General features: G+C 43.0%; 1 protein-coding gene across 1 annotated transcript; it reads left to right on the top strand.

The window, feature by feature from the left end:
* The first annotated feature begins 8,461 nt into the window (after window positions 1-8,461).
* Cog6 (component of oligomeric golgi complex 6) lies at window positions 8,462-57,534 on the top strand. Its single transcript, XM_006977585.4, has 19 exons — window positions 8,462-8,669; window positions 10,315-10,458; window positions 14,018-14,089; window positions 16,513-16,571; window positions 18,867-18,978; window positions 20,719-20,801; window positions 21,148-21,218; window positions 23,040-23,133; window positions 28,010-28,138; window positions 28,215-28,306; window positions 31,240-31,304; window positions 35,205-35,296; window positions 37,283-37,400; window positions 40,169-40,300; window positions 40,610-40,777; window positions 44,032-44,139; window positions 45,450-45,503; window positions 47,897-47,976; window positions 56,407-57,534. The coding sequence occupies exons 1-19, from the start codon at window positions 8,517-8,519 to the stop codon at window positions 56,552-56,554; spliced, it is 1,974 nt and encodes a 657-aa protein (XP_006977647.1). The 5' UTR covers window positions 8,462-8,516; the 3' UTR covers window positions 56,555-57,534.
* The last annotated feature ends 53,098 nt before the right edge of the window (window positions 57,535-110,632 follow it).

Raw genomic sequence — 110,632 nt, 5'->3', positions numbered from 1 at the left:
GGGACCCTCAATTTAGATCAGTCTGCAGGCAAGCCTTTAAGGCACTTTCTTAATTAGTGATCAATGAGGAAGGGTCTAGCCCATTGTGGGTGGTGCCATCCCTGGGCTGGTCCTGGGTTCTAAAAAAAAAAAAATCAGGCTGAGCAAGCCATTAGGAGCAAGCAAACCAGTAAGCAGCACTCTCCCATGGCCTCTGCATCAGCTCCTGCCTCCAGGTTCCCACCATGTTTGAGTTCCTCTCCTGATTTCCTTCAGCGATGGACTTCGATGTGGAAGTGTAAACTAAATAAACCCTCTCTCCTCAGTTTGCTTTAGTTATAGTTTTTCATCACAGCAATAGAAACCCTAAGATATTTTTGCCCAAGGAATATGAGGATCAAATTCAGTATCCTGCATGGATCTTTGTGCTGTAAAGGGCAGTATGGAAAAACAAAAAACAAACCAAAAAAAAACCCTTGGGAAGTCAGTTTGGTGAAAGTTTGATATGAGTTAATAAAATACCATTGTCAGTTTCTTGATGTGAACAAATGTACCACAGGAATTTAAGACTGACATGAAGGGACACCAACATGGATCAAGGGTATATGAGAGCTCACCATTGTTCTCTCTGTAATTACCATAAATTTACAAATACTCCAAAGTGAAATTGTTATTTCAGAAATAGTATTTTCTCTACGTCCATCTCCATGTTGTGCGGCCTGAGGATTAAAGCTTACCTTGGAGAAACACATTGCAGCTCAGTGTTTTCCGACAGGTGCTCTCTTTTAAGTTGTAATGGCAGCGTCTGACCAGCAAGGATTCTCTTCATCTACCATGAGGAACAGACTCAGGGGTTGGATTCCACCTGACTGAAGTTATACCAGGACTAAGCAGCCAGGGCCCTGCCCCAGGGTTTTCACGTGTCACTGTGAGTTCTAGCGGAAGTGATTGTACTGAGAGTGACTGCCACCGCCATGGGCCTGCCGGATTTCATGTGTCTATGCTACCTCACTTCCTCATGGGAGGATTCGAGGGCTGAAAACAGGATGAATGTGGAGAGAGAGAAAAAATGAAAAGAAAAAAAATTATGAGTGGAAACTTGAGCATTTGTTCTCAGACTTCACACGAAACCTCGCATTTTCCTCGGCATGTGAACAATCTCTACCATCCTTCTGCGTTCAGCTGAAATGTCTTTGTGAATTCTTCTTCTCTGCTCAGGCGACATTCCTTCATCCCTGCATATTGGTGGCAATTTTGAGTCATGGAAGAAGGGAAGTGCAGACCGAACATACACAATTCATGTTTAATTACATATCAAATTCCTCTCTTTCACAATTTCTTTTTCTATTCGAATTTCAATTTAATTGTCAAACCTATTTTAGTGAAAATGACTCAGTGTGGATGACCATGTTAAATTACTTAGAAACCTCAAATGACATTGCTCTCCCAGACCAGCTACAGAAGCAGTCATTCCCTACATTTTTAGAAAAGCGGGTCTCCTCTGCTCCAGTGTGAGATAACCTGGCTTCCTTCTGTTAGCTTTAGAGAGGAAGCCTGTCCTTGGGAACATGCAGCACATCTTCAATCAGGCCTCTCAGGGGGATCCTGGGACCTCACAGAGGCTGCCAGTCTATTGTCACCCTTTTCCCAGACTCCTCTCTGTGCTCATCATCTCTCTACCAGCTGGATTGAGTGACAGTGCCCATGGCCCAATGATTGAATTGCTTGTCCATAATGAACCAGACCATCTCAGACACCAGGCAATTCTTTAAGCAGACTGGCCTCAGCCTGCAAACCACATCAGCTCAGAGTCAGCTATTTACAATGAGTATGTAAATCAGTCAGTCACCTGCCTATGGCCGGCAAGTGATTGACATTTGGTAAGCAGTCACCTTGACACTTTGCTCTCAAATCTATGAGAGTCTCACCAGACTTAGGTTTTGCTGTTTCTGGACAATTATTTCCTTAAGCTGACAGAATTGTGTCACATTAATATTTAAAATTAAAATCAATGATTGCTCTAGCACAGTGACAGAATGCTGCTGTTGAGTGCCGTCAAATTGCTCGTTAATATTAATTTGCAGTTGTGGAGAAATGGCTTAACAACTGAGCTACACATATATAATTTAAATATTGATTAACTGGGCCATAAATCTGTGTTCATGAAACAAATTGCTTTTAGCCATCTGTGTTTGATTTTTGTGGCTTTACTTAGCATTTTTAAAACTCATAATATTTTAGTAACAACATGCACATCTTTAGTAGCTTCATTGTTAGCAGATATTTGCCAGTTTTCTGGTCCACCTTAATTTGTTTTAGATTGATAAGTGTCATAAAATTCCCTGCTTAATTCCTTACATAAAATATATCACATATTAATACACTTAGTATCAATAGTATCCTTATCACTTGTAGTTCATTGGATAGTTCATTAGGAATCTGAGGTTGACCTAAGAATTTGATTTTCCTTGGGATAGAATAATGAAGTTAACGGAGCCCAGGTTAGTAGGATGCTTAGTGTGAAATGTTTTTCCTTTTCCTCCCTCGATTACAGTCAACAACTTGCAGTATGTTTACGATATTAACATGCATAGCATATCATGTTTGCAACACCACAGGAACAAGTAACACAAAGCAGTGACGATGTTGGAATCCTGAAGAAGTGAAGTTGAGCCAAAGCAACAGGATACACAGATGAACTTGCCAGAGAGAGTGAGGGCAAGCAAGCAAAAGGCAAATGTTTCCTTCTTATCATCTCATTTTAAGTGGGCTACCACCAGAAGGTGTGGGCCAGGTTTAGGGAGGCTCTTCCTGCTTCAGCTAATCCGATTAAGCAACTCCTTTACTAGCATGTCCAGCAGCTTGGGTTTTAGTTGATTCCAGATGTGGTCATGGTCAAGTCAACACTCAAGATTAGCCATCAAAGGTTTCTTATGCATGTGTTAGTCAAAGATGAAGTCTGTCTATGTAGAAAACATTGCATGTATGGAGTTTTGTGATACCCACAATTTCAGATATCTCCTAGATATTATTCAAGTTACCCCTTGCAGGTAAAGTGCTAGCTAACATATTGTCAAAATGTGTCTAGTAGTGCTGTACCTTCTAAAATTAAAATCTTAAGAGCTTAAATAGCAAGTTCAATATGCCAAATTTAAAAACAAAATCATTCACTTTATTGAGATGTACAGATGTACTGTTAAATTTTCCTTTTCATGTATTTTCTGTGTTGTGTGACCTGTTTTTTTGCCTTTTCCTTTTTACATTTGATACAAGAAAATTTAGATTCCCAGGATTTGGTTCAATCATCATCTTTTTCTATGCATATCTTCACACCATCCAGAAACTGCTAAATTATTTATCCTCCATTTGTTCAAGAAGTTCGATGTGGTTCTTAGATATTCTGGACAAGGAGCTACAACCTAGTTTCTCCAGCAAGTTTGACTTAGGTTGTGTGTTATACATCAAACCCATTAATGTAGAAAAGAGGCTTTTCAATTCCTTCCCTTTTCTTGCAAATGGCCTCACCTAGTTATTTTATTTTTACCACAACTTCCAATACAAAGTCTCACTCTAACCCCTTTCATAAATCTAATTGCCTAATTTGAGTCCCTGACATCTTACTGCTAACTCGCCTCCCTCCTGGTTGCAATCAATCTCCACTGACTGTTAAAGTTAATTGGTTCTTACCCTTCTACTCCATGCTAGTGCGGTGACTAATATCTTTACTACCTAGTTGGATTTTGCTCCTTTCTTATATGGATTACTTTCTTACCTGTCTCACAAACCACAAATTTATAGTTATTACATTGACTAGAAATAACTCTCCTGAGTTGTATGCCGTCAGGTTGGGTCTGTAAATCATGGTGTCTTGATCAATAGAGATGGGCATGCAGCCAAAGTGAGCTTGTGTCCAGACTTTCAATGTTGTGCAAAAGCAGAAAAAATGGTCAGTAGTCCTAAAAATCTGTTCAGTGGCTCCTCCTCCAAGACCCTACACTGCTGGGTGATTTCCATCCATGTGCTCAGCCTGCAGTTCTATGACATGCTTTCTTAACTAGCCAATAAATTAGCCAGGGGATCAGGACATAAGCACACAAAATAATCAGTTTTGGGTCCTATGAATGCTTGTGTATCAAAGGCCCCACTACAATGATTGCTCTTGGTAACAAGATTAGCATGTCATCAACTCTGTGTGTCAGTTATCCTTCTTCCTAGTCACCCAACTGAGCCCAGGAACAAAGTAAAATAGTGTTAAGACTATGGCTTCAACAACAGGTATTTCCTTACATCTGTCAGCCACTAACTACTGAGTATCCACTTTATCAAGGGCAGCCAAAGCAGAGCCTCTGAATATTCACAGATCCCAGGAGGACTGGCTGCATGGGATAATCAGACTTCTTCCCTTAGGAAGGGAGAAATATTTCATTCTTTTGAGCTAAAGTCATACTTGAAGGTCCTTGATTTTCTACACCTCACCAATTACTGAATACTTTCTACATCACCATAATATCACATACAAGTTGCTTATTATATAAAAAAATATTTGCACTGCAAGAAATAATAAACATGTAGAATTCATTAGTCTTGGTATACATTTCACTTTGAAGAAGGAACTAACTGCCTTATAAAGTAGAAACTATCAACAACCTGCTATGGGAACAGCCAGGAGATGGTATTAGGGCCCATGCTCTTCTTAGCTAGACTTAAATACCTCTGTTTTTTCATTACCTCCCATAGTCAGAATATAAAATCTAGAAACAAAGTGTATTGGTGAAATTATTAAGGCCACTCCACATAGATAAAAGGAAGATTTATTTAGTGGGTAATTTACAAATTAAGGGATAGGTAGGTCGTGGGGTCTGGGAAAGGTGTATCGCAATCCAGCGGTGTTCTCTGGAGCTCTGCTAGGTCCACCTCCACCGTTCAGGGTCCCAGAACAGAGAGAGCGCTCGCCCATCCAGATCTCAGGTCTCCAGGCACCTCCCCTGGCCCCGCCTCGTAGGCGTGACAGTTGCCAGAGTCTCAATGGGGGTTGGAACTTCCAGATCCAAGCTGGAATGGCTACCCACTACATCTCCCCCTTTTTGTCTAAATAAGAAGGTTCTAAACTAATACAAGACTATATACAAAGGAATGATTATCAAATATTGTCCAGGAATAATGAGGGATAATGACCTAGATAAGATGGAACTACGACAATGCAAACAATATCAAGCAAGAAACACATACTAAAATCCAGAGAAGTATAGAGCATAGGTAAATGGAATATTATAAAGATCATTCCAAAAGGTGTCCTATCCTAAAGAACCTGAAACTAATACTTAATATGTTCTATCTAAGATATTATATATACTAAGTTGTAACTATAACTGTTAGTCTTCAATCCCATTAAAGACCTGAGAAGGAACATAATGCAAGACCCATGGAAGGATGACCACTAAACTTTGCTTGACAAGATGGTCCTTCAGGTTCCTGCTTCACAGAGAAAACTGCCAGACATTCTACAGGACACTAAAAAAATGACGGAGATACTCTAGGCCTGTGAGCTAAAGACAGATGCCCCAACTTTACAAAGGAATATTAGATGACTGTCCAGGCTGTCAGTTGTCTCTGTCTACCCTGTAAGACTCCCAAAAGTTGCTTACATCCTTCTCCCATTTCTCAGGTAATATTATATCTTTCTGAGGTCTTTGATGTGGTTGAAGACTAGATAGTTGCAATTTCCTCAGTTATGATAAAAGATAAGTTAGATATAAAGCCTTAAACTCACAAATATAAGATAGATAGGACATCTTTAATATTGTAACTGTAATTCTTGCTCAATAATTGTTTTGTTATATGTAATTTTACTATGTTAAAGTTAAAACCTTATTTTTTTTAAAAAAAAAAAAAAAGAAAAGGGAAAGTGCTGTGGATATCACTCTATATAAATAAAACACTGGCCAGTGACCAGGCAGGAAGTATAGGAGGGACAAGGAGAGAGGAGAATTGAGGGAACAGGAAGAAGGATGGGGAGACACTTCAAGCCACCGCCAGGACAAGCAGCATGTAAAGACGCCGGTAAGCCACAAGCGACGTGACAAGGTATAGATTTATAGATATGAGTTAATTTAAGATATAAGAACAGTTAGCAAGAAGCCTGCCATGGCCATACAGTTTATAAGTAATATAAGCTTCTGAGTGATTATTTTATATGTGGATTGTGGGACTTCAGGGCTTGGTGGAACCTGGAGAGAAGCCAGCCCTCCAGCAACAAAAGTGTGTGTGTGTGTGTGTGTGTGTGTGTGTGTGTGTGTGTGTGTGTAGAATGGGACCTTTCATCTTTAAACCGGCTCTGACATCTTGGTGCTTGCAATTGACAGAGAAAAGGTCTTGCCTTAAAATATATTAGGACGTTTAAAGAGCATCTGCAAGGGCTGAGAACTACTCATGACGCTAGGTGAATGGACCAAAAAAGGCTTAGATAGTTGTATGACAGACCCTAAGGGAGTTAGCTGTGGAGTGTGGGAGGAAGGATGGAACCCAGAGAACCACCAGATAATTTCCTAAAATTGCCATGCTCTAAGGCAAAAATGACAAGCAAACTATGGAAACCTCATGCAGACAGATCCATCAAAGGCTCTGGATCTTTTTGTGTGACAGTGTAAGTCACCTCACTGGATATCAAACTTGGATCAACTAATGTTCTAGAAAAGACAGAAATATTGCATTCCAACAACAGTGTTGGGACAGTTGCTGGAATGAGAACTGTAGCATTTACCCCATTTCCTTCTATCTTTTCTTTCTTAAGTAACAGCTTCTATGGATTGGTAATGATAGTTACTGTACTGTGTAGACCACAGTATATGCTATTGAGGCTAGCTGTGACAAAAGTTGGAGGCACAGCAAAAGCTTCACCTTTGAGTGAAATACAAAACCACATTAGACTGGTCCCTTCATGCAAATAATGAAGAAAAACATAAATGATATTTTTATAAGCCACAAGGAACTTATAATAGGAGTTATATTTTCATTGCTATGGACTTTGCATAGGGGATTAATAAATTCTTTTTAAGAACTGGTGGGGAAAGTTATCTGAATGGAATATAAAAGACATGTAGAAGTTGATAAGGGTCACAGGGACTGACATCCTTGGAAGAGTGGGGCTGTGGTCTGAATGCTTGTGTCTCCCTAAAATTCAGACACTAACTTCCTGGCCTCTGCCAATGTCTGGATATGATTAGACCATAAGAACAAAGCTCCCATGATCAGGATTCATGATCTTACAAAAGAGAGCTCTGAGAGCCAGCTCATCCTTTCTAGCAGATGAGTTAAGCAGCACTAGTATGTCTCTCCACAGACATGAAAGGGACCCCCAGCAGACTCCACATCTGTTGGTGCCTTGATCTTGGACCACTCATCCTCCAGAACAAGAAATAAATTTCTGTTGTTTATAAGCTACCAAGTCTACAGTATTTTGCTATAGCATCTGAAAAAGACTAAAGTAAGTTGTAGGGATTAGTACATGGAGATTTGAAAAGTGTGATGTGTTTGTGCCCAGTAACACATTATGGTGAGAATGTTGCTGCCATAGAGCAAGTGCCTATAAATAAGGCCAGGGCAATAATGTGAATCTGAACATGTAGGTCAAATTGAGAAGGTTCAATAACACCACCCCAATATAGTCATTATTAATAATTGCCATCATGTTATAATCAAAAAGTGATAGTGGAGGCTGGAGAGATTGTTCACTGGTTAGGAGCACTGGGTGCTCTTGCATAGCACCTGGGTTCAGTTCTCAGGACCCATGTGATGCATGCAACCATCTGTAACTCCAGTTCCAGTTCCTCTTCTGGCCTCCACAGGTATTGCATGTACACAGTGAACATGTGTACATGCAGGCAAAACACTTTCTTGCTCAAGGCTTTCCAGCTACACTGGCTTTTGTCACTTTGCAAGACAGTGAAGTTCCTTCTTTTTCTAGGCTTTTACATGTAGAGTTTCTTGTACTTGGGGGTTTCTCATGGTTCTGAATCTCCTTCAGATCTCAGATAAAAAGGCCAAGTCCTTGCAAGCCTTCTTGAGTAACCATCTTGGCCGCATTTCTTTCTCTCTTCATTGTCTTCTGTACAATGTCTTGGCCCAACAACGTTTATTAACTCCTTTGTTTCAGTGCACAAAGTAGATTGTCCAGTGCACGCCAGAGGCGCTGGTGCATACTATACCTTCCGCGGATGCTTTTCGGAGAGATGAATTCAGACAAGGGAATTTAATTCGAATCAGTCCTGTTGACCATAAGTGCCAGCTACTGGTTTCAGCGTATTTTACATATATACTACATCATTAGTTCGGCATTTCTTACATTCAGATTCCTGAAGTCTCTTTTAGTACCTCCAATTTCTTCTCTGCTGAACGTGCCGTCGCCTCCTTCCAGAGTTTTAAAGTAAACCGGGAGTTTAAGAGTGTCCGGTGGCGGAGCGCACGCTCGGCCGGATGTGCGCAGGCGCTGGGGAGCGCGCAGGCGCAGTGCTCCCGTCGTCGCGCCGGGTCTGTCCGCAATGGCGGACGCCAGCGGAGAGGTGGCCGCGGTCCCCGCCCCCGGGCCGGCCAATGGCCTCAGTAATGGAGCGGGCGCGACCCCCGCGCAGCCCAACAACCCGCTGTCACGGAAGCTGCACAAGATCCTGGAGACGCGGCTGGACAATGACAAGGTACCCGGAGTGGGGCGGGGGCGCCGGGAGGGACCTGCGAGCCTCAGCCCCAGCCCTGCTGCCCGGCCAGCGGCGGAGCGGCCTCCCCGGGCGCCGGGAGACTCCGCCCCGGCTCCAGCTGCTGCTGCCCCGGGCGCAGGGAAGAGACTCTGCCCCGGCTCCAGCTGCTGCTGCCCCGGGCGCAGGGAGAGACTCCGCCCCGGCTCCAGCTGCTGCTGCCCCGGGCGCAGGGAGACTCCGCCCGGGCTCCGTGGTTAGCTGTCACCGACTGTTGTGCGCCCCTGCTGTGTTCTTCCTGGAACACCTACCCACACGCCCTCCCCGACCCTCCTAGAACAGGACTTCGCAGCTCTTCGCAGGGCTGGCTGTCTCTTTCGCAGCGTGGAGTAGCCAGGTATATTGGCCACGCCAACGTGGCATAAAAGAAAAAAAAAAAAGTGAGAGTCGTAAAGCGGTAGTTAAATATGTAGGTACGTGAAATAAGCGGCCAGAGAGAATTTGACATACTTAAAAAACAAGCATTAAAATGGTGACTGAAAAAATAAGGCGCAGGACTAGATAGGATTGTGACATGCTACAAAAAGGGGGTTAAATAGGAGAGCTTGGGATAAAAGCTCAGTGTTTGGATGAAGAAGAAACTACAAAGGACTTCTCAAAAGTCAACCTGAATCCTGCAAAACATAACGAAGCAGAAACAACGTCGTGATCGCTGATTGGTGTGTTTCCCGCCGGCCTTTACAATCCCAGTGAGACCACATTGCACCGGAGAAGTGTGCTCAGCAATTGGAAAACTGCAAACCCCGCTTCAAGGATTGGTCTCATAAAGGGCCCATTTCTCCAGAACTCCGGACTGCCTGACACACGAGCAGTGCTTCAAAAGTTGAATGAATTGAGCAATAAAGTTTTGCCCCATTGACCATATTTATCTTCACTTCTTCAAGCATCTCAACAACTTATTGCATGAAGAAAGTGTTTTCCAAGAGTTCACTGAATCCAAAATATAGATGTTTGTGTTACAGAAGTAAATATTCCTCATTGGAAAAAATGTGTCAATTGTAATGGTTCCTGTTTTAATTAATAAAGGTGTTTGAGCCAAGTTATGACCGACGATTTAAAATTGACATTCTGGGGCCGGGCGGTGGTGGCACACGCCTTTAATCCCAGCACTCGAGAGGCAGAGCCAGGCGGATCTCTGTGAGTTCGAGGCCAGCCTGGGCTAACCAAGTGAGTCCTAGGAAAGGTGCAAAGCTACACAGAGAAACCCTGTCTCAAAAAACCAAAAATAAAATAAAATAAAATTGACATTCCAAAATCAGTCTCCTTTGCACAGACATACGTAACATGCTGCTATAACTTTCTGTCCTTGTTGCTTCACTCACCCTCTCTCAGAACATATACTAAGTGCATGAAGAAGCGCTGTCAAGCAGTTCTGCTCTATATTACCTCGTACATACACGATCATATGTTATATATAGGTATACTGTTCCTGTGTTCTAGAAGTAAGGTTACTGCTTAGTAATTAGAAAGTTAGACATTACTTTTTGAGTTGTTTAATGGAAATGAGTCAATTTGAAAATCATTTCGTTCAACTTTGACTGGAAACCATTTCAAAGTCAGTGATTTTCCTCTGTTGTCACTTGTACAGGAGATGTTGGAAGCTCTCAAGGCACTTTCAACATTTTTTGTTGAAAATAGTTTGAGGACTCGAAGAAATTTACGTGGCGATATTGAACGTAGAAGCTTGGCCATCAATGAGGAATTTGTGAACATTTTCAAGGAGGTGAAGGAGGTATGTAACTGCATTTAGGGTTTATGGGAAATTTTGTGTTTGGTGTTTTGATAAGTTTTTTTTTTTTAAATTAAATTGCAGTGTTAGCTGATTATGTGCCATGGTCAAATAAAAACTAATTTAACTGTTTTTATTTTAATTATTGTGATTTCTGAATTCTTTGCCTCTACTAAAAAGTTGTAATATTTATTTTGAGAAATTTTCAAGTGTAACTTTGTTTGTTTGTTTGTTTGGTTTTTTGAGATAGAGTTTCTCTGTGTAGCTATGGCTGTCCTGGAATTCACTCTATAGACCAGGCTGCCCTTGAACTCACAGAGATCCACCTGGCTCTGCCTCCCGAGTGCTGGGGTTAAAGATGTGTGCCTGGCTAGGAACTGTAACTTCTTAATAAAAAATATAACATTTCCCTGAATGATTTTCCAGAGGAAATATTTTCCCATTTAATGCACTACCTTAGATGACACTTCTTCATTTGGAGACTGGTAGTATTGAGTTACTTTTGTTACCTCCTGAAGTACCTAATTTCTAGAGCCAGATAATTATTTCAACATGAATAACAATTCAGTATATTTGATTGTGGTTTATTCAACCATAGGATGAAGATAAATGTTATTTATTATGATGTAATTTGTTTATTGTGTACTATTTTATGACTACTAATATGACATTGTTAATACTGCTGTATACTGACAATATACAAGTCAGGTGGAAGTGATATACGTGGTTTTAGCAAGGACTTGAGAAAAACAGTCTTAAAGCATTTACTAGCATTTCGTTGATTGAAGGCTAATAATTTCAGAGGTGAAAAGGAAAGCTTGGTAGAATTCATTTTTTTTTTAAAGACAATTAAGTGTTTGCTGAGAACTGGGCTTCAGTTCTAGCACTCCTATCAAGTGGCTCACAACTTAACTCCCACTCCAGGGGATCTGACACCCTCTCCTGGCCTCCTGAGGGCACCATGTGCGCATGTGCATACAAACATGCACACACACACACACACACACACACACACACACACACACACACACATGTAAGAAAAAAAGACAGTAGTGATGAACACGTTCAGATTGTAGTCTCTAAGCACGTTTGACTACTGAACAGAATGATCTTATCATGACCAGAAACAGACGTGTCTTGGAAGGAATTAGATTAAAGAACCTCACAAAGAATGACTGCGAACTGACCACATCACACATGACACCTGCGAGTTACAGTGACAATAAAAGTCAGGCAGGATGACTCAGTCCAGTGGAGGTGCTTATGAGCAGGCCTGGCCCCCTGAGTTTGGTCCTCAGATCCCACAAGGTGGCAGGAGAGAACCAAGTCCCCGGAGTTGTCCTTTGCCCTCCACACAAGTGCCTTGTGTGTATACACCAAATACGACAGAACCCTCGCTCGATACTTCTGGTGGGTCTAAGTATACCAGCTTGCTGCGTTTGAGTTGCTGAATGGAAGTGAAACATCAGCACTCTTCTTTTCTGCCAGCTGCATACAGGAGCGGAGGGAAAGCTTGTCTCACAGTAGTCCAGCCAGTGAATGAAATAGAATCTGAGATTTCACTACCATAGTTGCATTCATGGATCTGGCTCAGGCTTTCTCAGCCTGGAGACTTAACTTTTTGGGCTAAATAGATGTTAGGGAATCTTCTCTGAACTGTAGGATTTTTATCAGCATCCCTGGTCTATACCCAGTTGTTGCTGGTAGAGACATCTTGTCTCCAGTTGTTCCAACCAAGAATGCCAGTGGACATTGCCCTGTGTCCCAGAGGTGAAGAATCACCGAGGTTAAGAGTCATGATCTAGCCACCGGTACACGACTCCTGTTAAAGGTGTGCAGCATCAGTGATAAGGAACTCATGCTGTAGGTTTAACTGCGCAGCCATGCTCTGGATCTGACTGACTGCAGGCAGGACCGGGGACAGAAGACTGCAGAGACTGGGAAGGTGCAGTCAGAGCAGTCCGGAACCTTCCAACTGTGTAAGCAACCGAGCCGCCTTCTTCCAACGCATAAGTAGGAGTAACAATCTGTACACTGAACAGGAAACAGGTATTATCCTGTTGAGTGTTTGCAAATCTTTTTTATTTGATGTGCACAGTTGGTTTTTTGTTTTTATTTTAGACAATTGAAGGTGTTGGAGAAGTTTGAGCTGGGCATTTAACATTCAAAGGTTATTGTTGCTGAGTGTGATGTACTTTTGTAATGCCAGTGCTCTGGAGGTTGATGTAGGGGTTTGAATTCAAGGCCAGGCCGGGTACATAGTGAGACCCTGTCTCAAAAAAGAAAGAAAGAGCAGGCTGGGTGGGGGGATTGTTGTTAAACCTGAGTGATAGTCTACTTTTTATCTTCTCAGAATGACATAAAGAGAAGTTAATAGATAAAATTACACTTGGAATTACCTGAGAATAATGCAATTTATACGGAGAGAGGAAACGTGGATGAGGTAGACAGAAGTGAGAATGGCCATGAGCTGATAACTGTGGAAGCTGGGCGATAAGTACATGAGGATTCATATTATCTCAACTCTAGACATTTTTAAGTGTGTACAATAAATAGTTTATCATATACATGTTACATTTATATAGTCGGTAATTTTGTTCAATGAGTGGAATTAGGTAATTCAGTAAAAATTAAATGAAAACTTTATAAATGGGCTGTGTATATGGCTCAGTTGATTGACTCCCTGCATAGCTAGCATCACTCAGAAGTAACTGTCATCATGTTGCATTGAATTGCCTTCCCATGTTTTCAAAATGAAAGTTTTGTTATTTTTTTTTTTAAAGAAATGATGAGGCACTGTGTGTTTTTTAAATTAATTTTTTTATTTTTTTATTTAATTTTGTATACAGTATTCTGTCTGCATGTATGCCTGCATGCAGTAGAGGGCAACAGATCTCATTATAGATGGTTGTGAGCCATATGTAGTTGCTGGGAATTGAACTCAGCACCTCTGGAAGAACAGCCAGTGCTCTTAACCTCTGAACCATCTCTCCAGCCCCCAGCACTGTGTGTGTTTTAATTTATGACTTTTAACTTTGTGTAGACATCTTTGGAAAGCACAGGTTCATCACAGTTGCTGCTCTGTAAACCCTTTCTTTCCATTGTTAGCTAAAGTGTTTAAGGTTCCATTTGTTTAGAGAATTCTTGACTGTCCTGTGTGTGTTGTTGCACATTTACTATTTTGTGCTATGATTTATTTTTTTTCAATTTTAGAAATTGACAGATAACTATATATACAATTCTACATATACATATAAATTTGAAGTACATTGGAGTGGTTAGATCTAGCTAATATTTATTACCTATGTAGGTATTCCTATGTTATGTATGTAAAATATATTCATCTGATAAGATATTTTTTGTTTTCATATACCCTCTAAAAGAAATGGACCAGTTTCTTTATACCTTTGTAACAGTAGGTATTATTCTTTTTGTAAGAATGAATTTCATAAAGATCCTTTGTTATGCTTTGACAAAACAACAGAAACTGTGGGATTTGACCTGGGAAGGAGAAACTTCTGATGCTATGTGCAGTAGCTGATATTATTTACTCCCCTTTCAGGAACTTGAAAGCATTAATGAAGATGTGCAGGCAATGAGCAGCTGCTGTCAGGACATGACAAGCCGATTACAGGTACCTCCCAGTGCCTGGGCGTCAGTGTAGCTCCTGGGAAAGGGACGTTTCGAAAATGTACGGACGTCCACATAATGCTGTGGGGGAAGGTTAGATGCAAATGTTACAGTTTTACAAGAGCCCAAATACATGAATGAATGCCCTGTGTTTCTTTTCATGATGGCTTTGTATTATTAGTTAACTCCAAGGGCCTCTAACAGTGCAGATTTTCTGTAGAATGTTGGTGGATCTTTGAGATCTCTGATGCCAGAATCCAGCAGGAACAAGTTCTTCAGGAACTAGTAGCAAATACTTAGAGGAAAACAACAAATGAGAATTTCTCTACACAAGAATTTATCATATAATAAAAATACACATTTTTCTCAGGTCCTCTTTAGCTGAGGATGAGTCCAAATTAAGCTGGGTCTCTACAGGGTAGAATTTCTTAATGTTAGACTACAAAGGGTAGAAGTTAAACTTGAAGGCAAATATCAAGCAGTGTAGACATTTGGAGATGCTGTTGGACTCGGAGACTCCTTGTTGACGAGGGCTCTGGAGCTGCCACGCTCAGCTTTATCCCTAGAGTCGGTGACAGACCGAACCATGGTTCAAGTCTGTCTGAAAAATACCACTAGAGGTTCAGGTGTCCTCATCCTCCACAGGATGTTTGGGAAGCAGAAAGACAGATTCCCACTGAGAAGAGAATTAGCAGGAAGGAGGGAGAGGCCTTAGTTGTCTCCAGTTTCAGAGACCTGACCCACAGAAGCTCAGCTCTTCAGTGTAAAGTTCCAACATGAAAACGACCCGTTTCCTTGAGATGCTTGATCTAGTTCCTCTTTTAACTGACTGACCCTCTGCTCTCTGTGTCTCTGTTATGGGTACTGTACAGTGTCCACTGACTGACCCTCTGCTCTGTGTGTTGTTGTCTGTTATGGGTACTGTACAGTGTCCACTGACTGACCCTCTGCTCTGTGTGTCACTGTTATGGGTACTGTACAGTGTCCACTGACTGACCCTCTGCTCTGTGTGTCAGTGTCTGTTATGGGTGCTGTACAGTGTCCACTGACTGACCCCTCTGCTCTGTGTGTTGTTGTCTGTTATGGGTACTGTACAGTGTCCACTGACTGACCCTCTGCTCTGTGTGTCAGTGTCTGTTATGGGTGCTGTACAGTGTCCACTGACTGACCCCTCTGCTCTGTGTGTCGGTGTCTGTTATGGGTACTGTACAGTGTCCACTGACTGACCGCTCTGCTCTGTATGTCACTGTTATGGGTACTGTACAGTGTCCACTGACTGACCCCTCTGCTCTGTGTGTCACTGTTATGGGTACTGTACAGTGTCCACTGACTGACCCCTCTGCTCTGTGTGTTGTTGTCTGTTATGGGTGCTGTACAGTGTCCACTGACTGACCCCTCTGCTATCTGTGTTGCTATCAGTTATGGGGTTCTGTAGTGTCTACTCACTAGTGACTTGGTATGTTAATAATTCTGGCTCAGTGTCTTTGCATGGCATGGACACTATGTCTGCCCCATCCTTGGCCATTTGTCTCTCCTTTCATTACTACTGCCTTAAATTTTTTATGACATTAATTTATGTATTATTTATGTGTGTATATGCCATGGCATATGTGTGTAAGTTGGAGAACAATTTATGTGAGTTGTTTCTCTCCATTTACCATGTGCGTTTTAGAGCTCAGCTGCAGGTCCCCAGGTTTGGCCTTTATCCACTGAGTCATCTCAGCAGTTCCTAATGACTTATATTTGTCGTGTTTTATAGTTAGGGGTTTTGAGACTCCTGTTGAGCACACTTCTGCCGTTTTGGAATCTGCCTCAAAGATGACTGGCTGATTTTTGGATAGTGTGATGCTCACCAAGTTCACTTCTGAGTTTTGGGCTCTGGCTTAAAAGGTGGTCACGGGAAGCATTGCTTGGCATGAAAGTTGAGCAGAAGCAACCAGGTCTGTCTCCAGGGCCTGTGTTTTCCGGCTCTGAGACTTCATTCCCATCCCCTGCACTGTTGAGCTTTGTACCCGCTGTAGACCAGTGATTCAGTGTAGGAGTCTCTGGTATGCCGCTCAGCAGTCCACCACTGAAGCCGTGTCCTTGCCCTCAGATGGCTTTCCCAGTACTTGTGCTTCTCTAGAGAGCATTGGGACACGGTCTTCTTCTGTGTTTCAGCATCGCGCGCTCGCGTGCGTGCGTGCGTGCGTGCGTGCGTGCGTGCGTGCGTGCGTGTGTGTGTGTGTGTGTGTGTGTGTGTGTGCTGAGAACTCTGAGAGAGTGCCTCTTAGAAAGGTAGCTCCTGAGCCTTGAAACATCGATGCCAACTACAGGGGCCTTCTGAGCTCTTTGTCATTTGTGTTCATTTGTCTGAATTCCGGGAAGTGGTGATAGTAGTTTTATGAGATTGGAATATACTGATGTGTGGTGTATTTATAATTTCAGGCAGCAAAAGAACAGACTCAAGATTTAATAGTAAAAACCACTAAGCTTCAATCAGAAAGGTAAGTTTTTCTTTATACAGTCACCTCCTTATTAATGCAGATTAAGTGGAAAGTTGTAAATAATACTAAGTCAAAGTGAAAATAATGGGTACTGTGATTCAAGGTTCACAGAGGACCTTAGTTCCTAAGCTTTATCTAGTCGTAACTTTAACATAAAAACAGCCATTGGGAACATGATGCCTGGTTCTCAGTTTGAGAGATTATTTCTGTTTTGGAGTAGAGGTCACCACTATTTGGAATCGGTTGTAATGATCGGCACATGATCAGTCAAGATGGCAGGAACACTACTTTAATGATTGAAACCACTGGGAGATTGATTTTCCTTTGTGCCTAATAATTGATGCCAAGATAAGTCTAAAAATACCTCCAAAGAAGGTTATAAGTAAAATGGTTAATTTCTACTGTTTCAAGCAATTTTATGATGCTTTGTAATTACTTTTAACCTGTGTGACAAGGGTTGGTGCTTTGTCTAAAAGTTAAATAAAATACATTAGATGACTTTTGTATAGTAGGACATATATACCTTTTAGCTCTGTGTAGAATTAATGAAGGGGTTACATTATTGTTTGAAGAAAATATCTGGATTTTGTTTCCCTTTTAAAAATGTATGTTGTTCATCCCAGGGGCATTGACTTGGTGAATTTAAAGTCTTTCATAAAGATACAAGTAACACAAGGTAGACATGTCCTGCCATGAACATGAATGGTGTTAATGCTTATCTTTGTAATTCTCAACAGAATGTTTTTAATGTAGAACATTGCTACTCTTTGAATACTACTGGTGAAATACTGTGAGGGTTTTCTTTTATTTTTGGTGGTGCTGGGGATCCAACTGATGGTCTTATATGTGCTGAGCAAGGGCTCTACCACAGATATATCCCAGCCTCAGATTTTCAATCCACCTGTCTCCCTGCCTCGATAGTGTTGTAATAACAGGCATGTGCCACTGTGCCCAGCTGTATATAGCTCCAGATCCAGGGTTCAGGCACCGGAAGTGTTGAGTTGCTGCTCAGGGAGCTCAGGCAGTGACTGCTCAGGGAGCTCAGGCAGTGACTGCTCAGGGAGCTCAGGCAGTGACTGGCCTTTAGATGGAAACCCTTTCCAGTCCTCTGGTCCCTGCAGGCTGCCTCCTAGTCTAGAGCATGCCTTTTCCTAATTGCCAGCTACCACACTTATGTTACATCCAGATTGTATAGTTTATAATATTGTTTTTATTGTCAAGCAGAAAGAGTGGTGTATTAGAGGTTTTCTAGAGTAACAACTTATAGAATAAATTTCTCTATATAGAAAGATTTATTAGAATGACTTACAGGCTGTGATCCAGCTAACCCAACAATGGCTGCCTATGAATGGAAGTTCCAAGAATCCAGAGTTGTTTATTCCACCAGTCTTAGCTGGTCTTCAGTATACCATGGAATTCTGAAGAAGTAGGCTCTAATGCAGTGAAGGATGGATTTGCTAGCAAGGCGAGAGCAAACAGACAGAGAGCTTCCTTCTTCCATGCCCTTTGTATGGACTCCCAGCAGGTGTGGTCCAGATAAAAGGTAGATTTAAGGTAGGAAGCTACCTTAAAAGATCTGGATTAAAGGTGTGTCTTCCCACCTCAAAGATCCAGATTAGAAATGAGTCTTGCAACTTCAAATGATTTAATTAAGAAAAAATGCTTCACAGGTATGGCAAGTTATTTGGGTTTTAAATAATTCCAGATGTAGTCAAGTTGATAACCAAGAATAGCCATCACAAGTGAGGAAGGCCAAAATAGAGACATGGCTTTTTTGACTCACAAGTCCTTGACCTCTCATTCTAACAGACATTAATTCTAACAAATAAAAATAAAATAAATTGTAACATAAAAACACACAACTGATTTTTATTTGTGTTGTGGTTCATGTGAAAACCTTTAGGATATATTAATAACTAAGAGGAATTCCTTGAAATCAAGGGCATACTTTTGTCTTAGAAATTAGCCTTTGTAAGCGGCTCTTAGTTAGTAATACAGGTACCATTTGTGAACATATTTCTCCCTTTACATAATAAACAATAGCTTTTACTGTGTGCAGACATGCAGGGCAGAGCAGTATCAGCAAATTACATCACTTGCATGCCTGATGAGCTTGGAATGATTTCATCACGTGCCTGCTGATGACCCTGCAATGTCTGAGGTGGAAACAAGGCTTTCAGAGATGTTGAGAATCTTGCACAGCTTTGTTTAATTTGATAAGCTACCACGTCAGGGATATCATTTGCTTTGTAGTTGGACAAAGCATAATGTACTTCATTTTTCTTGTTGTTCTAGCCAAAGATTAGAAATTAGAGCACAAGTAGCAGACGCCTTTTTATCCAAGTTCCAGCTGACTTCTGAGGAGATGGCTCTTCTCCGAGGCACAAGAGGCGGCCCTGTCACTGAGGTACGTGTGCTGGCTACTAAGCGTAGCAATTACAAATGCTACAGAGAAGATGAGATTTTTCAAGACTTAATTTTCCCATCTAAATTTGAAGTTAAGGCATGTATTTTAATTAGTTTTGGGTTTTATTTATTTTGAAGTTATACATGTTTTTTTAAGTCAAAGTACAACATAACTTTAAAAAAAAAAAAAAACCTCCATTACCCCTTCTTTTCACTTCTGATCCTTTGTGAACTAGTTTACCTGTTCACTATTCTTGTACAAACTGTATATGTAGATCTAGATTTAAAAGAATATTCTGTATTTATCCAGTTTGGAGTGGTATCACACACCTTTAATCCCAGCATGTAGGAGGCAAAGGCAGGTGACTCTTGAGTTTGAGGTCAGCCTGATCTACAAAGACTATTTCTGAAATGGAATACAGGATTTAGCCTGTTGTATCACCTTTTTCAGGGTAAACAATGCATATACATGTTTTCCTCATCCCCCTGTTTTGATTAGGACAATGATACATTGCTTACTTTCATAACTCTGTCTTTCTTAAATTGGAATTTGCTTTTCATCTTTTTTTTTTTATGTTTTGTCACACTTTGCAGACTGAATGAAAGAATCATAAAACCTCTCAAAGGCTATTTTCTTTTTTTTCTTAAAGACATTTATTTTGTCCAGAAAGGAGTCTTGTCTCCTAAATCCCAAGGCTCCAGTGTATTCCTCGAGCAGAGTCCTGTCTGTTTAATGAGCATTTTCTGTTCTTATCTCCTGGTGAGGGAGCACAGATGCATATGTAGAGGAGACATAAGGTGGTCCAGTGATTGCAGGGCTGGGCTGGGCTTGAGTATCCAGGGCTACTCTGTTTAGACGGTGTCTTCAGGCTTACAGTCCTTACTCAGCTGTGTGCTTCCTGAGAACAGGGACTTCCTTAGTCTTTACAAACTTTCTATTACTGGGAACCAGCATGCTGTTTGTTACACTTTTTATACTCTATAGTTGCACATAGGATTAAATGAGAGAAAGGGGACATGTGAGCTGGGGTGGCTTGTGAGCAGAGATTAAGGAAGCTAGCGTTGACCCTGACAAGTTAATAGGCACCAGTCATATGTTAATGGAAGGGCCACAAGTTCCTCTTGCTGGAGTTAAGAGTGATTCCTTTTACCAAGGGGGAACTTTCTTCAAGCTCCTGAGAGAATGGAAACTTTTGTCTAAACTTTCTTGGGGGACCAGACACACCATTATAGAATATGGCAGGTTTCTTGTATGGCTTAGTTTATCCAAATAGCTAAAGCTTAAAGTGAGCAAAGACAAAGCTAGACAAATTCTACTGTGAACCTGAGTAGACCTTGGGATTTTCTAAATCTTTGATTATCAAATATACCTTATTTATTAAGCATATGTTACTTATCTGAATTTTCTAGCAGCGTAGTGTCAACTTGTATGAAGTAGGCAGAGTTATCATGCTTTGTGGTTCCATGTTGTTGGGATTTTCTCAAAGGAATTATTTTAAGAGGCTGCCATTTTATATGTTTTCATCCTTCAAAGCCCGAACATAATTAATGTTGCTCTTAAAATGTGAAGAAATACTTACTATGCCTTCTATAAAATTGCAGTTGAAATCTACATAAGACTTCATTATAAGTGGTAGGATTTTGTTTCACCTTTGTAGTGATTTTTAATTCAGGGCAGTATAGTTTTCCTGAAGACACAGTTTTTTTGGTTTTTTTTTTAATGACATTTTTAATTTTAAAGGACTTTTTCAAGGCATTAGGAAGAGTGAAACAGATTCATAATGATGTCAAAGTTCTGTTGCGAACCAACCAGCAGACAGCAGGGTGAGTAGCTGCTTGGTAAGCCAATCACGTTGCTGCTTGTATCTGTAAATTTTCAGAGTCATTCTAGGTTCCTTTTGAAACTATAGTCTGTGAAATAGGAATTTAATCTTCACTTGCCTTTGGGAAAGTTCATTGCCTTATATATTTGACTAAAAGAAGAGTTGGAATTAACTGATGGAATTAATATTTAACATTTATTTAATTGTAAAAAATGATTGAAAAAATTCCATAAAATGATAAAACTTTAAGGGCCAAACTGTCATGTAATTAAACATGAATAATTAGATTCTTAGATCTAACTGCTGGCTAAAGTTTACATTGTATATCTCTTTAATTTTCACTTAAGTTTGGAAATTATGGAACAGATGGCCTTGCTTCAAGAAACGGCTTATGAAAGACTTTACCGATGGGCTCAGAGTAAGTGATTCTTTCATTCACACTAGTACTTAATCCATGAAAGTTCCCTTGGCCTTATCCGACTTCTTCAGACGTGTTTGTATATGTGTGTGCAGAGCACACATGTGAGTGCAGGTGCCCGCAGAGCCAGGACAGGGTGTTGGATCCCCTGGAGCTCGAGTCACAGGTGGTTGTGAGCCTCCCAACATGGGTGCTGGAAACTGAGCTGAGACCTCTAAGAGCAGTCTGTACCTTAACTGCTGAGCCATCTCTCAGTCCCAGTTATATTTCTTACAAAGCAGAGCAAACTCTACATGTTCACATACCGTGTTTAGGTTTTTATCCAGAACATTGCCGAAGAGTGGGATAAGTGACGACGATATATTCTCTAAGGGAAAACTGCAAAGACGGTGCTTCTGCCCTAGAATAAATAAATGAAGGCAGCATTTGATTGGGCAGCTCGTGCCACTTATGTAGCTTTAGTGTTACAAACATTGGATTCATTTCCAGTCCACTGATGAGATAGAATGATCAGTGTGTCATTTTGGTGGTCTGGCGGAAATCAGGCCTGGTTCTCACCATGACATTAGTTTTGGAAGGGCGTGTCACGTAGTCTCTCTCCTTCCTTGTCTGTCTGTTGGACTAGTTGGGTTGCTTACATTTGTAAGGATGAAGTCTTGAGTTTTCCTTGCTGTCTGTCACTAAGGGTTCCTACCTGTTTGCTTTGTCTTGTGATCCGTCTTCAGCCTTGTCTTCCACCTTTGAAGCCCACATGTCTGTCCAATTCACTCCCATTTTCCTTTCTGACTTGTTGTGGCATCCTCTTCTATTTTAGGTTACCTTGAACTTACTTTGGCAGTTTGAGAAAATTCCCCAGCATCAAGGTTTTTAATTTTCAGTCCATCGTCAATGTTTCTTTTGCCACATAAGGCAGTAACATTTACAGGTTCCAGGAACTTGAGTGCGGGTAACTTAAGAGGTTATTTTACCTAGACACAGGAGTCCTGTGGTGTGTCTCCAGTGTTAACTCAGGCCCTGGAAGTCCCGCAAGATTGACTAAAACATTTTGCTTTTAAAATGTTTTAGTAAGTGTTTGCAAAATACTGTGTTAAATCGGAGAAAACGGTTTCATTGAGCAAGAGTGTCATGTGAATGTGCAGTATCTTAGGTATTATCAGCTGACCCGAGCAAGGGCTGGAGGTAATGCAGTTAGCTGGCTGTACCTGCACTGCACTGTACTGATGCCCAGTCCTCTGCTCTGTTGGTTTAAGGTCTAGATTCCTTGTTTCTCTACCTCTTCTTGTTTGTATGGTTTGCTCCCATCTGGAACATTGTCTTTCTCTGTATCCAGGTCTTGTCTCAGTCTTCAAGACTACACGAGGTTCTGTGTGCTGTGCCCCCTGGAGCAGTCCACACCCACTGTGATACAGTGACTAACTGTGATGCATTGATATGCTGCTGTTTCATTATATAACTTCACGTTTGTTTTATCCTGTGGCTGGACTTCCTCAAAGGCAGGACATTGCCTCAGTTTTTTGTTTTGTTTTGTTTTGTGCTTCCTTAACATCTAAGCTGGTGTTGGCCAGCTGTGCAGCCTTGGCTCCCAGGAGTGGTAGAGCCATGTTAAGATGCCTCAGCATTTTTCAGTCATCGTGTGCTGGGAATGAACCACCTCTATGAGTCTGAAAGATTGGGAATTTCCTCAGTTCTTTGAACATAGTAGGGATTTGCAAGCACATTTTAGTTAAATCTGAGGTGTAAAATGAGATAGCGATTGCTTCTGAAGAAAAGAGCTGGAAGTGTGAACAGATAGCAGAAGTTATAATGCTGGTTATGTTCCAGGTGAATGCAGAGCATTGACACAAGAGTCCTGTGATGTGTCTGCAGTGTTAACTCAGGCCATGGAAGCCCTGCAGGACAGGCCTGTCTTATACAAGTAAGACTTACTGCTTTGTCTTTGATTGTAACCTTATTGTAGCATTACCCGATTCATGTCACTGTGACGCTCAGTGACGCTTCACTACTCCATGTGTGTTATTGGAGCACCGGGTTATTGGATGCTGCCTGTAATAAGGGGAAGACCAGGGTGTCCCTCCCTGCAGTATGACTGTCTCTTAGTTATGTGGCGCCAGGTGGCTGAGCCAGTTTGCCATCTCATTAACTCCCTTAGACTTGTACATCACTAAAACTCCTATAGCCACACAGCCCTGGGAGGATGCAGTTATGTAAAGATTGTATAATGTGGTTACACTGAGATGAAAAAAGAGTATTCACAGCCAGGGTTCCATCAATGGGCATTTTTTAAAAAGGTCCAGGTCTTTGCTCTTGTAAGTATGCCATCTAAGGTCTTCATATTAATGCTTTGGGTAGGAACCCCATGCATTTTAATTTGTTGATTTTTGAATTCTCTTATCTTAATATTAAAACAAACGTGCATTTTTAAAGCTCTGGAGCAGAATGAACATGAGCTGTAAGGACAGCAAGTGTTAATGCTGTGAGAGATGACCAGGGCTTCATCCGTAGCCACCCACTTGCTCACAGTCACCTGTCGTAGAGACCCTTGCAGGGTCCCCTTTCATCGATGTTTGAAGTATTTATCACAATTACATCACAGAACACGAACGCTGTGCCAGCCCTGTTGATGACAGTATGGCTATGAAGCTTACAAGTGCATGTTAGAGGATAGGTCCTGTTCTGGGTGCTTCTCTCAGGCTCCTAGAACTTAAACAAATGGATTATAATAGGATGTGTCTTTGATAGTCTGAATGCCATGTTCCTGGTGCTGTGTAACCCAGGTGTCCCGTGATAGGAGAGGAGGGTGACCTTCAGGGTGCCTTTCCTAAGGGAAAGAGTATACAGTGAGTCTCAGGTTGAAAAGGTGTTTTCTGGGAGGAGGGCAGAATACTCCACTTAGAGTAGGTAGACGGTGTGAAGATGTGAATTGGTTGGAGAGGTGTGAACTGGCTGCGAGTTAATGTGCATCTATGACAAGCTGGTGCTGACTACTGATAGCAGCTTCGAGGTCACTCCTACCTGATAGTATTGGCAATGACTGTCTGTCAGAGACTTATAGTTCCTCAGACATGTGTGCTTGGTTTTAAGCAAGCGTTGCATTGGCTGCAGATTTATCCTTGTTCAGAAGTTAATATTTTTTTAATGCCGCGTGTATTTTGGACACTGATAATTTCCATGCTAGCACACAGTGTGTATTAGTAACATCAGTCTGGCCTCCTTCCACTGCCCCCATTCAATTCCTGGTAGACCTTGCTGCAGAGCAAGGGTTTTTAGAGGTGGGGAATTATTTTCATAGTTTGCTAAACTTGGCTTATTTTGCTTAAAATGACATCTTCACTTCCATCCATTTTGCTGAAAAGGGAAAAGTTTCATACTTCTTTGTTGTTATTAATGCTCTGTGATGTATATGCACCAAATTCATCTGTTGATGGGCACCTAGACTGATTTATGTCATAGAGGTCAATGCTGGATGTCTTCTCACTCACCTAATTACTATTGTTGTTATTATTAATGTTGTTCTGTGAAGCAGGGTCCCTCACTTAATCGAGAGCTCACACATTCAGCATGACCAGCCAGCCAGTGAACTGCAGGAGCCTCTTGTTTCTGCTTCCTCAGGCCTATGATTTCAGGTGTGCATCGTCATCCTGGCTTTTTTTTTTTTTTTTTGGTTTTTCGAGACAGGGTTTCTCTGCGTAGCTTTGCGCCTTTTCTGGAGCTCACTTGGTAGCCCAGGCTGGCCTCGAACTCACAGAGATCCGCCTGGCTCTGCCTCCCGAGTGCTGGGATTAAAGGCGTGCGCCACCACCGCCCGGCCATCCTGGCTTTTTACATGGGTACTGGAGACCTGAACCTAGATCCTCATGGCTGTGTAGCAGGTCCTGTTATCAGTGAGCCATCTTCCCAGACCCAAGTACTGAGCTTTTAGAGTGGATTCTTGAGTTAGATATCCCTAACAAGGCCTTGAGCCTCTGTGAGGTTTAGTTTCCTAGGTAGGATGAGGAGAGTAACAGTGCCAGCTTTACGAAGCTCTGGAGGGCCTCCTCATTCTGTTGGGTGCCTAACTAATGCTTAGTGCAGCGTGGATGCCAGACATTTCGAGCCAGTGGGAGGCGGGCAGAAAGCAGGGGTCTGTGGAGCCAACCGGACAGCAGAGGAAAAGAGCAAAGACCTCTGAGAAGCACAAACCAGCAGGGTAGTAATAGAATCAGGAAGGCTGTCGGAGATGGTTGGAGATTGAGTAGGAAAGTAGCCTGCAGAGCCCAGCCATTCAGCAGCCTGTGGTGAAGGCTAAGAAAGAAAAATCCGCCTTTTCTTATGTAATCATCTTTCTTAGTGTGTTTGACGGCTGTGGGTGCTTCCTGTTAACCAGCAGAGGGCAGTGTATGAACTGCATCTCAGCAGTGTGTAGCCCTCTCAAGAAAATGTCAATTGAAGTCCTTGAGAAAGTTGCCTATCTTGTGTTTCTTAGTCATTGTAACTGTAATTCTGAGGTGTTACATTAATAAACCACTGTACCTGTCAGTTTTCATTGTCAACTCAGCACAAACTGGGACCACCTGGAAAGAGGAATTGTGTGTCGGGCTGGCCATGGATGTGCCAGGTTGCCATGGGATCGATCACCTTGACTATTGATTGAGATGAGAAGCCCACATGGATGTGGTGGCACACTGCATAGACCGGTGTGAGCTGTGTAAGAGGAAGAGGGCTCACTGGGCGGAAGCGGCCCAGGAGGCAGTGAGCGTGCAGCAGTGTGCATCTTTGCACTTGTCTGTGGATGTGCCGTGACCTGCTTCCAGTCCTGCCTTGACTTTCCAGAGCAGATGGACTGTGAGCTAAAAACTCCTTTCTCTCCAAAGTTGCCGGGTGTTTTTATCCCAGCAACAGAAACGAAAACGGAACAGCAGTGTCCAGATCTTTCTTACAAAGCTGAGTATAAATTGAAGTTTTTAAAACAAATTGCCAGCTCTTCACCTTTAGTAAACCTGAACAGTACAAGTTACCTCAGGATGTGGCGACTTGTACAAAACTGATCCATTTTTATTTATTTATTTTTTTTATGAATTTGTGTTGCATTCCAAAAAGGAGATTCTACAGTATTCTTTTCTTTTAATTTGCTTTTTTGACAAGTTTAGAATATTTGTGTATTTTGATTATTCACTCTTATAAAAGCTACATTTTGAAAATTTGACCCCTGTTGGAAAAGTCCTTTTAGCTGTATCTGTCTCTGAGATGGATGTTCCATGACTAACAGCTTCATGTTGTTTTTCTTAAATTATGTTTATCCTGCAGGATGATTAACTTTAACATTAAATGGGACTTCGTGTTACTATACAGGTTAAATCCCAGTGTTCACCACACCTGATAAGCATACTCCCTTGAGAACACTGAGTGGATTCACTTGTCTCTGGTATCATGGCCCCAGTCCTAGAAACAGACATTACCTTATTATATATGGGGTCTAGGGAAGGAAGATTGGGGTTTTTCTGCTTAAAAGGGTAAAGGTTTGGGGGTGTTGTTATGATGGGTATCACTCATTGGATCATCTAGGAAGTTTCAGTTGGTAAGATTGCCAGAAAGATTTGTCTGGTTTAAATGTGTGTGATCAAAGAGCCCAGAGAAGAAAACAAACATGAACTGTTTGGTTCGAAATTGTCTTAAAGTACAGAAAGTGAATGAAGCATTTGTGTATTGTAACAAAGCTTTGCTTGGTCCGTGCATTTCCCTTCCCTCTGCTACTCTGCATTCTGCAGAGATCTCAGAACTAGAGTGAGCAGTCCTCAGAAGAAGTCCGTGTTCATAAAACTAGCTGTCTGTCATATCACCCACTTCCTCTCAGCTGGAAATGGTATAAATAATAAAACACCCAACAATGTTCCTATTTTTAATAGAACATGGATGTCTTATTATGTCTACAACATAATAAAGAAAACAATGTAGCCTGAGAAAATAATTCTCCTGGAACAGACTTGGGGAAACTTTGGTAAATTTTGTTAGTTATTGAATTCATTCTTAATATTTAGGCCGGTAAAAGATTGTTTAGGGATTTTAAAAATGGTGGTGTGGAGTTTTTAATTTTTTGCTGTGTTCTTAAAAATGATAACTTTTAATTGGAGGGTATAAAGAGTGGCAGTTATATTAGGAAACAAGATCTGATTCCAGCCATCCCCACAAACTATCCCAGATTGCCCTGTACTCTAGATGTAGCTTTTTTTTCTCTGTCAGTTCTTCTACTATAGAAAAGTTTCCCCCATTTTCAGCCATAATGGGTGACTTCTGATATAAGAGAAAGGATATTTACTGTTCATAGATAGCCAGTTAATAAATGTAGTGAACTAATATGTCTCATTGGAGTCAAAATAAGCTTTTAAAATTAGTAGCAATTTTGGGTCAGTATTTGATGCTAAATTATAGTAACATAAGGAGAAAATTTTAATATGGGGGGAAAAGCCCTGGTGTTTGGGCTGTAGAATTCTAACCAGCTTCTGGGACCTAGTATGTGGCTTTCTGTAAACTTTGGAGCATCATGCTTTAGCTGCCATGAAGCCAAGCCAGCTGTTGCTATTGCTGCTTCCTCTACTACTGCCTCGTCCCAAGCATTCTTTTCTTGAAGGAGCAAGATCTGTACCTGTGGATTGAATGTTCAGCACACTAAACTTACTTGTCACTCTTGGTCTCAAGATAGTGCTGCTTGAGGAGTGTGAACCTAATGAAGCTTTCCTGTCTTGCTGATCTTAGGCATGGAGCGAGGAGTCTGTTAGGGAAACGTAGCTACTTCTCTCATAATGTGTTTCTTCTAGGTATACCTTAGATGAGTTTGGGACGGCCAGGCGCAGTACTGTTGTTCGAGGGTTTATTGATGCTCTCACAAGAGGAGGACCAGGAGGTACACCTAGACCCATTGAAATGCACTCCCACGACCCTTTGAGGTACAGTAATTGACACTGGTAGAGGATTTGACACCTTTCCCTGGGACATCTTTACTAACAGGTGGTTTTTCTTTAGGTATGTGGGAGATATGCTGGCATGGCTCCATCAAGCTACTGCCTCTGAGAAGGAACATCTGGAAGCTCTCTTAAAGCATGTAACTGCACAGGGTCAGTGTACTGACAGTTATTGCTAATGCTTAATAGAGAAAATGTACGTGGCTTCTGTGTTTCCGTTGCTGTCTTCACTGAGATAAACACTTCACACTTAGATGGCACATAAGCGTCCAGCTGTTCTTACACACACACACACACACACACACACACACACACACACACACACACACACCTGCCTCATTTCTGCTTAATAGACTTCTTTGCTGTCATCTGTTGCTTAGGGTCTGCTTTCCTTCTACTAGACTGCTGCTCTCTGTTAAGACAGGGCTGGAATGCCCAGCATACATTAGCTCAGACCCTCAGCATCACGCTTAGAGGCAAGGATGCAGTGAACAGGCTGAGTGTTCCTTATATCACTAAGCTGTACTGTTTTATTTCTGCCACCCAGACTCTTCATTCTCAGGGGACTGTTCTAAAGCTCTTTATTTTGATAATTAACCATAGATGCTTAAAATGTTTGTTTGGGTTTTAAGGGGGAACAATGACTATATTCTAGAGTTGCTGATGTCTATAAAATTTCTAATTTTCTTAGTTATAACTTCCTTAAGAGGTATGTTAGCTTCCTTTTTGGTTGCTGTGATAAAACTGCCAACAAAAGCAATAATAGAAGGAAAGAGTTCTACTGGGACAGGGAAGGCATGGGAGCAGGAGTGGGAGGGGGTTGGTCATAGCAGTCCAGATAGGAAGCAGAGAGAGATGATGCAGGGACTCCATCAGAGTGGTCGACAGTGAGGAACCAGAGAGAGATGATGCTGGTGCTCCATCATAGTGATCTACGGTGAGGAACCGGAGAGAGATGATGCTGGAGCTCCATCATGGCAGTCCACAGTCAGAAGCAGAGTAATGATGCTGGTGTGCCTTGGGCACTCTTGTTCTTTTCCCCCATTTGAATCAGTTTGGGCCCAGTCCACATTTAGGGTGAGTCTTCTGCCTCAATTAAACTACTCTGGAAATGCCCTCACAGATATACCCAGATATTTGTGTCTTGAATGATTCTAAAATGTAGTCAAGTTGATGAGATCAAGCATTAAAAGACACTTCTTTTAGAGCCTGGGGGTTTAGTGTGTAAGTTAAGGTGTTCTGATTTTGATGGAAGTAGAGAGAAATGCTGTTTCTAGTATCATCTGACTGGGTGGTGTAGAGTAGCTGTACATCACTGTGACTCATGAAATGGTTTGTGGGAGAAGCCACATACAAGTTGATGGTGGCACTTAGGTCACAAACTCAGCTCTTCGGTATTGAGATTTGATGAAGCATATGTCTTAGATTGGTACGAAGTTTGTACTTTTTGTTTGTGTGAAACATGGTCTTACATGGTCTTGCTGTGTATCTCAGGCTGGCCTCAAACTGCCATTCCTGCCTCAGCCTTCTGAGTGCTAGAGTTACAGGCCAGCCAGGGCTACATAGTGAGGCCCCACCCCCTCTCTAAAGGGGATTTGGGGATGGTAGAGAAGGGTTTCCTTAAAGGTGCCTTTAGAAGAGTCTATGTGAGAGACAGTGTTCAGAGGTTTGGAGATAAGTTATTGTTAGGTTGAATTCTGAGCCTCGCTCTGAAAATGGAAGTGGTTGCCTGTCTGCCTCACCTTATGATTGCATGGTGCTTGGTGGTAATCGGCACGCAGCAATGCCAGTGTTTCCTGGGGTGGCATGGTCAGTTTTCAGCCGTCCACTCTCGTATGTTAGCCACACTGTGCCTCCAGTGAGGCATTTGCAGAACCATCCTGCTGTGCCTTCCCTATCTCTTCCAGCTCATGGGGCTCGTGTGGGGCTTGCTTTGTGTCCCTCTCAGTTTCCTCACAAAAGGGTTCTGTAGTTGCTTTTTTCCCACTCTTTACTCTTTGGGGGCCCACCACCCAGCTCCCAAATAAATCACAGAGTCTTATTCTTTTTTATGAATGTTCAGCCTTAGCTTGGCTTGTTTCTAGCCAGCCTTTCTTAACTTACCCCATCTGCCTTTTGCCTCTGGGCTTTTATCTTCCTCTATTCTAAATACTTTTCTTGACTTCTTACTCCATGGCTTGCTGTGTAGCTGGGTGGCTGGCCCCTAGAGTCCTCTCTCCTTCTCTCGTTCCTCAATCCTCTCCTCCCAGATTTCTCCTCCTATTTATTCTCTCTGCTTGCCAGCCCCACCTATCCTTTTTCCTGCCTTGTTATTGGCCGTTCAGTTCTTTATTAGCCCATCAGGTGTTTTAGACAGGCACAGTAACACAGCTTCACAGAGTTAAACAAATACAACAGAAAAGAATGCAGCACTTCTTCGCATCATTAAACAAATATTCCACAGCATAAACAAATGTAGCACATCTTAAAATAATATTCTACAACAGAATGCATTTTGTTGCTCATCATTCACACTAATTATCAGCATTTTATAGACACATACTAGTTACCAGCACCATTAGAAACATGTCACATAGCTGTGGAACATGCATGGGACCAGACTGGGCCCTCTGCATAGGGGAGACAGTTGTGTAGCTGGGTCTGATTGAGGGGCCCCTGGCAGTGGGATCAGGATCCATCCCTGATGCATGAGCTGGCTTTCTGGAGCCTATTACCTGTGCTGGGACGCCTGGCTCAGCCTTGATACAGGGGGGAGGGGCTTGGTCCTGCCTCAGCTAAATGTACCAGGCTTTGCTGACTCCCCATGGGAGACCTCGAGGGGGTGGGAGGGTAGGCCAGGGTGGGAAAGGCTGGAGGGGAGCAGGAGGAGGCTGAGTGGGGGAATTCATGGTTGGTATATAAAATGAATTAAAAAAATTCCTTAAATAAAAAAGAAACATATCAAAAATTAGGATTAACAAAATGTTGCTATTTATTTTAAATGCCATACATGACATTAATCATAAGTATTCTTGATCAATAGTTCTTAAAACTTACAGAAGTTAGGTATAACTTGGGAAAAATAATTATGTTGTACTTAATTTTAGGTGTTGAAGAAAATATTCAAGAAGTTGTTGGACATATCACTGAGGGTGTGTGTCGGCCTCTAAAGGTAAAGGGTTTTGTGGTTTCAGGTATCTGACCAAAGTATTGACTTGTTCTTAGTTCAGAGAAATTGATAAGTAACAGCTTGAAATCGAGCCACAATTTTGTCAAATTAACACATCAACTAGACTGTTAAAATGCACTTAAGCTGAAAGCATTGCCTGCTCCCTAAGAAAGTGGGAATAGCTAGTTCACATTCAGCTGACCTCTAGGTTACACTTCCTGTGTCACTGTTAAGCGAGCAAGGACAGCCTTCGATTGGAACAAAAGCAAATGAATGAGTGTGTCACTGGATTGCCTGGAGCATAGTGCCGCCTTTTGCTTATCATCCTAATCAATAATGATTAGTCCAAATATGAGCACATTAACCTGTGGCTGTTGCTGCCGAACTGCTTGCCATGTGGGGGCGGACTCTGGAGTCTGCAGGTTCAGAACACATTCTGCTCTTGTCCCGGTCCTCAGCTCTTCTGTGCTACAGTGTACTCCCACAGGCCCTGCTCTCAGTGCCTCCTGTGGACACTGGGGGCTGTGGGAGGCAGATGGGTGTGTGGTTCGCGGTGCTTGCACACACCCGCCACAGACTTCTTCCCATTATGGATTCAAAGAAAGCTTGGCAGTGGACTGACTTCCCCTTAGTATATAGACATTAAGTTTTATGATGTATTCTTATCATAAACTGAATATTTTCTATTTCTAAGGTTTTCTTTGGTGTTTTGATCCAGGCAAACACACCTCGGATGACCTACCTTTTGACAGTTTATTATGTTGATAAATTCAAATATTACCATAACTTGATAATAAGTACTTGTTATTATTTTATGTTTTCCACCAAATGAAATACTTCCTGCCAGTGTGATGTTCAGACAGTCATAATCCATATACATTTTACTTGCTTTGTCTACTACTAACAGTTGTTAAAAGAGTTAGAGTAAAATTAAGCTCTTACCAAACGTGGTGGTCTGTACCTGTACCCCCAGTGTTCTAGGAGGCTAATGTAGGAGATACTGCGTGAGACCAACCTGGGCGACATAGTAAGTTGGAGGCCGGTGTGTGCGACACAGAGATACCCTGTCTTAACACCACCACCCCAAAATTTTATTTTCCTACAACTTTACTTAGCAGCCCAAACATCTATTATCATGTTATTAGGAGATATTTAGCTGCTTAAAAGTTAAGAAGAATGAATTTTACATTAGAGATAAAGCAAGCACATCCCTAAGAACAGTATTTGTTAAAATGAAAGTTCTCTTGGTTAGGGCTTCTATTACTGTGATAAAACTATGATCACTGGCAACTTGGGAGGAAATGGTTGATTTTGCTGTATTTCCACATCACACTCTATCACTGAGGGAAGTCAGGGCAGGAACCTGGAGGCAGGAGTTGAGGCAGAGGCCGTGGGTGGGTGCTGTGTACTGGCTTGCTCTCAGGGCTTCTTCAGCCCGATCGTTTTACAGTCCAGGAACAGCTGCACATGGGTGACATCGCCCACAGTGAGCCGGGCCTGCCCACATCAATCTTCAGTCAAGAAAATGTCCCACAGATTGGTCCACAGGCCAGTCTAGGGGGAGATTTCCTCATTTGAAGTTCCCTCTTCCAAAATTACTCTAGCTACTGTCATGTTGACAAAAAATAGCTAGCACAGAAGCCTGTTGATTTCCAGGGTGTTTTTGTTTGTTTGTTTGTTTGTTTGTTTGTTTGTCTCTTTGTTTTAAGAACTCTGTAGTCTGTTTAAAATGACTTCCATTGTATGTAGGATGCTGTCTCCTCAGCATCAGACTCACAGTAAGACTCCTGGCCAGGGGAACCAGGATTTGTGAGTCTGCCCTCTTCAGGTCCATGGGTTACAGCCCTTCCTTCCCATAAATGTTCCGTCTCTTCTAATAAAATCTTTAACGTGCCATGTGCACTGGACCTCCTCGAATTTTGCATTCTGTGAAAATAGATGTACAGACAGAGATAAGAGGCATGGGAAATGGAGCTGGGTAGCACATGGCATGGAATAGGCATTGTACTCTGCCTAGACAGAGGTCAGGACACAGGGGCCTGTCGGTTTTTCCTCCCTCCCTTTCTCCCTCCTCCCCTCCCCTCTGTCCCATCCTTGCTCTGGCATTAACAGGACAGCACTGCCCGTGTCCCCTGTGTCCTGACTTTGCTGCTGTTAGGTTTCCTGCATCCCATCTACCCCTTTAAGCACCTCCCCACGTCTCCCTTGTCCCTCTAAGAAGGACGGTGGTTCACCAAGTGCTTGGATGTTGGATCTGTGCCCCACACTTCCTCTCTGCTCTCAAGCTTTGCCAAGGACAGTTCTCCAGCACCATCTCCAGTCTAACTCCCAGCCCCCTGCTGCCCTCACATCCTTAGTCTCTTTTGTAGTTTTTTGTTTTTTTGGTTTTTTTGTCCTCTTGTAACAAAGATTGCATTTTCCCTAAGACTTCTGGTTTTGCTGAATGGCTGGTGTCTTTTGTGGCCTTTGTGAGAAGGGTGTTTCTTTGTGTGGCATTTGTCACACTACCTTTCCAGGTTCTCTGTGCTGTCTCTGCTGTGACTCCAGGGTGCCACTTTCCCGAGAGCTCGGGCTGACAGAGGTGGGTTCTATCATTTCTTCTGTCTTCCTTCCTTCCCCTCTTCCCTTTCTTTTTTGTCTACCATCTGCTCTTCTCAACTTTCTTTCTGAAGGGAGTAGGAATGAAGAATTGATGTCTCCATCTGTCTATAATTAATGGCCTTTGTAGTTTAATAGTTGTGTTAAGATTTTAAAAACACCATTTTTAGTGATATACTGTCATTGTAATCATGGGAGCTTGTTGACAAGCAGTCTGGTTAGCCAGTGAGCTCTAGGTTCAGTGAAAGACCTTGTTCAAAAGGCAAGGTTGAGAGTGATTCAGGAAGACACCATATGTAGGTTGCTGGCCCCTACATAGGCATGCAAGGGTATTCACACTTACATGCAACACACGCCAAGAAAGATGTTCAAATGGAAATTGATGATTTTAAAATATAAATGTCATTCCTTGTCTTATTGCCTCTTGCCAAAGAGGAGTCACTTTCATTAACATGCAAATATGAAGATAAATTAATCTCCATAACTAAAGAGGCCTTTGTAAAATGTTACATATACAATGCACACATATATTTGCTAACAGTATTATATCCTGAAATCAAAGAACAGAGAAACCTTAACTTTGAAAGGGTTTGTTGAACATGTGTGCAGGTTTGTACCAGATGCTGCAGAGATTGAAGGATGTAAGAAACAGTGTCTGTGTTTAGAAAGCAGAAAGATAATCAGAGGAGTAGCAGCGTAAGGACAGACAGAATAGATGGTGTGAGCGTCATTGGTAACAAGGGGATGCTGACTAAGGGAGAGAGCAGTGCGTGGTAGGAGTTAATTAGAAGATGCTGGGAAGAGTAAGTTCATCTTCAACTAGATCTTGCTCCTCCTGCCCAGTAGCCGTACATCTGGACAGATACGTCGGTGTTCGTTCATGGCTTTCCCAGTCTCTGCTAACAGGAACAAATGGTGTGATGCAGGTGGAATTTTTTCTTCCCTTCTTATGAGTGGTGCCGACTAAGCATCTGTGTTAGGAATGCTGTGCTGCTTTTGCAGATAGTCTCAACTAGATCTACTTATGCTGTGGTGCCAGACTGCAGAGTGGCCCTGCCCTGGTTTTCAGTATTACCTGCTTTGAGTCAAAGGTTGCAGATAATGAGTCTTTTTTAAGAATTTATACTAAAGTGTTTTCAACTCATGACTTAATATGCAAAGTTTCTTTAGGAAGCATTTTGTGATTGCTACAATAATGAAATTGTCTCTTGAGTACTTTTATGTTGTTTATACCCCATCATTAATGAAGAAAAGGCATACTTTTAAGAAATAAATGTTCAGGAATTTTTCTTCGTGTTTCCATAGGTTCGAATTGAACAAGTAATACTTGCTGAACCTGGAGCAGTTTTATTGTATAAAATCTCTAACCTCCTCAAGTTTTACCACCATACAGTCAGGTAACTGAAGAGTAAATGTGCTGCATGCCCTGGAGTGTTTCTCTGTTGTCAGAATACACTCCTTTTTCTACTGTGTGTATCGTGTGAGACCTTGCATGTTCAGTGTACCTGTATGCCTTGGGGCCTGCATCCTTCTCCTTTCCTTTTCCATGCATAACCACACACACACACACACACACACACACACACACACACACACACACATACACACACACAGCACACACAGAGATACATACACAGACACACACATACACACAGAAACAGACAACAGATACACATACACACATAGAGACACACAGACAGACACACACACACAGATAGACACACACAGAATCACACACACAGACACACACACACACATACACAGCACACACACAGATACATATACAGACACACACATACACACAGAAACAGACACACACACAGATAGACACACACAGAATCACACACACAGACACACACATTACACACACATTCAACGTACATAACGAAATAGGTCTACAAAGTAAGCCTTGCAGCTTTAGTAAATGAGATCCATGACAACCAGAGCCACTGCATATGGGTAGACTAGGACATAATGAGTGAACTATGTCATCTGGGCACCAATGTCCTCGATTCTTTATTGGCATTTAGTTTCGCTTGAATGATAACATAGACATAGCTTCATCTGCTCTCCAGAAAAGTAAGTTTATAACATTGGAAACCATGTGTCTTACCTAAATGTATTAAAATTAAAATCTTTTTCGGTATATCAGTGAGGAAAATAAGTTTACGTACTTATCTCCTTGCAATAAAGTGAGAAATCTGTTGGATGGATCTAATAATCTATTTAATAGAAAATTGAATATTAACAAATAAGCTAATATAGTCAATTATTTCAAAATAGATGAGCTTCATAATTAGTCTAAATACACTGCTATTTAAAGCAGCTGTATGAAGTTGAGTAACTAGTTTGTAGATAAGGTGTTGATAGGATATGTTAGTTTTAATGAAAAGAACTCAGTATTATGCAACCTAATTATCAAATCAGTAAGAGCTATTGATTGTCTTTTTTAGAATTAAAGCCAGGCTTTGCTGTGTAATCAAGATGCTTGTCTGGTGTGCATTTCACAGGTATCATTTCTGACTCACAGCCTTGCTAAAATATGTTATGAAGTATTGGAAGCACGGTACAGGTTGACTGAACCTTACCCAGAATGCTTGGGACCAGAATTGTGGGCTAGTTACAAAAGCCTTTAGCAATCCAACATCACTCATCGAAATACCCAGATCTTGAGTGCTCTGAAATCTGAAGCTTTCTAAACAGTGCTGTACACAGTTTCACATTTCAGATTCTCATACTACGGATGCTCAAACTTAGTTTGTTTCGTTGCCTTTTTAATCCCCTTTCTCAAATGAAAAGAAAACCGACATTTTTATGAAACTAGACTGATTATTTTTAGTGAATAGATCACACACACACACACACACACACACACACACACACACACACACACACTCCTATTTCTATCTGTTTCTGTTTTTGTTACAAGGTCAGTCAATCTCCTAGTATCCTAGTATCTCCCTTCCTGTCACACCGTGGTGTATGTATGTGCGTGTGGCATGTGTGTGTGTGTGTGTGTATGTGTGTGTGTGTGTGTGTGAGACATAGGCCATTCTGCATGAGGAGCCTAGAGGAGAATGGCAGGTGACTTCCTCTGTCACTGTCTGCCTTATTCCCTTGAGGACCTGCAGCTTGCCTTTTAGACTGGTCACAGGGCTCCTGGGGCTCCCGGTGCTGGGGTCACAGGCACATGCAGCCATGCATGGCTTTTATGTGGGTGCTAGGGGTTCCTACTCAGCCCCTCAAGCTTGAAAACAAGCAGTCTTATTCACTGTGCCTCTCTCCAGCCTCCATATTTAGATCTCTTTAAAGCACTGTGCTCAGTGAGCTGAATTGTGTTGGCTTTTGTTTTGCGATCTGAAATGAAATATTCTTTGCTTTAGTGGCATCGTTGGAAACAGTGCAGCTACTCTACTGACGACAATTGAAGAAATGCACTTGCTAAGCAAAAAAATATTCTTCAACAGTTTGAGTCTCCATGCAAGTAAACTGATGGACAAGGTGGGTGTGCTCCGCCTCCCGGAGCTGCAGCATTGAATGGGCTGCTTTCATGTTTTGACTGCAGTGATTTTTTTTTCCCCTTCAAATTCATGTTAGGGGAGCTTAGTGTACCTCAGGTTAGAGTTCATCTTTCTGGATTTTCATAACTATATCCTAATTGGAGAAAAATCTCAAGGTGAGTTTCACTATCTTGTTTTCTAAATATTTCATTTTTAAGCATTTTTCAATACAGTTTTCCAAATATGTGTAACTAAGAGGAGCTTAATCCTCTTAAGTGAGAGCCAATGTGACACTGTGAAACTGGAAACTCTTACAAGATGTTTTTCAAACAGTTTCATTGTTTCACCTTCCCATGATGCAGCTTTGTCTTCTGTGTCATAGACATATATGAACGTTTATGACCGGGAGTAGAAAACTCCATGGAGTACACCCAAACAACAAAACCTGAGAGACCTGTATAACCTAGCGTTGCAAGTCAAGCAGAGTTCTGTAGCAGGAATAATTGTTCTTTGTCAGCTTCAGGGTTCTGTTGCTAGATGCTTCTATGGAGGTAACTCTTGTATCCTCCATCCCATGATGGTCCTTTTTTATCAGAAGATGGCCTTTATTTCTAGAGATACTCCTCTTACTGCTGTTTTGTCTTACAGTGTGGCTATGCTAGCTTTCATTTGGCTGGTTGCAAAGTCTCTATTTTATGTCCTTTCCTTTGAACTTGTTAGAAGATTACATGCAGTTTGATTGTGGTTTTGTAAAAAGTTGATTCATCCTCAGGTGTTTGCCTTTTGATTAGTATATGTAACCATTTACTTCTGGCTGACCTCCTGAGTGTGGAATTTGTTTAGTTCGCTCTGTTTTATGTATGTCTGAGTCTTCATCCCCCTATCTCTCCATGACGCCTTTGCTTCCTTCCTCCTATACAGTTCTGTTCTTTCTTGTGCTGGTATTATCACAGATAGCAATGCACTACATCATGTGCCCACCAACATAATTTAGAACTTTTTCTTTATGAAGTTGTCTTTCCTTTTACAAAGAGGAAAAGAAAATACAAACAAAAACTACTAAAAAAAAGTTTTTGTCTTGGTAGTACCGTTTTCTCCTGCTTTCTCAAGACTACTTTTCCCAGAAATAGAATTCTTGGCTGACATTTTACTTCTTCCAACCCTTAAGTAGATGACATCTAGTGCATTCTGGTGACACATTGGTTGCTAATCTTAATGAGTTACAGAAAGTTGTGAGCCACCATGTGGGCACTGGGAATTGAATCTAGGTGCTGTGGAAAGAATGGCCTGTGTTCCTCACCACTGAGCCATCTCCCCAGGCCCTCTCTTTTGAGTTATGCTGTCTCCATGGAGACCACTACAGATTTATGTTGAGATTCAGTCACCTGCTTGACCATTGAGATCAGTGTTCATCTTCCATTGTTTCTTCAGATACCTCTTGCTCCTTGTTCTCTGTTATTTGGACTTTGCATTATGCTGAGGTTGGTGATGGGGTCCCATGGAGTTCTGTTCATTTTCATTTCACTCATTTCTTCCTGCTCCGCAGACCAGATCGTTGCAGTGGCCACTTTTTGTGCCTGCTCACATCTGTTGCTGAACCCCTGCAGTGAAGTTCCCATTGCAGCTATAGTGTTCACCTGTAGCGTTTGGGGTTGTGTCTATTGTGGCAGTTGTTTCCATCCTTTGCTTTGGTTGTCCTGGACCATGTTTTCTTGTTTGCTCATGTGTCTCTTAGCTTTCTCTTGTTAACATTACCTTCATCAAAGAAAGTATCTCCACAGGTCGCTCTGCCATTCCTACTGATGTCAGTTACTCATTCACTTCTATGTATGGAAAGTTCTTAAATAAATTCTGACATTTAAAAGTTTTCTCTTTTTCTGTCTGACACAAGGCTACAGTTTCTTACAACTTCTAATTGCCAAATTTTGTTCCATTTCCAGTACTTTTCTGTTAAAGTTGAAAGTACTCTGATATCTTTTTAAAGATTTATAAGCAGAATCTCATACTTGCATAAGTTCTTTTTTGAATTAAAAAGAACTAAGAGCAAAAAGAAAGTTCACAGGGTCCCTCTGGTGGTGCTTCCAAGCAGCAGTGACATGTTAGACCTAGCTTCCACTTCCTGAGGGAACTGGGTTCTGGTCAGGAGCTGATGCAGGACTCCATCCACTCCTCTAGAGTCCCTCTGATGCTCTGAGAACTTAGTCTTCCCAAGGTCACACAGTGACTTAAGGGGTAGATCCAGGATTTAAACTTATTAGTCAGAATTTTAGTGGTACTTATTTTCTGTGAACCACTTCTCCAAGTGCATAGCCTCTGGGTCAACCTGGAGTCCTCCAGGGGCCCTTGATAGAGAACGGAGTCAAGAGCTCCAACCTGACACTGAGCTCCGAGAGTGGATGATGCTTCTCAGTGATAGATACCACTGCTGTGGGGATTTCTTACAGTTTGGGCTACAAACAAAATAAAACCAGGTTATATTAAATATGTAACAAATATAATTCTGTAATTCAAGTAAACACCAACTTTTCTCAAATTCTTGAGCTTTAATGTAGAAAGTTATAATAATAACTCTGGGGTAGGCTGGAAAAAACCTTGTCACTCTGAGCAGCATACTTCAAAATTAACTGTCAATAGGTTGTGAGTTTTTAATACATTAGACATGTGTTAGGTTTAATACATTAGACATGTGTTGGTTTTTATCATGGGCCCTCTGTGTCTTTGAACTTCTGAAGAAAACATGGGCGGCAAGTAAACTGTTGTTTTGTCCAGGTTGAGCTCCCACCACCTGACCTTGGACCCAGTTCTGCCCTGAATCAGACACTCACTCTGCTGCGGGAGGTTCTGGCCTCACACGATTCTTCAGTTGTGCCCTTGGACGCTCGGCAGGCTGACTTCGTGCAGGTAGTTTGTAGATGCATTGATGGCTTGCTCCTTCTCTATTACACGTTTGTCAGATGTTGGCGCATGTGACCGTAGACACTGACAGTCCCTTATTGTTTATTTTTCTTCAATATTAAGTCAGTTCTTCATTTTAAAGGGTAATTCAGTGATGCCCATTTTTATGTTATCTAGTTTTATTATTAAATCTTTCCTTCTTGTATTCTTATAACTGGCTGTCTTCCAGTTCGTTTGGCGTTAATTCTGAAAGGCTATAAACCCAGGACCATGTCCTGACTAAGAAATAAGAATTCATTTCCTTTTCATTTACAGGTTTTGTCGTGTGTCTTGGATCCTCTCCTCCAGATGTGTACAGTTTCAGCCAGCAATTTAGGCACAGCTGACATGGCCACGTTCATGGTCAACTCACTGTACATGATGAAGACAACACTGGCTCTGTTTGAATTCACGGACAGGCGCCTGGAAATGCTTCAGTTTCAGGTAGTTTGCTAGAAAGTGGCGTCTCTGTGATTTTGATTTTTTAATGTGATAGGTTTAAGTTACTAGTTTTTGGACAAATGTTGATGGCCTAACTTCATGAATTCCTTAAGGCAGTTTGTCTGAAGGATGTACACACACACACACACACACACACACACACACGCGCGCGCGCGCGCGCAATTTTGGTTTTCAGCTTTAAAGAAGCCAGAATGTGAAATGGTTACGGATTGATTCACAGGCTGTGTAGCTGGTATAACTTGTGTTACAGAGGCCAGACACACTTTATCTGTGTGTAAAGCAGTATTAAGCAAAACGCTATGGTTTAACAGTCACTGTTCTCATAAGCCAGCTTGTGTCTCTCAAAAGTCTGTATGATGGCTAAGTTAAAGCCATTCATAAGGTATCTAACTGTGGAGATGCACAGAGGTTTCTTAGTGAGACTTACTCAGGGTCCGAGAATCTGAGCTTGCTTTACCCAGCAGGGCTGCATAAGGGGATGATTTGACCATGGGCATGGTTTCCAGGTGTTTGCACTTGGCTGTGCGGTGTGCTTTGATCTAGAAAGGGGGAGGTCTTTTGCCCACCCCTTGGCATTGTTATAAAAAGCCCTTTTGAATAAATGGAAAAGGCCATTGGGTATTGACCCAGGTCCTCTTGAAGCTATCTGTGTTTCTGTCTTTCTCCTCTCCAGTATCTTTCTATCTAAAAGTGTCTTAGCCCTCTCTCCTCCTCACAAGAACCCATGAAAAGGTGGGAGCCGGCCTCCCACACCAAGTCCTCGGGTTCTGATACCAGTAGATGCAATGTTCAAGGGAACAGGGCTAAAGCAAAGTGTCTGGAAGTGGGCACAGTGAAATTCGATTTGTTGCCTTCTGTTTTTCTGAGGCGTGGCTTTTGATACATCCAAGTTTTCTAGTTTCTAATTCATTTAAAAACATTTGAGAATGACCATAATCATAAAGTCTTAATAATTTTGGAGTTGTAAAAGGCAGCCCTGAACCTCTCCCATTCATCTCCCTGGATGTCATTTCTTTTGGAATTTTTATTGGTAGCTCATATACTTGTATTATATGCCCCTTGGAGAGGCTTGGTTTTTTCTTTTTAATCAGTTTTTAGGTTAGCACACAAATAATGGGTTTCATGATAGCATCTGCATAAGTACGTGTTACACTGTGGTCTTCCTTCCCTTCCTCATTGCCCCCCCCCCCTCCCGCAGTTAGCTCCGTTCCCCCTAGGTCCCTCCTGCTCATCTGCTCATTTCATGTCTTACTGCTCTGTGTCCCACCTTCCTCACGACTCATCCTCCTGCCTCATGATCTCCTCAGCTTTCATGATCTCCACACATAGACGCTCAGACACGAGATTGCCTTACTTACCCCGAGTTTTCTCCTTTCCAGTGCAGTTAAACTTTTCCACACTGCTGTGTTGAAATGCTGTCCCCACAAATGCTGTTGCTAGCTGAGCCATGTAAGAGACAATGATTAAACTATTTCCATGGACTGATGTACTTCATGTTTTTATATTTGTCACCAATCCAAATTTAAATCTTGCTTACCAGCAGTCACATGTGTCTGTCCTCAGTGTTCTGTACATTTTCTGCACGGCACCAAGTTCAGTATCTGTTAACTGAAGTTTGTTAGTTTGTCCAGGGTCCGTATTCTCCCTACCCACATCTGATGTTTTAGCAGGACTCTGCACACATACTTCTGGAGGCACCCAAGGGTTGTCATGGTTCATCGGGGTCCTCCAGAGACACAGTGTATGTTGATGGACTGATGGAGGGTTCTGGGTGCCCAGGCATCTTCTCACTTAGCTTTCCCCAGCATTCTGGTGACAGCAGGGAGTCTCGGGCTCCGGTTTGGAGCAGCCTCTCCACCTAGAAGCCTGTAAGGATATTCCTTTGGGTTCACGTATTTCCCCAGAATGTTCAGGTGTTTCTCTTTTCCTGTTATTTCCATCTTAGATGTTTGAGAGCCATTTCAGTTTGAAGATTTAAACCTTTCATTTACTCAATTTTTTTTTTTAACCATTTCTCTATGTGTTCCTGTCTTATCGTCTGGAGATCTTGTTTTTGTTTCATTTCCTATCATGGATCTGTTCTCCAGTTTATTCTCTCTCTTCAGCCTGTGTCTTTGATACTTGCTCTGTCTTCTGTTTTTCCTCCAGGTGACTAATGTGGTTGTTGGCATTAACTAGTTTCCTTTTCACTTTCATTAAATGCTTATATTTGAACAAATTAATTTTATTTATTATTATTTTTGTTTTCAATAAATCCAAGAAGTAGGATTTTTAATTGTACTTCCTTGGGTATTTTCATTAAAAAGAAGACTGTAGTAGGCTTCTTAGTGTTAGGAATACAGGTATTGGAGTCACTTGAACTGGGCAGGTTCTCATGTGCTGACAGAAATGAGAGCTGGCGGGGGCTCTGTGTCATTGGCAAATAAATGGGTAAAACTGGGGCCACTGGGTGGTGTGGAAGGGAAGGGGGGAACCTGGCAAATGGGAAGAGCAATGGGGTGCTTTCCTTCAGGCACCCCATTCCTCAACTGCAGCTCCAATTCCCACCAGGGTTCTTCAGACATTGAACTGGCCAGGGAATGTAGAGAAGGCTCAGAATGTAGCCTTCAAGCCCGTATTATCCCTGAGTAATTTTGTTTTACATGGTTGTTGTGACTTTTGTTTGAGTTCTGCTTTTGAAATAGCTGAGAAGCAACCCATCTTCCCTAGTGAGGGAGGCTAGCTCACTCTTACGCCCCAGGATGCTCTTGAGCAGGGAGAAATGAGGAATTTGTAGATAGAAGGAGAGAGAGAGAGACAAAAAACACAGGATAGCCTCGGGAGGGCCTGGGTCTCAACCCACCAGCCCCTTCTGTCTCTACTGAAGGGTGAGGTAAAGACCTCTCCCAGCACAGCCAAGTGCAGACTATCCCAGACACCTGATGATGACCTTGCACGTGGTCCAGCCGTCCCTAATGCAGCCCTGTTGTGTAAAGCAAGCTCAGCTCTCACTAGGAAACCTTTGTGGGCTCCACACCTTAGCTAGTGGCCAGTCCTGGAGTCCTCTTTAGTTGTAACTTTTTAAGTAAGAGGATTTCTCTCAGAGGGAAGAAAAGTCTGTTGTGGAGGCTGCCTTGGGTCCCATGATCTGGGCCACACCAAGACAAGGCCGTGACGAGGTTCCAGCATGCTCTGCTTTTACTGCTGCCACTGTTAGTTCTCTTCTGAAATGCTTTTCCTGCTGCACTTGACTTTAGATTGAAGCCCATTTGGACACTCTTATAAACGAGCAAGCCTCTTACGTTTTGACTCGCGTTGGCTTGAGCTACATTTACAATACTGTACAGCAGCATAAACCTGAACAGGTGAGCACCACTTGCCCTAGCAAAGGGCAGCTTGGGGGTGGCTTCTGGAGATGGACTCTAGATTTTCATCTTGGCTCTCTATGTTTACATCCTCTGCTGAGACAGGGCTAATCATAGTGTCTGTCATAGGGTCAGGAGAGTGCCTGAAAATGCAAATAATTCTCGGTTAGAAGTAATGAAAATATGTGAGGAATTAGTATCACAAGATATAAATAAACAAATGAGTATTATAAAGTGTACAAGATGTTCACACTGATGACTTTTTAAAGTCCCATTTCATTTTCAGACAAATAAGTGTGTAGATTGCTGTACAGGTAATATTATCCTCCATCTAATTGAGCAGATCAGTAAAGGGAAATGTTCTGGGCTAAAATGATCTTACAGAATCCCAATAGTAATAGGTCCTAGAGAGGCGGGAAACCTAACACAAAGTAAGGTTAGAAGATTGCCCAAGTTCAGAAAATCATGTAGCTGCTTCCAGAGAAAAGTGTGTTCTCTTTTCTGCAGTGAGAGTAGATAAATGAGGGGCAGCTGGAAATCCTCCTGAAGACAGGGGCGGGCATTGTAGGAGCCAGGGGGTCAAGGTCACGATGGAGGGACCCACAGAGACATCTGGCCTGAGCTCCTGGGAGCACATGGACTCTGACCAACAGTTAGGGAGTCTCCATGGGACCAACCTAGGCCCTCTGCGTGTGTGACAGTTGTGTAGCTTAGTCTGTTTGTAAGGCTCCTAGCAGTGAGATCAGGACTTGTCCCTGGTGCCTAGCTGGCTTTTGGGAACCCGTTCCCCATGCTGGATCACCTCACCCAGCCTTGATGCAGGGGGAGGAGTCTGGTCCTGCCCCTTTCTGAGTGGAGACAGGAGGAGTGGGAGGGGAGGGGGTAGATAGAAGTGGGAGGGGTGGAGAGGAGAGGGAAACTGGTCAGTATGTAAAAAAAGCGGGGGGGGGGGGAAATGTTAATTAAAAAAAAAATGAGGAGCAAACCAAAAAGTAATCTGCCTTAAAAAGGCAGGACTTCACAGTCTTCGCCCTTCTGTGTTTCTGTAGCTAACTGACGTGGAATCAGATCCTCACAGTTCTGTTCCCTAAAACACCGTGGTCTCCACACCTCACCAGCATCCTCCAAGTGCTGTGCCTGCTTTTCTTGCATGTGCAGTGGTATTCTCCTATTGATAAATGTGTGGTTCTGCTCCTCATTTATGGCCCTACGATTACGCAGTTAAGAGAAAACACGCTGCTTTGGAAGCAGCTACGTGATTCCTGAACGTGGGCAGTCTTCTAATAGACCTTTTTCATAACTTTTTATAGGGCGCTTTGGCCAGTTTGCCCAGCCTGGACTCTGTGGCACTGAAGGCTGCAATGGTGAGTGCATGACGAAGCCTTTCAAGTTGGATTTCCTGAGGCGGGGCTGGCCGCGGTGTTCTGTGGTGATGATGGCCCGGGTGACAGTTTGTCTCTTGATGGGCCCTGTAGCTCCCGTGTGTCTGCTCCTCTTACCAGCTCTGACCGGGATTCACCAGTTGTTGTTCTCTTCCGTCAGACCTCGCTCAAGTCACCACTAGAGCAGTGTAGGATTTCTTCATTTTCAGAGTCTGCTTCCTAGTCTGATGTGAAGTTAGGCTGTGAAGTAGACTTTTGTTGCCAAGATTCCTGGTTTAAACTTGGGATTTTTTTTTCTGGGATGCTAACTGAGCCTGGATTCCTGTTTTAGAATGGTGTATTACTCTTCAGCATGAGATTCACAAAACCTTTAGTTCATACTTTCTTTCCATGTGAACAGCTTCAGTTGTAACAGTAGAATGCTTTCCTGGCATGCAGGCAGTCCTGTGTTCAGTCCCCAGCACTGTACAACATGTACAAACACACATTCACATGTATACTACGACACAGTCACACACATGAACACACACATACTCATTCGTAACCTCACTGATACACATTCACAGACACATGTATACTTAAGTACATTCACACTGACACATTCACACTCATATGCACTCACAATCATATGCACTCAAACATATTTACAGTCTCATGCATGTACGGATACACACGTGTGCACTCATACACATAAAGACTCAAATTCATGCATTCAGTCATTGACACACTTATACATTCATGTATACTTCCAAACACACATACATACACTCATCACACAGCAATCCACACCCATCCACAACACACACACAAAACTTACCCCTTCCTTTCAGTATGAGCACCACTTTGGGTAGCATGCTCTTCTGTACTGTTGGTTCTGTGCAAGCATCATAGATACGCATATATGTTCGGTGCATTTCTCCCCATGGCATGACTTGTAAGTCACGTAGCCCTGTCAGTTATAAGGTGATGATGCCTCTGCAAGTTTCACAGCAGGACTGTTGCTGTAACTGATTCATCTAGGAATCAGCTTCCAGAGCCTGGAGGCCGGCCTACTGCAGTTATCATCTGTCCTGAGCTCTTCAGATAACACAATGAATGGACTCTGATGAATAATTCTGAGAGTGGAGATGCCCTACATATTGCTGTCTTAGTTTCTTTTCCCATAGCTATGATAAGATACTCTGACAAAATGAAGGGAAAGGGGGTTTGTTTTAACTCACAGTTAAAGGTACCATCTGTCTTGATGGGGATTTGAAGCGGCTGGCCACTGCAGCCCATAGTCAGAAGAGAGCAATGAATGTGTACACATCCAGCTCCTCTCTGCTTTTCATGTCGTCCTACCCCATGAAATGATACTGTGCAGACTCAGTGTGGGTCTTCTCACAACCCAGTTAAGAGCATTTCTAACAGGCATGGCCACAGCCCAACCTAATTAGATAGTCCATCACTGAGACTCGGCCAGGTGATTCCAGGTCCTGCCACACAGGTGATTGAAATTAACCATCAGGACCCAACGTAACGAAAGTCTTGTAAAATAACGGCCGTGCAGAAGAGACAGCAGACCTGGCAGCGTTGCTGCTAAGACAGTCGAGAGTTCAGAGTCCTAAGTGAGATGGATGGGTTCGTTACATCATGGTAAAGACCCCACGTAGAAGTGACAGTCATAGCATGTACACCAAGTGAAAACTGGACTGGCAAACTGAGATTTCATGTTTAAAATTTCTAATGACGGTGAATGAATTTCAGATTCACTTAAAAAGGCCCAAGTTTCTTAGAAAGTTAGTTTTAAGGTTGGGTTGGCTCCGTCAGTAAAGTGCTTGTTAGGTAAGCATCAGAGCCTGAGTTTGGTTCCCGGAACCCACTTCAAAGCCAGGTGTGGTGGTGCGTGCCTGTAATCCAGTGCTGGGAGGAGGAGGGAGAGAGCTAGCAGGATCCTTGGGGCTCACTAGCCAGGCTCACTAGCCAGGCTCGCCGCCCATTTGGCAAATTCTAGGCTATTAGAGACATTGTCTTGGAGGGAAAGAAAAGATGAATGGTACCTGAAGAGCAATGCCCAAAGTTGTCCTCTGTCCTCTTGTACGCAGGCACCCACAAACACATGTGCACACAATAACATACACACATAAAATGAAAGTGACATGTAAACTCTTTGACTAACCACTATGCCTTGCCAACCTTTCCAAACCTAGGTCCAGGTAAGTTAATACAGACAGTTCTAGGGTGTTTCAGTTATAACGTTTTAGGAAATGCTCATTTGAATAAAAGTCCCTAGACAGTTGTAATGGGAGGTTTTCTGAAGTCTTAAGCCTCCCCCAAGTGGCTGTTTGATAGCTCCTTGGCCAGTCCATACATTTCATGTCCCTTTCTTCTCTCAGGCTCAGTTTGACCGCTACCTCTCAGCCCCAGACCACCTGCTGATGCCACAGCTGAACTTCCTACTCAGCGCCACAGTGAAGTAAGTGTCTGCTCCGAAGGAGGTGGGAGAGATTCATAACTGTTTAAACATCAGATATTTTTCTTAAAAATTAGTTATTAATAAGACTGAGACATTTGCTTTTGAAGAGCAATAGTTTTCAGTGTTTTTCCTGCCTTAGTACCACCAAGGCATTAACGTTGGCAATACTTATTCCTTATCTGTATTTTCCTCCAAAATCTCTCATTAATATATAGCTTATTTTGCTAATGACTTTAAATTGCTGTGACTACAATTTGAGTTACATAGACAAGATGCCAAATTCCTTTTTATTCTAAACGTGTCAAGGCAATGTTGATAATATGGATTCTGTCACACATTCTTTGCAGTGTGGATGACTATTTTGTGGACTACTTTGCTTCTTACTAGTTTTCTGTAGATCTAAAACTATGAAATATTATAGATGTCTTCTTGATTTGGAATGGGGATACATCCATCCTGGTAAACTCCTCTTAAGTTAAAGTTCAGTTAATAGACCTGAACATCATAGTTTGAAGCAGTGTACACATGGGCCCACACTAGCATGGCTGCCAGGGCACATGGTCCACACTACCATGATGCCAGGGCATGGCTTTCTACTCAACATCAGAGCATACAAGGAAGCATCTTGCCAACCTGGGAAAAGTTCAAAGTTCAAGTGTTGCCGTATTGAGTTTTTTGCTGAGTGTGTGTGCTTTCTTAGCATGACCAAGTGAAAAATTGTACGTCAAGCCGTCATGTTTATTGCTAGTGTGTTCAAGACAAGGAAACTACTTTTTAGACCCATCTCATACCCTAAGACACTGTAACAGTACAGTTACAAGTAGCAGGTGATTCTATTATATCTTGGCATCCTTGGTTTTAAGAAAAATACAAATAAAACTCTCTACAAGTAGGAGATTAGGCAATAATAAATCTGCATCTTTTTCTTTCTATTCTACCAGGTAAGAATTAAGTACTTTCAATGTACCAGACTAGTGGTTAGGGGTTAAACCACATATCATTTATGGAAGTAAGTCTGAAATGTCACTTAAATTAAGAGCAACATTTTTATTAAGAATGTAGAAAATAGCTTCTGAACTTGAAGAAACACTGCAAACTCCTCAAAAGATGCAGTGTCAAAGTCAGCATATTGCTGGTCTGTTTCCTGAAGCTGGAACTCCAGAAATAGGTAAACAAGGCAGCCAGGGCTACAGCAGTGAGCAGACAAGGTGACGTGGTTTGACATGAAGCAAAGCTCGATGTGCACCAGAATTGTAGTGGGAAGCATCCTTAGTGCTCTGTTCTGAGTTCCTGGGAAGCATCCTTCTCACACCTGCCCTGTCCCGTTAGTGCTCTGTTGTGAGTTCCTGGGAAGCATCCTTCTCACACCTGCCCTGTCCCGTTAGTGCTCTGTTGTGAGTTCCTGGGAAGCATCCTCCTCACACCTGCCTGCCTGCCCTGGTCGTGCTCTGTTCTGAGCTGGATTGTCCCTAGGCGCTGAGTCCCCTGAGATAGGCACAGTGCTCCACTCTCTTTTTATCTTAAGGCTTGGCTTTCAAAGGAGATTTTTTTGATTGGATATTCAGTCTTGAAGGAAAATATTGAGCAGATTTAAGGGACCAGGAAGTAAAGCTGTCTAGAAAGTGAAGAGAGAAATAGAAAACTTAAGTGGTTTTAAGGAAGTTTTCCTTTTTCCCTTTGGGTAAATTAGAAAGCCGCTGTTGTCTTGGATGCGGGACTCCGTGTTCACCTCATGCACCGTAGAGACCGAATTATGACTGTGTCGGTGTCAGCTTGCGTTCCATAAGTGGCTTAACAAGGGCAGGGGGACACATGTTCCTAATGAGCACGCAGCACAGTTAAGTGTATGTGATTGAAGAACTGTTTTGTAGGGTCAGTTTCTTTCTTACATTTTTTTCTTATATTTATTAAAAGTAAAAGCATGAATTCAGTGAAAAAATTGTTTTCTTTTTGATTTGAAGGAAGTGGGACCTGTTTTTCTTATAACTAGCACTTGTGTTCATTATCTGTCTAAACAAATAACCTATATAAACAAAACTAAAACAAGTTTTTAATTGAGAAAAAGAAAATAAACATGAGTGAAAGAATACCTTCTGGAAACCTATAAGCTGGAAAGCAGCTTTAGCCTGGACAACATTCTAGAGACCTCAGAGAGCCCAGACCTTCAAAGTAAGTTACAGGTGGGTTGATGGAGTCCTGCAGTCAGGGCTGCCTGAAACTCATAGTAAATGCCACGCTCCTCTTAACCTCAGCTGACTACCTTTCAAATAGAACTCAGCACTCTGAAGGACGACTGCAAGCATCACACTAAAGACATGCACCCAGAGTTGGAGGAACACCCAGCACTGCTTAGGAGCAGGCAAGTGTGAACCCAAAGGAGAAAAAAGATCCATGACTAGAAACAGACCCAGAGACAGTGCTTATCGAGCTGGAAGGAAATGTTCCCAAGTGAGAGTGCTGCCCTTGTACTTACAGGTACAGAATGTAAAATGAGGCATTCATCCTTCCTAAAGGAAAGACCAGCAGACTAAAGGGGGAGGGAGGCAGATGTGAGGTAGTACTAAGAGGCCCCCACCTCTCTCCCATGCACACATATGTGTGTACATTCAGTTATACGTGATAGGAGTGTCACGTTATTGGAACAAAACAAATTAATGCAAGAACTTTCTCCAGATGTGTGCAAACTATGAATCCACGTACCCAGTAAGCTACAGAAACCCGAACAGAGACATTGCACAAGGGTGGTCTGTCGTCAGATCATCAAAAGGCGGTTATAAATAGAATCATCTTAGAGCAGCCAACGGGAAGAGTTAGTGTTCCTAGGAACTGAACACTATTGGAAACAATACAGCTAGAAGACAATGGGGTGTCGTTTTTTTAGCATGCTGAACTAAAGTGGTAGAGAGCTTACTTATGGTGTTTGCAACCCTGGGTTCAATTCCTAGCCCCTGTAAACCAAAAATCATACCAAAAAACAAAACAAAACAAAAACCTTGAAAGCTAATAGCAAATTAATACATCATATCATCTGCATAAACACCAGCATACTGCACTATAAGAGATAATAAAAGAAACTCTTCAGAATGAAGAAAAAGGATATCGAGGAACATAACCTCAGAGTAATGAAGACTGAAAGTGAGTTAGTGGACCATTTAAAGGAGCATTTAGAGCAGTGGTTCTCAACCTTCCTAATGCTGTGACCTTTTAATTCAGTTCCTCATGGTGTGGTGACCCCCAACCATAAAATTACTTCCTGGCTACTTCTTAACTGTAATTTTGCTCCTGTAATAAATTATAATGTAAATATCTATGTTTTCCAGTGGGCTTAGGTGACCCCTGTGAGGGTTGTTTGTCCCCAAAGAGGTTGTGACCCATGGTTGAGAACCACTGATGTAGAGGGAAATAGAAGTGTAGTGTTGTGATGGTGTAGACCTCTGAATTATCAATGCGGTGTGCAGTACTGTTGGAGGATAAACAGGAGACCTACAGCACCCTCTGAAGCAAACAAGGAAAGAAGGAGACAAATGCAAATGAAACAGGAAGAGACAGACAGCAAGACAACAGGTGGAAGTCCAGCCTGGTAGAAGACCGTGTGCGCCAGTGGAAAGGCAGGAAGGAATCCCTCTGAGCGAATGAAAAAGCGTAGCCTGGTGCCTGCTGTCTGTAAGACATCCACCCGGAGTGATGTATTACAGAAGACAGTTTACAATCAAAAGGCTGATGGAAGCCAGGCCATGGCAGCACTCATCACAATAACCTGCACTAGCTGTGTCGACACCAGTGCAGTTAGAGCAGGCGCTAGCATGAGAAACAGACGCTGGTGATGATAGGGTCGGTTCATAAAGGGTGCTGGTGCTCATGGCTAACAGCAAGCCGAAGAGCAGGAAGTACAGTCTGGAGGACATTTGTTCACACTTACGGAGCCATGAGTGGTGTCACAGGCCAGGCTAGCCAGATCTCTGCAGGCTTCAGGCTAGCCTGGTCTAAATAACACGTTCCAGACCAGCCAGAGCTGCATAAGAGACCCTCTCTCAAAACACAAAACCAAACCAACAACACAAAAGCTATACACACCAACACTCTTATGATTCCTCAATTTCGTGTCTTCACAGCCCTTCACTGTTGAAGCCTTTCTCCTGGTGTGCATTTAGTTACACCTCATGAAAGCTCACTTTAGTGATCGCAGAACCTGAACATGGAAAGAAGCTATTTTTAGGAACAGTAGATTTCTGGTAATGCTGCAGTTGGACCAGGTTGTTAGGCAACAAGAATCCTAAGTGCTGATTAACAAGCTCCCTGATTCTCGGAGCAAGCGATTCATTTGGTAGCTTGGTGCTTTAAATAACTGCTTAAAATACAACCAATTTACATGAGCATATTTTAATGAGAATGATTTCTCTGTGCGTGTCCATAGTGATCTGTCTGTATTAAGAGTTTTGAAATTTTGATGTTTGTAACTGGGTAAACAATATCTTAAAGTTCAGCATTTTGAAGTACAGGGAACCAAATGCACTGCCTTTGGGTAAAAATGTAAAGTGAAGAAGACTCAGTCCCTCAGTTTTCTCATGGTAAGTTAGCTCCATGATTATTCTATTTGCTGTGTGACCCATGGTGTGGCCAGCTGTTCTCTAACTGTGAGACAACGTTGGAGAGTTACTAGATTGATCTTTTGGTGTCATTCTGACCGCTTCCCTGCCCCACAAGAGAGACTGGTGGAGGAGGTGACCCTTTACTTGACTCTGCTCTTTGGAGCTTAAAAGTCTCAAACTGTGTAGCTATGTTAAGCAAAAGAGTCTGTGCTTAAAAAGATAGTCCAAAGGTCATGATTCTCCTTGTACCATAGCACATTAGCCTGCTTAGACGCAACTTGTTTTATTTGAGCCTTCCTTCTCGGTACCTATAAATGGCCTGAGGCCACACCATCCTGGGTGTGTGTTGTCTGGTTTAGCAAAGTATTCTGTGACCAGCTTTATTTACCATTAGGAGTTTCCGTGTTGACATGAATTAGGATTGTGACATATTCATCTTTATATCCACTTAAGAGCTGAGTTTTCTGATTTTTGAAAATTAGCTTGAATAGATTAGAACACCATTTAGTAAACTAATCCCAAGATTTCATGGTAGCAGAGCCACCAGGTGGTTAGTGGTCTAACTTTATAAATGACCACACCTTTTACTAAAATAACATTTTCCTCCATTTTTATAATCTTTAAATATTGAACATTTCATACATGCATGTGTGGTTTTTTCCCTTCCCCAGCAGCCATCAATTGCCAGTAGTTCTTGGGAGTTTGCTTAGTGTGTTCCTCTGCTGTCCATGCTGGCTTGGCTGGCTTGACCTTGTACAGGACTTATGCATGCAGTCCTTGCCACCATGAGTTCATAGGAGCAGCTAGCGACCCTCCTGTGTCTGGAGAACACTATCTCACTATGGACGTCCAGTCCCTCTGCTGCTTAGAATCTTCTTAGCCTTATGAAAATCAGACCACGGAAACCATTGTGAGCGTAGCTTTTCATCCATCAGCTGTGAACGTGGCTGTGAGGGATCTAAGTGCATGCCCAGGCTAGAAGTAGTGCTTTGCTCCACAGCACTGCTGAGAGGCGCGCCTCTAAGAGGACCCAAGCACACAGCTGGCCAGAGATGATTTCCTGAGCATTTTGGATTTAGCTACACAGTCCCTCAAACTGTTCCATTTTAGACACCAATAATTTGTCACTATATGATGACAAAATATGATTCTCATAATTTCAAGCTAATTAGTGAGATAACGTGACACCAGGCAGGAAGAAAAACAGTGTGGTGCACAGACAGACAGATACATAATGCACAGACAGATACTTACATGGTACACAGACAAGACACTTCTATAGGCATTCCAAGATAAAGGGTGAGCTGCAGGGTAGTTTCTACTCGAAATAGAAAAGGAGGGATAATAGAGAGTTCAAAATACACAGAGGTAAAGTTGTGTGAGTACTACAGAAGTAACCACTAACATGCAATAGCCAACAGGCTTATATAGGGACTACATTTCCTCCACGTGCAGTGGTGTGTGCGTGTACGCTAAGATGAATATATAGTTTTTCAAAGACAAGCTCATGAAAATGCTCTCATCTGTCAATTGAATAGTATAGTCTAAATGCTGAAGATGTTCTACAAAGATTCATCTAATCAGTACTTTGTAGAGGACATATAAAAAAGTCAAGGTACCTGTAATGAGCGACACACTGTAACTTGAGTTCCAGCCTCGGAATTCCTTCAGAGTATTGTTTTTCTCCACAGCGCCATGTCGAATTCACCGGAAACATTTAGTGAGAGCGAGTGTGTGGACTTGGTGGTGACTCCATGCCCCACACTGTCAGAGTTCTTGTTTCTGAATGAGGGCTGGCCGTGGGCTCACTGCAGGGCCCCACTTCTAGCTCCTGGCTGTGGCTGGGCTGGCAGGGAGAAGGAACCACAGCCTTTCTCCCCTCCTCTCTGACCACTTCCAGGCTCCTGTGTTCACCCACCACCTCCACTCTACCTTCCCCAGAGCTGTTCAGTTTTCCTTCCTTCCCTGTCTCAGCAGCTCCTCAGCCTCCGGAGCAGCACGGGAAAGACCTGTGCTATCTATCACATACCAACGCTCGGAACCAGCTACACAGCCTCGCAAGGCCTCTCGGCCTGGATTTGTTTAGTTATCTGTGTTTCGGCTTTGAAGACCTATAGTGGTTTTTCAGCTCTGTTGTTCATTATTGACATTTGTAAGCCAATTTAGCTTAGAAACATAGCCTGAATTACAACTCAATTTCACTAATTTTTATAATGACTTGAAAACAAAAATTAAATTACTACATAAGATTTTTAGTATGCTACTTTTGCCAATTATTTAGCATTTTAAAAATAATGTTTAATATATAGTCTTGTGCCTTACTCTGATTTGAAACCTTTTGTGTGGCAGCATAGTCCTTATTCCATATATTCTTTATGTTGTAATCAGATTGAAGCAAATTATGAAGTATGAAGTTTGGGTAATAAGTATTGTGGCCAGCCTAACATCCATCATCATCCTGCTCTGAGTGATGAGCTAGAAACTGCTTCTAAAGCTCACTTCTGACTTGTTGCAAAACAGAACAAAACAAAGCGGGGGGGGGGGGGGGGGGGGGGGGACGACGACATGGTTTTCAAATGTATATATAACAGTTGTTAAATACCGTTCTAGAATGGGTTTTGGCTGTTTCATTTATGAAAAATAATGTTGACATTATTTTGGTACATGTTGTGAAGCTCAGTTAGATATAGGAAAATTCACTAGACAGTAGATCATATGAACCTCATGTGACTAAGTAGATTCCCAACCAGTTTCCTAAGGATCTGTCTGTGTGTGCACATCTGGGTGTGAATGTGAGTGGAGTGCCTTCTTCTGTCACTCTCTGCTTATTCCTTTGAGGCATGGTCTCTCCCTGAACCTGGAGCTTACATGTTCATGGTGAAGCTTGGAGCCATCAGTCCCCAAAATTTTCTTGTGCCAGTATTTCTTGGGGTTGGGGTTCCAGACAGTTTACATGGATGCTGAGGTCCGAATTCTAATCCTCCCCTGGCCGAACAAGTCCTCTGAACTGCTGAGCCATATTTGCTCTCCATCAGCCTTGTGCTGTCCTCCTTCCCAGGAGAAAGGAGTCAGCATCAGTGCACTGTGTGCAGAGCATTTACCAACATGTCTTCTCTCTCTTGACTCCTACTTTGCAATTGCAAATTACAAATCTTTAGCAATTTGAAAAATTGGCAAGTTCCTTTAACTCACTAAAGGTAGATCTGAACCAGGTACTGTTGACCTAACATCTTGGGGTGGACTTCTCCCCTGCTTCCATCCACATACTGTACCCTATAAATCACAGCCTCGTGTCTGTAGATAGTCTTACAAGCGTATTCTTGTGGGCATTATTATCAAGAAGAACATAGATCCCAGAAAGACAGCTTAAAGAATATTGTCTGTTATTGGCAGTTTCGTTGCATAAACATGTATGACAACTAAAATAATTTCTTACTGCCTTTATCAGATGATTTGACCCAACTCTAAGCTAAGGTTAAATGTTCTGAACACATTTAAAGTATTCTGGGTTTCAGTGTTTGGTAGGGAAGGATGTTAAATGCATTTCTCTCCTCCCATGTTTTTAGCTTGTTCAGGATGTAAGCCCACCCTAAGTCAAGGAATATTTATATGTGAGGCACTGTTTTAGTCCTAATGACCAAGCAGTGCATGAAATGCACCCCCTGGCTTTTGGAGGCTACATATTATTAATGAAGAAGACTTTAGTAACAGTAATTACTCACCCACATCAGTAGGAACTGGTCAGCGTGGAGATGAAGCATATCATTGAGCATCATTCATATGTGTGAGCTTACAGTGCTTGGGGTTATGTCATGTTCTGGTTTTGTTTGCTCATCTGTAGGGAGCAGATTGTAAAGCAGTCTACCGAGCTGGTCTGCAGAGCCTATGAGGAAGTTCATGCAGCTGTGATGAATCCAGTCAATGCATACAAAGATCCGGAGAGCATCCTACACAGGACGCCTGAGCAAGTGAAGACACTGCTCTCCTGATGATCTTATGGCCTTTGCAGATTCTTGGTGCCTGGAAACAAAGGGTGGTTTGGGTTTTTAATCTGAGTCTTTATTTTGAAGTTTGAGAATTAGAGTTTTCCTTGTATGAGATCGTAGGTCAATTTCTTTCATTCTCAGCTAACATGGAGATAAATCAATATTGACTTGAGTCTGTACTGCTGTGTCTCTTCTCTAGGTAGCGATGTTGTCTTGTTCATTAGCTGCCTGTGCATAGCAGCTTAAAGGTCCCACTGATTTGGGATTATAAATGGAGGCAAAAAGTCAAATGGAAGATTTCAGGATTAAGTACAACGAGGTCTAAGTTAGTTCCATGTGACATCTAAACTGCAGCTGTTGGTAATGAATGTCCCTTTGTGGACGACTTCGCTGCTTTCCTTGTGATGAATAGCTTCTCGAACCTAGCCCGTGTCTCTGTCCCCCAGCTAAGTGTCAAAGGGTTTGTTAGAAGAAAGCAGAGTTGAGGCTGTCGTCTCCTTTCTGCTGATTTTCGTACCTGCAGCCTCGTTCCTTGCAGACGTTTGTATGTGTGTTTAAATATACACTCAGCTGAAAGGTTGGAGGAGGGGGAGAGACCCTTCAGGCGGCTTCCTGTGCAGGCAGCCTCAGCCTGCCTGTGGAAAGCCTTGTGTTTCAGGGTGGGTATTTGCCACATAGTATGCACCTAACCTGGCCACCCACAAACTGTCTGTGTTCACACTAATAAGGGTTGTTCAGAGCAAAAGTAACTACATGTTATCCATTGTGATGTCAGTCTGTCTTGTTGGTTTTTTCAATGAATATATGTGGCATATTTTGATCAGAACAGCATAATACAAGGCAGGTACTTACGTTGTGCATAATTTATTTCTACTGTGAAAAAAAAGATCGACGCACTTAGCATTTTGTTTGCTAAGAGAAAATATATTTTTTCTTGTTATCTGGTTTTCTTAATATATATTAAACTATTTCTGAAGCAACAATCTTTGTAGTATTTTTTATACTTCTCACAGATGTGTTTTGGGAAAATACTGAGCAGAAGGAAGTACAGCAGAGGGAAGCCAGGTCCAGGTAGGATGTGGTACAGAATTAAGCTGAGAAGCATGTTGAAATGGAAGGTTATGAAGGCCAACATAAATACAACACTCAGGTCTGCTGATGCCAGGCTTTGTATTTTGGACTGTATTGATTTGCATAACTATAACCTAATTAAAGATGGCTTGGTGCATGGGAATGTATGCTATGTGGGCAGAACTGGAGATTCAAGGTGGCAGTACTCCCCAGTGGCCAGACCAGTGCAATCTCTATGAAATTCCATCTGCCTTCTTTTTTCTTTCAGAAAAGGACAGACTGCTCCTAATATTTATATAGACACATACAAGACTGTGAATAGCCAAAACTTTAAACCAGCGACAGTACAACAGTACTCAGAACAATGTGGTACTGCTACCAGGATGGGCTCTGCTATGGGGTTCCATCCTGACAAGCCCAGAGTAAGATGACAGTGCCCAGTTGGAAATACATTCCCTCCTCCTAACCATATGAATAGCAGAACTTAACCACACAGCATCAGTAGAGCATCAGGAACGTGTGCTGGTGATTATGGGCTGGCTTGGCTTGCTGCTCCTGTCCAACACTGACAGGCACAGAATGTCAGAAGCCCACAAGGAAGGTCAAAATCAAAATTGGAAGTGTGAGTTATACTGAATGCTTATAACTTTGCCACAATCGTAAAGCAGAAAACTTATATGGTAACTATTATGCACCAGGACTGTGGTTAAAATGGAATTTAGAGTTCATAAGTAAACCTGTATATAGACACAGTTAACATTTACCAAAAAAATAATAACAATAAGGCTGCCAAGACTCTTCAATAGATCATTTCACAAATGTCTAGAACAACTTTAAGTCCAACTCATCTCAAACCATATTAAAAAATGAACTCAAAGTAGATGGGAGACTGAAATGTAAGAACCAAAACTTTTATAGACAAAACTTGTTATAAATCTTTGTGCTATTGCATTAAGCAAGACCCACACTCACACTCTCTCTTAATTAAGAATTTCTTTTTAATGATACCCAATGGGCAGGGGGATAGACTTTATCAAATGTTTTTAAATGTGTGTTCAAGGGCAAGGCTTGTAATCAAGCCAGATAAAATCCCAGCATAGACGGGGAGGTGGACACTCAGCCTTTAGCTGATAAACTGTTAGCTTTTGAGCAGAAGAAGAGTCAGTTTTCTTTAATGGTGTGACCTCTGGTATGTTTACCACACTCCAGGACATACCCCACTCCCGAGATTAGTTGGCCAACACAACACAACTCAAGGGGTTTGAGAGAACATGAAATTGGGTTGGTGTGGAGGTGGGCCTGGGAGGAGCTGGGAGAGGGGAATAAATAGGATCACAACACATTGTATGAAATTCTCAAAAGAATTAATATACTTTTTTTTAAAGAAAATGAAAAACCAGGCATGACTCTTAATCCTAGCACTCAGGAGGCAGAGGCAAGAGGATCTCTGTGAGTTTGAGGCCAGCCTGGTCTACAGGGCGAGTTCCAGGACAGCCAGGGCTGTTACACAGAAAAATTCTTGCTGGTGGAGGTAGAGGAGGAAAGGAAACAATGGAGAAAACCCTTTGCAAAGCATGTATTTGACAAGGCCTGTGGTGCAGATTACACTTGAGAATATAATGTACAACTCCAATATGACTGAGTTTTTATTTATTTGTACAGTCTGCATAAGCATTTCACCAAAAATACAAAAGAATGACTAATAGGCCCATGAAAAGAAGGTACAGAAATGGCCAGCAAGCCCTTGCTTGGATAGACTTCCATGTTGGTAGTCACTAGGGAAATGCAAGCTGAGGCCACAAGGAGACGCCGTTTCACATACTATTATAGTAATGATTTTTAAAGGGGAATAAGTTAGTGTGAGAATGAAGAAGTTGAAATGTCATCCATGCTGGTAAGAGCATAAAATGGGTGTGGAAAACAACTTGGTGGCTTTTTAAAAAATTAAATGGGATCACTATATGACTTAATCAATTCACTGTGCCAAGAGAATGAGAAAACCACATCTACACAGTTTTTTTTTTTTTTTTACTTTTGGAGACAGGGTTTCTCTGTGTAAAAGCCCTAGCTGTTCTGGAACTCAGTCTGTAGTCCAGGCCAGCCTTGAACTCACAGAGATCCGCCTGCCTCTGCCTCCTGAGTGCTGGGATTAACATAAAACCTTAATAGAAACATTTATGACAGTATTTATAACTGCCCCAAGTGGAGAGAATCCAAAAGTTCATCAAACAATGTCATTCACCCTTTTTAAAAAAAGTGAAGTTTGGGGGCTGGAGAGATGGCTCAGAGGTTAAGAGCACTGACTGCTCTTCCAGAGGTCCTGAGTTCAATTCCCAGCAACCACATGGTGGCTCACAACCATCTATAATGAGATCTGGTGCCCTCTTCTGGCCTGCAGTCATACATGCTGTATACATAATAAATAAATACATCTTTAAAAAAAAAAAAAAAAAAGTGAAGTTTGGATACATGCTACAGTGTGGACGAGTCTTGACTGAGAGGCGCCAGCACAAAAGGCTCCATCTGGCTTGACTATGAAGAGTGAGGGAGAAGCCCATGCGGAAACGGGAAGCACAGTACCAGCTTACAGGGGCTGAGGGACAAGGCAATGGGAGCTGACTGCTGACGGGTCCCTTTGGAGGGAGGTAGAAATTCTCCGGAGTTAGTGGTGATGGCTTCGTAATATTGACTATACCACCAAACCACTGTGTTTTTACTCTTTGAATTTACCACTTGTAAATTGAAACTTTTGATAAAGAATTGTAGAAAGTGAAACTGTAACATGCCAGTTTGTGCATCTTAAATTCAAATATTGAGATCTTAATTGATTTTGAGATTTAGAAACACCACCACCTGGCAAGCTATTTTGAAAGCAGAAGGTAAGGCATGTTTTCCTGAGAGCTGTCAGTGGGAGTGATGGTAATTGTCCAAGTTAGGAATATTTGTCTACCTAAAGCCTTATCTTTTCTAAACATGTAGATTGAATTCAGAATAGAATGGAGAGTCAGGAATACTGAGTTCTTGCAGCAGGTTGTTTTTCTTGTGTGTGGGAGGGGGTACAGGTATGTTCACCGCCAAAGCTGGAGGTGAACGTCGGGCGTCATCCTCTGTGCTCTCCATTTTAGTTTGTAGCAGGGTCTCTCACAGCTTGGAGCTCACTAGTCCAGCTTGGCTAGCTGGCCAGCAAGAATCCAGGATCCTCCTAACTCCACTCCGACGACAAGATTACAGGCACGTGCCACTGGACCTGGCTTTTTACAGGAATGATGGGATCCAAATTCAACTCCTCATGCTTCTCCAGAAGTACTTTTAACAAGTGAGCTGCCTCCCCAGGTCTTATTATTATTATTATTATTATTATTATTATTATTATTATTATTAATTATTTATTTATTATTTTGGTCTTTTGAGACAGGGTTTCTCTGTGTAGCTTTGCTCCTTTCCTGGACCTCACTCTCTAGCCCAGGCTGGCCACGAACTCACAGAGATCCACCTGCCTCTGCCTCCCAAGTGCTGGGTTTAAAAGTGTGCGCCACTGTCACCCAGCAGGCCAATTTTTTTAAGTTAAATATGCTGTTGATAGATTATAGCCAGGCCTACATATGGTCATTTGAGGGGTCATAATTATATTTAGGTATGATTATCAGTCATATATTTATGAAAATACTTTTATACTCAAATTACTTTTGAAAATAGATGTTATAATATAGGTCCAAATATAAAATTAACATGTCAGCTGAGAAACTAGCATAAGAATTGCATTAATAACATCATGCCAATCTATCAAATCCAGCTAACATTGATGCCAGTGAATACTAAAATAAAAACATTTGCAGTGAAAATAACTAAAAACTCATCATAATACTAAGCTTATAAACAGGAGCTGAACTGGAGGAAATTTTAGATAGGATCAAAAGTATTCATGTGAAACATTTGCTCACTTCAGGAATATATAATTTTCTGGCAACGTGTTTGGAATTGTATATTTAAAAACTGAAGTCTGAGCTAGTCTAAAATTTTCAGACATTTTATATTTTATATAAATGTTAAATAACATTTATATAAATGTTCTGCCACCAGGAAAGTAATTTACTTACATATTAGTATGAATCATGTACTTATGTATTATGAATTAATTTATTTCTGATCATCAAAATCCTAGTATATTAATATTTCCTAATGGAGGAAGGGGTTACTGTCTTCCGAACAGTTTTTGGTAACTCTCCCCTTTGAGTATAACTATAACTTTGTATTTTTATGCTACAGTTCTTTAGTATGGATATACAAAAATATTACATTTTAAATTTTTGTGCTGCTGTACAGTGAAATGGAGTTAATTTGTGCACGTTGGCTGTACTTCATCCAGGCCCCTTTCTAACGGACATTGTTTCCCTCTGAATTGGGTTTTCTATCTATAGTTTATATTATTGGAAGTTGCAGTTTATATACTGTATCTTTTAGTTCTTATTTAGACTATCAAGGCTTCATTTCTTTTTGTGTCTGCTTTGGTAGGTTTCATTCTAGGTGTGACTTTATTCCCGGACGTAGTGTCGTGGTGCTCTGCTGATCATCCTGTTGCCTGGTGAAGTATTCTGGAGACTCTCTTATTTTGGGCTCACCATTTCCAAAGAATGATCTTAAATGTTTGATTTTCTTTTTTGTCCTTTTGTTTATTTCCTTTATTTTTGCTCTCTCTTCATTAGTTCCTTCTTTCTACTTTGTATTTTATTTGTTCTTTTTTTCCTACCTTGGTGAAATGGAACTTTATAATTGATATCTAAACATTGTGCTGCAGTGATATTATCATTTATATATAACACTTGGCATGTTAATCTATAATTCCTCTAAATTTACCTACATACATAGATCTTTATATATTATGTCTCCATTATCTTTTTTATTCTGTTTACTTTTTTTTTTTTTTTGGTTTTTTCGAGACAGGGTTTCTCTGTGTAGCTTTGCGCCTTTCCTAGAGCTCACTTGGTAACCCAAGCTGGCCTCAAACTCACAGATATCCGCCTGGCTCTGCCTCCCGAGTGCTGGGATTAAAGGCGAGCGCCACCACCGCCCGGCTCTGTTTACTTTTTAATTAAAAAAAATATATTTTACTTAAAATGGAATTATACCACTTCCCCCTCCATTTTCTCCCTACGCCTGTCTTCTCAGCTACCTCTCAAACCCTTCCCACATCCTCCCCACTCTCAAGTTGGTAGACTTTTTCTTTGATTATTATTGTTGAGTGTGTATGTGTGTGTGCACAAAAATATACAAATACAGCCCTCTGAGTCCGTTTCTGTTTTTGTATGTGTCTGGTTTCAAGGCTGACCGTTGCATTGGGTAACCAATAAGGAGGCTCTTCCTGGGGAGAGGCTGATTTCCCTTCTCCCTGGGGTCCTTAATTCCTGTACATCTTGGTCCAGGGATGGGAACTCCTCCCAGCATCACACAAACATGTCCATTAATACTACTGATGTTCTAGTCTTGCTCATGGAGCCAGTTTCAGGAGAGACCATCTTGTAGCAGATTTCCTGGTCTTCTGGCTCTTAGAGTCTTTCCACCCTATCTTCTGAGATGTTCCCTGAGCCATGGATGCCAGAGCTGTGATGCAGATGTGTTCTTGATGCAGCAGCTGAGATGCAGATGTAATTGTGATGCAGCAGCTGTGATGCAGATGTAATTGTGATGCAGGAGTTGTTATGCAGGAGCATCTGTGATGCAGGAACTGTGTGCAGATGTGTCTGTGATGCAGCAGCTGTGATGCAGATGTGTCTGTGATGCAGCAGCTGAGATGCAGATGTAATTGTGAGGCAGCAGCTGTGATGCAGATGTGTCTGTGAAGCAGGAGCTGTGATGCAGATGTAATTGTGATGCGGGAGCTGTGATGCAGATGCATCTGTGATGCAGGAGCTGTGATGCAGATGTAATTGTAAAGCAGGAGCTGTGATGCAGATGTGTCTGTTATGCAGGAGCTGTGATGCAGATGTGTCTGTGATGTAGGAGCTGTGATGCAGATGTGTCTGTGATGCAGCAGCTGTGATGCAGATGTAATTGTGATGCAGCAGCTGTGATGCAGATGTAATTGTGATGCAGGAGTTGTTATGCAGGAGCATCTGTGATGCAGGAACTGTGTGCAGATGTGTCTGTGATGCAGCAGCTGAGATGCAGATGTAATTGTGAGGCAGCAGCTGTGATGCAGATGTGTCTGTGAAGCAGGAGCTGTGATGCAGATGTAATTGTGAAGCAGGAGCTGTGATGCAGATGTAATTGTGAAGCAGGAGCTGTGATGCAGATGTGTCTGTGATGTAGGAGCTGTGATGCAGATGTGTCTGTGATGCAGCAGCTGTGATGCAGATGTAATTGTGATGCAGCAGCTGTGATGCAGATGTAATTGTGATGCGGGAGCTGTGATGCAGATGCATCTGTGAAGCAGGAGCTGTGATGCAGATGTAATTGTGAAGCAGGAGCTGTGATGCAGATGTAATTGTGAAGCAGGAGCTGTGATGCAGATGTGTCTGTGATGCAGGAGCTGTGATGCAGATGTGTCTGTGATGCAGCAGCTGAGATGCAGATGTAATTGTGATGCAGGAGTTGTTATTCAGGAGCATCTGTGATGCAGGAACTGTGTGCAGATGTGTCTGTGATGCAGCAGCTGTGATGCAGATGTATCTGTGATGCAGGAGCTGTGATGCAGATGTGTCTGTGATGCAGCAGCTGAGATGCAGATGTAATTGTGAGGCAGCAGCTGTGATGCAGATGTAATTGTGATGCAGGAACTGTGATACAGATGTGTTCTTGATGCAGGAACTGTGATGCAGATGTGTCTGTGGTACGGGAGCTGTGATGCAGGAGCATCTGTGATGCAGGAGCTGTGATGCAGATGTAACTGTGATGCAGCAGCTGTGATGCAGATGCATCTCTTGGGGCTGAGCTCCCCACCATTGGTTGATTTCACTTCAAGTATCTTCTAATTTCCATAGTGACCTTTTATGTTTTTTATGTATATTTACAAAAAATATTTCTCAGTGATCTTTTTTTTTTTTTTTTTTTTTTGTGGTTTTTTGAGACAGGGTTTCTCTGTGTAGCTTTGCGCCTTTCCTGGAGCTCACTTGGTAGTCCAGGCTGGCCTCGAACTCACAGAGATCCGCCTGGCTCTGCCTCCCGAGTGCTGGGATTAAAGGCGTGCGCCACCACCGCCCGGCTTCTCAGTGATCTTTTTATTCCTTTGCATCAAAAATGCATCGTGTATTTCAGTCCTTTGACGTTTTTATGCTTACTTTGTATTCCAGCCTATAATATAGTCTAGTAAATTGTCCTTTTTAGAGTGAGCAATGAAGTCTTTCCTGTAGTTACTCTGTGAAGTGCTCCACATGTTAAAAATGATAGTTTCATTCATCCGTTCACACCATCTATAATCCTCTGTAGCCTTTCTGGTTTAATCTGAGCTGTACAAGCTTTCATAGCAATTATGATTTATGTTTTCAGTCTCTTCTTGTTTGCTTTATATGCTTTAGTCTATTTCTAGATATTTGAATTTGACTGATGTATTTCTCTGCAGTGTGATCCACTTGGAAATCCATTGTTTGCATTTTTGCTGCTAATGCTTTCAACAAGAGAGTATGGCGATGACATCTTCTTACAAAGACTGATGAGCGAGGCTGAGTTTCCTTTGCCATGCCCCTGCTGTGTCTCTCACTCCTCCAAGTCCACAGCTCTTCCTTGGTGCACTTGCCAGTCACTGCTCAGTGAGTGGCTGGCAGCACCAGCCGCTTTCATCCGCTGGTAAATTGAGCCAGGTCCTCACAGCGTGTTGGGGTTCCAGGCACACTGGTTGTTTCTCCTTCTTTCCCTCTGTGGGTGGGGACTTGGATTCTGCCGGCTCTGTTGGGGTTTCATGCTCTAATCTCTAAAGGTTCCTGGTGTCGTACGCACGGGAGATGAGCTACTCTTTCTTCTGTTCACTGAATGGCTTGATCTTAAAGCTGTGGTTCTCCCTCACGTTAAAGAGAAGCCGCTGTATATGTGCCGCACTGCTTTCAGCTCCCAGGGGAAGATTTGTTCTGTTTTCTGTTTTTGTTTTTGTTTTTTTAAGGAAAAATATGAATCCCAGTTATAACTGGGTGTGCCAGTTTCCTTCTACGTGGGTTGTTTTTTATTTCTTTTCTTTTCTTTTCTTTCTTTCTTTCTTTCTTTCTTTCTTTCTTTCTTTCTTTCTTTCTTTCTTTCTTTCTTTCTTTCTTTCTTTTCTTCTTCTTCTCCTCCTCCTCCTCCTCCTTCTCCTTCTCCTCCTTTTTTTCTTGGCTTTTGGTTTCTTGTTTGTCTTGTTTTTTTGGTTTTGACTTTTTTTTAACAAATAGGGAAGCACTTTTCTCGTGTGGTGGATATTGCGCTTGTTCTAAACACATCTCTAATCCTGAGCCTGAGCTTACTGTAAAACTGAATTTCATCCATATCCAGCAGCCTCAGAGAAACTTTCATAGAACTTGAGTGGTTAGCAGAGGAGTGAGCGGAACGCAAACTTCACAGCTTCACTGCCGTGTGCAGACAGTTCCCAAGTCTGATGAAGGAGTTACTCTCTGCTGAGCACGTTCCCTGAGCCATTAGCCAGGTGCCCATGCCAGGGAGGCTCAAATGTCAAGTTACTGCTGCCAAGGTTCTGTTACAGGATGAAATAGCCAACCCTTGCCTCACCAGAGGGGGTGCCTAGGATCCCTGATAGCTATGGCAGCCTGACTAGGCCACGTCTGCCTTCCAGACCGGTGCTGCACCACCTCGCCCTCCTTGCCCATCTTCTTGCCCTTTGCCTGACCTTTGACCTGTGGGGTCACCACTGGGGGCACTTTACCAGTTGACTCAAGACACCAAGCAGACATTGTACTCCCCCTTTTCTGTGCCTCCAGCAACAATGCCCCCACCTCTTCTCTGGCCTGGCAGCCTGGAGGGAAGGGATTGCCAACTCACTTTTTAACATTTCAGGGCCTTCATTCAGAGGCTTCTGGGGTGGCCGGCCACTCAAGGAAAGCCAACACAGGAACCCAGTTAGATCCTTTCAGAGGATTGTAACAGCCAGCCCACCCTGGTCTGCACCAGAAAACCTGTGGGGAACAAGAGTAGCCTTTGTAACTCCCGCATTCCATCAAGATGGACTGAAATCGACTCCTGTCAGCTCCCTCACACTGCCCCATTTTCCCCTGCTCCAAAACCAGAGCCGCTGAATATCTCAACAGAACTGAGCCTTGTTAGCGCTAAGCATTTGGCCCAAATTTCTCTCTCTCTCTCTCTCTCTCTCTCTCTCTCTCTCTCTCTCTCTCTCTCTCTCTCTCTCTCTCTCTCTCTCTCTGGGAACTTGCATGGGTAGCCCCTCCCCAGGCTGCTGCAGCAGAAGCAGATGGCCATCTTGGAGAGGGTCAGAAGTCTGGGACTTGAACAGGTGGAGAGTTCCGTGTGCCAGGATGAATCGCTTGTGATTAGAATGCTTCTCGTCATCGTCCTCCTCTTCTGCACTTCTGAACTTACCCGAGGAATCAGCAGCCTTGAATCATGCATAGAGACAGATCTGTCCCTGAAAGGGAAAGCTGCCTGTGAAGTCGGAGGCGCACAGTAGAGATGTCAAGAAAGCTAGTGGACTTTGAGTGAGCAATTAACCCTCCCCTTGGGCTTGGTGTTTCCTGATTTTCAGGGCAATGGACCACAAGCAGGGTGCTGTGCGTGGGTCGGAGCTGGGATAGGCTCCCTCCTCTTTCTCGCCTTTTCGATTTTTTCTTTCTCCATCCCCTTGCCTAAGCTGTGCCTACAATAAACATTCTACATGTTTTGAGTCGTGTTGCTGACACTCAGTGACACCAGTTTGTTAACGTTTATCTGTTTTCTAACATGGAAAGGAAAATAACTCATTAGTCTTGACACTTGAGCGTGCGAGGGCTCTGAGACACGAGCTAACTTCGCTCCTTCCTGACTAAGTTGTGCTAATTGTCAGACTGTTCTCCAGCGAGAGAGCTGACAATGAGGTGAGGCATAGCCCCTTGCGCCTCATAAGGCAAGGAGCACTCCGGGAGGACGTCAGAATCATGATTTATTTCAAAGCCTTCCAAAAGAGATGAGCAACCGAGATTTTCCTCTCTGGAGAGCTCCAACAGGAGCAATGGCCATTTCTGGGGTTGTGTATAGAATTGTTTGTGTAAAGGGTGATGCTGGACTGCACCCCAGCAAAGCCCGGGTCCTGTGCAAACTTCCAGTGGAGGAAGGGAGACTGTCACTTGTGGGGGGCTCCTTTACAGAGTGGCAACCGTAGTTCTGCGGGAGGAGCCACCCTCTGGTACTTAGATCTCCCTAGTTCCAGTTCTGAGTTCCACCAGGAAAGTAACAGTCATGAGACAAGCTGGTTCATGTAGCCATGCGTGGGCAGACCGGAAGTAACAAAGATAGGGCAAGTGTCCCCTAAATAAGAGCTAAGGTTCCCCAAATGCAGACCTTTCTGTAGAAGCTGAGATCTGGGTTCCACACACTGCCCAAGAGGAGCCAGAGTCTCTGGCCACCCGGGTGACCCTGCCAGGCACTCCCAGATCCCTCCAGTTCATCTTGCACTTTTGCCCACGTGTCAATCTCTTCACACTCAGGGCCAGTGAGATTTAGCGACCCATTTTCACGAGGTAATTACGTTTTAGCTCTATTGGGTGTGGTTGTGTACTCTCTGGAGTTGCTTCAGCTAGAACATGTGGGGGTTGACCTATCGGTGGGGTTTGCTGGTGCACTGGGCCCAGGGCCTGGTTGCACACTGATACTGATGCTGCCCCTGCTGGGGCTCGGTTAGTGGCTTAGCGCTGATACAGAGCAGGGACAATGGTAATTTCCTGGCCTGCCCAGAGGAACTCTTGATTGCTGTGTGGGTGGCCTGCATCATCTTCATTGGCTTGGCTGTGCTGCCAGGATTCTTTGTCCAGGCTCCAGAGCCCCAGGTAGTCCTTTCGTTCATTCGGAGGGGCCAGAAAAACAGGCCTGGTTAATCATAGCCATGCACCTGGAACTGATGGTCTTCCTTTGAACTTATGTAGGCGGCCATGCCTGGGGTGGGGGCAGGAAGAGGAAGCTCCTGATACGCCCATCCAACTTTGCAGCTAAGTCTCAATAGTAACTGTAAAAAACAAAAGATTTATTTATTTTTATTTTATAGGTGTTTAAGCGCCTGCTTGTATATAAGTACGCCACGTGCATGCCTGGTGCCGGCAGAGGCCAGGAGGGGGCACTGGATCCCCTGGAACTAGACTCATAGATGGTTGTGAGCTGATTAGCAAGTGCTTTTAATCTCTGAGCCATCTCTCCATCCCCATCAATGGTCACTCTTTAGAAGGTGGTTTAAAGTATGTGACACATGCTTTGTTCAAAATAGGACATCTAACCTACAACATGTGAACCACAAAGCACGACACAGCAGCCCCTGCATTCTACCACCCAGCTCAAGAGCTGGAATGTTCCCAGTCCTCTCGCAGCTTCCTTCTGTCCCGCCTGCCCATCCACAAAGGAAACTGCTCAAGTTTTGCTCCCACTTCTCACTTGAGGTGGGCTTTCCCTGTTTTGTTTTGTTTTTTAACCTTTCCCGTGTACAAATGTTTATTGTTAGATCTGCTTGCTCTGACTCTTTTTAAGGTGGTATCTTTCTCGAGGTAACTTACTTTTGACTCATTTGCTATAATGTGAATGGACCGTGTTTACTGCTGTAAACATCCCTGGGTCATAACTTTTCTTATCTGTCCTGTCAAATGTATTTTGGGGCATTTAGTCCACGTGTCTCTTTTGTTTTATGGACAAAACCTCTGTAGCAGTCCTGCATGCATATACTTGTGTAAATTTTTGAGGATTTTCCCTACTCTGGAGTAGAATTTCTGTGTGGAAATATCGAGATTGTTTGCCAAAGTATTTGAAGCGGCTGCTACTCTGGGCAGTATCATTTGCAATTTTCCAGGCCCTCATGGTGTTCTTTACCCAGCATATGTAGTGATTGTGTTATCTGTTCTAATTTGAATTCTGTCTGTTGGCTATGGGCCCCCAGGAAAGTTAGTCTCTCAAGACATCAGTTTCCTCTGCTGTAAAGTGGGGTAATCGACTGTAGTAAGGGGGGACAGGTTTGTGGGGAGAATTGAATAATCTGTGCGTGCCAAATAGTCTGCCACAGTGGCAGACACAAATAATGCCCCGTCACTATGTGTTAGGTCCAGAGCTGTGAGTGGAGGGAAATATTTGAATGCTGTATTCTAATGCTTTATGTATTTGTCCCTCACGCCCATTTATATGCAGAAACTGAACCCTGAAGGTGATTGGGTGAAGAGAGGAACCTTCAGCAGGTGATTCCATAAGATGGGTATCCCTTGAAGGAGATTAATGCCCTTCTAAAAGAAGCTTCCTTACTCCTTCCTCTTTTGAGTAGTAGTGAGAATAGAATAGTCCTCAAGGCCTTTAATCTGCCAACACCTAATCTGACAACTGTAAATAGTAAGCTTCTATAATAGATTCCCATTCTACAATATTTTATTATTTTAATAAAAAAATAAATTGATTGAAGTGAAGTCCGCAGTGCTCATTTATTCGGACAGCGCATAGACCTGAAATGATACAGAGAAGACCAACATGGCTGCTGCACAGGACGGCAGGCAGACTCATGACGCATCCTATACTTGTGGAAGGACAGCTCAGCAATTTAGAGCACGCATCGCTCTTGCAGAGGACCCAGGTTTGATTCTCAGCACTCACATGATGGCTCACAACCATTTATAACTCCAGTTCTGGGAGATGTGTGACCCTCTTCTGGCCTTGCTGGCACTACATACACAATACACATCCATCCATCTAGGCAAAACATTCATATACAAAAAATAAAATACATTAAATCTTTTTTTTTTAAAGTATCTAACATTTATTGGTCACACTGGTGAACTCCCCCTTAACCCAGGGCCTTGATAATTGGTTACTGCTTGTATAACCCCAGGAAAAGGCCTTGTGAATCTTGTTTCAGGAACTTCTTCGGCCTTGTAAGTTTTGTTTACTTTCCGAGCCTTGTAAATTTCCTTTACTTCCTGAATCTATCAGCCACACTTTTCCCTCCAGGAAAGAATATGTCAACTCAGAGAAAATAACTACACAAGAAACAGATTTAAATTATGAACTGACCCACTAGTCAAAATCATAAGCAGCAGACCAGGGAATTCAGGATAACAATCAACTCAGGTGACCAGCTCTCCAACCAGTTGGGCTGTCTACAAGTCCTGCAAGGAGTTTGGGGGTGCGGCTGCTAAGGCGGGTCTTCTGGAGGTGCAGGGCTGCCTTTGAGTCAGGCCTGCTCCTGTGTGTAACCCTAAGAAGCTTCTCATTGCTTTACCAAACTGACTTGAACTGATTAATTTCTTTTGTCTGTCTGCAGTGCCCTATCCTGGGTCAATAGACATTTATTCCCATTTCCATATTAGAAGTCACACAACACTGTCCTAAAAAATAGAGATTAATACCATAAGGTAAAAAATATTTTCTGGCCAGGCAGTGGTGGTACACGCCTTTAATCCCAGCACTCAGGAGGCAGAGGCAAGCGGATCTCTGTGAGTTCGAGGCCAACCTGGGCTACAGAGTGAGTTCCAGGAAAGGCACAAAGCTACACAGAGAAACCCTGTCTTGGAAAAAAAAAATTTTTTTTGGTGTGTTATTACAGGTGGCAGTTGCGTAATTTCCTTAATTATCATCAACCACTGCTGCTGTGGTCTTCAGCATATTAGTTGACTTTTCCCTTGGGGCTGTCAGGTAGTGTCATCCCCTTCAGAGCTCACAAGGCAGCCCGTGTTACACGAAGGCTCTGTGACAACAGTGGGGGATCCTGCTGGGATGCTGAGAGCATTGCCTTTCCCTCTGAGCCTTCAGGAAGCAGCCACATGGAGCCTTACTTGGCCTCTTCGCCAAGGTCCTCCAAGTGATGTGGCACATCTAGCCTTTCACGAATAAGGAGGAAGGGAGAAGAGGCTTTGTTTGAGGTGACAAGCCTGACTATAGCCCTGGTCTTCCATCCCTGGGTCAGCGATTTCCCTGCTTTTCCACACCTTCCTGCTCCTTAGCATTTGTTTATTCATTTTGCAGTGCTATTTAGCTTACTCCATTTTACCGTACTAAAAAGAGAAGGAAATCCATTTGTGTCTCCGGTTGGCAGTGGCCGTTAGTCAGAACCACCGAACGAAGTTCATTGTCAAGTTTGCTTAAGAGGAAAGACTCAGGAATGGATCCTGAAAAGCTCCTTTGTCACGAAAAGGGCTTAGGATCACAGCCTCTCACTCCTCACCATCAAGTTGTAATTACTGCAGAGTTTAATAACAACGGAAGCTTCGCCGTACTCTGCTCTTTATTGCTGGAAGGTTCTCTCAGAATCACTTCCCCGCCTGGTTGCCTTCCCGTCTTGTCTCTGGGTGGCCTTGTCTATCTGTATTAATTGTCTTTTTAGTGATCTTTGTCTTAAAAAAAGAAATACAGCCCCTCACCCCACCGCCCACTCACCCACCCCCCAAAAAATCAAGCAACCCTTGTTTCATTAGAGTCCTGAGCAGCAGTATGGCTCTCTCTGCTGTGCACTGCCAGCACTAGGGGCCGTTGCACTCAAGGCTGATGGGACAACTGTCCCGAGCCCAGCAACTCAGGACCAGCCTCCGGGCTAGCACTCACCAGGTAACCGCTCTAGCTGTCCCCTGAGATATCCCGGGAAAATTTCCACGAATTTCTTTGTACATAATCTTCATACCCGAGAATGCCGAGCAGAGGTACTCAGGGGGAGTTATAGTGTGGGATGACCGGAGCCACAGTCTCTGCCCTGTCCTGCCCTGCCCTGCCCATCACGTGGGGATCCCAGTGAGCTAGGGTGAAGCCCCCAGGCAGTCATGGGAATGCCTGGATCCAGGAATGCTGTACTTCCAGTGGATTCTCGTCCACCTCCTCGCTGTGGCAGCTGCTGACCTGGTGAAGCATGCTTTATCCCGTTGATCCTTTACGTGCCCGAAACTCCAGCAGTCTGTCCACTTGCTGAGGTTGTCTGAAAGCAGGGCTGTGTAAAGCACCTGGAAGCATGCATAGTTCTTTGGTTATTGAAAATAGCCAAGGGTCCTCCTTTTCTCCTGCCTGCCAAGTTTGCTCTCTTATTTATCCACACAGCACATTTCCAGTGCCCACCAGGTTCCTGGCACGACTGTCAGTGTTGAGGAAAACATCAAACAAGAGCAGGGTGAGGATGCTGGGACAAAGGAGAAATAAAACTTTTGCGTTCCCATTTTGATGTTGTCTCCAAAATGAAGTCCTACAGCCCCAGCTTTCTCCCCAGGGGTCACTGGCAATGCCCCCACCCCCATGTCATTCCCCACCACATGCAAGCTTGGTGTGACTAGACCTCTGCATCAGCCTGAGGATGTGTGTTCTCTCCCCTGTTCCAAGGCTCACCCCTGCACTTTGACAAAACGTCTTGCCTTGCTCTGATTTACTTACAATCACGTGGTATTTCATTTGATCTTCTCTGATTTCCTCTGTGAACCTGTCAGTGCCTCTCCAACCTGTGAGATTTCAGAGTATATTTCATATCTACTTTACCTAGCAATTCTTGACACACTTTATTAAAACACACACACACACACACACACACACACACACACACACACACACACACACACACACGAGTCATTTTAGGCAGGCATTTGGCATTGCACCAAGCATTCAATGCTAAACAAAACAGACATGGCTCCCACCCTGGTAGCTTGAGGTCCTCATTTCTTAGCTCTCCATTGTTTGCAGGCTGGGATTGGGGCTGGGGTTTGGTCTGGGGCTTACTCTACTTGGTATTCTGGGCAGGGGTACCAGTCCTGAACTGTAGTTGAGCTGCCATGGTCATCAAAAGTCATTGGAGTTTTCAATAAATACCTGAAATGCACTTTTCCAAGGTTAGCCCCTGGCACCACAGTGTCACATCCTGGTTCAGAGTTCTGCTCAAATTTCCCTGCCTGGCCCTGAGAGCTACTTAAGTATGGTCCAAGTGATCGAGTACTTGGCTTACCCTATCTCTTCAGAAAACACGCATCCCTCTTCCAACTGTCTTCAGCCTTTTTGCGCCAGTGGAGGGACCAAAGAATTTACAAAGCCTTCAATGTAGCTAGCACTTCCAGTCAAGCTGGGGAAGACCTGTCTCCTCCATGGTCCCAAGGACTATCTTTGTTCTGTACGGGTTCCATTTGGGATTGCCAATTTGAAGCCAAGTCCTTTGTATTTTCAATGGCTTGTTCTCACACCAACCCTACAAGGCAGGCACAGGTCTTTGGTAGTTTTTAGGCAGGAACCAGGAGGGTCCGAAGAATGGAAGTTCTTTCGAATGGCACCACAGCAGGGACCAAAGCCTTGTCTATGTATTTTTTTTTTTTTTTTTTTTTTTTTTTTTGGTTTTTCGAGACAGGGTTTCTCTGTGTAGCTTTGCGCCTTTCCTGGAACTCACTTGGTAGCCCAGGCTGGCCTCGAACTCACAGAGATCCACCTGCCTCTGCCTCCCGAGTGCTGGGATTAAAGGCGTGCGCCACCACCGCCCGGCTTGTCTATGTATTTTATACTCTTTTTTCCTCTCTGCCCTCCATCCATTCCAATGCCAGGATGGAAGAAGGAACAGATCTATTTCTAAAGCCCTCAGAGAGATGCCTTTCCAGGTGCAAGTCACTTCTTCCTCCAAGGAGTCTTGGATTAAGATAGAAACCATAATGTCTTTTCAAATTGGCTTCCTAATGACCTGGGGCGAGGACTCTCATAGGATTTAAGCTCCCCTTGCTATGGATACATCAAGCACAGGAAATTGTCCGTTCCTGAGACTTCTGATGGACAAAGGGAAATAAAACTTATACTTTCCCCGCACTGTAGTGTGGTTCTGAAAAGGCACCGTCCTTACGGGTTCAAGTTTTGAAGATTTGTTCCCTAGACCGTGGTGACATTTTAGGAGGCTGTGGAACTTTGGGGGTGGGGTTGGTCACCAGGGGCAGGGCTTTCAAGGTTACAGCTGCCTTTTGTTCCAGCCACTCTACCTTCAGGTTCATTGTGATGGGGACAGCCTTTACCTTACAGTTCCGTTTCCAGGGACAGAGCTGCCCACCAGGCCTGCCCACTGTGATCAACTGACTGAAAAATCTCCGAATTCATGTGCAATATGATTCTCTTCTCCTCAGTTCTCTGGGCCAGGTAATTTGGTCATGGTGACATGAAAGTTGCTAATAGACCCACTGACAACAGAAGGCAGGCTACCAAGAGAGTCAATTACTAGAAGTAGATTGCCTGTTTCTCTGCTTCTATGAACAAGAGCAAAACAAAGTAAAATCTGTGAGTTGAAGGTTGTGTGAAGTTAGATCGGCAGGTGCCTAGTAAGTTAGAGATATGGGCCCCTCTCATCTGCCCTTCGTCCACACAAGGCCGACTCCTGCCAGATTCTGTAGAGGCTGGAGCTCTGTGCACCCGGATTAGCAGTTCTTTTCTATGACTTCAGTCCACCTACCTCATAATTAGCTCCTCACTGCTTAAAAATTTTAGAATCAGAAATGTTGATATTGACCTGCGTAAAATTTGCTGAACTCTTACCGGTCCAGATGGAAATGAAAATTATGAATTTAAATTTATAAATGTCTTGACTTCTTTTGTTTGTTTGCAAATTTCTTACTTTTTAATCTCAGGGTGTCTAGAAATTAATAACACAGACTTACACATTTATCACACAAGGAAACATGGTTGTCAGAAGTCTTTGCAGTCACATACATAGGTGTATGGTGTGTGGCCAGTGCACGGGCTCAAAGACACTACACAGTATACAAGGCAGAGGTGCTGAATAACAGGAATGGGCCTGAGCCACTGTTTCCTTCATTATTTTCAAGGGTAAATGAGCGCACGCCATCGATAGAATTCTCATTAATCAGTTTCAAGTTTATGTCTTTGTAAAGAAACCTTAGTCATGACTTTCAAAGTCTTCCACATTATCTATTGTTTCCTAAACTGCATGTAATTTTAAGGCTTTGGAAAGCCTTCTCTTTGCCAGTGGAAAGCCGTCTCTATAAATTGTCAGGCTAATTGTTTCTGTTGTCTAGAACAGAATATCAGATACTCATTAAATTGTGTTTAAAAAAAAAACAAGAATTATATTTAGATTCAATACATTGTATATAATGCTCCAAAGATCTGGTCAGTGAGTTGGGATATTATGAAATTTCTTTTCACTTCTCTGTATTTTTATTCAATGTGGCAGGTGCTCTTGTTTACAATTACTTTATCAGCAGTTTGGGACATACTTTTAATACTTTTTTATATTGGGGCAGTTTGCAAAATATTAAAATAGTGGCAATGCTCATATCTGTATGTCATTATAAAATTACTGTTATTGAATTGAGATAATTCCAAGGGAGGGGGATTGAAAATGCATTATTACTGAGTTATTCTGATGACACAAAACTGTGGCAATGACATTGAAATATCAGAGCTCAGATGTGGGGAGTAGGCATTTCTATGCTCTTGTGACCCGAGAGAGCAACCTGACTGACAGACCATTCATTATAACATGTGAGTATCTGGAGTCCTGTCCTATGCCTGTCACCTGCCACTTCATGTAAATTATTCTGGCAGGGTAGCATCTCTGTTGTAGAGGTGGGAATAATGAGGTTGTGACTCAAATGGGTTCATACATAAAAATTATTGAACAGTTCAGGTCACGAAATGGGGGTCCTCTGGATACTAGTTCCGGTTATGTTGCTTGAGTTAGATTAGAGGAGATAAAATACAACAGCTCTGTTGTCTCTGCTTGCTTCTAGGAGTGATAGAGAAGGTTCTAGATGAAGAACGAGGACATCTGGGGTAGAGTTCAGACTTGGTTTCCTCATCAATAAAACAGGTCTTTCCTCAGGAAGCCCTCTTCTTCCTCTTCTCACATCCTGTGATCTTGCTCATGTAGTGTACAAAACCCTGATCACTTAGTCATTACTTTGGCATTACGGTATTTTAAGACGATACTAAGGCTGTGTGTGTGTGCGTGCATCACCAGCAGGCACCTAAAGAAAGCAGTACCAGCCGGGCGGTGGTGGCGCACGCCTTTAATCCCAGCACTCGGGAGGCAGAGCCAGGTGGATCTTTGTGAGTTCGGGGCCAGCCTGGTCTACAGAGCGAGATCCAGGAAAGGCACAAAGCTACACAGAGAAACCCTGTCTTGAAAAAACAAAAAAACAAAAAACAAAAAGAAAGCAATACCAATATTCTAAAATAATCTTTCGGGGGATGTTTCTGAAAGATGTTTTCTAGGTAGAATTCTGATCAACAAAGAATTGGGGGAAATGGCTGTATTTTAAAAGCCCTTTTAAAAAATCAACTACAGGAGAACAGCAATATCAGCTCTCTTAGTGTTTGGCTTCGATTCTAGGAACTATTAGCTGAAAATTGGCAGCGGGGGTGGGGGGGCAGCAGGGGCGAGAGGACAAAGTACAGCTTGTGTGTTGTGTGTGGCCATTATTTTAAGAAAATTTATTCTGGCCAATTTTATTCAAAGAATAATCAACAGATACCCAGAAGCCTTCTGCCCCATTTTCCGATTTCCAGTGTAGACCCAATACAAACAACGAAGACATGTTAAAAAGGTAGTTTCCAGTAAAATGGCTACCTCTGTCTTCCTGGTGGTGTTACTGAATCTAAGGTAGTCTGGTTTTGCAAAGGCCCTCTGCTCAGTAATTCTGATATGTAAAACTGAGACCATGTACTTTGCCCTCGGTCAGGAGAGGGGATGAAATAGTAAATGAGGAAGAGATACGAGGGGTATCTCATGTATCTGCTAGAAATACTTTATGAAGCAGTCTGAGAAACCGAGGACTCAAGCCTCCAAACCAGTCAGTAGTCTGAGGGCTGGTCTTGCATCTGTCCGATGGCCTGTCTGGTCTAGTCGTTAGCGACTCCGTGGAGGCAATTTGCCGCTTTGCTAGCAAGAACCGCCTGGCTCCGGGGAGGCTTGCAGATTTCCCTTGCTTTGTTTCACGTTCTTGTTAGTCTCCTTTGCTTTGGCTTGCTTGCTTTCCTACCCGTTGGAAGAGTCTTTGTTGATTTCTCTCTGTCTTTTTCTTCTTCTTATCTGCCAACCTTCCTCTCTTTAACTGTTGCCAGCAATAGGTGAGCTTAGCCATTGATTCAGCTACACACTAACAACAGCAGTGAGCACTGTCAAGAGGGAGGGGGAGGACTTTGCATGCGTGATCTCCTTTCTTTCTTAAAAACTGCTTATTAATTCTTTGAGAGTTTCATAATGTATATAATGTATATTGATGGACTTCACTGTCGCTCCTCCCTAGCTCCTCCCAGACCCACCCTAACCTCTGCACCACTTCCCAGCTTCCCATGCCCCCTCCTCTGTTAGATAACTCACCGAGTCCAGTTTGTACTGTTCGGACAGAGTGTGGGTGTGTGGCCACCCACTGTACCAACCTACCAGGGCCCACATCTTCAAAGAAAATGTAGTCTTCTTCCATCAGAAGCCATCAGCTAACAGCAGCTCCTCATCTAGGAGCTGGGGTTCATGAGCATCTCCTCATCTGTGCTGGCATATTGACTGGCGTGGGCAGGTCTTGTGCAGCCAAGATCAGCTGCTGCGAGTTCACTAGTGCATCGGTCCTGACGTGTCTAGAAGACGCCAACCCACTCCAGTTCTCCCCAGCCTCTGGCTCTTCCAAGCTTCCCACCCCACTTGCACAACGGTCCTGAGGTTTGGAGGCTGTGGCTGTCATACAGGTGTCCCATTTTCGGCTGAGCCCCGCACAGACACCTTGCCTGTCTGTATTTTGACCAGTTATGAGTTTCTGCATTAACTGCCACCCGCAGCACATGGAAACTTCTCTGATGAGGTCTGTGAGTGTATTATAGGAAAAGGAAGCATTCGACAAAGACTGCCAGAATACCATGGCCAGAGCCCAGGCTCTCTTCGGAATAACTAGGACACGGTGGGAGATCAGCTCCAGCAGTGACGAGGGCCTAGAGCAGAGATCAGGTTGGGTGAGAGGGTGATATCCGGCCTCAGATGCCACTTAGCTCACTTCAAGAGTGAGAAGTGACTGAGTTAGAAAGGGGTGTGAAGCGGGGATGGATATTTGTCAGGTGTTACTAGAGTGGAAACCACGGGAGTTATTGGGAGACAAGCGAGGCCAGGGTCAGGAGTGAAAAGCATTGTATAACTTAGGGGGCGCTAACTCTACCTGGAGTGGAGGCAGAGGAGCCACGTGGCTGCTGTGAAGAGAGCCCACAGAGGTAGCAGCAAAGGAGCAGTGTCCTTTAAAAGATGACACGTGTTGAAATTGCAGAGTCAGGTTAACTCTTCTTCACTCGCTTTTGCATATCCTCAAGGTCATTTGTCCCAGATTAAATAAAATATCCCCCACAGGCTTAAATGTTAAAGCCTTGGTCTTCGGTTGGTTGGTACCGTTCGGGGAGGTGCTGGACACTTTGGGATGCCAGTCCTAGCTGGAGAGCCTTGGAGTTATCTCTTGCCCTGGTCTGACCCTGGCTCTCTGTTCCCTGGCCACTGTGAAGTGAGCAGCTTCACCTCTCAACCTATGATGTTCTACTTTACCACCGTTACCACCGAGAAACAACACAACCATCCGGCCATGGCCTGTGACCCCTGAAAACACGAGCAACAGAAACCCTTCCTCCTATATCATGCTTTCTCCGATATTTGCCCCAGTGATGAAACTCTTAACACCCTGCCGTTCCCTTAGATCTAAGTAGTTAGGAAGCCTTTCACCAAGGACCTTCTGAACCCCCGAATAGAATGTGTAGGAGAGAGTCAAGAACTACCATTGACTCAGCCCAGTGTTGTGGTCATCAAAATCAATTGTAACAATAAGATGGACACAGACAAAATGTTCTGAAAATGAGTCCCAACAATTCTCATGGGAGATAACCACTTGCCAAAGAGTCAAGGAGGTGAGTTGTTTGTATTTTACTCCTAGCCCAAAAGTAATAGATGATAAAAGATAATAATGTTTGACACTCTATCCAATGTGGTTAAGGTAACTATGGGGTATCCTCAGGACCGAAATGGTCCTAAGAGAAGCTGTGATCTGATTAATGATATAACAGTCCTGCCTGAAGTAATGTGCTGACAGATCAGGCTAACTCTGTCTGGAGCCTTTAAAAGGAAGCGTCAGGCGAAATGTCTCAACCAGCACTAATTCAGAACCTCTAAGAAAAGGGGTGGCCCTACATAGCTGATGTGGCCTTTGCCGTCATTGGACTGTTGAGGTTCTGGAAATAGATTGTATTTTTCTGTAGCTCGAGAGAAATATTTATTGAGTGTGCATTGATTGTCAGACTTGCAGCTTCTCAGATAATCTCCCTCGCTGTCAGGAAGGGCAGAATGGTAGGGTATGATGGTCTGCCTTCAAAACTTGTGTACTGATGACTTGGCTGTGGCACTTCAAAGCTGTGCGCATCCCCGAGAGGGAGAAATCATGAGAAAAACCTATTAAAATAGGGGAATGTGTGAACACAAGCCCAGGGAGCATTCCACATCACTCAAACAACACTGTGTTCATTATAATTTGTCTCTACAACCAGCTCAGACCAAGAGAGTAGAATTGTACTTGAGCTTTGGAAGATGTTTCAAAGCATTTGCACACATTTGAACCATCACACTACTTGACCATTACGAGTCATTTTAAATCTCTCTGCCCTAGTTTCTCCACTTGCAAGGCAGAGTAAGGCTAAGAATTACTGAAAGGACCTATGGTAGTTTGAATGTAATTGACACCCATAATCTCATAGGGAGTGACACTATTAGGAGGTATGGCCTTGATGAAATGGGGGTGGCCTTGTTGGAGGAAGTGTGTCACTATGGGGCAGGCTTTGAGGTCTCCTATGCTCAAGATACCGACCAGTGTCACAGACTGCTTCCCGTTGCCTGCAAGATGTAGGAGTCTCCAGCACCATGCCTGCCTGCAGGCCACCATGCCCCACCATGATAATAATGGACTGAACCTCTGAACTGTAAGAGAGCCACCCCAATGAAATGTTTTCCTTTATAAGAGTTGCCATGGTCATGGTGTGTCTTCACAGCAATAGAAACCCTCACAAAAACAGGACCTTAGCATGATACAGGACAAATGGCTGAATAATAAACACCAGCAATTATGCTGGTTATTAATTCAATTCTGGACCACTTTGCCCTATGATGGAGGTACCAGGAAGCACCATGACTCCGTAGAACAATATGGCTGGCAACTTGGAGGCATAAACTGATCATTCCTATTATGTAAGCAAGCTAGCCTGTATGTGATCCTTTGGACTGACTTCCATGAACCGGAGCAGTGTTCCTGCCTGGCCTAGAGACTCGGGCCAGATAGCACACATTCTCCTTTGTAAATCTTGTTATTTTTTTTTGCTCACTAGAGGAAGTGAACTGGCAAGGTGCCTCCAGGCTGTGACTTCTCAAATTCAACAACATGGAGGTGAGGGGTCAAATGGAGCCCAGGGGTCCTGTAGAAATCAGAAGTATAAATCTCAGATGACGCCTCCAGGAGACATCCAGGAGCCCTTGAATAGACTCTTTCAGATTTTTCCTGTGGCTTCATCACGCCAGAGCCTCTTTGGGAGTCTGACCTGAAGTCACCTTAAAGAGGGAGCTCCATCTTGATTTCACTCCTAATAACTGAACTATCATGAATAAATATTGTAAGAATGTTCAAGAATCAAGTAACCAAATAGTCCATGCCTACATTAAATCAAATTAATAACCATTTACTAGGTAGGATCTGTGAAAGTTCATAATATTTCCTGATTTGGGATAAACTTTCAGATGGCTGAGGAGTAAATACATTTATAACTGTGTTAGAACTTTGAGAGATTAATCTCCTGTAGTAAAAATGCACAATGATATTCCAAGAATATCTCAGAAAGTTGAACGATGAGAGTTTCTAACTTTGGACTTATGAATACATCAAGTTCACGCCAGAAATCCAATCAGAGCGTGTTTCTCCCAGATATAACTCTTGTGTCAGCAAGTGCTCCTCCAAACACATGACATTTGAGGATTTCAGGTATCACACGCCAAGTATCTAACCAAAATAAATGTAAAAAACATTACTTTGGGATACATAAACATAAGGAAATCCAGGGCCATGAGGGAGCATAGGTGTCACTCTCTACCATGTGTGGCCTGGAAGCCAATTCTTCCCGAAGGAAACATGACTTTTGTCTGGAATAAAGTACTTTATAGATGGTAACATAGCACATGAAAATTATTATTACTGGCCAGGCATCTGTACTAACACAGAAGAAACAAAAAAAGAGATCTTGTAGTTTCTTAAGACATTACACTTTCAGCCAACTTTGTGTAAATGTTTGAATGTTTCATATGTATTCTGTTAGGTGGGGACACCTGAAGACGTTTGCACATGGAAGATTATACCAAATTATGGCACATATATTTTTTTTTAGGCAAAATTTACCTTTTCCAAATGGGTGGCAAACCATACAACTTCCCCATTTCTTCATACAAAAGAATACCACCCGAGGAAACAGGCAGGGAGACAAAGAGAGGAGCTTGTACATTCCCAGCACAAAAGTCCAGCAGCGAAGGCAGGCGGCCGTCCACACTGCGCATAGATGGTGCTGAGAACCATGTGGCTTTCTTTTCTTCTTGGAAAATGGTCTCAGATGAGTGAAGGACACGAGGTGAGCTGCTGCTAGCTAAGCAAAAAGTTCATTACTCTCTGCAGCAGTGAATGCCATTGAGTTACATCAGTTGTTGAATACTTTTCCTCCAAGGGCCCCATTTGGCCTCTAATTCTCTTTCTCACCGCCCCCCCCCACCTTTCTTTAAAAATGTTGCCTATTCATTGTGAGGCTCTTATCCAAGGAAAAAAGACAGAGGTGAGGGGTTGGATGGGGGGACAGGGACCCAGAGGGGAGCTGTTTTAGAGAAGGGGAGGGGGAGGGAGGGCTCTCCCACAGAATACACGGACACTTAAGAGCCGGCTGCCTGGAGGACTCTTTTTCCTTTCTTTTTTTAAACATCAAATTAGGTCTGAGAATTCATCTCTATTCACTGGACTTTGCAAAATTAGTTGACTAGTTAGAAATTTTTTTTTTTAAATTATGTTTCCCTGAAACTCTGAAGTGACTGTGGCCCATAGGACAGTAAACCACAGTAGTTAATGAAGAGGGCTTTTTTTTTTTTTTTTTTTTTTTTTTTTTTTTTTTTTTTTTTTTTTTTAGTGGTATGAGAAACTAGCCAGCTAGAAGAGAACAATTTCGTATTTTTGATGCAGTCTGTGATAGCTGAATAACCTTATTTTGATTTGCTGCTTCACACAATGTGGGCTTTCAACACGTGAAGAGCCATAGCTAAGAATTTGGGGCCATTTTGTCTTCTCATTCATTCTCTAAATCCCCTCCCCTCTATTTCCTCCATCTGGTTTTGAATAGCTAGAGTGTGCCCACAATATGGATGCACTAGACGAGTTATGTCCCTCTTAGCAAAAGCCCCTGGCAGCCTCCCCAGACCCCTATGGAGATGGGCTTAAACTCCAACTGAGTTTAAAGCATCCACTTGTAATTTTTTTTCTGATGACTTTAACAAGAACACTCTGGTATTAGGAATGTCTAACTGGTGGTTTTTAATAAGACTTTTTCAAGCAGAAAGGAAGCAAAGCCTCTTGCGATTTGCTGAGTTTTACATTCACCTCTTTCCTCCTCTCTGCTTATGTCCCTGCCCTGGGTCTGTACCATCAACCGGTGAAGTTGTTCCTTCCTGGATGGACCTGGTGGATGGAGATGGGATCTTTAATTGATTCTAAATCTAAGCCTGGAAATAGACTTTGTGATCACAGAACTAGCAACCGCTCATGTCAGGTAAAGGGAGAAATCAACTGTTATATACAGAGAAGTTAAGAACCGGCTGGCTTTGTGGGACTGGACATTTCTCCTTCTCAAGAGGCAGTTAGTGAAGAACGCTGTTGATTTCCCCTTTTAGACGAGGAAAGGGCCGAACTGTAACTGTTTGTCTGAAACAAACAAAAGCTGGTAAACTCCCTGAAACAAAAGTCATGAGATCCTGAGCAAGAGAAGCTTCAGGTAACCTAAAACTGATATGGAACTATTTTGGTTACAGTTTGGGCCACATGCAAAGGACTCCAACTGCTTACTTGATGTGAGTGTAAAATGTGGATTCCCACCCAGTGGGTGGTGGGAACCTGTGGGTACTTACCTCACTCTCACCTTGGTCAGATAAGACTCCTCCCTAAATACTGTGAGCCATGGTTCCATGAGAAATCCTTTAAAAACATACCTAGGGAGGAAAACCTCAGTCTTTGTGTAGTTTTTGTATGGATGAGTCTTAAGGAACAATCTCATGTAAACAAAGATGAAGCTAGATCCAGACTGGCATAAGAACCCAGCGGAGAGCATCCTAAGCCGCAGTCGGGAGCCATAGAAGGTTGGGGGCTGACACCTTACCCCCATGGAAGCTGACGCAGGTGGTGGTCCTTTGGGGGCAGCTCCTGGCCCACGGTGCTCAGGGACAAAAGCACGCCCTACAGCCCGTTTCTCATCTCCCGCCCACCGTCCTTTCTCTTGCAATCTGTGACTGAAGGTTTGGTAAAGAACTAAGAATTTGAGTTCTTACATGAAAGCAAGTGCAGATCACGAGAGAGCTTCCCAGGTGCTGTCTTCGTCCGGCTGTGGGCGGCAGCCACACAACCGACCATTGGTGGTCGTTCACCATTGACGTGCACGGATGACCGGACATCTCTATATGTACAATATAGAGATTCAGTTGAAGAGTTAGAAAATCAGGGCTGGAGAAAGGGCTCAGTGGCTAAGAGTATGGGTTACTTTTGCAGGGGACCTGGTTTCAGTTCCCAGCTCCCACAAAGCTGCTAACAACCATTTGCCACGCAGCTCCAGAAACTCCAGCACCCTTTTCTGGGCTCCCCAGGTGCTACACACACTTGTGCATAGACATACATGTAGGAAAACACCCATACATATAAAATGAAAACATTTTTAAAATAAATCTTTTTTTTAATTATAAAAGAAGCACATTGGTTGACATTTCTTTTAACTGGCCCACTTTGACTCCAATAATTACTTTATTATAGGAAAATGAGTGAGTAAACCATAAGAGTTACCAGTTATACCCCGTTTTTAATGACAGCCTGTGAGGCTTTATGTATTTTCAACCCAGAAATAATTCTTTTCATTCCTGCAGGTGGAGACAAAGCTGTATCATTCAGTCCTAGCCCTTTGTTAAGAAATGCCTACTTCTCAAATGCAAGTAAATGTCTTTGCAAACTCCTGCTTTCCACCACAAGGTCACAGAATGCCGTGACCTAGAAATGTAGCAAGTGAAGATGGCGTTTGCAAAGTCTTTCGCTTCCTCCTTTGCTTCATGGTAAGGTCTTGGAGTGAGAACCGGTGCCGGCTTTTAAAAGGTGCCGCCGCCGCAGGTGGCAGTTTTCATGTGTGTGACTCCGAACAGGACAAAAACCTAGACTACAAGCTAGTTCACACTAAGCTTACATGACCCGTGTGAAACACAGTCCCCAACTGAGGCGGAAGACTGTGTACCAGCCGAGGACCGAGAATCTGTTGCGTTTTAATCCCAGGACATCCGAACACCACTGGTTGGTTAGCCTGCTTCACTTGTAAGCTGGGAGTATGCATATACAATGTAAAGCAAATTTCACAGACGAGCCAACCTGATTTTCCATTACTTTGAGCGAAGCCAGTTTGAAAAAGAGAAAAATGTGCTTACAGACTTAGGGAGACAGTTTTGTATTCAGACTTACTGGAAGCAGAAAGCTGGGCTGGAAGGGGCCCCAGACTCAAGAAAGTGTGGGCAGGGAAGCAAGCCTGGGGTAGTGTGGCTGGACCAGAGGGACAGCTCGGCCTAGACATAGTGTGGCTCATTCCGGGTAGAGTAGCTTACATCAACAAAGAATAACGACGAGACTCCAGGGCTGGCAGAGTTGACACCACCCTTAGGGTCCGCTGAGAGCGTCTGTTCAAATGACTCGGGAGATTCCCGGAGACAGATCCCTGGAGATCCCAGATTCCTGGAGACAGATCTGCCTGCACAGAGCCTCAGGTACAGACATCATTTGTGGGCAAGCACATAGCTGGGTTTGGAGTGTTCCCTCAAGGCCTTTGTGATGAGGGTGCTGTGAGAAGGGGATAGACCTTTTAAGTTAGAGCCTAATGGGAGAAAGTCAGGCCACCAAGGACACTGGAGAAAACATTGACTCTGCCCCCTTCCTGTTTCTCTTCCTCCCTACCATGTGGTGAGCTCTGCTGTACTAGGCGTCTCCACCATAGTACATCACTTTGTCACTGGACTGAAAGCAATAGATGATCAACCATTGACTGACACCTCGGAAGCCCTGAGCCAAATTAGAATTAGACTCTTTTAAAGTTGATCCACTCCATTATTGCCCAGTGATGGAAGCATGACTAACAGAGAGCCCATTCCCGCTTAGTGCTGTGACTACAGCTGACAATATGGGCCAGAAGAAGCCTTCTGAAGATCCAGGCAAGAGGAAACCTAGAGTGCTTTGAAGGCAATAATTCATCAGCATTCCGGAGGGATCTCAGAAAACGGTGATGCTGATCTGCTGAGAGTTCCCTCTGCTCCCGGTCTATGACACTTACTTGGAGACCTCTGTTGCCATGGCTGTGGGAGAGCAGATGAAGACCATCTACCCTGGCCATAGATAGGCTCATCTGTCTGAAGCTCACAGACCTGCATGCTATACAGCACAGGGATACTTGAAGATGGACAGAAATCTGATCCCTTCTGGAACAGAAGAGGGCCCTTTTAGTTCATGGTAGGCAAGCAGAAGGCCATCTGAGGCTAGGAAGGAAGGGTGGCCTCAGAGGAACACGATGATCCCTCTAGAATATGCCTATGAAACCACTGGGCACCCAGGGATCACCCTGGTACATATCGCTCCTGTCTTCAGTGTAGAGCTTCTAAATCGAGAATGACCAAAGGGGCCTCCTCCCTTAGCTTCCTGCACATAGTTCTGCCATGGGGAGATCTGGTGTCTTCAGACTCATACACGAATCCATCTGCAGCTTCTTCTGATGTTCCACTGTGTTCCTTGTACAGCTACCTACCCTGCTGAGTAGGGTAGATATTCACCTGGCTGTGGAGTCCTTCATGCCCTCTTCTCCTTCCTTGGAAGTATGATCTAAAGCATATGTCCTAGACCTCAAGATACTCACTCTGTCTGGAAGTGAAAAATCAGTTTCAGTCATGGGAACCTAGGTTTCCAGATAAGTGTTTTATCAAGGCACACATGAAGGCCTTACTTTAGAATATTGGATGTGGTGTGGGCTGTGACGGTGTTTATTTTTAGGTGAGGTCTTTGTCTAGTATATAGTAAGACATCCTCACTGCAGTGCTGCGGAGCCCAAACTGCACAGGGGAGAGACGAAGACACCTCTGTCAGCCAGCCCCTCCCACCTTCTGAGACCCCCTGCCTTCTAAAACAGGTCCCTTCGCTGCTCTGTCACATGGTACAGGCATCTGTCACTAGACTAGCGGGGCCCTCTGAAGCCTTCTTTGTGAAGGCCTCCTTTTTCCCCATCTGCTGTTTTTTTTTTTTTTTTTTCCGAGACAGGGTTTCTCTGTGTAGCTTTGCGCCTTTCCTGGGACTCACTTGGTAGCCCAGGCTGGCCTCGAACTCACAGAGATCCACCTAGCTCTGCCTCCCAAGTGCTGGGATTAAAGGCGTGCGCCACCACCGCCTGGCTCCCATCTGCTGGTTTTTCTAGTAGATTTTTCAGGACCCTGTGACCATCCAAGTTCTATTTCCTAAGTTTAAGCATGTTAGATTTAAGGCGGGAGGCACTGTTTGTTATCATCCAATAAAAGCCCAGCCCTCCAGACAAACCCTTGAGTGTTTTCTGAGAGGTGGTGATACAGGCCACTACAGCTCCAGCATCTCCTGGGTTTTGGTACTTGATGCTGATCTCGGCTTCCTGGCTTTTCCTCCTGTAAGCCGCTTCCCACCCTTTGCTCTCCTGTGAAGTGATTTGGTGAGAGGAATTACTACGCTTCCATTTCCTACTCCCTGTGCCACATATAAGTTTTGAGTTTTATTATTGCAATGAAAGTGTCTAATGCTGGCTTTTCTAAAATAAATAGAGAATGCTGATAGAAATGTGAACAGCAAGGATTATGGTCAGTTAGGTCTCAGTCAGAACAGGAAGAGGTTTCAGACGGGAGTAAGGACTGTTGGAAATTGGGCAAGAGTCCCTCCATGGTGCACACTGGCAAAGAATTTGGCTACTGTCCATGCCATGTGTGGCCAAGTATCAAGGTAGAAAAAGTATCATGGTAGCACAAAATCAAGGCTCCATCATGCACATTGATGCTAGCTGCTTTTAGTCAAATAGGAAAAGGGAGGAGGAAAAAAGCCAAATGGAAAGATCTGAAACTTAGCATTTTACCCAAAAAAAGAAAGGCATGTGACATTCCGGGCTAGTGCCATGAAAAAGAAGCCAAATAATTTGTTCTAGAACAATAGGAAAGAAGCCTTGAAGGCATCTCAAAAACTTCAAGAATCCACCCATTACAGGTCTTGTGATCTAAAAATTTAAACTTGTTTTAAGTATTTTCATTTGAGGAGAGCGTCTCAGGGTGCCTTGCACGCACAAGGGAGCCTACAGAATTGTTTCCCCGGGATTCACTTCCCTGTGGTTAGCAGCTGGAGAAGGCAGACCCTACTGTAGGCATGGCCCGGGGGCTCTGATGTAACTCTTCCCGCTGCCAGCAAGCCTTCATAAAGCCCATGCAGCGTCGACTTTATATGCACAGGGTTGGGGGTCACGGAGGCTTCCTCTGTGATTCCAAAGGAAATTCTGGGCTGCCAGTGTGTCACGGGGCAAAGTCTGCAAGTGGTTCTGACAGGGAAACGCGTAGTGAACCTATGAGAGTGAAGCCAAAGATTCACTGCAGACTCCAGGGACTCAGAGATACCAGGATCATTGCACAGCGCCACAGGAAGCCGTAGAGCCAACCCACGGGGAATGAGCATGTGGACCGTAGCTAGGAAGACCACCAAGGTTGCAGGTCCCAGGCCCTTTGGAGCTTACACCAGGCCTTCCTATGCTCAGTGTGACTGATGTGAAACACTGCTCACCAGGGTTTCCTCTGTTGCATTTTTTTACTTTCTTTGGTCCACACCTCTATCCCCCACTTCTGGAATGGGGACATTTAATCTGTTTCGTGGGGTAAGTTTATAACCTGCTCTATTTTTTTTTAATAGGGGCCAAGAGCTAAGGATTTTCTTTGTTCCTCTGAAGAGACTTTGCCCTTGGACTTTTGAGCAGTGCTGGAGCTGTTTGGATTCTGGTACACTTAGAGGTGGACTGGCTTGGGAGGTGAACCTTTGCAGGGCAGAAGCAGTATGCTAAAGAAAGGACATTGAGCATCTCCCTGTTTTCCATGTGATGAAGGCTTAGTCACCACTCCGTGCTTGGAAATGGTAGGCCTTTAAGGTGAAGGAGTCAAGTGCCTTTGAAGAGAGTCTGGGGACCCTGGCTGCTCCCTCTGTCTGTCACATCATGGTTGCACCATAGTGTGCAATGTGACCAAATGCCCAGAGCAAGAATGCCACAGAACCACAGATGGAAATTTCTGAAAGCACCAGCCAAAAAATGCACCTCCACCTTCCTTCAAGTTGATTTCTCTCAGGTCTTGTCACAATGACAACTGACAGACAGAGGGGCTGTGAGCATTAACCGGTGGATTCTATCAATAGAGCTGGAATTCGTTGAAAATCCAACAGTGAGTTGGAGTAGACAAATGCCACCTTCAAAGAAGAGATGGCCGAGGAGCACCAGATCCATCCAACTGATTTAGACAGAACATTCCATTCATTCTGCACCAGCTGCTGTGAACACTGGATACAGCGGGACGGCCGGGTGCTCACAGGGAGTTCCAAATCTAGAACAAGGAGGCTGTTCACTGCTTTGGGATTAGTGGAAGGTTTTAGTCTCCTGAGAGGGAATGAATAATTCACACAGCCTTTGTCTGGATCCTGTAAGGAGATTTCCAGGGCCTTATTCCCATCAATTCAAAGTTAAGGAAACCTGTTTGGATGAAGATGAGATCCTTTATCAAGACCCAGGGATAAAGAGAAGGATTGAAGCTATCCAAATAGTTCTCTAAGAGGCTAGAACTGGGATCTCTAAATTGGTTCCTGCCCTGGAGCATCTGTGGTAAGAAGCAGGTAGCTCAGGAGCCCCCAGTATATAGGATCCCCTTGTGGACACTCTGCTGTCTAGGGATGTGCCTGAGAAAAAGTTGGTGTCAACGTTAGCACTCGGGCCCATTCAGTTGTAGGAACTCAGGAGTGAGCTTTGCCGTGTGGATGAGTGAGTTGACCTTGATGAGCTGCCCTGACTGAGCTGGGATTGGAGGGAAGCCCGGTCTCAGGGTGCCAGCATTGCTTATGGCCAAATGTAGCCGCTTCGGCCTTGTGACTCTAGTATAACCAACAGAGGCTTCTCTGAGCTGTCCGGAGCTCACCCCACTCTGTCCTTGAGGAAAACTTGGGTGCTGGGCTGCAGCAATGGACATAACTGAAGGAGGGGGGGCCCTCTGAGGCTCTGCTCCAACAGTAGGGCTGGGGCTTGCTGAGGAGTCTAGGAATGTGGGAACTGTCAGGATATGCAAAGGCACCCACACTTGTCCAAAAGACAAGAGAGCAGAGAGTGGACTCGTAGATGTTTCTACCAATCTTTTTATTTTTTTAGTTAGCCACTATTTTTAATAGGATACTAGAAGAGGTCTTAGGGGGCTTAAACTTCATGTAACACCTGCTTTCCTAGATATTTAAACTTTATTTTAAAGAAATCCTTCCAATTAAAGATTGAAGCACACACACACACAAAAAAGAAAAGCTTTTCAAATCAAAACAGAGCTGAGAGTAAGTAGATGATGAAGGACTTTGTGGTTTGTTCACCCTAGGGGAATGAAGGAAATGATACATCAAGGTAAAGACAGAGGGACAGAGCTCATCGCCCTGGGACATAAATACGATATATTGTACAGTGAGGAAGAGGATGCCTGTGAGGTGTGGTCAGGATAGAGCCTAGCCGCGCCTCAGCCATATACATCTCCAGTCAGGAAATCCTGCATTCTGACAGCAGGAAATTCAAGAGCATAGGGAGGGCCCAGGACGCAGGCAAACTTCTCAGTGGTGCAAGCGGGCTATCACGCTGAGCAAAGGAAGCTCTGTGGACTCCAGTGAGAAGGAGGGAGGAAATTACTTACCCAAAACAACTAGGCTCCGAGGCCACGCTCCAGGGAGAAAAGCCCCCAGATCCCACAAGATTTCAGGAAGTTGGTCCAGCCCTCTGCAGCCGCATGAATAGGCAGAGGAAGGGATGTGTAGGGAGATAAAGAGAGCGGCCGCAACCCCAGCGCAGCCTGTTTAAATACATCTGGCAGGGGATGGAAGACAAATGGGGAGGGCTGGGGAAAGGCCTGTGGCTCCGCACAATAGTGGGATCCTGCAGCATTTTGGCTGAGCGGGTGGGGAGTAAAGTAGGTCCGGGAGTCATGACTACCCCACCCCACTATGATAATGGCAGTGGAAGGTCCGTTCACAATGGAACCCGTAGCATTCAACTTCGCCACAGTGATATTTCAAGCAGTGAAAGTGAGAGTCGTTTCTTCAAATGCTCTCAGGAAGATCCGCTCTGGGACGTCTGTCGTCAGTCCGTTCTGTGGAAGCCTGCTGACCTGAGGGCTCCGCATTCTGGAGGTGACCCTGGACTTCACCCACAGCACCGCTATCAGTTCCTTGTTGGAATCGAGCAGAAACCTTTACTAGCTGGTTCATCTCTGCCATGCCTCTGAGATTCTAGCACACATGCAAATAGAAGGGTGGCAAAACCATCTCCCATTCATAACCTAGCAACCGCGTGCTCTTAAGAAACCATTTTACTTAGAAGGCACACAGTGACTGAGACGTTTAGCATTACGCATTGTGCTAGGAGCCCTAAGAGATCATTTACTGGAAAGTATTTTGAGAAATTTACAGATGGGAAATGGCAGGCACCACAAGTCTGCTGGGTCTCTGCCCATTCTTTTCAAAGGTAGGAAATGTCCCTTTGCTTTGTGATACTGGCGCACCACACTGCCGCACTGAAGTGAGCAGACTGGGTCAAAGGTGAAGGGAATGGAGCAAACAAAAGCGTGTGGGTGATTGCTGTGCGCAGGCCCCGTTCCAGGCAAGGTGGTCAGCTTGATCTCAGCCGAGGGCTCTCCCTTTGTCTGCCAAGAGGATGAGGTTAATTGGGTCGGAGGATGTGGGAGGGAACTCATGCTGGAGTGTTTAACTGGATTCTCTATCAAGTGGTGTGTGTCTGTGTGTGCAGGCAATTCTCACGACGTTCTTATAAAATAAGAATTCGCCCATTTTACAAAAGAGAAACCTTGAAGTTACTTGGCTTTAGAGCACAGAGGTATTAAGACACAGAGTAAGATTTATAGCAAACATCTGACTTGCTTCCCTGCTTTAGGTTTCAAAATACATTTACTTAAGGTTAATTATCCATATGCATATATTTATTTAAAAGGTGGGGTTGCCAGACAGTGGGTAAATTTCCTGTGGAATTTCAGGTATGTGGGAGGGAACTGTGGAATGAAGGTATGTTGATGTGGACTCTTCTCAAAGTACCACATCCAACATTTTCTCTCCTCACAACCACTATCTAGAAATTATAGGCACAGAAAACCTTATTGACCATCCTGTCTCCACTTGTTCCCTTCAGATGGTCCTGGATAAATATTTATTTCAGCTCTCACTGTGAATACTCAGGAAGGTGAAACTTTCAAAGCAAAAAAATCCTACCACGGACAACATTGTCTTTGAATGTTGATGTTTGCTCCTGTCTGGGCCACCCCTTGGCTGCTGCTGCCTCTGCGGCCATCATGATCAACATCATTATCATCATCACCATCATCACCACCGTCATCGCCATCATCATCATCATCTTGTGACCCACAGAGGACCTTGTGCTTCCGGAGCCATTCCAGAGATGATGATGTCTTGGAAAACTGTGGCCAGGAAGCTGGCTTCTATAGAGTGTGACCAGATGGCTTTGTCAGCTGCCTCATCTATAACTCTACATTTGATGAAAATGCTGTGAAGTATAACCCAAAGGAAATTCAGTTTAACTCTTCAGATAATCACACACACACACACACACACACACACACACACACACACACACACAGTGTGTAGGGATGCTGTGGAGGCTGAATGAATAAATATACATGCAGCACTGAAAATGGTGTCTGGCAGAATTACATGTTAGCTATTATTGTCATGGACTTTTTTATGTGTTGCTTTCTGAAGATATGTCTGCAAATTATTCAAGGATAGGTGATCAAAAAATGTCCTGAAGTTCCATTTACTGAACACTTTTTCTTTTTTCTTACACTTCCCTATTCTCCTCTCTGTCCTCACAAAGTTAGTTACTTCAATCAGTAAATATACTATCATACAGAGGGCCATTAAGGTGTGCACACTGTGGTCACTGGCTTTAAAATATGTAATTATGAGCCGGGCGGTGGTGGCGCACGCCTTTAATCCCAGCACTCGGGAGGCAGAGCCAGGTGGATCTCTGTGAGTTCAAGGCCAGCCTGGGCTACCAAGTGAGTTCCAGGAAAGGTACAAAGCTACACAGAGAAACCCTGTCTCAAAAAAACCAAAAAAAAAAAAAAAAAAAAAAAAATATATATATATATATATATATATATATATGTAATTATGAACAGGTAATGACATGTACACCATCAAATATTCAAAGATACCAGAGACTAAAGCAAGCCATTTGAAGTGATGTAGTTTTGGGAGGCAAAAAATAAAATCTTTTAAAAACAACAAACAGAGCCCAAGGGACGGACCTGTGAAATATCAGCATGCAGATGTGTTCATGAACTGAAATGATATGGACTCTGGGGTATTTTTGAGAAAGAAAGAGCCTTTCTTGTCCCTTGGTGAGCTTAATTTGGAGTAGGGGAGGGCTAAGGTCCCATAACCTGACTGAACCAGAGCCACCCTGAGTGAGTGGCTTTTGGGTTCTTGTCTCATGAATTTGAAGAATTAAATTTATGGACCACAGTGGTTGAGTTTTAGAAAGATGTATTTTATTATAACGATCTTAAAAGAAAAAAGGAAAGCAGAGCTCGGGTACATAAGAGGGGTCTCCAGGAGTGGGGCGTCATTCAGGGGTCACTGTCTTAGTTAAGAAGGCTTTACCTGATGAAGGAGTGGAGACAGTGATGAGCTGGTCTGTCCAGTTTCCACTCCAGGTGTTCACGTCTTCAGTGCGGTTTCTAGGAATGAGCGCTCATTCAAGGGAAAACGACAAGGAAAATCCAAACTGTCTTCCTGGCGTCTCTGGCCTCCAGAAAGTATGAAGCTACCTACATAGACAGGCCCAAGAACGTTTCTGGATTTTAGTTAACAACAACAAAAACAACAACAACAACAAAAAACATTTCCTTTGGGGTCTTTTACCCTAACACTGCCTCGCCGGTTTTCATCCTCTTCTTCTCACTAGGAAGAGGGGCAGGAAGATCGTTTCCAGAGAGGCAATGTCAAAGTCTTCTCAAATTAAAGCTGATGTGTATCTTGTCTCCTATCATTCTACTACACCTTCTCTTAGCCCTTGTGTTTCTGCTTCATGCTATTGACTTCGAGAAGTGTTTGACTTGAAGATTTAAAATTCTTGTTGTTGGGTCAGAATGTTCGCTTGTTAGATATGCAAGTACTTTGCATATAACTTTGAATTTATGTTGCAATCTTTTTCTACCTCCTTAGAGGTATCCTTAAAGGAGCCGAGTTTGTGTGGGGGTGTGAAGGGAACAATGATTTGTAAAAGAGTTGTGTGGAAGAGGAATCAATGCCATGTTTCAGACCAGAAGTTTTTTGTTTGTTTGAGACCAGGTTTCTCTGTGTAGTTTTGGTGCCTGTCCTGGATCTCACTCTGTAGACCAGACTGGCCTCAAATTCACAGAGATCTGCCTGGCTCTGCCTCCTGAGTGCTGGGATTAAAGACGTGTGCCACCACCACCCGGCACACCCAGGTCGTGTGCAGAATTGATATTTGCTGAATCCATATATACATCTTTCTCACTAAGCTCAGTACTCTGCCACCTAATTTCATCAACAGACTGTTTTCTGCTTAAGTGGCTTATCTGTATGATTATTCATTCAATCGTGTGTGTGTGTGTGTGTGTGTGTGTGTGTGTGTGTGTGTGCGTGCGTGCACGTGCATGACTATGAATTGAATCTGTGCACATTAAGTAAATGCTCTATCACTGAGTTACTTCCCCAGTCTTCCTCATTCAGTCTTAAATTCATACTTCTTGAGGCTGCCAAGAGTATTTGTTTTTGCAGGTCTAAATAAGAGGCTACAGATTCTTATCCCTTCAAGGCACAAACATCGGGGAGGAGTGTTTTGCTCTTTTGTTTTCTTAGATCTATAACCAAGCAGTCTCTCCTGGAATCTTGATTGTTCACTTCTCTTCGCCAGCTGTTCTGTAAATATATACATAGTCCTCCTGGTTTTGCCACAGACAGGGCTTGCACAAGGACAACTGTTCCTTCCCTCTGTCATCTTACTCTGCCATTTCCCCCATAATACAACGCTAGCAATATTCAACGTGGTCACTTTGAAAGGACTAGAGCATTAATCGTCATTTGAAAAGTTTTAATTAAAAAAAAATCTTTTCTTCTCTCGAATACCTTTGCAATTAAAAATGGAGATTGTTTGCTGCTGTAGTTTTAATCAAAGGAAAAGGTTGAAGTTTTAAATCAAGGAGCTGGACGAGTCCGTTGTGGGAAGAATGGTGTGTGAGAGAGAGGGGGTGGGGTGAGATGATGCTCGCCCCAGTGTGGTCATCAGTGGATCTATCTAAGAACAGTCAAACCACATGTAACAGCTGACATTGGGTCTGACTGGGGTTAACTTCTGTATTGTACCAGTTTTGTTAGATTCTACCATGTTGCTACATATTTAGAGCATTACTCATCTACCCACCACTTGAATAACTTGGGAATTACCACTAACCAGTTTGGAAGAACTCTTGAATTTTCCACACAGCCAATTAGCCAAGTTATTTTCATATATCCAAAGTATTTCTTGATGCAGACATCACCCTTTAAATTCATGCCTTTTTTTCTAATTTGACTTCGTAGACAAATTGGGTTTGTAGTGGCTTTTCTTCTTATCCAAATAGTTTCCTTATGAATGGGGCCCTCTGGCTCTTGTGTTCTATATTATTGCCAAACCGATGTTTATATACTAACAGTAAATGGAGCTGTTGTGCAGTGGACCCAGGCAGGTTTGTCTTGGTTTCGAGAGAGCTGAGATCTTTTCTTAAGATATCAAAGCTCTGGTGTGAAGGATCAATACACCATTCCAGAACGCATCAACAGTATTCAAGAGCAACCCCCCAACACTTCCCTACCCCCACCCACCCCCACCCCTGCTACCTCCCTAGCCAAATCTACTAGTTGAGGTCATTTTCTCCATCAAGTATTAAAGAAATAAACACAAAAACACCCTATTTAATCTACCCTGAAGACTGTTGATCCAATTTGTGCTGGGTGACAGTAAGTTGCAATTGCCTTCACATTAATTTCATCTTCCTTCAAGGTCCATATCAAATGTCTCCACTCTACATCCCACCCCACAAGACTTGATTAATTCACATTTTCCCTACAGTTTTTAATGTCAGTATTAATGGAAGAGCTGATAAAGACTTACCATGTATGTCCCATCAATGACCTCACTTCGTCCTCGGGATAACTGGGCCATTATTATCCCAACCTACAGCTACAAAAACTGAAGGTGAGCAAGGCTAGGTGTACTGTACTATGTGAGGCCACACAGCTAGTTAGCATTCCTTCCAAGTTGCTAACTTGGCTCATGGAACCCAAATCACAATGTTGACATCTGTACACTCTTCTTCATTGGGCTTCTATGGCTTTTATCTGGCTTCCTTCACCCAGTTACTTTCAATCCTGACAAAACATTGGTATGAACGAGCTGTAGAAACAATATTAACTTCCAGAGATATTGACACTTTGGTTATTGCTGCTGTTTATTTTCCTTTGTTGTTAATTAAGTAATTAATTTGGTTTTGCTTGGGTTGCTTGGCTTTTGAGACAATGCCTTTTATCAAGATGACCATATGTTTCTTTGTCCGCTACCATCTGAGAAGCATTGGGTTAAAGTTAGACTTGCTGATTATATTTGTGCTTTTCCCATGTTGTTTTTTCATCATATGAATAGAATATGGACATGTGGATTTTTTCTCTTTCTGCTTCAAGCAACAAGCCCCTGTTCGACCTACATTTATACAGACATTCATGACCAATATTATCATCAAACTAACAGTTGACAAACTTGGAAACAAAATGCTAAAATGGTTTGATTGTCCCAAGAGTAGGTGCAATGATTTGTCTTCTGTTAAAGGACAGGAAAGCAGCCAAACTCACAAGGAAACCCACTATTTCCTAGGGTCTCAGAAGTCTGGAATCACAAGCGATTAAACAGTCATTGGGTGATAACAGATTGGACATATGGTCCTGTGCCTTCTGGTCTATTGCAGAACTGGTCAATTGGGATTGAAATGTTTGGTGATGGATCATTGCCCAAGCTAGACTATGATTCCCCGAAGCAAACACTGTACCTTCTTTTTCTAGCACCCTCAGCATTTACACCAGTGCTGGGCATATAGAAACTGCTCAGTAAATTCTGCCTCAGTCAGCTCTGGCTGCCACGACTCCATACTATACACAAGGTGGCATTAACACCAGAACTTTATTCCCCACTGAGTTGGAGGCTTGAAGGCTCAGTGACATGTGTCATCCAGTCTAGTGTCTAATAGGGCTCATGCCCTGGAAGTGGGTGGCTCCTTCTTGCTGACCCTGTAAAGCAGATGAAAACTAGTCAGGAAGGAGATGGAGAGAGAACAAGAACTTTGATTTTCTTCTTCTAAGGACACTAGTTCATTCCTTGGCTCCCTACCCTTATGATACCATGTAAACCTACAGGTAGCATATAAATTGATGGTAGATAAATGATTGATGATAGATGATAGACAGATGATTGATGATGGATGATAGATGATAGATAGATGACAGATAGATGATAGAAAGATAAAAATTTAGATTTACTTATTGTGTGTAAGAATGGAGGATCATAACCATCTAAAACTCTAGTTCTGGAGGATCCTATGTCTTCATTTGACCTTCGTGGTCATAAGGCGTGCATGCTAGCAAAACACTATACATATAAAATAAATCTAACAGCAACAAAATAATAGGTACAAGAGTCAAAGAAAAGGACAGTAGTGTTCCCATAAAAATGATTTGTGTTTGGTTGGTTAGCCTACCAATTTTCTCTTTCCTGGTGGCCTTCCACCCATGGTGCCCTTTCCCTCTAACCTGGATTGGTCAGTCTCCAGGGATTTCCCTTCCCAGATCTATTACTGGAGCCCCTGCTTCCTTAATCTAGCTCTTGATTTATTCCCTTGTTTTTGTGGATCATGTTCTCTTAAAAAGGATGCTTGGGCTTTAAATCTTCAGAGCCTTGAGTGTTCAAAATGCCTATCTGGCCTTTATTGTTATGGCACAGTTCTCCTGTGACCACCCAAAGCTCTTTTCCTTTTGGCTTCCAAGTGAAGTTACCATTCCAGATGTCTCATTGTGCTTATGCTCCTATACATTGGCTTCCACAGGGGACCTTTGTCTTTTCATTTGTACTGGATATGATTTCTAGCTTGAAGCCCATTTTTCTTCACGTTTCCATCCCAGCTCAGGGTAGCTGATGAATACCATGCATGGTATTTTCTGTTTACCTCCTGTCCTGTGCTTCTGTGTGCAGAGAACATTGTTGGGGTTCGAGGGCCATCAGACAAGAGCCTAGAAAGGCACTCAATGAGCTGTCCATAGGCTAAAGCCTTCTCTTGAAGTTAGATTTGCTATTTAATACTTTCTTTAAAAATAGCTGGGTATGGTAGCCCACACCTGTAATACCAGTTACTTCAGGAAAATGACAGGTACAGAGCAGTCTGAGCTAGGCAATGCATCCTTATCTTGAAAAAGGAACAAAACAAAACAAACAGACAGACAAACAAACAAACAAACAAAATCAGTATAGCCCCCAAAGAAGTAAGACAGCTAAACCAGCTGTTTTCTTTTTTTTTTTTTTTTTTTTTTTTTTTGGTTTTTCGAGACAGGGTTTCTCTGCGTAGTTTTGCGCCTTTCCTGGAGCTCACTTGGTAGCCCAGGCTGGCCTCGAACTCACAGCGATCCGCCTGGCTCTGCCTCCCGAGTGCTGGGATTAAAGGCGTGCGCCACCACCGCCCGGCCTAAACCAGCTGTTTTCAACCTGTGGGTTGTGACCCCTTTATCAAACGTCTATCTCCAAAAATATTTATATTATAACTCATAACAGTAGCAAAATTACAGTTATAAAGTAGCAACGAAAATAATGTTATGGTTGGGGTCACCACAACATGAGGAACTGTATTAAAGGGTCACAGTATGAGGAAGGTTGAGAACCACTGGACTAAACTAAGACCCTGAAATCACTGAAAACTTAATTTGTTAGCTATTATGTATCACCATCCTATTTTCATTCTAGACTCTTCCAATTAACCCAGAAGAGCCATGGCAGAGATCAGGTCTTGCCATCTCACAGAGTGGGACCCTGAGAATTACGAACACACAGCTCATATTTCATTCTACTTTTTTCTTTTTTTGGTTTCATTTTCTCTTGTTTCCTTTGCACTGCTCTGTGTTCCCATCTCAGTGTTATCAGTTTGTAATTATGTATTTAAGACCCAGGTCTATACTTGACTACATTGTGATGAACATCACTTTTGGTTAAATCTTCTGCACCTTGAAACAAATGGCAGAAATTGACCTTGATTTGTCCAGGGGGACAAATTCGTAAATATGAAAACAGGGGGAAAACATCCCTCACCAAGGTAGCAAATGACTCAATACAGCTTCAGCAGCAAGTAGGAGACAATTCACAAGGCCAGCACATCACAAACAGTACAATAAATCATACAAGAGCAGGGATGAGCACAGTGCTTATAGAGTTCCACCGATGCTGTTTAAGTGTGTGAAATCCTTCTGGAGAAACTCCTCAAGACAAACCTATCACTTAAAATCATGCTTTGTGATCAAAACAATATAAACATGTTGTTTTTGTGTAAAGATGGTGTTCAGAACAGAACACTGGCAAAGGAAGTCTATAAATAACTTCTCAATGGGCACTACTCAGCCTTCCTGACTCAGTAAACCTTTTCGGTGGTTTAGACCAATGAGTCAGTTGGAAATCCACCGTGCCTTGTTTGTACTTTGATAAGTACAGAAAGGCTACCTGGTGAGGCAGACGAGGAGGGAATGACAACCTGTCCTTTATAGCATGTAAACAGAGATGGGGCAGGGCCTCCGCTCCCTTGGGAGCTTGTACTGTGCCCTGGCTTTTTCTTATAGTGACCGGTTCCTTTCTGCCTTCTGTCCTTGCAGCTGCCTCCGCATACCAGGTTCACGTTCACCTCTTTGTACCTGCTTCCATCTTTATGTCGGGCATACCGATTTTAGGTAAAGTCTGGACTCTAGCAGCCCTAACGGACAAGACATCCTGACATGAAACTTAGACTTAAACTGAAGGCAAGAAGTCCGGCTGACATAACGGAGAAGTTCTGTCCAGGGGTTGGCCATCGGCTGACATAATGGAGCAGTCCTGTCTGGGGGTAGGCCATCCCACCCAGCATTCTCTGGATCCAGTCGGTCCTGCAAGGTGGGCTGACGAGTTGTGGGAACTTGGTGACATCCCTTCTTGGGAAGCCAGTTCCCTTCTGCTTGACTGACACCAGGGCTTCTGCCTTTCCCATCTCCCTGCATGGGTTTTTTGGGTTATTTGGGGCTATTATCCCAATTGGCTGTCACACGAAGGGAAGAGCATGCCTGTCTTTTAGAATAGCTGGTTTGCTGGCAGGTCGGGTGCATTGCCTCCTCTGACTCCCTCAAGCCTCAACCCGATGTGACTGACACCTCGAATGTAATGCTTTCTGCCAACTTCTCCCTTCCAGTTCTTGTCTTCAGTGTCTGCTCATACCCCAATGCCTCTCCACTGCATGACCAGTCATTGGAACAGTCTTTCAAACCCGAAACTCTGTTGTCTTATGATCCGAGCTACTTAGATGACGGAACTTGTTGAGCCTCAGTTCTTCCAGAATTAAAGTAGGAGTCACAATACTCACATTGCTATTGTTTTTTTTAACTGATTTGCTGTGAGCCTTAAATCAGACCAATATGAAGAACTCAGGCTTGTCACTGACATTAGAGAAGCAATGAAAGTCGGCTGCCGTTTGGGTATTGAAAAGGTTGTGAATTGCTAGCCTCGTCATCTTATTTGACGTGGACATGAGGATGACAGCAGGGGCATTTTCCTGAGTTCACAGCAGTGGGGACCACCAGTAACTATCTGGAGTATGAGATGCTGAGAGATCATGGGTTCATCAGTGTGGTAGCTTTCTTCATCTCTAGATGATGACTGGTTAGCTTGGAATCATTAAGCAAGAAGAGAGAAGAGTATAAATTCTCAGGCTCTGACCACAGGGTCAGTGATGGGGCCAGGTTGCCATGCTTCCTCCTGGATATGTAATGGTGTCCTTGCAACGTGAAGGTGTTCTATCCCGAAGACCTCCTTTGAGCAGTTACATCAAATGTAACTCTGGTTACATCAAATGCTAACTCTGGTTGCTTACCCTGTTTTACCTGCGAGGACACTGAGACGCAAGGAAGTGATTTACCTTACTTTCTCCCTAAGTAAAAAGGAAACTGAGGTAAAATACAAGCAGTTCAAACTCTGTAGTTGAAAATATTACTATTTTATGTTCTATTTCTTTCCTTTAATATCACGTCTTAATGGGCAAGGTTCCTTTCTCACAGTCATTTCTTTCCATCTTGTAGATTTTCTTTTTCTTATGAACACAATCCCTTCATTTGTTATTGATACCAATTATGGGGTATTTTTCAGTAATTTCAGAAATGGTTGCTTGCATTAGCCTACTATTGTTTTTGAGTGACTGAAAAATATATTCTCTAAAGAATAATACTTCAGTGTGAAAATACCTAACATGTGCTGGAAAGGGCCTTAGCATGCTTAGGTATGAGGTAAGTGGAAGCCTGGAGTAGATTGTCAGCTTCTGAAATCCTTCGCCATACTCATAATTCATTTCTATAAGGTCTACTAGTGTAGTTTTAACTGGTGATAACAGGTATGGAAACATTGACCAATACCTAGAAAATTGCATGAGGAACATACATCTGTATGTATGTGTATGGGCCACCTCTTCATAAATGAATTTATGAAAAAGCACACATTCACAATTCACAAACTATAACAATACAAACAGCTCCAGTGTGCTGATGGAATTTTTTCTGAAACCAGCTCTTTTTGTGTAAGGCAAATGTCCACGCTTCTCTCACTTTTATGGCTGATTTCTTTCATGTGTTAGAGCACACTGCTGTGGTCTCCTGCACAGTAGAGTAATTTTTATCTGCACAAAATCATCTTGATTGCTACCTGCAAGGCTCATAATTTTAAATTAGCTGAACTCATGGTGCCATTCAGATGTTGTTCAAAAATGCAAATATTCACAATAGGAATGCCCACCAAAGTTGTTTTCCTACATCAGACTGAAGAACAGAAATAGAGGCAGAAGTATGATAAAAATAAATTGACATAAGAACCAAAACACCATGGGGGTGACAGCTAAGGGTTGAAACAGGACAGGGAAGATGCGTCCCCATTGAAGGGCCCTACAAATTAATAGTCTAGCCCTGACTGCTTCAAGCTGATTCTCATGTAAAAGCAAACTGAGAGAAGATGTTCAGTTAGATTTTCAGATTCTACTTGAACATTTTTAGAATATCCCCTAATGCTTATGATTAGAGGCTCCCTCCTTGACATACTTTGAGGCGGGATATTTTTAAGCATCTGCACAAATTTTTGCTTCCTAGAGTTTCAAGACTCCTGATTTCTGCTCGTCAAAGTCAAGCTTCCAGCTGTTTAAATCCTAGGCAGGGGGCAGAGATGGTCCAATTACTGGAGGCAACTGAGTCTGCAGGAGTTTGAGGAGTAAAAATGAAAAGAGAGAGTGAAGAAAGCAACAGAGAGGACCAAGACACTTGTGTCTATGATATGAGGTCACGACCGGGTGACTCACCGGAAGTAGAAATGACCCATTTTAGAGATTTCGAGAGTACTTCTTAAAGAAGTCAGTCAGACCTCTTTTTTTTTTTTTTCTTTATGAATAAAAGAGAACAGGGTTTCTCAACTTCAGTACTGTTGACACTAGGGGACAGTATCTTAGGGTTTCTGTTGCTGTGAAGAGACACCATGACCATGCCAGCTCTTATACAGGAAAACATTTAATTGGGGCTGACTTACAGTCCAGAGGTTTAGTCCATGATCATCATGGTGGGACATGGCAGCATGCAGGCAGACACGGCGCTAGAGCTGTGAGTCCTGCATCTTGATTGGCAGGCAACAGGAAGTGAACTGAGACACTGGCTGTGGCTTGAGTGTATATGAGACCTCAAAGGCCACCTCCACAGTGACACATTTCCTCCAACAAGGTCACATCCACTCCAACATAGCCAAACCTATTAACAGTGCCACTCTATATGAACCTATGGGGGCCATTTTCTTTCAAAACACCACAGACAGAAACTTTTTTCCGCCTGCATATTTTAGGATGTTTAGCACTCCTGGTCTCTATGTAGTTGATGTTAGTAGTTACCTCTCATTATGACAAGCAAAAATACCTGTAGTCAGTGTGGATTGTCTACTGGAGTAAGGTAATAGAAAAATTGCTGCACGGAGGATACCATTGGAAAAAAAAATAGCTGTTTGATGCACGTACTCAATAGGACAAAACTCTCTCGATCGCTTGCTTAGTGTTGCCCCTGCTTTAAAATGTAAAGTGAGAGAGGAGAGGAGATGGCACACCAGAGGCTGCCTCCATCACTTCTCCAGGAGAAGCCAGGCTAACAAAAACAGACCCTATTCTAAAGAGGGAGCAAGGGCCAGCAACTCACGGAGGAAATGACACAAAACACCAGGGCACTGAGCAACACACTTGAGCTTTTTCTTTTTCATCTGTTTCATGTTTGTGTGTGTATGCTTGAGTGCATTGTGCCACAGTGTGTGTGTGTGTGTGTGTGTGTGTGTGTGTGTGTGTGTGTGTGTGTGTGTAGGTAAAGGGACAACCTTGTGTGTGTATGTGTGTATGTGTGTGTGTGTGTGTGTCTGTGTGTGTGTATGTGTGTGTGTGTCTGTGTGCATGTGTGTAGGTAAAGGGACAACCTTGTGTGTCAACCCTTACCTTCCACCTTGTTTTGACAGCATCTCTCATAGGAAGTTTGAGACTGCTGTGTTAGCTACTGAACTAGACCAGACCTTTAAGGAAGAGCGATCACCAATGTTCCACAAACTGTTCCCTACAACAGGGAGTGAAGGAACACTGTCAGACTCGTTCTATAAGTTACCACGACACCAAAACTAGAAGAGGACACAAGCAGAAGAGAAAGCTATAGCCTGTTTCCCTGATGAACATTGCTACAAAAATACCGAATAAAAGAAGCTGAATTCAAGTGCACATTAAGAAGATTAGACACAACCCAGGTTGAATTTCATCCAAGGGATGCAAGGATGATCCAACATGACAAATCAGTGAATGGAATCCAGCACACAAGTAAAATAAGAACAGAAGTCATGATCATCTTAGTAGACAAAGAAGAAGCATCTAAAAAGCTCAACATCTCTATTCTCAAATCCCAGAAGAAACTAGAATATGAATAACATACTTCAACACAATTATAACATATATGTGAATCACACCTATAGCTAGCATTATACTTTATGGGGGTTGGGGGACTAAAAGCATTGTCTCTAAAACCTGGAATGAGACAGGAGGTGACTATTCTCTCTACTCTAAGTTGGTGCAGTGCTTGAAGTCTTAACTAGAGCAAAAAGGTAAAAGAAAATAAAAGGATACAACTAGGAAAAAAAGAAGTCAAATTATCCCTATTTGCAGATGGCATGGTCTCATACCTAAAAGGCATACCAGATACTAAAATCATATACTAAAATCTATACCAGAATTATAACTCAAATAAATAATATACTAACTTAAATTATAACTAAAATTAAAAATAAACTACTCTGATACAATAAATACATTCGTCAAAGTAGCAGTATGAAAAAAATCAATATACAAAAATCAGCAGATTTCCTCCCAGCAAAAAACTTGCCTGGGAAGAAATTAAATCAATAATCTCATTTCAAATGAACTCAAGAAAACAAATAAACAAACATGAATAAGCTTAACCAAGAAGGTTAAAACGCAGAGATATTTGCATATCAATGATTTTTTTTTTGCAGCAGTATTTAAAATAGCTTTTGTGGAACCAACCTAGGTGTCCAACAGCAAAGTTATGAATAAACAAAATATGGCATGTATCTGTACAACAGAAAAGTTCAAGCCATCAAGAAGAACAACACATGCCATTTGCAGGAAAATGCATGCAAACAGAGAGAATTCTATTGAATTAAACCAGTCTCAGAAAGACAAATACTGTATATTTTCTACCATTTCTGGTTCCTAGATTTCACATGGAAACAAAAATATGCATATACACGACATGAAAGCCGACATGAAACTGTCTGAGGAAAACGGGAGATTAATGGGAGAGGTAAGAAAGTGAAAACTTAAAAACAATGAAGAAAAAAACTGAAGACAATGCCAGGAAGTGGAGAGAGCACCCACATTTATGGATCACAGAATTAATATTGTTTTTAAAAAATGGTTCTATTGCTGAAAGCAATCTATAAAGTCAATGCATTCTCCATCAAAATTACAATCATATTTTCCACAGAACCAGGAAAATATCCGAAATTGATAAGGAAGACAAAGAGTCAGACCAATGCTAGACAGAGCCAGCAATACTGCAAGTATCACAGTGCCCGATGATGCTGCAGAGCCACACTAACAAAACAGCAGCCAGAGCCAGGGGCATAGAACAGTGAACCAAGAAATAAATGTGTAACTCTAGCCACCAAATCTTTGACAAAGACATCAGAAACATACATCGAAGAAAAGAGCCTCCTTAACATATGGTGATGGGCAACTAGATATCCACATGTAAAAGAATGAAACTAGATTCTATCCCCCCCCCTTATTCCACCCAAAAATCAATTCAAAATGGATCAAAGACCTTAAGGTAAGACCCGAAACTTTGAAATTGCTAGAAGAAAACACAAGGAAAACATTTCACGGTGCAAGCATTAGCCAGGGCTTTCTGTAAAGAGCTCCAGTGGTCCAAGAAATAACAGCAAGAATAAACAAATGGAGCTGAAAGGCTGTGCAGCCGAGGAAACAGAGTGGACAGAGCCAGCTGGAGGGAGAAAGTCCTTGCCAACTACACAGTCTGATAAGGAACTGAGACCTGAGATCTGTAAAGGACTCAAAAAGTAAGTGCTCCAAAATGAAGTCATCCAATCAACAAGTAGACACCCTTCAAAGCAGAAATACAAATGGTCAATCAGTCCCTGGAAACGTGTTTAACATCCTCGGGTTAGTGACCCTTCTATTCATGTGACCACACACTCTAGGAAAGGCCACTCGATAAGGGAAAGTTTTGTTGAAATGGATGCTCCCAATTCTTTATTTTTGAGACAAGGTCTTGCTCTGGAGGCCCTGCTGTCTTTGAATCAACACTGCAGCTCAGGCTGCTGGCAAAGTCATCCTCCTTGCTGGATGGATTGGAACCCTGTCACCATGTACACTCACAAAGTTATTTTATGTGTGAACATTCTTTTTGTAAAACATTCAAATGTTCGTACATCAGAAATTAGTGGAAGAAAATGTCTTTTCCTCTTACTTTGATGCTATCTTTCAAATGGAATCGTAAATGTGGTGTTGGAAATGAAAGCATTGACGGTGTTAGTGTTGACGGTGTGGTGGCTACAGCAGGGCCCCACTAGTGACAGCAGGAAGCCTGCTCACATCTTGGTGCTTGCTTGGGCCTTTCCAACCTATCCAGTCCATGCTCTCCGCCACCCCCCACCCTGCTCCCCACTCTCTGGGATGCTGCCATCTGCATTCATGTTGAATCTTCCCCCATGTGACAATATTCTCTGTAAATGCCTCACATACATGCCTGGAAGTGTATCCCCTAAGGGATTGTAAATTCTGTCGTTGTGAATCATGGAAATGCAAATTAAAATCAGATTGAGAGTCCATTTTACCCCCATCAGGATGGCTGTTATCAAGAAAACAAATGGCAGCAAATGCTGGTGAAGGTGTGGGGAAAGAATTCTTGTACACCGCTGCTGGATGTAAAGTAGGCAGGGTAGTCGAAAGTTTTCTCCGGTCCCACTTGGCCCCGAGCTCCCACAGCCGCTTATAAAATAATCATTCTGAGGCTTAATATTAATTACAAACTGAATGGCCTATGGCAGGCCTCTTGCTAGCTAGCTCTTATAATTTAACCCATTTCTGTTAATCTATGTTTTGCCATGTGTTCTGTGGCTTTACCGGTCTTCTGGCATGTTGCTCCTTGGGCAGCAGGCTGGTGTCTCTCCAGACTCTGCCTTCTCTTCCTGTCTCTCTCCTTGGATTTCTCACCTGCCTCTAAGCTGCCTTGCCATAGGCCAAAGCAACTATTTATTAACCAATGAGAACAGCATGTATTCACAGTGCATAGAAAGACATTCCACAGCAAGGCAGCGACTGTGTAAATCAGTACTAGGCCTTCTCAAAATCCAAGACTAGAGCTACTAAGTGATCCTGCTCTCTGTCACTCCTGAGTGTCTAGCCAGAGAAGTCTAAGTCCAAGCAACAGAAAACTGCACAGCCCTGTTTAGTGCTGCACAACTGATAATAGTACACATATGGAACCATCCTGGATGCCCATCAACAACTGAGCAGATGACAAAAATCACACACACGCACGCACGCACGCACGCACGCACGCACGCACGCACGCACGCACGCACGCACAAAGAGGAAAGGGGGAGAAAGAGATATTTATCTGTAACAGAGAATAAAATTATGTCATTTACAGGATAATGGATGGACCTGGGGATCATTATGTTAAATGGAATAAGCTACACTTAGAGAGACAAATACGTTGTGTTTTCTCTCACATGTGGGGATAATGTGGGGAGAAGGGATGGAGAAGGCTGTAGGGGTGAGATACAAGACTAGAAGCAGACTAGCAGCCCGGTTTCCTTGGGTTAAAAGTTAATCTAATCTTCCCCAAATGCAGTATCAGTTACCCAACCTGACAGAGGCAATGGCACCCTCCAAAGGCTGGTGTGTGAATGCCCTCTGAGAAGAGACTGTAACGATATCGACTCTGCACTCATTGTACCCTGTGCTTGGAAATGCTGTTTCAAGAACTTACAAAGTTCAAGATTCTCTATCAGAGGGTAGGGCCTTCCTTGCCTGTGACAAGAGGTTAAAGAAGTAGAATCAATAATTTTTAAAAATTTTTTCTATTTTTATTTTTATTTTTTTTATATAAGTAAGTGTTCTACTGGGATGCACAGTGAACATTCAGGGCCCTCAGCAAAAGCTGGAGGAGGTCCCTAGGGAGGGTCTTTTAAGTAGGAGAATGACATTTTTTCCTACTTCTCTAGTCCCCGCTTCAAGTTGTCTTGGACTTGGTGACTTTCTTTACATGTTCAGAGCAGGCCAAGGAGGTTAATTCCATGGTCCATCTTGTACTAACAAACAACAACAACAACAACAACAACAACAAAAAAGACTCTTGAATGACATCACATACAAGGTAAATATTTTCAATCCCAACTATATTCCATTAAGTCTAGACACAATTGTAAGAAGTACCATTGCTTAATTCACTATTAAGGAAAACAAATGTACTGCCAACTTGGCATAATATATTAGCCATCATTGGACAATGCAGGTTCAGAGACGTTGAAATGTGGGGACATTTTAGAGCTAACAAAGTTGTGAATCTCAATAGGTCTAGTGGATACAGAGAGCCAGTTACCATCATCTCCTTAAGACAATTTCCAGGAGGCTCCTTTCTTTATGGGAACAAGGCACACAAAGTTAAAGAAATGAGTTAAGAACATTAATGCATTGGGATAGAGTGGGAGGACATGAACTCAGAACCTCTGGGCATTTCAGCACAGTGAGGCTGCCTCTTATCATATCCAGCAGTCTTTCACTGGGAAAGGGACCATAAACTGTAAAGCAAGAAAAGATAAAACGACAGAAAACTATGAGAAAAAGGGAAATGCACCCACAGTAGAAATGTTTTCTTCTACTGCAGGTGTGTGTGTGTGTGTGTGTGTGTGTGTGTGTGTGTGTGTGTACACGTATACACACATATACTAATATATAATGATATTTAGGAAGTAATATTTTTCATGTGAAGTTTAATTAATTTATGCCTCCTTTTTAATTAGTTTCAAGCTGTTGATTATATATTTGTGTATATCTCAGTTCAAGCTATAGATTTGTGCAAGCATTCACACGGGCTTTTTATGTTTTCTGAGTGCCACTGCAATCTGTACAATAAAAACGGCCGTGGAAAGTAGGCTCACATGTAATGCTGCTCATTTTGATGGAAAGCAACTCAGTAAAGAAGCCACAGGGTCCACTGAGATTCGGTGAATGTTGTCATGCCTGTGGTAAAGTGTCCAGAGTGTGAGCCATCTGGATTTGCAACCATACTGCTTGAGATACATTCCAGAAATGATTTCTTTGGAATTCACACTCATGTCACCAAAACAGGCAATCACAAACACATGTACATACACAAATGTGTCCGCATTCCACGCTCCAAAGCCTCACTTTTAATCTTTAAAAATCTCACAACTGACATTCACTGGGTGGCTGAAAAGCAGAAAGTACTAAGATTTACACCAAAGCTGTTCTCCTGAAGAGACAAGCCGTGGTGTCCAAGAATGAAGTGTCTGGACTGGTCTTTCCCTGTTAGCTAACTTCACCCTGCTTAGGGGACCCAGGGACAGGAGCTGTGCCAGGCCGCTGAGCTGTGGGAAGAAACTAAGTGAGAAATGTGTTAGTTTGGTTCCTCCTCTTCTTTTTCCTCCTCTTTCTCCTAATGGAGAGAAAAAAAAATATCCATTCCATTATTTCTTAATTTTCAGCTTGCAGCTCATTATCTCAATCAGCACACCACAGTTGAATGCACTGATTTCTGAGGAAAATTCCAGCAGGTTCCTGAAGCTGTTGATGAGCTAATCGCCACAGTTAGCATTTTCTGTCATTACCTGAAATGAATTATATGTATTTGATTGGCAGGAGGGTTAAAGAAAGAAATAGTGTACAGACATGGCTTGATGCAGGAGGAAGCGGTTGGGGATTGGCACACAGTAACCAGCCAGGAACAATTAAAGAGCAATTTTTTTTTTCAAGACAAGATTTCTTTGTGTAGCTTTTGGAGCCTGTCCTAGAACTCGCTCTGTAGACCAAGCTGGCCTTGAACTCATAGAGATCTGCTTGCCTCTGCCTCCCATGTACTGGGATTAAAGGCATACACCACCACCCGGCTTTAAAGAGCAATTTTATTTAAACCTAATGGAACCCTAAAATATTAGTGTGTGTTGAAGGAGGGACTGTGGGTGTGTAGGGCTTTGGAAAACAGTATCTTTTAGTTTAAAAGGTGGCCATATTTAGTCTGCAGTGGAAGGTCCCCTTCTAGGAACACAAAAGTTAAGTGTTGTTTGCATTGTGTTATATGGCGATTCACAGACACCCAGTGGAGATCTTAGAAAGGGTGAAAATGGGGAAATACAGCCAAAAGTGAGGAGAAGACTTTGAATTACTGCTCACCTCTAGCT

Source organism: Peromyscus maniculatus, chromosome 6 (assembly GCF_049852395.1).
Source record: "Peromyscus maniculatus bairdii isolate BWxNUB_F1_BW_parent chromosome 6, HU_Pman_BW_mat_3.1, whole genome shotgun sequence".
Classification (NCBI taxonomy): domain Eukaryota; kingdom Metazoa; phylum Chordata; class Mammalia; order Rodentia; family Cricetidae; genus Peromyscus; species Peromyscus maniculatus.
This window is presented reverse-complemented; position numbering and strand designations above follow the sequence as displayed.

What these genes read in the sequence shown, in the direction of transcription:
- Cog6 (XM_006977585.4), top strand. Translation starts at nt 8,517, where the DNA reads ATGGCGGACGCCAGCGGAGAGGTGGCCGCGGTCCCCGCCCCCGGGCCG. An exon ending in CACTCCCACGACCCTTTGAG is followed by an intron (nt 28,139 to 28,214) that starts GTACAGTAATTG and finishes GTTTTTCTTTAG; the next exon opens with GTATGTGGGAGATATGCTGG. An exon ending in TTTTACCACCATACAGTCAG is followed by an intron (nt 35,297 to 37,282) that starts GTAACTGAAGAG and finishes TCTTTGCTTTAG; the next exon opens with TGGCATCGTTGGAAACAGTG.